Genomic DNA, 144,179 nt, shown 5'->3' with positions numbered 1-144,179 from the left:
TGCTGGCGTCTGAGTACTCAAAGAACTGCTATGAAACCAGTGCTGGTGTCTGAGTACTCAAAGAACTGCTGTGGTCTGAGTACTCAAAGAACTGCTGTGTAACTAGTGCTGGCGTCTGAGTACTCAAAGAACTGCTATGAAACCAGTGCTGGTGTCTGAGTACTCAAAGAACTGCTATGAAACCAGTGCTGGTGTCTGAGTACTCAAAGAACTGCTTTGAAACCAGTGCTGGTGTCTGAGTACTCAAAGAACTGCTATGAAACCAGTGCTGGTGTCTGAGTACTCAAAGAACTGCTGTGGTCTGAGTACTCAAAGAACTGCTGTGTAACTAGTGCTGGCGTCTGAGTACTCAAAGAACTGCTATGAAACCAGTGCTGGTGTCTGAGTACTCAAAGAACTGCTGTGGTCTGAGTACTCAAAGAACTGCTGTGTAACTAGTGCTGGCGTCTGAGTACTCAAAGAACTGCTTTGAAACCAGTGCTGGTGTCTGAGTACTCAAAGAACTGCTGTGGTCTGAGTACTCAAAGAACTGCTGTGTAACTAGTGCTGGCGTCTGAGTACTCAAAGAACTGCTATGAAACCAGTGCTGGTGTCTGAGTACTCAAAGAACTGCTGTGGTCTGAGTACTCAAAGAACTGCTGTGTAACTAGTGCTGGCGTCTGAGTACTCAAAGAACTGCTATGAAACCAGTGCTGGTGTCTGAGTACTCAAAGAACTGCTGTGGTCTGAGTACTCAAAGAACTGCTGTGTAACTAGTGCTGGCGTCTGAGTACTCAAAGAACTGCTATGAAACCAGTGCTGGTGTCTGAGTACTCAAAGAACTGCTGTGGTCTGAGTACTCAAAGAACTGCTGTGTAACTAGTGCTGGCGTCTGAGTACTCAAAGAACTGCTATGAAACCAGTGCTGGTGTCTGAGTACTCAAAGAACTGCTGTGGTCTGAGTACTCAAAGAACTGCTGTGTAACTAGTGCTGGTGTCTCAGTACTCAAACAACTGCTGTGTAACTAGTGCTGGTGTCTGTCTGACAGCCAGTCTCACAAAACTGAGAGGATATCACCTGAAGTGTGTATTTTCTGCTGGAGGTGCTGAGGGTCCACTTGATGCCTAGAAACCTGCCTACCTACAAGCCCGATTAGAGAGGGAAGGAGTGAACCTGGCCCCACAGAGGGAGAGCATGTCAAGGAGGAGAAGCTCAGAGTGTTCCTGGTGTGAGGCATACCCAAAGATAACAGCTGTTGATAGACAGCAAAGCCAGCAGCAACCCATATAGTGAGACTGGGTCCTCCAGGTCACTCTGTGTGGGTTTTGTGCCCAGCTGGGCTAGGACATACCCCTTGTCCAATGCAGGTGTGAGCCATGCGGCACAACAGCACCTCACCACTGGATGCCAGACCAGCCTGGCAGGCCAACTGCACCTCACCATTGAACATCTCATGGCATGCCATAACTGCACCTCACCGTCGAACATCTCATGGCAGGCCATAACTGCACCTCACCATTGAACATCTCATGGCAGGCCATAACTGCACCTCACCATCGAACATCTCATGGCAGGCCATAACTGCACCTCACCATTGAACATCTCCTGGCAGGCCATAACTGCACCTCACCGTCGAACATCTCATGGCAGGGCATAACTGCACCTCACCTTTGGCATGCCATAACTGCACCTCACCGTCGAACATCTCATGGCAGGCCATAACTGCACCTCACCTTTGAACATCTCATGGCAGGGCATAACTGCACCTCACCATTGAACATCTCATGGCAGGCCATAACTGCACCTCACCTTTGAACATCTCATGGCAGGGCATAACTGCACCTCACCATCGAACATCTCATGGCAGGCCATAACTGCACCTCACCGTCGAACATCTCATGGCAGGCCATAACTGCACCTCACCGTTGAACATCTCATGGCAGGGCATAACTGCACCTCACCATCGAACATCTCATGGCAGGCCATAACTGCACCTCACCGTCGAACATCTCATGGCAGGCCATAACTGCACCTCACCGTTGAACATCTCATGGCAGGCCATAACTGCACCTCACCATCGAACATCTCATTGTCTCGGGCGGCTGGTACACCACCAAGCAGCACTTCTCCGATCACCTTTGTGGACAAGGCAGTACTGCGCCACTTGGACCGGTAATGCTTTCTGTCGGCACCGTCACTCCCCAGCCCCTAAACCCCTCAGATCGACCCTTGCAAGCGTTTACTGTGCGCAGTACTCTGTCTCACCTGCAGGAGCCGGTGCACAAATGTTTTAGGGTTCCCCCACGACCAGAGTGTTTGAACGGAGGCACACTTGAAGAAAACGAATGCCCCGAACTCGAGGCTTGCTACCAAAAGGAAACCATGAGTAAAATGGTTGACTGTGTTATGCTCTAATCCCTCATGGAGAGTGACTGTGATAATTGTCAGCTGTGCCTAATTCCTTCCTGTGCCGCTAGTGTTGGGGATTATAACGATTAGAATTTACCTTGGGGGAGAGAGGAAATAAGACAGGAAGAGAATATCAGTATTTAAAAAAAATATAACAGATTCCACCCCATATTCATCATATTCATCATTGGACTGTGTAGAAGTTAGTTTTGTTGTGTACTTAAAGTACTTGATTTTTACCAAAGGACAAATAATGGGCTGGACATTCAACTTATTGTTTCTGTCAGTTCACCATTGAGTTCTAAGCTCTTGACCCCCACACTACCCCCTGAGAAGCCTTGGACTGATCGCCCCAGCTCACTCTGACAGTCAAGTGTGGAAAGTACCTTTTGGTCCAGTTTGCAGATGTATGCTAGGATGGACCGCAAGAGACCAGTGGCACACAGCTTCGCCCGTCATGGATTTGTAGAGCACAGCTAATCACCCATAGGGTCTCCAGGCGACCATCACGGTTGAGAACCAGTTGTCCCTGTCTGCACTGTGGCCCCCAAAGAGGGCCTGGCAGATGGGTTAATTGTACATTTGCTTAAACCACGAATGTTGGCTTCTTTACTTGTAAAGGAGGTTTGGCAAACATTCTGCCACCACTGAGAGTTTTTGGCTCCCGCTTTACAAAAAGTCCATGATGAATGTTGTTTGAGACCCTATTTAAGCATGCAGAAATACATTTTGGGACTCATACACACACTGTTTGCATCTAGAGAAGTGAAAGCAGCAACTTAATTCTCAGGATTTGTGGTTTTGTGTTAGTTTAGACAGGTTGCTGAATCTCGGAAAGTGTCAGAAAAGTATCGAAACAGATGAGAGTTTGGGAAATCCTTCACATTGGTCCAATCCTGAAAATAAAATCCAGGAATGGACATTTACTCAGGTAAAACATGGCCATCTTTTGAACTGCAGTAAATTGGACAAATGTTACTTACAAATTTTTTTTGATGAACCAGGTTCAGTGTAGGCCTTAGGTGGAGTTTGCGGAGTTCCGCTAAGCGGAATTCCGCGAAGTGACCAAAAAACTACACAGAGTTCCAAAAGTGGCAGAGTGCATTAGGTCGCGCCGTTCGCGCTGGTTTTTAGTGCTGGGTGTTTGTCCTGTGCTGTAAAATCAGCGCGAACGGCAACACGTCAGCGCAAAAGGCGGCTTCTTTTCTGCCTGTCGAGTAGATTTTCTACTCAAGCGGCACCTTCCTCAACGTGAAAGGAAGGTTTCTCCGTGTAAGCGGTAGCGACCATCCGTGACCGCCCATATTGAGAAATGTCACAAGAGGTGGTCTGGAGTAAGATTTTCCTCTTTTGCGTTCGGCAACTTAACGTTGTTGAGCGGTGACCGAGGAAAAAACTCCGCTAAGCGGAGTTTTGCGCAACTCTGCGCTCTAAGCAGAGCGGAGTTCACTGCCCACCCATAGTGAGCGATTAGAGTATTAACACAGCTCTGAACACTGAGATTGTGCATAAGTTAACCCTACTTGTGTGTCAATGAACTTGCAACATTTTTTTCTCCAACCAAAAACGTTGTGGTCTACTTTTGTGATGCATGTATTGTCAACAATGATAGGGGCTGCAGTCATGAACAGGGCTTGGTGTGCAAACGCTGAGATGCATCCACTCCAAGAATCTGCGTTTGCTTTGATGGACACAGGTTAGAATCCAGGTGGGGTCGTTGAGCTTTTTATCCTTCCGAGGATGATACAATGGGTACCATTGAGTGGGGTAACACACAACATCCGTTATTCAGCGCCACCATGCTTCAAGGGGTGAACGCAGAGGCGCTTCCTCATCTTTGCTTGTGGTGATAGCCCCTCCTTGGAGCCTCTGTGGGTGTAGACCCTGTGTCTGCTTCCTGGGACCCCTGATCTCCCAACCACGTAGGATGAGAAGAATCCAGATCTTTAGCCGCATGAGAGCTGTGTGCAAAAATACATTCTGGTAAGTTGGGAAGGATTTTTAAAACTTAGCCAATTATGAAAACTTCATAAAGTTTGTGAAAGTAGTGTTTATTAAAAATTGGTTTAGTTAGAAAAGGTTTTATGGGAAGAAAAAACATGTTTTTGCAGATAATTATTTTGATAAATATCTCCCACAAATTTTTTTTGGTATTAACAAATTGCTCAAAATAGAAAAGTTGTTTGGTGATCCTCCCTTGCGCTGCCCTGCTGCCAGGTACCTGGTCCCCACCATCCTTAAACCCCTGAAGAGGATGGCACTCGTGTCTTCTGCGCATTTTAACAACTGGAAGATTTATTTCACTTTGGCCAGTAATCAAATCCACAATGTGTCAGTGTTTTGCATCCATATACAGAAAGATATTAAACTATATTAGTCTTTTCTAAAGATTTTCACCTGTTCCAGGTATTCGTTGACCATGCCAAGCACAATTGTAATAATCTCCTGCCTTAATATTAGTGTGTAAAGTGCGAATGAGAAGCGTCAGAGGAACACAAAAATGAAATGACATGAAATTAAATGGTGGCCAGGAAGGCCTAGCAGAAGAAGGGATCTCTCACTGGATTGCTCTGGGCCCTTCACTCGGATCTTGGGGCTGCTTTAGGTTTGGGCCGACTATGTGTAACCACCATCCTCCTAAGCTGGAGGGTTTCCAGCCTCCATTTGAAGCTTTGAGGTTAGGCCTTGGGGGTCCAATCTGAGGAGGAGGCACTTCCTGGTGCCAGACGGAGGAGAGAGGCTGTCGGCAGCGGGCTTCGCCTCTTCTTGGGCAGAATGAAGGGGTCAGGACGCCACTGGCTGGGTAGGCCCCACAGACCAGAGCGTTGTCCCTCCATCTTGGCTCATTAGGCCCCAGAGGCACATGCCATGACCCGGCATCTTGGCCCTCAGGCCCAAAGGAGACCCATGCCATAGTTTTTTATTTTTTTATTTTATTTAATGCGTTTTTATATAGCGCGGACTTTACCCGAAAGTGTCAGAGCGCTTCACAATAGGCAAAGTAAAGATACAAGAGGAGAAGAATTACAAGTGAGCCTGTTACAAAAGCAAACGTTACATTACATGAGGCAATAGTGATAATTGTGCAAGTATCAAAAAATACACGAGGTAGCAAACGATACGTTACGAAAGGAAAAAGTGACGTGTGCAGGTTACAAGAGCAAATAAAGTACGAGTAGAGGAAAAAAAAACAAAAAAAAAGTGGTAGACACTCAAAACACTAAAACAATAGTTACGTTAATGCGGCAGTGGTGGCCATTGTGCATGTATCAAAAGCAAACAAGATATAAGAGGTAGCCGTTGTGCATGTATCAAAAGCAAACAAGATATAAGAGGTAGCAAATGATACGTTGTAAAAGGAAAGGTGCCGTGTGCATGATACAAAAGAGTATAAAATACAGGTAGAGGTATAATACTGCACTAAATGGCAGACACTCAAAACACAAACATAGCCCACCATCTTGGCTCCGTGGGCCCCCAGAGGCCCATGCCATAGCCCGCCATCTTGGCTCCATGGGCCCCAAAGGCCCATGCCATGAACCGTCATCTTGGCTCCTCATGCCCCCAAGGCCCGTGCCATGACATGCCATCTTGGCTCCTCAGGCCCACGCGCGCAGTCCCGCCTCGAGGCTTCACACAATGGCAGGAAGGAGCTAGGGGCAGCCGGGACGCACGAGGCGGCTGAACAGACTGTAAATATTTAGGAGCCCTGTCACTTACCCAAAGATGGATGCGGCAGGGGCCATGTCTGCTTTCATTAGGCAGCTGGTACCCGCTTTGATCCCTCCCTGGACATGATGCTGTTTACCTCTCACAGGACACAGGATGTTCCATGGCGCAGATAAGGTAAGATGGATGTCCCATCCGGGGCCCTGTCGGGTTCATCTGCTCCGCCTTCTAGCCGCTATTAATCCGGTAAGAAGGCTTTTATCAAGGGAGTCAGCGCCCATCTGCTTGAGGGGGCACGGGTGATGTGGCCAGGGCAGGAAAGATTACATCAACTGCACCGAACCGCCTCTTGCATTGTATTACAGCATTTATACAGCGCTTCCTACGCTTGTGCAGGGCACCGAAGCGCTTGCCTACATAGCAGCAACAGTGGCGTAACAAAGGCCCCCGCGGGTCGGCGGGGCCCCCGAGCTCCGGTGGCCTCTCAGCACAATACACGGTGGAGGGCGGCTGGCCCCTGGCCGGGTGGGGGGGGGGGGGGGGGCGTCCAGTTATAGGAATCTTTGTTTTTGACCCTATGTGAGAAGTTTTTCCATGCCATGGGTGATGACGTGTCATCGTGCCGTAGCCATGTGCGTTCGCTCCATTTGCTTTTCCACGGGACAGTGTGTTTTTTTCAGCAGTAAAAACACATCAGTTGTTAGAATAAATACATTTTGTTGTGTCGACAACAGCGCCGACCCTGCAGAAACAAAATGCAAAGCGGCGCTCATCCGTGCCCGGTATTTTATGCTGATGAAGCGCCTCTCGGTGCTGCTATCACGCGGGGTGCCTGTGAGCTTTACGCAATGGATAGACCCATAAATAACTTAATTCTCACTTCGGGCAGTGATAGCATCCGGCCTACTGTGTGATCTCCCGAACGGCGGCCCTTCTGCCGTGTCAGGAGTGCCGAAGTGTGAGCTGAACTCTCCCAGCTGAAGGCGTCCGTGAGTGCTGCAGATTCCCACCGCAGGGATTGTGGCCACCCTGGGTTGCTTCATCTGCTAAAGGCCGTTGCATGTTTGGATTCACGCTGCCCTCTCACTGCACGTGAAACAGGACCCAGCATCCCCCCAGCGCACCGCGCTGTCACATTCACAACTAAAGTAGGTTTCATTCCACTGCTGACCAGAGCAGGTAACAACAGCCTTTGAGCATCTAGCAGGCCACGAGTCTGCGCTCTGTTGCAGTCACAGGAGAAGTGCTGACAGGCCAGGAGTGTGCTGCAGTCACAGAAGTGCTGAGAGCCCAGGAGTGTGCTGCAATCACAGGAAAATGCTGACAGTCCAGGGGGTGCTGCAGTCACAGAAGTGCTGACAGGCCGGGAGTGTGCTGCAGTCACAGAAGTGCTGACAGGCCGGGAGTGTGCTGCAGTCACAGGAGAAATGCTGACAGGCTTGGAGTGTGCTGCAACCACATAAGTGTTGACAGGCCATTAGTGTGCTGCAATCATAGAAGTGCTGACAGAGCAGGAGTGTGCTGCAGTCACAGAAGTGCTGACAGGCCAGGAGTGTGCTGCAGTCACAGGAGAAGTGCTGACAGGCCAGGAGTGTGCTGCAGTCACAGGAGAAGTGCCGACAGGCCAGGAGTGTGCTGCAGTCAGAAAAGAAGTGCTGACAGTCCAGGGGGTGCTGCAGTCACAGAAGTGCTGACAGGCTTAGAGTGTGCTGCAGTCACAGAAGTGCTGACAGAGCAGGAGTGTGCTGCAGTCACAGAAGTGCTGACAGAGCAGGAGTGTGCTGCAGTCACAGAAGTGCTGACAGGCGAGGAGTGTGCTGCAGTCACAGAAGTGCTGACAGACCAGGAGTGTGCTGCAGTCACAGAAGTGCTGACAGGCCAGGAGTGTGCTGCAGTCACAGAAGTGCTGACAGACCAGGAGTGTGCTGCAATCCAGGGATAAGTGCTGCGAGACCACAAATGAGTGTGTTGCAATCACAGACATGCAGACAGACCAGGAGTGTGCTACAGTCACCAGAGAAATGCTGACAGGCCACAAGCGTGCTGCAGTCACAGAAGTGCTGACAAGCCACAAGTGTGCTGCAGTCACAGAAATGCTGACAGGCCAGGAGTGTGCTCCAGTCACAGAAATGCTGCCAGGCCAGGAGTGTGTTGCAGTCACAGAAGTGCTGACAGGCCACGAGTGTGCAGCAGTCACAGAAATGCTGAAAGGCCAGGAGTGTGCTGCAGTCACAGAAGAGCTGACAGGCCATGAGTGTGTTGCATTCACAGGAATGCTGACATGCTTGGTGTGTGCTGCAGTCTCAGGAGAAGTGCTGGCAGGCCACACATGTGCTGCTGTCACAGGAATGTGCTGCAATCACAGAAGTGCTGACAGACCAGGAGTGTGCTGCAATCACAGAAGTGCTGACAGACCAGGAGTGTACTGAAGTCACAGAAGAAATGCTGACAGGCCATGAGTGTGTTGCAGTCACAGAAGTGCTGACAGACCAGGAGTGTGCTGCAGTCACAGAAGTGCTGAAAGTCCATGAGTGTGCTGCAGTCACAGAAGAGCTGACAGGCCAGGAGTGTGCTGCAGTCACAGGAGAAGTGCTGACAGGCCAGGAGTGTGCTGCAGTCACAGAAGTGCTGACAGGCCAGGAGTGTACTGAAGTAACATAAGAAATGCTGACAGGTTTGGAGTGTGCTGCAGTCACAGAAGTGCTGACAGACCAGGAGTGTGCTGCAGTCACAGAAGAGCTGACAGGCCAGGAGTGTGCTGCAGTCACAGGAGAAGTGCTGACAGACCAGGAGTGTGCTGCAGTCACAGAAGTGCTGACAGGCCAGGAGTGTACTGAAGTAACATAAGAAATGCTGACAGGTTTGGAGTGTGCTGCAGTCACAGAAGTGCTGACAGACCAGGTGTGTGCTGCAGTCACAGAAGAGCTGACAGGCCAGGAGTGTGCTGCAGTCACAGAAGTGCTGAAAGGCCAGGAGTGTACTGAAGTAACAGAAGAAATGCTGACAGGTTTGGAATGTGCTGCAGTCACAGAAGTGCTGAAAGGCCAGGAGTGTACTGCAATCACAGAAGTGCTGACAGGCCAGGAGTGTGCTGCAATCACAGAAGTGCTGACAGGCCAGAAGTGTGCTGCAATCACAGGAGAAATGCTGACAGGCCAGGAGTGTGCTGCAATCACAGAAGTGCCGACAGGCCAGGAGTGTGCTGCAGTCACAGAAGTGCTGACAGGCCAGGAGTGTGCTGCAGTCACTGAAGTGCTGACAGGCCAGGAGTGTGCTGCAGTCACATAAGTGCTGACAGACCAGGAGTGTGCTGCAGTCACAAAAGTGCTGAAAGGCCAGGAGTGTACTGAAGTAACAGAAGAAATGCTGACAGGTTTGGAATGTGCTGCAGTCACAGAAGTGCTGACAGACCAGGAGTGTGCTGCAATCACAGAAGTGCTGACAGGCCAGGAGTGTGCTGCAATCACAGAAGTGCTGACAGGCCAGGAGTGTGCTGCAATCACAGAAGTGCCGACAGGCCAGGAGTGTGCTGCAGTCACTGAAGTGCTGACAGGCCAGGAGTGTGCTGCAGTCACAGAAGTGCTGACAGACCCGGAGTGTGCTGCAGTCACAGAAGTGCTGACAGACCAGGAGTGTGCTGACATCACAGGAGAGTGCTGACAGACCAGGAGTGTGCTGACGTCACAGGAGAGTGCTGACAGGCTTAGAGTGTGCTGCAGTCACTGAAGTGCTGACAGACCAGGAGTGTGCTGCAATCACAGAAGTGCTGACAGGCCAGGAGTGTGCTGCAGTCACAGAAGTGCTGACAGACCAGGAGTGTGCTGCAGTCACAGAAGTGCTGACAGACCAGGAGTGTGCTGACATCACAGGAGAGTGCTGACAGGCTTAGAGTGTGCTGCAGTCACTGAAGTGCTGACAGACCAGGAGTGTGCTGCAATCACAGAAGTGCTGACAGGCCAGGAGTGTGCTGCAGTCACAGAAGTGCTGACAGGCCAGGAGTGTGCTGCAGTCACAGAAGTGCTGACAGACCAGGAGTGTGCTGCCGTCACAGGAGAAATGCTGACAGGCCACGAGTGTGCTGCGATTACAGAAGTGCTCACAGACCACAAGTGTGCTGCAGTCATTGGAGACGTGCTGGTGGGCCACAAGTGTGCTGCCTGTCACAGGGACAGTGAAGTCTGTGGTTTATCGATTAGTAGGAGTCTAGTTGTCATCTTTTGTAGGTTTACAATCGGGCACAGTAACGCTGTCCCACTGTAATTCGTTTTTAAGAAGCATTTTGTTGTGAACTTTTGTGTGTTTCATACTGTTTAATAAATGGAGAATCATTTTCATTTGTTCACTTTTTTTTGTTTATTTTGATTGCTTGGTTGCAGATAAGTTCGATCTGTGTTTTTTTTTTGCTACATTGTAGTAAACACCAATTAATGTTTATTTTAACATATTTTTGTATATGTATATAAATAAATGTACTACAACATTGTGGCGGTCATTCTGACCCTGGCGGGCAGAGTGCCGCGGAAGCACCGCCAACAGGCTGGCGGTGCTTCATGGGCAATTCTGACCGCGGCGGTAAAGCCGCAGTCAGAAAAGGGCAACCGGCGGTTTCCCGCCGGTTTACCCCTGCCCCAAAGAATCCTCCATGGCGGCGCTGCTCGCAGCACCGCCATGGGGATTCCGACCCCCTTCCCGCCATCCTGGTCCTGGCGGTAAAAACCGCCAGGAACAGGATGGCGGGAACGGGTGTCGTGGGGGCCCCTGGGGGCCCCTGCACTGCCCATGCCACAGGCATGGGCAGTGCAGGGGCCCCCTAACTGGGCCCCATAATGATTTTCAGTGTCTGCCTAGCAGACACTGAAAATCGCGACGGGTGCCACTGCACCCGTCGCACACCAGCAACTCCGCCGGCTCCATTCGGAGCCAGCATCATCGTTGCTGGGGCTTTCCCGCTGGGCAGGCGGGCGGCCTTTTGGCGGTCGCCCGCCCACCCAGCGGGAAAGTCAGAATGACCGCTGCGGTCATTTGACCACGGTGCGGTCTTCTGGCGATCTCCGCACGGCGGGCGGCGCCCGCCGCCCGCCAGGGTCGGAATGACCCCCTGTGTGTTTTATTTAGAATTACGGTGGGTTTTCATTGCTTGATATTTTGATTTTCGTGATTGCTATTTTTCCTTAGTTTTAACGTGTAGACGATATTTGTTATTTATTCACCACTAGGGCCGTAATTGAGAGAGAGCATTATTTTCTGACCCCCGTGTAAACATCCTGTATGCACAAGGATTGGAAGTATGAGTGTATCTGACAATTATTGGATGTGTGAAATCCCTCAAACTTTGTTAAATTTCAGCAGGTCAAACATGCTGAAATGTAACAAGGGGAATGCTTGTAGTTTTTCTGTATCATACTGATTTTTATGCATTAAACACCAAAATCCGCATGTTATTCCCCAGAAACATGTAATAGGTGCTATTTATTGCACCTGGTAAATAACGTACCCCGTGGTAACACGAAATCAGGCCCTATGAGAGCGGAAGTTTGAACACTCCACCCACCCAAAAAGACCACAATCCATTAGACAGGCCTATGTCATGGCGCACACCCAAGGACCGTGTTCGCCCATCAGCATCAGGGATCCAGACATCATTACAGTTGGGGCACTCAGGGCAGGATTGCACGTCCATCCCAACAGATACTGAAAAATATTATACCTAAGGTTCCTGAAAAAGCAAAAGGCCAACTCCGTAGTTCACGAACCTCAAAATTATTAATTGCCAAACATTTAGAACAGAGAGGGAAAACCAGTAACCCCTAAATATATGAAGGTATGGACAAACCCCAGTTCTTGCTAATCACACGTAAAACAGCTACCTTTTTATTCTATGACAATCACAATGACAAAAAAAACTAATTATGTACGCTACCAATAAAAAATTGCCAACCATAACTCAATGTAACACACTGGAAATGGAAGCCACTTTTAAATTGTGCCATCCATGATTCAGTCAAAAATAAAAATATACATGGTGAATATCAAAATACAAATATCCTTTTAGTTGATGTGCTTTTACCTAACAGACAAGGTGCAACTTACCAAGAAGTGCTAAGACATAGATGACAACAAACTAACAACAGTAACCCATAAAAAATGATCATAGATTTTCGACAGGCAGTGATTTGAACTATACTTAAAATCTACTGGGATACTGCAGTTCAGGTGTGATACTGTCTTTTTAACCAGAGCATATGGAGGCATCCACAAAAATCCATCAAGAACATAGCATATGCAACTAACCTAGAATTTGCACACAAAATAAAGAAAGCTAATAGCTTTAGCATACGTGCCTGTACCAGGAGCACTAAACATTACAACGTGCTAATTGAATCCCCCTGTTACCAACAACATGAAATAAAAGTAGTTCCACTAATGGATTATTTTGAGGGTGCTTGCTTTGGTCACCTCCACCAATCATGCCACAGACACCAACCTAAGTATCAAATTTCATGGTGGGCCATTTATGACAGCACCGTTCCACAAGAAGCAAGGACAAATAAAGCAGTGGAAGCGTGGCAGAATTCCTTCCATGGAACACTTGAAAGAAGCCATCCTCCACTCCACTAATTCTGAGAAATACTTAAAAAAGAACAAATCTACCAGGACCTAAGAATGGAACTATCCTTAACCCAACTCAACCAAATCACTCTAAATAAATGTAACAAAGGCATAAACCTCTAGCATATAAGGTAAGACTCTTTCCGAACAACCTAGACATACAATATCTAGACTCAATAGCAAGAACCCTTCATTAAGAAACACACTAAACAACATCATTTAACATCCTTACAATGCAAGCATTATACTTTAATAATATGTATGTCTAAATATTAATAAAGGAAATTTAAAATACCAATCTGAATAAACCATAAATAAAAAGACAAAATTCAGTTTGATAATGAAAATGTACAGTGATACATATTTAAAAATATATAAATACACATTGCAAACTAATAAACATCTTGTTAACATTATGTTAGCTGAATAAATTCTTTTCTACCACCTTTAAAATTACGCTAACACCATAAAATCACATATATTCACACAATAAATAAACAAATTATAAAAAATAGTAGTAAAGCTCCTTTTTTTTATAACCAGTATCCTGCCTGCATGGAGCGAGGTGGCAATTCGCATACCTCCTCTACTTTATGTTGAGTGCCAAGGTGGAAGGAGTGCATTTCCTCAGGCAATTGCAAAGATGGGGTTACACTTTTACACAATTTTGTTTTAAAGAATTTGCTGGAAATATTAAACATAAGGAAAATACAAGATTGGCACTGTGTCTGTACATTAGAGACAGAGCTGTTGGCCTTAAACTTAATTTGGGTGTTGTTAGCTTAGAAAAAGAACAAAACACAAATGATGCAGCAAGGTTAAACAGGGTGTGACAGAGGGATGACCCATGGGGGACACCACAAGTGACAGGTGTGAAGGTGGAGCGAGAAGAAGACGTAGAAACCACTTGCGTTTGGCGCCTTAAAAAAGAACAGAACCAGCTGAGCACCATCTTGCTAACCCCACCCTCTCTCATCTTGGTTAACATAATATTGTAGGAGACAGTGTTGAACGCAGAGGACAGGTCGAGAAGGACAAAGACAGCCTGGCCCACAAATATACAGCAGCATCTGTGGTAGGGCTGTGTGTAAATGGGCAGGAGGAGGTGGCAACATCTGCCAGTGATGGGAACATTACAAGTACCATCCACCACCCACTTATATTGGGGCATATCTATGTGCTCTAACCTCACATACCACTGCATGGACCGGATACCTTCTGAATGACCACTCAGGTATCTTCAAGTACTCTCTTTTTTTTCTCTCTAAACTAGTTAGATGTTGCTAGTTATCCCTTGTCTCTGGTAACCCTTACACGCTCTGCCTGTCACAAGACTGCCTGTTCTGTTTCTTCTCTTCTTGTCCACACTTTGGGCCAGATTTACAAGGCCCTAGCGCCTCCATGCGCCACACCAGTGTAATTTCTTTACACTAATATCACGTTAAGGAGGTCATTTACCCTGTGCCATATTTACAAAGTGGCGCAATGCCCGCATTGCGCCACTTTGTAACCCCTTGTTCCGCATTATACCTGCGCCAACCATAATGTATGCAAGGGGGGAATTCCCACGCATGGGGGCCGCATAATTGGTGCAATGAAATGTACAAGATTTCACTGTGACATTTTTTCTGTCACTTTTTAACTCCTGCTCGGGGCAGGCGTTAAAGTGGCGGGCCCATTGTAACCTATGGGCTTCCCTAGTGCTTTGCTGCATTAGCGCCATCATTTATGGGGCTAATCCAGCAAAGCGCCACAGTAGCGTGATAAATCATGAGGCTATTGTGGAAATGAGTGCCATGGTGCGCCATATTGTAAATACGGCCCAACCATGGTGTGGTTAGGTGGGGCAGAGGGGACATAAGAAAAGTGGCCCTTCAGGACTGATGAACCACTTTCTTGTAGATCTGGCCCCTAGTGTCAGCTAATGATTCTAGAGCCCAAGACCTCTGTCTGCCGCAGGGTCCTGGTGTCTTTTTATAAGACAAAGCATCTCCTCTGCGAGTGGCTGTCTTCAAAACTACTGCCTGCAATGAGCAAAGCAGCTTCCATCTGCATCACAACCACAAAAGAATGCCTAATGCCACAGGAGCTACAATGTAAAACTGACGTTTTTTTAACACTAGTTAACATTTGCAAATGGGTTACCACCAACTTGAAGTTGGTGGTAAACTGTGAAAAAAACTTGCAGTGCTTATCACACAATTCATAATTACAATACTTCCAATAGCAAGTGTTAAACTCTCATATTGCAATTCATCGGAAAAACTGTAATTAGGACCTATGTGTTTACTGTTAGTCACAATCCCATTACGAAATTTGGCAAAATTTAGTTCTTGCTAATCCAAGCAATATTTCTCTACTGTTCTGTATTTCTTTCAATAAGACTTATTATCAGACATGAAGGGATTACACCTTGCTTAGCAAGAATAAACAATAAACTGTAAGTTCAAAACTTCCCCATTTGTGGCTCATTAAATCATTCAAAATATGGTGAACGATCCTTGACAGCTCGCACGTTTCGCCTTGTGCCTTTCTCAAGGCTGTAAAATTAAAAATGCATTGTGTACTCCAGAATCTAATTTTGTATATTTCCAGTATTACAAAATGTGTGTTCCTTCTGTTTCCAGCATATCAAGGAAGTCTTACTACAAGCAATTCTTGATTTTAAGAGAAATGGAGAGTGCATGTACACATACCATACTGGTGACCTACCTTAGCAGTGAATCTAATGTCATCAAACCAAAGTAGGTACTAATTAAGAGGCAGTAGTTACCACAATGTGTGCCATAGCAGTGTTTGAAAGAGTGTATGGAGTGACTATGTATGGGCTAATTCTAGAAATGGTTGTAAATAAATATCAAATTCTGCTGGTGTGCCCTTCAAGCTTCTACAAAGAATGTACAATCTAAACACTTTCATTTGAGTTGCGACCAATGTCTACCCATCTCACCTTCTTAATATCTGTTTCACAAGCGCATGTCTACATCTAACCCCACTGCAGTTTTATCGCTCCAAGGCACATTTATCCCCTGCAGATCTCTCTCCCAAACACTTCAAACACAAGCTCTGTCTGATATCCTTGGTCACTGATTGAGAAGAACCAAACCAATCAGGTCCCAGGGAAACTCGCCCACATGGGTTACTCTTGTTGATGGTTTTCCCTCCTGAGGCACAACATGTAAACGGCTGATGCTTTGGGAACATCACCCCTTGAAGATCTCCAAAGGGTATATGAATTATAGGACTCCCTGTCCTAGTAAAAAACTCACCCTGTAAATGTATTCTGCTGATATCACTTATTGTTACACTCAGATCTAATATTCAGGGTGCATTCCTCCCAACAGAGGGTTCTTTATGGGGTTTTCACCATCCTCAGAGAGATTCCATGGGACAGAACATCCAAAGGATGGAACTTCTCAATTTCCTCACGTGGAGGATGACTGCACCATATGTATGCTCTTTGTTACATGGGACTTCTTGGGAAGTGATATCTCCTGATGTGATATCACTGGACGTGACCATGGTCAGTGCTACATGAAAGTTACTGTAGGTAGCGACATTATGGTGCCTTCCCAAATCAGCAGTTCCATTCCAAATTCTGAGGATGTCATAAGAATGCATCCAACAAATATTGAATTTTTCTTTCCAACGTATTGGGGTATATACTTACCTATTTTCAGACAGATGCATGGGAACAGTTATGTATGTTGGTACCTTATTGCTGCCTGCTGCCCTGTTGAAGCAGAAATAGGTATGAAACAAGTTAATCTGTATCAGTTGTAGAAGCCATTCTTTATCCACACTTTTTAATGAATAATATAGTCACATGTCCCTAATTGTTCCATGTCACTGCAATTGCAGAATATTCCTTTATGAAGTCTTTACATAACATGGTATTGCTTCAATTATGAGGGGAACCTTTCATTGATCTCAGCGTGCGGATCAAAAACATATCATATAAGATATCGATGTACCTTGCAATAACTTGATAGATACATAATGCACCAGCAACCATGGGTCCCAAAATGTAGTTTTGTGGATCTTTGTGCATTTTAGACAATGCATAGGATACCAGTGTTACTAGAAAACTCCACGCCAAATATTAATAAGTTCCGTCAGGAGCCAAACTGTCTTCTTGAGCTTCCTTCATTGACCCTTTAATGACTCTTTATCTTTTACTTATCCTGATCCAATTGACTATAGCTATCCGTTTGTCCTGTGTCCTGCATTTTCCGATAATATGTATTGTTACAAATGAACTCCCTTTGTCAGCTGGTTTTACCGTCAAAGATACTTGTATTTCTCTGTTATGATTTGCATCAAACTCATGTCTTTACAATATTTTCAAGCTTTTTTTTTAAATGTCCACTGGCATTATTTATTGGTGGTAAGAAAGTAATCATAATTAAATTCCTTCTTGACATTCAAGCTCATTACCCCCAAGTGTTTCTTCTACATCATGCTCTAAAAATATTGTTTCAGATAGTTTTTTCAATTAACTTGAGGCACAACAAGTTTTTGGCAGTGTTATTTGAAACAGTACTTGATTAAACATTGTGATAACATTAGTAAAGTACAGTACTGGGTAGAGGTGATGAGTAAAGGCATAGTGTACATTAGGACCATGTGAAAACAATATGTAAATCAATAATAAACTAAAGGCGTAATAGTATGGCAGTAGGGAAAAGGGCCAATGTGCTTATGGTCAAAGTGTGGTAGGAAGGTCCTAAGATATTTCTAAGTGTAAGGATATCAGTTAAGGGGCTGGGGAAGAACAGATGGGAGAGGTGGCCAAGGTATATATCAAGACACGATATAGTGTCCGAAGGCCAAGACAGGTGGATCGAGGGAGGGTCAGGGGAGTGATCGACGTGTGTGTTTTAATTGGGGGAGAAGAAAGGTCCATTTCAGGTCCTGGTCAATATAATAATAAATGTCAAACTTAGGGAGATTTCATGTAGCATAATTTCTTAGGGAGGGGATATCTTTTGATACTAGCCCAGTTGTAGGGGTCACCCCCGCAATGAGATGGGGCTCTGTCAAGGTTTTAAGAGAGGTCACAGATTCGAGAAGCGGCATAATGATAAGGAGGAGTGTCAGAACTGCAGATATAACACAGCTAGGTAATGTGGGTGTGGGCCATGGATGAGGGAGTGGCCCACCTCTGGTAAGAGAGAGTAAATAATGTTTTGGTGGTTAAAGAAGTGGATAACTATCTGGATAGCTGGATAGGGAAGTGAGGAGCTTGTGGAGAAAGTAGCTATATTGATGTCTGACCACTGCAAGGGCCAGATGTATGACCTTTTGTTTTGCCACTTGCAATTTGCGATCCGGTTGGGAATCGTAAATTGCGAGTCGCAAAACAAAATGTACAACAGTGCGAAGTACGCTGTTTGCGATTCCCACTGGGGTCGCAAACGACCGACCTCATTAATATTTATGAGGTAGGTCACAATTTGCGACCACATTGGGAATGGACGCACTCACCATGTCTGTGAATGCTTTATTAATAAAGGTTTTTTTTAAAAAAATGCAGCCCTTTTTCCTTAAAGGAAAACGGGATGCATTTCAAGCAAAAAAGATACAATTTTTCTTTTCATTTTTTTGAGAGCTGGCAGTGGTCCGTGGGATGACCTCCTCTGAAAAAATATTTTCACTTCCATTCACAATGGGGAAGGGGTCCCTTTGGGATCCCTTACCCGTTTGCAAATGGGTTAACACCAATTTGAAATTGGTGTTACCTGCAATTGTTTTGCGACCGCATTCACAATCATAAAACATTCTTACATGGCCCTGTGACTTGCTGTTAGGAAGGGACGCTCTTGACACGCCCCTTCCTAATAGCGACTTGCAACCCCTATTTTGCAAGTTGGTAACAAGGTACCAACTCACAAAATAGGGATGGTTCTTGGCCAGAAGCCTGTTACTGGTCGCAAACGGTGGGCCATTTGTGACCAGCAAAACTGCTTCATACATCTGGTCCTAAATCCCTTGCCATGAAGAGACAGAATGTCGGACCAACCCCTGTTAAAACCTGTAATGGGAGCTGCCCTCGCCATTGAACCCTAAGTGCTTCCGCTTTTGGATTTGAGAATGGTAGGCCAACAAAAGTGAGATACATCACAGAGATCACTCCCCTAACCAGCCCCAGATTCAGTCATTAATACTGTACCAGAGACGTGGCTAAAGGTATCAAGAGGAGTTCTCAGCTGCATTTTATATACAGTGAAATCATTGGTAATATCACCATAATTAACAGCAATTCAACTCGAGCTTCACACAAAGCTTCTGAAGGGATTTCCAATGGCCGTTATTGATCAGATCATCCATAGTGTGAATGCCAGCCTGTGATCCACCCCACTAGGATAGTTTGTGAGCTCCAATCCTAAGTCCTGCATTACCTCATCAAGGCGCATTTGTGTGAATACAGCACTCTATTTTTCGTTGTTTGTGAAAATTGCACCACAAAACGGATGAGGAGCATATGACTGAATTATAGTGTTCAGCGATTTTGGTCAACCACAAAGTAACATATAGAATTCTAGGTCCCCCTAGGACAGAGGTCTTCAAACTGGGGGGTGGGCCCCCCTTGGGGGCCTCAAGAGATCCCAGGGGGGGCGCCAAACTCTGGCCAAAAGAAATATTATACAGGTAACATGCCTTTGTTTTAAGCAGAAGCATGTTATTGCAGTTTTACAACAGTAACAGTACTTAACTGCAATGTTTAAATAGGTTTAGACCTATTTAAACATTACCATCTTTCTAAAATGATTGTGAAAATTTTTGAGGGGGGGGCCCAATGATTTTTATTTTTCAACTGGGGGGGCGCGGCATTAAAAAGTTTGAAGACCACTGCCCTAGGAGGATAACCATTTTCTCTGGATCCTTGCCGCAAGTGATATGTTCTGATAGGCAGGTATAAGTGGGTGAGGTATGTCTGCTGGTGCACAGGTCATATGACCTCAAGGTTGGTTGTTGTAGGTGCGGGGGCAAACAAATAAAATTATTTGTTTTAAAAATCACTTACCTTTCCTTACTGCCACACCGCTCCTCTCCGTCGCTGGATGCTGCAGGCACAGGCTCCCAGCCTGCCCTGCGGCCAATCCTGATGCTGCTCACAGCAGTGTCAGGATTGGCTGGGAGCACCCAGCCAGGGCGCTCCCAGGCAGGCTGGGAGCATGTGCATACTCTCTCCAGTCCGGCAACTGTCTTGCCGGGCTGGAGAGAGCCTACTGCGCATGTGTGTTTGACCGGCCCGAAATGGATGGCCAAACTTACATGGGCAGTGAGGGGAGTCCACAGTGCACTCCCCTCAGTGCTCGTCACCCCCAATGCCCCGCCCTTTTAACAAACTAAAGGGTAAAAAACATGGTTTATTATCTTTTCTTTTCTTAAAGGTGATTTGCAGCGGCTGCTGGCAGGGGTTTTGGGGGGCAACACTCCTTTGCCCTAACGGAGGAGCCACGCCTGGCATTTTCAGCATCTAACGATGGGGCCACTTTCTTATCTAGGTCATCCATAACCTTCCACAAGAAGTGCAGTAATGTCCTCATATTGTTTCTTGAGGACCTTCCTGGTATAAAGCCTACTTGTATAGGATGACTAAGAGCTGTGATCCTCAGGGTAAGTCTGATGCCAAGGACTTTAAAGATTTACATTTGGTAAAGATAGATGCCTGCAGTTGGTTCAGATTAAGGGATCTTCACCTGGTTTTGGTACCAGTAAGATTACTGCACGGTTATTTCAGGCAAAGTTGGTCCAAGTGTTATATACCTTTGACTGTCCTACATAACATTGCTGGGAGCTGCTGATCTTATAAAACTGGACCGGGATCCCATCATCCCTTGGGGCCTTTCCAGCACACATGTCATCAATAGTCTTTGCTGTTTCTTCTTCAGAGATAGTTCCATTGAAAGACAGACTCTGATCAGCATTCATCTTTGGCAGGGGGGCACGAGCCAAAGAAGATTGAGCCTGCTTCTGGCAGGCAGGTCGCTCCATACACCGCTGCCCCGTCCCGCCTCCACTCTGCTGCCACTGTTCTTGCCCGTTCTCCTGAGCGCTTCCTGAGTGCCTCCGAGCATCCAGCTGCTGAGCCCCGCGGCCCCGTCCGCCCCCCTCCCTCCTCCTCAATTCTCTTTCCTTTCTTGCCCATTTCCCGCAGCTGAGCCCCGCGGCCCGCCCCCTCCCTCCTCCTCAATTCTCTTTCCTTTTTTGCCCATTTCCCGCCGCTGAGGCCCGCGGCCCTGCCCCCCTCCCTCCTCCTCGATTCTCTTTCCTTTTTTGCCCATTTCCCGCCGCTGAGCCCCGCGGCCCGCCCCCTCCCTACTCCTCGATTCTCTTTCCTTTTTTGCCCATTTTCCGCTGCGGAGCCCGGGGGCCCCGCCCCCTCCCTCCTCCTCGATTCTTTTTACTTTTTTGCCCATTTCCCGCTGCTGAGCCCTGCGGTCCCGCCCCCCGCTTCCCATTCGCCGATCCCTCCCTCCTCCCAGCTGCCACTCCCTCCCACCTCCCCTCTTATGGCAGCCCGTCTGCGCCCGTCCACACCTGGACCGCGCCCAGCGCCACTCCCCCTGGCCCACAAGGCCCCCACACCTCCCCACACTGCTATTCTGCCAGTGACCTCCACGCCCTCAATTCAGGACGCCCCCCCACCTGCTTTCAGTCCTCCCCAAAGAACACCAAGGGACCTTTCTCCTGCCAAGCTTGCCGCTTCACCTGCACCCTAAAGCACCGCGACAGACCTGCCAACAACCACCTCAGCTGCATCCTACGCAACACCCGCTACATTCCACAAACACGCAATTGAACTATGGGACCTACTAACCTCAACTTCACCGGATATCGCCTTCCTCACCGAAACCTGGACAAACTCATCCTCAGAACACGACATAGCCATAGCCATCCCCGAAGGCTACGCAATCACCAGAAGAGACCGCACCAACAAACCAGAGGGAGGAATCGCCATAGTCCACAAAGGCACCATCAAAGTCTCGAGTAGCACCCATGACACCCTCAGCCTCACCGAGCACCTCCACTTCAAAATCCACATCAACGCCAACACCACCCTCAAAGGAACCCTGATCTACAGATCCCCAGGCTCACGTTCTCAATTCTGCGATGCCATAGCCGACATCGTAAGTGCCAACACCCTCGACTCCACAGAATACATCCTCCTCGGCGACCTGAACTTCCACCTAGAAAACAACGACGACACCAACACCACCAACCTGCTGGACAACCTCTCCAACCTCGGCCTCAAACAACTCGTCACCTCCCCCACCCACTCCGCAGGCCACACACTCAATCCCGTCTTCTCAGCCAGCTACCACGTCTCCTTCAGCCACACCACCCACCTCAGCTGGACAGACCACCGCTGCATCCACTTCTCCTACCAGAAACCAGTCACTCACCACCACTGCACACAACCCCCCCCCGACGCAACTGGAGCAAAATGTCAATGGATCAACTGATTTCCACCCTCTCCTGGGCCCCACCCCCTGGGACCCTGGACCCCAGCACAGCCGCCACCAACCTGCATCACTGGATAGAAGACTGCATCAACACCCTCGCACCGCTCAAAAAACAAACAAACACCCTCCACAGAATCAAGGCCAGCTAGTTCACCACAGACCTACAGGAATCCAAACGGCTATGTCGCAGAATGGAAAAAACCTGGCTCCTTGAACCTACCAACTCCAACCACATCGCTTTCAAGGATGCCATACGCAAACACCACCAACTGATCCGCACCACCAAAAGGACCCACTTCAAAAACCGCATTGACACCAACGCTCACAACAGTAAAGAGCTCTTCGGCACCATCAAAGAGCTCTCCACTACCAGGACCTGCTCCAACGAACCCCCGCCATAACAGGAGTTCTGCAACTCACTCGCAACCCACTTCCGTCAAAAGATAGAAGAAATCCACAACAGCTTCAACCCCCAGACCCACCAGCAGACTACAAACACCCACGAACCCAACACCCCAAGCAACACCCACCTCCTCCACACTTGGACCCCCATCAACATAGAAGACACTGCCAACACCATGGCCTCCATCCACTCCGGATTACCATCGGACCCCTGCCCACACAATATCTTCAATAAAGCAAACATCATCATCGCTCCCCACCTCTGCAACACCATCAACAGCTCCTTTGAGTCAGCCACCTTCCCAGAAAGATGGAAGCATGCAGAAGTCAACGCCCTGCTGAAGAAACCAAAGGCAGACCCAGACAACCCCAAGAACTACCGGCCAATCTCCCTCCTCCCCTTCCCAGCCAAGGTCATCTAAAAAATCGTGAACAGCCAACTATCCCGGTTCCTGGAAGACAGCAAGGCACTCAACACCTCCCAATCCGGATTCCGCAAAAACCACAGCACCGAGACCGCACTCATTGCTGCCACAGACGACATCAGGACCATGCTTGACGAAGGAGAAACAGCAGCACTCATCCTCCTGGATCTCTCCGCAGCCTTCGACACGGTATGCCATCACACTCTCCGCATACACCTCCAAAACGCTGCAATCGTGACAAGGCACTCAACTGGATCTCGTCATTCCTCGCAGGCAGAACCCAGAGAGTCCACCTCCCACCGTACCTGTCAGAAGTCTCCAGAATCATCTGTGGCGTCCCCCAAGGATCATCGCTCAGCCCCACGCTCTTCAACGTCTACATGGCCCCACTCGCTAACATCACATGAACCCACCACATCAACATAGTCTCCTATGCATACGACACTCAGCTCATCCTCTCCCTCACGTTAGACCCTACAACTGCAAAGAACAAACTCCACAACGGACTTCACGCCATCGCCAGCTGGATGGAATCAAGCCGCCTCAAGTTAAATACAGACAAGACAGAAATCCTCATCTTTGGCACCAACCCCTCAGCATGGAACGACTCCTGGTGGCCCACTTCCCCCTCACCCACCACCCACGCACGCAACCTGGGATTCATCTTGGACTCCACACTCAGCATGACTCAGCAGGTCAACGCCATCTCCGCTTCCTGCTACAAGACCCTCTGCATGCTCGGCAAGATCTTCAAGTGGATCCCCATCGAAACCAGGAAAACCGTCACCCACTCCCTGGTCAGCAGCCGGTTGGACTACGGAAATGCCCTATATACAGGAACAACAACCAAACTTCTAACAGAGCTGCAAAGAATCCAGAACGCATCCGCCCGCCTCATTCTTGACGTCCCACGCGGCAACCACATCTCCCCCCACCTCAGAGACCTACACTGGCTACCAGTATCAAAGAGGATCACCTTCAAGCTCCTCATCCACGCACACAAGGCCCTCCACGACACAGGTCCAGCCTACATCAATGACAGACTCACCTTCCACACCCTCAACCACAACCTTCGCTCCGCCAGCCTCTCCCTCGCCTCCATCCAGCGCACCACCGCCAAAGGAAGATCCTTCTCTTACCTATCCGCCAAGACCTGGAACTCCCTACCGCTCCACCTTCGCCAGACCGAAGACCTCTTGACGTTCAGGAAACGCCTCAAGACATGGCTTTACGACCAGTAGCTCCCCCACCCCAGCGCCTTGAGACCCTAACGGGTGAGTAGTGCGCTTTATTAATCCTTTGATTGATTGATTGAAGAATCTATCCTGAAAATGAAAGGCGTGGATGTGACCCAAAGCACATGAACTGGTAAACAAAAAGATAAAGTTGTTTTTCTTGGGTGAGTAGGCATGACCATTACTTGTTACTGCAAAAACAGACATCGATTCTCTCTGATGAAGCTGAATTGCCAAAAATCTACCCGCCTTTCCCTAAAGTTTCCTGTCTAATCTATAGTAATACATATTCAGCCTGTGATAGGAAGCGAGAATTGAGATTAAATTTAGCTTTACATAGTTCAAGAGGAGTGGGGCTCTTATAAAGGATTTCTGATAGCCCTTATGGGTATCTCCAATTTCTTTTCATCTTTCAGAGCTTTTTTTAAAATCTCAAGACATATTTTCCATACTCATCTCAAGGATCAGCCCTTCCTAAGATCACAGCGACCATATAGCGGTGCCCATCCAGAGCGAGGTACGGTAAGGCGCATGCCTACGGTACAGCGGAGGGACCACGTGTGTAGAAGACACTGGGTAAGGAGGTGCTGCTTACAGGAAGGGGAGTCAGACAACGAAAGGTAAAGTGTAGAAATGAAACGTCAGCAGTAAACAGTAAACAGGGGTATATCCTGGTGTCTAAAGTCAGGCATTTCCTGGTCTCCATTAAAAGCCAGACCTGAACTTTAACCAACATTACATGCACAAGGAGCAGGGTGATTGTGGAATGCAGAACAAGAGGTCCCGTGGGAGTCATTCAATTGCAAACACCACCCAGGACCCTCTGTGGTACATAATTGTACTCATGGAAATGAATAGTTGGAAACTGAAGCAATCACTACTACTTCGGAAAATATATTTATTCCATCAAAACATAAATAACTGGTGCTAATAAGTGAGTGACATACTACTCAGTGCTCATGAATGTGTGAACATAGGTACAGTATATAAAGGCGCACTTTTAATGCACAGGGTGGATATCGGTGTTCTAGACATAAAAAAACTAACAGGAAGCATTTCAACGTCTTCATAAGAAATCGTAGTTCCCCCGGGGCACAGTGTGGAAGTGTCTACCCGCTGCGGCTCAGCAGGTCCCTTACATTTGCGGTCGTACGCGGACTCACTATCATGGGAGTTAATTTTAGCTCCAAGTATTTCAGCTTCAAGTACTGTCCAGTGGACCAGTGTTGGCGTTCTGTGACACTTACCCTCAGCTATCCAGCAGTACGGGGGGCACTTACCCCCAGCCATCCAGCAGTACGAGGGACACTTACCCCCAGCCATTCAGAGGTACGAGGGGCACTTACCCCCAGACATTCAGCAGTACGAGGGACACTTACCCCCAGCCATTCAGCAGTACGAGGGGCACTTACCCCCAGTAATTCAGCAGTACGAGGGGCACTGACCCCCATCCACTCAGCAGTACATGGGACACTTACCCCCATCCATTCAGTAGTACGAGGGATACTTTCCCCCAGCCATTCAGCAGTAATAGGTTCCCTTACCCCCAGTAATTCAGCAGTACGAGCGGCACTTACCCCCCAGGCATTCAGCAGTAAAAGGGTTCACCTCAGAAGTTGCCACCAACCTGTTAATACTTGAGTGGGCATCCACATTAATAGCTAGCCAGTGCTTATGGCATTACCACTATTTGAAAGAACAAGTTCTACATCCTTCTTGCTTTCATAAGATCCTGCGATGCTCTCTGCTCCTTAGGGACATGCAAGGGTACCAGGTGTCTCTTGTCAGTCGTCGCTGGATGTTGCCTTAAAGCTTTCCTCATCTATGAAGGATGCTATGAAGTTTGAGAACTAAAATATTTGGTAAAAGGGCTGTAGGGTGAGAGGTAAAACTCATTGATAATTGTTGAATTGCATCCTTTAAAGGAGAATTTTTGGCAGCCCACATTTTCCTTCAATTGATCCCTAATCATTCTGTCAGTCATAGAACAAAATTGACATTTTATCGACAGTTCCTGTAGGCTAGATGTAAAATTATTAACTGACTCTCCAGGCCTCTGTGGCTGCGTGTAAAATTTATGGGGGTCATTATGAACCCCTGCGGTTCTGCCTGCCATATAATGAACACATTATGGGCCGCCATAGTCGGCCCTCTTCCACCGCCAGGCTGCCTCCGACAGGCAGCCTGACGTGGAAGAAATCATTATCCGAAGGGCAGCGCTGCTGCCCTTCGGATAATGATCTCTCCTGCCCCCAGCCTTTCCCTGGTGGGTTCACCCGCCAGGGAAAGGCTGGTGGAAGGGGTGCTCTGGGGACCATTGCGCAGGTCACTGCCTGATTGACGGGCAGTGATCTGCACGACGGGTGCAGCTGCACCCGTCTCACAGAGGCATTGACGGCAGCTCCATGTGTAGCCCCCAGCAATGTCCCGGCCCAGCAAAATGTTCATAATGCGGCCGGCGGAGCCCCAGGGGGGCTGGCGGTCAGTTGAATGACCGCCAGCCTGAACACGGCGGTAAACACCGCCGTGTTCATAATGAGGGCCTATGTCTCCATTAATTCCTTTAGCAAATCTCAACTCGTCTTTTTCTTTTTTTCACTATACATATCCATTGGAGACTGACCCTCTTGACTGACAACGGAGGCAAGTACTAAAAGACATGTCGTCCTTCCTTGCCCAATGCATTCAGCAATAATGCCTTTTTCCTGCTTGGATGAAAATCCTGACCATCCAGTGCTTCAAGATAGTTGTCAAAAATATCCACCAACTCCTCCCACTCAACAGGTGGATCACCAGTTTGAGCAAGGAAAGAAGGGTGGTGGTGTTAATAACGAGCATCCATGACCACGGGACTCCAAAGCTATATTTTGCTTGAGGTCTTTCCTCTAACACAGCTGACCGTAGAACACCAAGAGCTATGCTTTGTCTAAGTAATTCTCCAACCCAGCAGGTTTTTCAGAGATACAGTCACATGACATGATTCACCAGTAAAAACAATGTTATTGGCAGGTCATGGGGATCCACCTCTAGACATGTGACATTGAGACACAATCACCCAATCCTTATGCAGGCCCTCAAAGTGGATGATTTCCACAGTTGACGGGCCCCTATAAGTTACTGGGTCAAATATTGGGGCTACGGATTTTGGCGATAAACAGTGGCAGCTACGGGGTGGGTGCTAAAGCGGGTGAGTAGCCACACAGCACAAAGCTCGAACTAACTCTATTGAATCTGTCTTGTGCATGTGGGGCTAACATATAACCTCATGGGGGCAAAGCAAGAGGACGTCAGAATCCTGAATGTGTTGGCACTCATGAGTCCACACAACGTAATCCAGCCACATGCCAGCACGGTTTCGGCAGACTACTCCCTAATCCTAATTCCTCAGGAATATTACCTAAGAAATCACTTGAGCTCGTTCCCCAGAAGCCACTGAGTTCTGTTGACACTAATGCAGTGCCTCCAAACATCAGCAAAAACATGTTGTGATGAACAAATCCAGGATACTTTTGACAATGAAAGAAGGTTGATTGAAGACACAGAACCGAGCATGGCCTCCCTCTCTGCCAGTCCACGAGTTACTTCCGGAAGAGGGAATGCCCCCGCTCAAACAGAACTGAGCATACCAAGCATTACATTCCAGTCCTGCATAAGAAGGAACATTACAAGGTTCAGGATCTTCGGAGCTTTGTGTTTAGCAGCTGTGAGCTCCTGATACTGCCAGACATGTTGCAGGTTGCAGGTTTCTCCCTATTGCTAATAAACTAGTTTTGAACTTAAAAGACTTCTCCACTCTTATGGTGTTTCCTGCACACCGCATTTTGGTGACAAGCAATTTGGTACAACTTTGAAGCCCACAGACCTTTTATTTGGAAAATCGTTACAAAGGATTACTTGAGCAGTAGGAGTCACTGCCTGACCCATTTGGTGAGTGACTCAGTGCCCAAAACTTTCAGAACTTTTATTTTATTGTATTTTCAATGTCCTGGCGCATTGTCGGTGTCCGTGCCAGCATTCTTGGTTTCTTCAACGTGCAGGTCTGCCCTGGTGACGTCAGACGTCAGCGTGACGTCACACGTCGTCGTTTTGGCGTGGCATTCTCAGTTGGATGCGTTTTATGTTGGAGTGGAACTCTATTTCATTAAGATTTTTTTTTTAATCGCCTTTGGAATACTTTTGGTGACTTTATGTTTGGAAATTTTACTTGCAAAAAAGAACTGTGGCCATTATTACTTCGTCATAGTCTATTCCATAGTAATTTACATTCCAACAAATATAACACTCCTTCAGACAATGATCTCTGTTCAGCATGTATTGTAGTCTCCAACATTTCACAATAACCAGGTAAACCATAGAGAACAAGTGGAAACAAAGGGGCATATTTACTAGAAAGTGGTGCAGGGCAACGCTGTGCAAAAATGGCAGCGCCACGCTGTGTCACTTTAGAAACGCAGGGATGCAACTTATTTACAAAAAAATAAGGCACACCTCTGTTTATCCCCTAGCACTGGTGCTAAATTTAGCTGCCAACGCAGGCATCCTTGTACCATAGTGCAAGGATATCTGAGTTGAAGGGAATGATTGATTATGTGCAGGAAGGGACACCGTTCTGCACATAAACAATCATTCATGGTGTTTTGCTCTTTCTATATGTACTGCAGAATACAGCACACATAGAGAAAAGAAAAAACGCAGAGAAATAAATTGATTTCTCCTCGTTGCGCCATGCCAATGCCACCCCTGGTGTGGCGTTAGTTTTTGGCTCTGCTTCAGATTTCAATTCTTTGTAAATCTGGGGCAGCGTCAAAAGCAATGGGTGTTGCGGTGGAACTCCCACAGCAATGCCCATTGCATGCCCCTCTGCCGGAGAAAACTCGGTCGGGCAGCCCATATCTACAAGGCTGCATTAAGCCACAAAAAGTGGCGTAGCGCTGCCTTGTAAATATGACGCAGTGCCACTGGAGCGTCACAAAGAGTAACGCTCTGGTTGGGCTAGGGGCTTGTAAATATGCCACAGTGGCTGTGAATTTTCAACAATTATCTTCTGGCTATTGAAGCTGTGAAGTATGATGAACCTAGAAAAATTGCACTACATTTTAATCATCTTGGTTCTGCAGGACAAAGGGTGTTTGACAATTTGCCTGAAGTTGGAGGACCCCAAGGGCAATTTGGCACTTGACATGTCTAATAAGAAGACATAGAAAGGCTGAAGAAACTATTTTCTGAGAATCAAGTGTGTTACTTGAATGCCACAACTTTTTCCAAAGCAAACTAGCAAGAGATGGAAATGCTGAGGAATATATAGCTGTGCTACACATTTTAGCCGTCACTAGTGATAACTAGAGAATGGTGTAGATGTTTTATAAGAGATCAATTTGTTTTTAATTGTTTTTTTTAGAAAAGAAATCATGAACGTTTGATAACCTGTAGAAAATCTACTTTGATAGAGACAGTGGTGATAGCTAGAAGCACCGAAAGATCAGTGGTCTCAGTTAAAGCTTTATCAAGATGTGAGAGTTTGCCACCAGTAATCTAATAAACGAAGAATTTATGCGCAGTAAATTCTATAAAACATACAATTGGGAAAAGACGAATACTTGCTATAGATGTGGCTATAGAAACCAGTTCAGCAACAACCCAAATTGCCCAGGTTTGGACAACAAATTTAACAATTGCAGGAAAACAGAGTATTTTCTAGTCGCATGTAAAGCCAACAATAATAACACCAAAATAGGTATTGAAGCAGTTTGTGAGTGTGAGAATAGGCTGCACCATTTTATTCTGACTCTTAATTCGGGAGTGTATGTAATTAAGACTTCATCTAGAAAGATCAAGAAGCCTACGTTTGATGCATGTCGCACTAAAGGTTATTGGGTATGCTGGGGCCAGATAATAATTTCTGGCACAACTTTCTTTAGGCATAGACAAATGAGTCAAAAACGTAATAGCACTGATATTAACCAAAACAAATTTGGGGATCAGGATATTGATATGCTTGGGTTCTTTGTATGTGTGGTTGAGTATTTGGGAAGGTCAATTGAAACCATAATTTATGTGGCCATAAAAGGACATGACATACTTGGGTGAATAGCCTTAGTAAGATTAGGGTCCACATTACTAGTTTGGTGGTCAGTGGACTGCCGCATTGGAGATGGCAGTTGCCCCGCCACGGGCCCGGCGGTATAGACCGCCATATTACGAATACTGGGAAGGCAGCTGCATAACACAGTCAAGTTTCCGTCCGGACTGCCACTGTGGACAGACTGCTGTTGCCGATGGAAGGCCCCTTCAGGCTGGCGGTGAGACAGTTTCCACCCACCGTATTACAAGGCTGCACACCGCCAAGACATCCGGCACGGTTAAACCGCCTCGAAAAACATAGCGTAAACGAACAACATGAAAGAAAGCACTCACCTTCTGGAACACACGCACGTCCATAGGCACTATGGCAAGCAAATCGCAAGTCTTCCCAATGCTCCTGCTGGCCATTGACATCCCGGAACAGCGACGCCGACATAGACACCAGCTGTAAGTACCCCAGCCTAGCACACACTGGAGGGAAGGACATTAGTACACATACACACAAACGCACAGTCACCACACACACAAGCACAAGGAAAGCCAAGACAGGCGATGCAGCAGCGACACCAATGGTGCCATTACAGATGAATATCATTTGTAAGGATGAAAGCGTAATGAATAAAACTATGTACAGAATGCCACAAGGGCCAGTGCACCACTGTGCAAATGTCACGGGCACACTGGGCATATAGGGACTGTCCAACTTGACTCCTGACTGCAATGTGCAGACCTCTACACGGTAAGGGCATCAATGGGGCATGCAGGCACCTCAGGGATGGAGGGGGAAATGATCATGCTTTGGATGGGGGGTCCCTCCTCCTGCCACCAGGCTTCCCCTCTGAACTGTCCCGCTTACGGGGGGACACCTTAGCCCTGCCCTGCTTACCTGCCTTCTTTGGTGGGACGGAGGTGGAGGCCACGACAGCAGGGGAGCCAGATGGAGTGCTACCAGGGCTGGAGGTGTGAGGGGCAGGGGTGCCTATAGGGGCAGCACTGCAGACTGCTGTCTGCGGGGCATGGCTCAGCCTAGAGGAGGACAGTAAGGTGGAAGGCACGGGTCTGGCCAGGGTAGCAGTGCGTTTGGGGGGGCAGGAACTGGACCAGGGGACCAGAACAGGGAAAACTCATAGAGGAATCTTTTTTCAGGGGCAGTGGGTAGGTCATGAGTAAGACGTTTGGGAGTGGAGGTAGAGGGGATGGTTGACAGGTGTGTACTTAGATGGGGTTTGGGTGCTGGTGCGTGGGTGTAAGACGTGTGCTGGGTGTGTGTTGGGTGGATGAGTGTGGGCACATATGTGTACTGGGAGGAGGAGGGGAGGAGACACAGGGAGATGGAAGGGGGGAAGTGTGAGTGAATGTTGGGGTGATGTCTGCAGGTAGGGTGGATGTGCTGCATGTGGTTGTAGTGACTGTTGTGGTGCGTGCGGATGTGGTGTATGGGGTGCATGCATGGGGGACTGCTGTTGTGGTGATGGTGGCAGTGAAGGAACATGTGTCTGGACCTGGGAGTGATGATGTGGTGTCTGCATATGTGAGTGGCGAAGTGACTGTAAGGTTGGAGGAGGTGGGGGAGTCAGTGTAGGGAGTGGATGTTGTTGTGTGAGCGTCTGAATGGTGGCTGTGTGGATGGCGGTGGTGGCATCTGTGGTGCATGTGATGGTCCTTGCGCTCTGGGTCTGTTGGAGGGGATGCATGCTGGAATGAAGGTGTGGTTTGGATGGGAAGTGGGAGAGGAATGTGGGAGTGGGAACAGTTAGTTGGAGGGGCGACGGAAGAAGAAGGAACACTGGCTGCCGTCAATGAGGAGGCCAGAGCCTGAAACTATCTCTGAAAGGCAGACAGGGCACTGTGAGTGACTTCCAGGAATGCATTGGACTGTTGCATCTGGGATGCCAGTCCCAGGATGGCATTCACGATGGTCATCTGCCCAACAGAGATGGACCTCGTTGAGTGCAGCAGGGCTGACTGGGGCAGGGGCAGAGGTGCCTGCGGCGAAGGAGATGCCCATCCTCCTGGATGAGCAGGCACGGAAAACTGGGTGGGGAGCTACAGGGAGGGCGGTGCCGGTAAAGGGGGTGGCGGACATGGATGGTGCAGGCATGGGGCCTGAAGGTTCTGCCACCACCAGGGAGTCACCATCGGAGGTAGAACCGGATGATGGTGTAGTTAATCCTGTCACACCCGTGGTGCTCCCTCGTCCTCCGTCCCACTTGTCCCCTCCGCTCCACTGGTGCCAGCCTCCTAGGTCCCGTGGGATGCAGATTCCCCACTCGCCGGTGCCCCTTCTCCTCTGCCAGATGATGCTGATGCACACAAAGAGAGAGGAGGACAGGGAGAGAGGGTGGTACAGTGACAGACAGGGTGGGAGAAAGAGAGAAAGGGAGCAAATGGTCAATGTCAGCTCAACAGCCTAACACAACTCACTACAACATACTCCAATGCCATGTCATGACCTGCCGTGCCTTCACTCACACATGCAACTCCAATAGCAGCCCATGCATGCCATCTCTGCCATGCACATGATTTTCACTCATCCTCATGATCACAAGACCCAAAGTATATACTCTACGGGCGTTTGGAGGCATACTTGCACAGCCACATAACCCATGCACATCTAGCTGTGTGATGTGCAACCTCAGTCTTCAATCAATCAGGAATTTGTAAAGCGCACTACTCATCCATGAGGGTCTCAAGGTGCTGAGGGTGGTGGGGGGAAGGAGGGGAGGTGCTGCTACTGCCCGAACAGCCAGGTCTTGAGAAGTTTCCTTAAGGTGAGGAGGTCTTTCGTCTGGCACAGGTGTGTGGGAAGAGTGTTCCACGTTTTGACAGCGAGGTGCAAGAATGATCTACCGCCGGTTGTAGTTCTGCGGATGCGTGGGACGGTTGAGAGGGCAAGATCAGACTACGCAAACTACACATACGCCACATGCCAGCATCCAGCAAATGGGGATATGGCCCCAGCAATACAGTCTGGATAGTTGGGAGTACATTGTGTATGAACTCCAGATGCAGGATCCCTGTCCAAAACAAATAGCCATCTCATCTACTTCACATTTGCCATATCATCGATACTCTTTAGCAGTTCAGTTTACCTCAACTCACATCCTTCACGGCATCTTCACACATGGATATAGCATATCCAACCTCAGAGTGTCCGAGGCCTAGTCCGAAAGTAGCCACCTAGCACACATTCCACTGCCATCACACACTGCACAGGGTGCACCTATCACGCACCACATGACCTGAGTATGAATGTGGACTCACCCCCTTGTGGCTGCTGTGCTGCCCTTAAGCGCCCATCCACCTCAGGGTACGCCACCGCCAAAATGCGGGACATCAGGAGCTTCAGGGTCCGATGTGCACCCCTCCCTTGTTGGGAGGATGTACCCAGTTGGGCCTTACCAGTCTTTCGCGCCCAGCTTCTCAGGTCCTCCCATCGCTTCCTGCAGTGGGTGCTCCACCGGGCATGGACCCACAGGGTCCGCACTTGCTTGGAGATGGCACGCTAAATCCCCTTCTTCTGATGGGCGCTCATCTGCAGGGATGACACGGAGAATAGGATACCGTCATGTAGCGTGGCATCTAAGGGACTGCATTGGACACAGCACATCTTATGGACATGCGCACATATCAACCTTCCAGTTGGCCTCAGAGCCCTCAGCCAGGCCCTTCCACAAGTCACTCATCCTCATTCCATGGCCCCCGTCCCCATCTGTACCCACTCACAGACAGTACAATCATTGTGGACTCACCTGCTGCCTTGGTGCCCGTTATAACTGGGCATACATGGGTAGGACACTCTCCACTAGCTTCTCTAGTTCTTCCTGTGAGAAGGCCAGGCCCTATCCCCTGCAGCACCTGGCATCTTGGCTACCAGTGGCAGAACACAGCAGCACATGCAGTGGAGGTCTACTTCGCACGAGTGCCAGGAGTCAATTGAACATGAGCACTTGAAATGGCGGTCACGGCCTCCCGAACAGCACCTTAAGCCCCAACAGTGATCGCCATTGGCTCATGTCTCCCATAGGCAACCATGTTAACCAATGAGGATTTGCACTGCAGTTGCGCCCGCCTATCACCTTGAAGTCTTAAGCTGGCAGGATTCGCTCACTTCCATCTGTACTTTGCATGCAGGACAGGCGGCTGCCATTTTAGAACTACAATGTGTATAGAGGGGGGTTCATGGGGTGGGGCACGGATGTTTAACAGTGACCTGTGCATATCTCCACTGCATCCACACAGTCCTTAATGCACATAATGATTGCTACTCCCTCTTATTCCCAGGTACAGTGGAAGAATGATGGTGAGAAATGCAGCTGTCTACAGGCCCCTGGTCGATCTTGCCACCCTTGAGGAGCGGCACATCATCCAATGCTATCGGCAGAACCGTCAGACCATAATGGAGCTCGTGAGCTTATTGGAGCCGGATCTGCGGCCAGGTATTCGTCATCCCAATGCCATCACACCCACAGTACAAGTGTTGGCAGTCCTCCACTTCCTTGCCTCAGGGTCCTTCAAAATTACAGTGGGCTGGGCTGCCGGCCCATGTTCAGCCACGTCTTGAAGTACGTCCTATGTGCCCTACTCAAACATATGGGCAGCTACATCAGGTTCCCCCAACGTAACAATTTGCCCACTGTGAAATTAGCCTTCTACGCTGTCGCATATGTGCCACATGTGATCGGGGCTATTGATGGGACACACATTGCCCTGGTGCCACCCAGGAGGAGTGAACAGGTGTTTAGGAACTGTAATAACTACTACTCTACCAATGTTCAGGTAGTATGTCTCGCAGACCACTACATCACACAAGGGACTGCCCGGTTCCCAGGTTCAGTGCATGATGCGTACATTCTGTGGAACAGCAGCATCCCACACCTGATGGCACCACTGCAAAGGGATCGTGCTTGGCTCATCGGTATGTAATGTGTCATATGTGTGTCTCTGTATTCTGCACACTACACCACCTTCCAGTTTTACCTAGAGTTTCCAACATGCCTATTACCTCTGTGCACACTGGTGGCTCTGGTTATCCCAACCTGCCATGGCTACTGACACCTCTCAGGCATCCGACTACAGCAGCAGGGGACCGTTTCAATGAGGCCCATGGTGGGACCCGATGGGTAATCGAACGCACCTTCGGAGGGCTGAAAGCCAGATTCCAGTGCCTGCACCTCACTGGAGGGGCCCTACGGTACAGACCAGCAAAAGTGTGCCAGATCATTGTAGCGTGCTGCATGTTACACAATTTGGCTCTCAGACGTCACATCCCATTACTGGATGCTGAGGAGGGTGCAGCTCTGCCAGTGGCTGATGAAGGGGACATTGGGAGTGATGAGGAAGAGGATGCAGCTGATGCCAGAGCAGAGCTGATGCAACAATACTTTCACTGACATCAGGTATGTGTAACAGCCATGCTAAGTAACCAGTTGCAATCTCTGCAGTGTGCACGGCTGCTACCAGAGTTCAATGTGGGCATTGGGTGTACACATTACTTTGCTTGTGGTGCTGTAAACTGGATTGCTGAACTTGTCAATGATTGCTCCCCCTTCTGGCACTGTCACATACATTGGTAGGACAATGGTCTGGCTGTTACACGTCATGGCTGTACATTTTATACTCATGGTAAATAAAGACGTAGGCAGTACTGTGCTCAAAGGTGTTTATTATGATTTAATAAGTGCAAGGGCTGATGACTGGGGTAATGGTGAGTGGGATCATCAGAGTAGTTAGCCCACCTTTGGGGAGTTGAAGTCCAGTATGAATTGGAAAACGGAGTTCTGACAGTGGATAGTCAACAGGGTGTCGCTGAGACGCACAAGGGGGTATGTCCAGAAGTGGCTCACTTCCTGGCGGTGGTCTTGGTCTTGGCATCAGTGCAGGCTGGTTGTCTGGTTGGACGTCCTCGCTTGAGTGGGAGCTCCTCAGCTACAGGGGAAGGGGTGCTTGTGTCCTGTGTGTCCTGTGGCTGGGCCTCCATTCCACTGGCTGCGGCTGATGGGGTTGGCCCAGAAGTGCTTAGGCTGATGGTAGGGGCCTGCTGGTGGGAGGTGGACTGACACAGGGTGGTGGTTAGGTCCACCAGCACCCCTGCTGTTGAGGCCATGGTGGCACTGTGGGTCTGCCACTGCTGCATGGCTTCCTGATGGTTCTCCCTCTGTTGCCTCTGGTCTCCTGCAGGGTAGCGAGGATCTGGCCCATGGTGTCCTGGGTTTGGTGGTACGCACCCAGGACTTGGGTGAGGGGCTCCTGGCCAGTCTGCTGTTTTTGCTGCCCCCTCCCTTGGACCACAGTTCCCCTCCCACTAGCCCTGGCCCCTTGTGCATGTCCCCCTGGCACAGTGTGCCCACTCCCAGTAGCACCAGGGCCTTCATTGTCTATGGCGGGTGCCCTTGACTCAGGCCTCTGTACTGTGGGGCACACCTCTAATTGATTGGTCCCTGAGGCACAGGTTTGGGGAGGAGGGGCTAGCTGAGGTGTTGTAGCCACACAGGAGGGTGAGACCGGGGTGTCCAGGTTGAGGATGCAGAGGGTGGACTGGCCATTCGCCCCAGATGGCCTAGGCAAATTGTCGTCCTCCAGACATTCACTGGGGCCTTCATCCTGGGGAGGGCAGTCTGACTCTGCCATCCTCTGCTGGGTGGCAGTAGCAGGGTGAACTGTGGATGGAAAGGGTGAGAGTTGGTACATGGATATGTCGTTGTGGTGTCATGGTGTGCTGCTTGCAGTGGGTGGATTGGTTACCCAGGGATGGCAATGACATTTGCAGCAATGCAGACACTGCATGGTGTATGGGCTTTGGGTCATGCTTGTCATTTCATTTGTTGTCGTGAGTCTGCTGTTTGACATTGCTGTAATTGGCATAGATGGTGAGGCAGTGTTGGCTAGCAGTCAGGGTGGGCTGTGGGATGGTTGCCCATGCGGGTGCTCCATTGTGAGGTGTGAGTGTGACTCGGATCCAGTGTGCGTAGTGATGGATTGTGGGAGCGGTAGTATATAGTGAAGGTTTAGCATGCATTGTGCGGGGTGGGTGTGTGGATGGTGGGAGAGGGGTGGTGTGGCATGCAGAGTTGGAAGGTGGGGTGATAGTGGGGGGGTGCAATCTTGTGGTTTGTGATCGGATGGGGAGTGGTGGGTGGTTGGGAGGCATGCAAGACTGGAGTGGTTAGTGCTCGGGGGGAGTTGTTTCCTTACCTGAGTCAAGCCCTCCAATGATTCCAGTCAGGCCCTCCGGATGCATGATGTCCAAGACCTTCTCCTCCCAGGATGTCAAGTCAAGGGGAGGAGGTGGAGGTCCACCGCGAGTCCTGTTGAGTGCGATGTTGTGCCTGGACGCCATGGAACGGACCTTCCCCCTGAGGTCGGTCCACCTCTTCCTGATATCCTCCCTTGTGCGTGGGTAGCTGCTGACTGCGTTCACCCTGTCGACGATTCTCTGCTATAGCTCTGTTTTCCTGGCTATCGATGTCTGCTGGACTTGTGCTCCCATTAGTTGTGGCTCTACTCTGATGATCTTATCCACCATGACCCACAACTCATTGTCGGTGAAGCGTGGGTGCTCTGGGCATGACATGTTGTGGGGGGCGTGTTATGTGTGTGAGGTGTAGTGCGGGCTGATGGTTGTCGTGGGGGTGCGTGCAACGTGTGATATTTAAGCTCAGTGTGCAGTGGTTCATGGGTCGTTGGGTCTCTAGCTCATGGTGATATTTGCAAAGGTTTGTAGGGGTGTGAGGGTGTGTATATTATAGTGCGGTGAACAGGTGTGTGTATGTGTTTCAGGTGTGTGGTACTTGGGCTGTCCAATCTGCCGTTGCCTTCTATTGACGGTGATTTCCTGGCCCGCCGCGGCGAGCAGAGCCAATGGTTTGCCGGCGTGCATGTTCAGCTGGGCTAACTTTCAACTCATAATATGGCGGCCAGAATTGTGTCGGCGTGGCGGGCCGGGCAGATGGTCAGTCGCTCTTTCGCCATCAGTAACACTGGCGGTTTTGGATTTCTGGCTGTGTTTCGTCAGGTTGGTGTTTGTAACTCGGAACACGGCACACATTGTGTTGGCGGGATGGCGGCGGGATTTTGCATGGCGGTCTTGCCCGAGAACCGCCAAACTCATAATGTGGGCCTTGGTCTTTTTCTAAAACCAGAGTCAGACAACCTGATTGCTGTGGGAGATTTACCTTTACTGGCAGTGAATATTGATGAACATTGCTCTCAGCAAATGGTTGCTAAGTTTCCAGAGGTGTTTAGCAATTGTGTTGGAACCATTAAGGGTTATGAACACAACATTAAATTAAGAATAAATGCATTACCAATGATACATAAAGTAAGATCTGTGCCTCTGAATGTTAGGAGTGATTTAAAGTTGCTATTAATGTCTTTACGCAAGGAAAGGGTGATTAATAAAACACACAAACTTGTCAGAATGTGTATTTCAAGTTGTTCTGACATGCAAATGGTAAGCTGATCAGCGTTTGTGTGCCAACTCACACAAGTTAAACAAAACATAGTGGTGAATTGCTGCCCCTTGCCTTGCAGCCCGGAGATGATGGCCAGTTTAAGTGAGGCAAGGTATTTTCCACTATTCATCTACATTCTGTCTCAGGTTCCACTCACTAAGCAAATCCCAAGACCTCACCACATTCGGCATACCATACTTACGTTACTATTTAGTCTTCCCTCTTTTACAAGCATTTTTTTTTAAATTGATGGATTTGCTCAATATTGATCTGCCAAGTGTTCAAGCTTTCCAGAATGACATTCTAGGGGGGCATGGCTTGGCGCCGTTTGAAGATGGCCACACCCTCATACGTTTCACCACAGCCGTGGGGGAGAATGGACCCGACACCACACAACGGCAACTAAAACCTCCCAAATTCACTGGCATCCTGCACAGGAATCACACTGCTTCATGAAGGTTTGCTCAGCTCGCCATTGCGATTATTATTATTTTTTTACTTCAAACAAGGCGAACAAAGTGACGGAGATGTCACACGCTCCATTTTGAATTGTTTAGCAGTGTCCTGAAAATAACAAATACCTCAGAAATGGTCTATAGTAGGTTAACATTGTATAATCACACTTTTTATTGGATGTCTTCTGCTTCCTTTATATATGCTAGCACGCATGAACAGTAATACCGTAATAATATCAAGTTGAAACCTCCTCACATTAATTTGCTTTGCAAATCCTCTATAAAGTAATAGCCTCTACATAACAAAGCTATAAAGCAGCCATTTCTCTATCTTTACGTTTTGGGAAGAACCAGACGTTTGAGACGCCTCTCATCTAACATATCTATTGGATCAAAAAATTTCTCGATAGCCACTACTAACTCATTTTCGGCGCTTGCTAACAATATGGGGGGCAATAGTCAAGATTTTGCCTCTTCATCTACTCCACCCTCAAGTGAAACTATCACTACTAAAATCAAAATGGCTTCCAAACAGAATTCAAATACCATTCAAGTTCCCAAACGGGTTAAGAAAGACCCTCCACCTCCCATCAAACTGTCCAGCATTATCTAAATGGAACTCTTACTTGAGGAAATCCGAGCCCTTAAATCCTGTATGGAAGATACCAACAAGAAACTGCAAATATTAAACAATAACAAAGAGTTAGCAACCTTGAATATACTGTGCATACTGTTCAAAATCTACAATCTGAGGTGTTGCAAATGAGAAAACATGCTGAGGAGTTAGAAAATGTTTCCAGTCCTTTGTCGCTTAGGCTCGCCCATTAAGTGACAAAGAGTACATACACACCTAGATAAACTAAATGTGGATGTTGTACTATTACAAGAATCTCATATTGTTGATACAGAGGTTCAAAAACGTATTTGTAATTGGGTGAGGTATGTTTTCTCGTCACCAGGGACAGGTAAATGTAATGGAGTTATTGTCCATTGTAAAAAGACCTTAGATGTTAAGCTATCACAAGAACTAGACACAGATGGTTGATGGCCTTTATTACGGCTAAACATAAATAAAATACCAATAACAATTTTTAATTTTTATGCCCCCACACATTTTGACAAAGTCTTCTGGCCCATCATTACACATAGTTCAATGTCTCTGACCAATGAATATTTAATTTTTGGAGTGGATTGTAATGTAGTAATGGACCACTCCAAAGCTACTTTTGTTCCTTCGTCCATAATAAACAATTTACTACAGCTATCAAACAGTGATCCCACATAGACTCATGGCGTCTCAGCAATCCAATCTCTTCACAAGTATACCTTCTTCTCCCCTGTCTATTCTCACAATCCAGAATTGATTATCTGTTTGTTTCTAAAGCTCTCTCTCAACACACATTACATGCAGATATAGGAACCATCTAAATTTCAGATCATCCCCTAGTCACTTTAGATTTATATTTTCTTCCAATCACCCTCAAAGTAAGATGTTGGTGTTTTAATACTTCTCTTTTATTAGATACTAATTTCAATGAATGCTTTCAAACTTTTATATATGACTTCTTCCTTCTGAATGAATCTCCTGAGGTTTATTTTCAAATCGTCTTGGATTCTTTACAGGCTGCATCAAGAGACTTCATTCTATGTTATGTTTCTAACAAAAGGAAAGCTGCTAAAAAAGGCCTTAGACATCATGAAACACATTAAAGTATTAGATCAATCCTATTCTACATCCAAAACTAAGTCTAATTGAGATGAACTAATTAAAGTTCAATTGAAATTTAACAAAATCTCTATTGAAAATGCTGCTTCCTACTTGCTTAAGTCAAGTGCTAAATATTATGGGGGCCAAAAGAAGCAGGCAAACCTTTAGCAAACTATCTCAAAGTAAAGCAAGAACAGACTGAAACTGGAACATTCTTATGTAATGGGACAGCTCCAGCATGTAAGGACAAAGACATTTTATCAGAGTTTTCTAAATATTACAAAACGTTGTACACTCCAGAAAATCATCCCACGTGTTTTGACTTTGACCATTATCTATCCAACATTCATAAAGATTTGAATCCAAATACGAACTTCTCGTCTCTTGAAACGGATATTTCTCTTCAAGACATCCATACTGCAATTAACGCCATTTAAAAAGGTAAAGCTCCTGGGCTTCCCTAGTGAATGTTATGTTCAATTTTCTAAAACAGTAATCTCTAAATTACATAACCTCTTTACTTTCTGTAACACTACCAAATCGGCTTCTGGTACTTTTCAAGATGCTATAATTTGTCTTATACCTAAAGACAACAAAGACTCTAAATTATGTAAAAATTATCGGCCAATCTCCCTTGTCAATTCAGACTATAACATTTTTGCCAAACTCCTTACCTAGGTTTAAACCCTTTGCTTCTTAGTTTAATTGGTAAAGAACAATCTGGTTTCGTAAAGGCAGACATCTCTCAGATAATACAAAAATCTTTTTCAACATTTTAAGTAAATCCAAAACCTATTCACATTCATTAGCAGCTATATCTCTGGATGCAGAGAAGGTTTTTTGCTGGGTTGATTGGAATTTCCTTTTCTTTACTCTTTCTCGGTTTGGATTTGGTCAAAAGTTCATTAACCTCATTTCTCTCTTATACCCTTCTCCTAAAGCATCAGTTTTTGTCAGAGGGGTTAGACAGGGTTGTCCTCTTTCTCTGCTTCTTTTTATACCAGTACTGGAACCCTTTTTGTCTCAAATCTGTCAAAATGCGGAAGTACAAGGCATTAAATATGGTGATAAGTACATCAAATGTTCAGTATGCTGATGCTATCCTTTTATACATGTCCTCCCCTCTCCCTTCCCTCCAATCTTTCCTGGACACGGTTTCAAATTTTGCAGCACCTTTGGGCTATAAACTTAAGGCTGATAAGTGTGAAATCCTTCTGCTTAATAAATGGTGTTTTAAACATGATTTTTCATCCTCAGATTTTCTTTGGAATCCAACTGAAATTAAATATTTGGGTCTTTGGTTCACTACTTCCGTTAAAGATACTGTGGCCCTCATTCCGAGTTTGGCTGGCGGCGGTAGCCGCCAGCCAAACGGGAACCGCCACTTGGCCGCTCCGCGCTCAAAAGACAGCGGAGGCCATTCTGGCTTTCCCGCTGGGCCGGCGGGCGCCCGCCAAAGGAGCGCCCACCGGCCCAGCGGGAAAGGCCCTGCAACAATGAAGCCGGCGGAGTTGCAGGGGTGCGACCGGTGCAGTTGCACCCGTCGCGATTTTCACTGTCTGCAATGCAGACAGTGAAAATCTTTCTGGGGCCCTACGACACCCGTTCCCGCCATCCTGGTTCTGGCGGTGAAAACCGCCAGAAACAGGCTGGTGGGAAGGGGGTCTGAATCCCCATGGCGGGAAACCGCCGGACCCGGCTGGGCGACTGCGGCTTCACAGCCGCGGTCGGAATACAAAATGAAGCCCCGCCAGCCTGTTGGCGGTGCTTCCGTGGTCGTCGACCCTGGCGGTCGATGACTGCCAGGGTCAGAATGACCCCCTGTATCTTTTAATGGCACTACCCTTCTCTTAACCCTAAATACACTTACATTGTAATGGAATCCAATGTTATTTTTATGGTGGGGTAACCTAGATTCTATTAAAATTATATTATATCCCATAATCCTTTTCAATCTTTCTGCAATTCCAATGATTATCCCATCTTCAATTTAAAAAAAACATTCTATCCTAACAGTTTCCTTGTGGAATTACAAAAAACCTTCTATGTCTCTCAACAAATGTCAATGCCACAAGCAGCAAGGTGGGGTTAATTTTCAAAATTTTCAATCTTATCAAACCACTTTCTTTTTTTAAATACTCAGCCCCTTACTACAATCAAAGTTCTGCAGAAGATCTTCCCTTATGGGCAGAATTAGAGTTGTTTATTCAACCCTTTACTTTTCCAGAGATTCTGGGGGTCAGTCCAACCCTAGTGGTCGGTGTTAATGCGGCGGCCAACCCGCCAACAGGCAGGCGGTCAAAAAAATGGAATTCTGACCCTGGCAGCAACCGCCAACACAGACCGCCACTTTAACACTCCGACCGCCACGGCGGGACAAACAAACAGCACGGCGGTCACCGCCAACAGATAGGCGGGAGACAATGTACCGCCCACCCTATCACAACTCACCAATCCGCCACCTTTTCCGGGGCGGGAGCCTCGCCGATAAAAACACAGCAGAAACAGACTACGAACGGGAAAACGCTCACCTCTACACACTCCACGAGGAATCTGGACAGCATGGAACCAGAACTACACATCCTACCAGCTATTGTCTACCTGCTCCTCTACCAGGAGCACGAACGCCGGCGCAGAAGACAACAGTGAGTACTGCACCTACGACACAGGGGAGGGGGGAGGAGAAAAGATTACGGGCACTCACATACGCGACACACCCACCCTCACCCACAACTACCTACACATCAATGCAGAGCAACAACTCAGAGTGACACCCCCCAAACCCCCCGGAAGAATGCAAAGACAAAATAAAATGATCATGAAATTCAAATATATTGTAAGGCTACGTAAGATTTTTTTTCAAACATCTATAACTATATACACATATGTAAATTGTCCTGTCCAAATTGGGTTTCAGTCATTGTACGTGGGCCGATGGGCCTCAACACATGGGCAAAGCCCACACAGGAGACCCGAAGCCATTGGAGAGAACACTGCAGGGGCATCAGATAGAAAAACTACAGGCACCTCAGGGGGAAGGGAAGGGGAGGCACCTCAGCCACGAGTCCACGATGCCAGATCCACGAGGGGCCTCCATGCCCACTGTCCCATCCTGGGTAGTGCAAAGCCACAGTCTCACGAGTCTCTACAGTGGGTGGCTTGTCCACTGTTACATCCTGGGGAGTGCAAAGCCACAGTCTCACAAGTCTCTACAGTGGGTGGCTTGCCCACTGTGCCATCCTGGGGAGTGCAAAGCCACAGTCTCACAAGTCTCTACAGTGGGTGGCTTGCCCACTGTGCCATCCTGGGGAGTGCAAAGCCACAGTCTCACAAGTCTCTACAGTGGGTGGCTTGCCCACTGTGCCATCCTGGGGAGTGCAAAGCCACAGTCTCACAAGTCTCTACAGTGGGTGGCTTGTCCACTGTTACATCCTGGGGAGTGCAAAGCCACAGTCTCTCAAGTGGATTACAGACTCCACTGGTACTGGAGGAGGCATGGTGCCCAGAGTGCATCGTGCAGCCCTGCCCGACACAGATCCGGGCCTGCCCCTTCTGCCAATGGGCCAGCGGTGCTTGAGATGAAGGGCCCAGCGGAGCGGTGCTTGAGACGGCGGTGCCCAGCAGAGCGGTGCTTGAGACGGCGGTGCCCAGCGGAGCGGTGCTTGAGACGGCGGTGCCCAGCGGAGCGGTGCTTGAGACGGCGGTGCCCAGCGGAGCGGTGCTTGAGATGAAGGGCCCAGCAGAGCGGTGCTTGAGATGAAGGGCCCAGCGGGGTGGTGCTTGAGAGGAAGGGCCCAGCGGAGCGGTGCTTGAGATAAGGGGCCCAGCAGAGCGGTGCTTGAGATGAAGGGCCCAGCGGAGCGGTGCAGAGATGAAGGGCCCAGCGGAGCGGTGCTTGAGATGAAGGGCCCAGCGGAGCGGTGCAGAGATGAAGGGCCCAGCGGAGCGGTGCTTGTCTTGAAGGGCCCTGTTCAGCGGTTCTTGAGACGGCGGTGCCCTGTTCAGCGGTGCTTGTCTTGAAGGGCCCTGTTCAGCGGTGCTTGAGACGGCGGTGGCCTGTTCAGCGGTGCTTGTCTTGAAGGGCCCTGTTCAGCGGTTCTTGAGATGGCGGTGCCCTGTTCAGCGGTGCTTGAGACGGCGGTGCCCTGTTCAGCGGTGCTTGTCTTGAAGGGCCCTGTTCAGCGGTGCTTGAGACGGCGGTGCCCTGTTCAGCGGTGCTTGTCTTGAAGGGCCCTGTTCAGCGGTGCTTGTCTTGAAGGGCCCTGTTCAGCGGTGCTTGAGACGGCGGTGGCCTGTTCAGCGGTGCTTGTCTTGAAGGGCCCTGTTCAGCGGTTCTTGAGACGGCGGTGCCCTGTTCAGCGGTGCTTGAGACGGCGGTGCCCTGTTCAGCGGTGCTTGTCTTGAAGGGCCCTGTTCAGCGGTGCTTGAGACGGCGGTGCCCTGTTCAGCGGTGCTTGTCTTGAAGGGCCCTGTTCAGCGGTGCTTGTCTTGAAGGGCCCTGTTCAGCGGTGCTTGTCTTGAAGGGCCCTGTTCAGCGGTGCTTGAGATGGCGGTGCCCTGTTCAGCGGTGCTTGTCTTGAAGGGCCCTGTTCAGCGGTGCTTGAGACGGCGGTGCCCTGTTCAGCGGTGCTTGTCTTGAAGGGCCCTGTTCAGCGGTGCTTGTCTTGAAGGGCCCTGTTCAGCGGTGCTTGTCTTGAAGGGCCCTGTTCAGCGGTGCTTGAGACAGCGGTGCCCTGTTCAGCGGTGCTTGTCTTGAAGGGCCCTGTTCAGCGGTGCTTGTCTTGAAGGGCCCTGGTGCTTGTCTTGAAGGGCCCTGTTCAGCGGTGCTTGTCTTGAAGGGCCCTGTTCAGCGGTGCTTGAGACGGCGGTGCCCTGTTCAGCGGGGCTTGTCTTGAAGGGCCCTGTTCAGCGGTGCTTGAGACGGCGGTGCCCTGTTCAGCGGTGCTTGTCTTGAAGGGCCCTGTTCAGCGGTGCTTGTCTTGAAGGGCCCTGTTCAGCGGTGCTTGTCTTGAAGGGCCCTGTCCAGCGGTTCTTGAGACGGCGGTGCCCTGTTCAGCGGTTCTTGACATGTGTCTCCAGGGCACCATATCCGGCCAATATATGGAGTTCACTCGCCATCCGACTTCTCGCTTCCGGGGCCCTCCTGTGCTGGAGTCCCGGGCCCGTGGGTGTCCTCCTTCACACCCGGAATGGGGCTGGTGGGGCCCTCCTGGGCAGCTCGCCTGCTGCCGGACTTGTCACCCGTGCTGCCCTTGCCATCCTTCCGTGAATCTCTGTGGCCCTTGCCTCCCTTTGTAGATGTGCCAGGTGGCACCCCACTTCCTGACGGTGCCAGGGTAGTGCCTTTGGAGGCTGTCGTCTCTGGCCTCTCGCGCCGGGCCTTGCCTTTCTTGGTTTTCTTCCCAGGGGGTGGGCTGGCTGTCCCTTTACTGCTGGCCGATGTTGCTGCCCTTGAAGGTGGTGGACTCCAATATCCCTGTACTATGGACCTTGTAGGTCCAGGGGTTGTGGTGGCTGAGGTGCTGATTGGACTCTTACGAGATGGAGGGGGTGGGTCAGGTGATGGAAGGAGGTTAATTTTGGACAGGAAAAACTTTTTAGGAGCAGTGGGAAGGGTAGGTGCAGTGGGTATGGGAGTGGAGGAAGAGGATGTGGTTGTAGGAGAGTCAAGTCTGGTGTCTTTGGGTGCAGGTGCTTGTGACGGAGGCTGTCGTGAGGTGGATGGCTGTTGGGTGGGTGGCTGCCTGCGTTTGTGTGGTTTGGAAGAGGGGGTGACAGACACAATGGGAGAGGACACAGGGGACGTGTAAATGGCAGTGGGGGTGGTGACTGCACGTGTGCGGAGTGTTCTGGTGGGTGTGCTGGTGATGGACGTAGTGGCTGATGATGTTGTGCATGCAAGTGTGAGTGGAGACGTCACAGGGAGGGAGGAGGGAGACGAGGAGGAGGGGGACACAGAGGAGGCAGTGGCTGTTGGCATGTCTGCATGTGGCTGTTGCTTGTGTGAATGCTTGTGTGATGTGTGGTGCTTATGTCTGGATGATCTTCCCTTGGGTGTTGAGGTGTGTGCAGGCTGGTCTGTAGGTGTGTCTGGGATAGGCAGAGGAACAGGGGATTGGGACTGGTGGAGGAAGTTGGAGGAGGGAGACAGGAGACAGGGACAATGGCTGCCGTCAGTGCTGAGGCCAGAGCGTTGAACGATCGCTGGTGGGCAGCCTGACCCGAATGAATGCCCTCCAGGTATGCATTGCTCCGGTGCACCTCCCTTTCTACCCCCTGGATGGCATTCAAAAGGGTAGACTGCCCAACAATGAGCGTCCTGAGGAGGTCAATGACCTCCTCACTGAGGGCAGCAGGGGTAACTGGGGCAGGGCCTGAGGTGCCTGGGGCGAAGGAGATGCCCGCCTTCATGTGCGAGCGGGCACGGTGCGATCGCAGAGGGGCTGCTGGAAGGGCGGAGCTGGTGCACTGGGTGGCGGCTGTACCTGTTGTTGCGGTGGGCACGGATGTTGCCGCCACCACAAGGGAGCTCCCTTCCGAGGACGTGTCTGTGTCGCTGATGTCTCCACGTGTCCCCGTTGTGGAGCTCCCCTCGCCCTCCGTCTCACTGGTGAACTCCGAGTCGGTTGCATGGCCCTCCAGGGCCATGTGAGATGCAGCTCCCTCGTGCTCCGATGCCACTTCTCCTCCGCCTGATGATGCTAATGCACACATGAACAGGAAGAGCAGCAAAAAAGGGGGGGGGGAAATGAAGACATGTTGAGTGCATCCATTGGCAACACAGTTGGCGGAGAGGACAGACACAGAAGCCCCCTGCACTACGCCGCGCACTTGGGGTACACTACTCAATCATTGGGACTTGGCCTACAAGCCTATGGACGAAAACTGCACACATAGGTGACACAGGGCCATGGATAGCTGTACTTGGCACCCTACAGAGGTGGGGGGTGGGGGCACAGGGCCATGCCTTACGGTTGGGCCTAGCCTACAGAAATCGCCCTGGCCTAGGGATACCCACAGCCCTCCTCCCCCACCCAGACACCTCCACGGCGCGCTAAGATAGCAGAATGTGCTGGTACTCACCCCCTTGTGTCTGCTGTGATGTCCTCACGCGCCCATCCAAATCTGGGTAGGCCACCGCCAGGATCCGAGACATCAGGGGGGTCAATTGACGAGTGGCACCCCTCCTACGTTGGGAGGCCATCCCCAGCAGAGCCTCCGCGGTCTTCCTGCTCCCGCGGCGGATGTTCTCCCACCTCTTGCGGCAGTGGGTGCCCCGTCTGTTGTGGACCCCCAGGGTCCGGACGTCCTTGGCGATGGCACGCCAAATGTCGATTTTCTGATGGGCGCTGACCTATGTGACATGTACAGGGGGAGAAATAACATTATTATAATTTTCTGCATGCTCGATGTGAGTGGCCCCCCATCCCCACCCTTGCCATGTGGCACATGCTCTCATCCATCGTTTGATGCATGCCTCAATCGCTCCCCTCCCCATCATCTTTCATCCACCCGACTCAACACAGGCATTGCCCCCAAAGCATGCTCCCAGTGTACTTACCTGTTGGTCTGGAGGACCGTAGAGTAGCGCATACTGGGGGCGGACCCCATCCACGAGTTTCTCCAATTCTTCAGAAGTGAAGGCAGGGGCCCTTTCCCCAGTCGCAGCAGCCATTGTATCTTCCAGACCGAGGTCACAGCAGCACTTGCAGTATAGGTCCTCTCCTGTGGATGATCAGGTCTCGAGTGATTAAGCAGATAGAAAATGGCGGTCACGTCCGCGGCGGTGCGTACCGCGGCGGTGCGTCCCGCGACCGCCGGTGCACTTCGTAATTGGCTCCTGAAACGCATAGGGTTCAATGTCAACCAATGCGGCTTTGCGCCGCGGTCTTCGGCCGCCTACCGCCACGGTGTGCCACGCCAGCGCATTGACCTCACATCCCATTGTCGCACTTCACAGGTCAGGCAGCCGCCATTTCAAGGGCCCACATGGCTTAATTTCTACTGCGTCACACATGCCTAGGCCTTGCATCGACACTCATACAAGCCATTCAATGCATAGAGAATCGTGTACTGTGCAAGCTGTGGAAACTTACCTGTGGGTTGATTGACTCTGTGCTCGCTGTTGTCCTTCCTAGGCACCGTCCGCTGGGACTTGCGAGGAGATGGAGGAATGTTCCCGTGTACAGACCGCTGGTGGACCTGTCGACAATGGAGGAACGACATGTCATTCTGACATACAGGCTTGACCGAGCCACTATACATGAACTGTGTGCCCAGCTGGAGGCAGACCTGATGTCATCCATCCGCCAACCCACAGGGATCCCCCCTCTAGTGCAGGTGCTGTCAGTACTCCATTTCTTAGCAAGTGGGTCATTTCAAACAACAGTGGCCATTTCATCAGGGATGTCTCAGCCTATGTTTTCCAAGGTGTTGTCCAGAGTGTTGTCTGCCCTGCTCAAACACATGCGGAGATACATCGTTTTCCCTGAGGTGGGGGATTTGCCTACAGTGAAGGGTGATTTCTATGCCCTTGGACATATTCCCAACATCATTGGTGCCATTGATGGGACACATGTGGCTTTGGTACCCCCCAGTGAAAGTGAACAGGTGTACAGGAACAGAAAAAGTTATCATTCCATGAATGTCCAGGTGGTCTGTTTGGCTGACCAGTACATCTCCCATGTAAATGCCAAGTTCCCTGGGTCAGTGCATGACGCATACATCATGCGAAATAGCAGCATCCCTTATGTGATGGAACAACTACTGAGACACCGTGTGTGGCTAATTGGTGACTCAGGTTACCCCAACCTGTCGTGGTTACTGACCCCAGTGAGGAATCCCAGGACAAGGGCAGAGGAACGCTACAATGAGGCCCATGGGCGAACTAGGAGGATTATAGAAAGAACCTTCGGCCTCCTGAAGGCCTGGTTTAGGTGCCTGCATATGACAGGTGGATCCCTAATGTACTCACCAAAGAAGGTGTGCCAGATCATCGTGGCCTGCTGTATGCTTCACAACCTGGCATTGCGACGCCAGGTGCCTTTTCTGCAGGAGGATGGTCCAGATGGTGGTATTGTAGCAGCTGTGGAGCCTGCGGAGAGTGAAGAGGAGGAAGACGAAGAGGACGACACAGACAACAGGGACACAGGGGGTCATTCTAACTGCCAAGCAGACACTGAAAATCAATGTGGAGCCCTGTTAGGGGGCCCCTGCAGTGCCCATGCCAGTGGCATGGGCACTGCAGGGACCCCCAGGGGCCACACGACACCCGTTCCCGCCAGCCAGGTTCTGGCGGTGAAAACCGCCAGAACCAGGCTGGCGGGAAGTGGGTCGGAATCCCCATGGCGGCGCTGCTTGCAGCGCCGCCGTGGAGGATTCCCTGGGGCAGCGGGAAGCCGGCGGGAAACCACCGGCTTCCCTTTTCTGACCGCGGCTTTACCACCGCGGTCAGAATAGCCCCTGAAGCACCGCCAGCCTGTTGGCGGTGCTTCCTCCGTCCCCTACCCTGGCGGTCTCGGACCGCCAGGGTAAGAATGACCCCCACAGTGATACAGCAGTATTTTCAATAACACACAGGTAAGAATCAACACCGGCATTTTACATTTACTTACAGTCTCCTGCCTCTCTACTGTCTGTCCTTTTCACCCAGTGTATGCTAACAGAGTTGTGACTTTCCCTTCCAATTTCAGAGATGTGGGACCCACTGCGTGACCTCTGCTTTGTTTGCCCATGGACTACAGCTGTGTGACAGTGGTATGTTGTCCTCACAATGTAACTGGTAATTTTGGCACGTTTATGTCTAATACATATTTTCAAAAATACAGGCAGACTCCAGATTATTTGTGTGCAATAAGTGTGTTTATTAAAGTGCTCAATTTTGGGACATGGTTGAAAATCGGTGATGGGTGATGGTGGAGGAATGTCCATGGCAGAGTCCAGATTCTCAGTCTCACAGGTGCATTGTCCATATGCCTGTGGAAGGTGGAGCAGGGGCAGTTTAAGGTTGGACAGGGTGACAATGTGGGACAGTGGGATGACATCAGGGGGTATCCTTTCCTGGTGGGGGTCTTGGCATCCTACTCTGTCTTCTTCCTAGATCTCAGGCCCCGCTTGCGGGGTGGTTCTTCTTCTGCAGGAGGTGGGGTTCTGGTGGCTGGTTGTTGCTGTGTCGGGGCCCCCTGTCCACTAGCGCCGGCGGAGGTGGTAGCTTGTTCCTGGTCCATGCTAGTGACAGGGGCCCTTTGTGGTGCCACATGGTCCCGCAATGTGGTGACAATCTGGTTGAGAGCCACAACGATGGTGCCCATTGCGGAACTAATGTTTCTCAGTTCTTCCCTGAACCCCATAAACTGTTCCTCCTGCAGTACCCGGATCTCCTGTAACCTGGCCAGGACCGTCGCCATCGTCTCCTGGGAGTGGTGGTATGCTCCCATGATGGAGGTGAGGGCCTTGTGGAGAGTGGGTTCCCTGGGCCTGTCCCCCTCCTGTCGCACAGCAGCCCTCCCAGTTCCCCTGTTTCCCTGGGCCTCTGTCCCCTGGACTGTGTGCCCACTACCACTGCCCCCAGGCCCCTGTTGTTGCTGGGGTGGTGGGTTAACCTGGGTGCCCTGTAGTGGTGGACACACCGCTGATTGACGTGTCCTGGAGACAGAGGCATGGGCCCGCTGGGTGGGTGCTGTGCTAGTGTTCCCAGAGGGGGGTAGGTCTGCTGTAGCCTGTGGCTGTCTGAGGGGAACCGACTGTCCCGAGGTCCCCGATGGGCCGGGCTGGTCATCTGGGTCCAGGGAGACAGAGCTGTTGTCATCACTGGGGGCCTCTTCTGGGGGTGGGATGGACATTTCTGGACCCTCCTGGGCGGTGTGGTGGCGTTCGGGTCCTGCAGGGGTATAAGAGTATGGTTATTGCTTCTGTGTGTGCCATAGCGTGCAATGGGTGGGTGCCTGTGTACCCCAGTGCTGGCATTCCTTTGTGGGGGCTGTTGTGACGGCGGTTTGTGGGGGAGATGGGTATGTGCAGTGGGCATGCTTAGGTGATGGGTGTCGATGGTTTGTGGTGGCATGCAGGGTTTGGTGTTGGGATGGGTGGGTTGTGATGGTGAGACATTAGCAATGAGGATGTGTGATGGTGGTGGGGGGGGAGGGTGGGGGTATGAGTTGGCATGCTGGTGGGGTGGGGGGGATGAAGTAGTGAAGATGAGACTTACCAGAGTCCATTCCTCCAGATACTCCTGCGAGGCCCTCAGGATGCAGGATGTTCAAGACCTGTTCCTCCCATGTTGTAAATTCTGGGGGTTGAGGTGGGGGTCCGCCGCCAGTCCGCTGCACCGCGATGTTGTGCCTGGATACCATGGAACGCACCTTCCCCCGTAGGTCGTTTCACCGCTTCCTGATGTCGTCCCGATTTCGTGGATGCTGTCCCACAGCGTTGACCCTGTCCACTATTCTTTGCCATAGCTCCATCTTCCTGGCAATGGTGGTGTGCTGCACCTGTGTCCCGAAGAGCTGGGGCTCTACCCGAACTATTTCCTCCACCATGACCCTGAGTTCTGTGTCTGAGAACCTGGGGTGTCTTTGGGGTGCATTGGGGTGGTATGGATGAGGTGTGGGGTGGTGTTTGCGGTGATGAGTGTGGTGAGTGTAGTGGTGTGTGGTGTTTTGTGCATGGTTGTTGTGTGGGTGATGGTGTAGTGTGCCTCTGTGTGATGGTGTTCTCTATTCTGTGCTGTCTCTCTCTGGGCTTCTTCTCTGATTTGTGGTCGTAGGGGTTTGTGGGTGATTTGGGTGTGTGTTTTATAGTTAATTGGGTGTGTGGGAGTGTTGTGTGTATGTGTCTCAGGTGTGTGTATTTCAAATTGTCCAATGTGGCTGTGTTTTGGAGCTGTATGTGTATTTTGAGCCCGGCGGTGCGTACCGCCAATGGAATACCGCGGTTGAAAGACCGCCGCGTGGATTCGTGGGTCGTAATGGCATGGGCGTATTTCTGTTGGCGTGACGGTGGAGGTTTGGTCTTCACCAGTTTAACACTGGCCGTTGGTGTGGCGGACTTTTGTTGATGTCGGGTTTTTGGCGGTTTGCCTCTTGAGGGTCAGAATGACCGTGGCGGTTTACCGCGACCGCGGCGGTGTTGTGGCGGCCTTCTGACCGGCGGTAAGCGCCTTTTACCGCCGAGGTCAGAATGACCCCCTCTGTCTTTTACTCATCGTACTTCCTCCATGTCACTTCTCATTCTCAAAAATGCTTGTAGACTATCACCCCCCATTTTTATATCTACCCTTTCTACCCCAGATCAATTTCTGCAATCTTCCATTTGGCACAACATACTCATTAAAAGTAATAACAGACCTATATTTTGGAAATCATGGCGGGAAAAAAAGGTTTGTTATGGACTCTTCAGTTAATACATAACCACTGCTTGATTCCCTTTTCTGAAGCTCAATTCTTATTTAAATTACCTAATTCATATAAACTTAAATACCAAATTTCAAGCTCAACGATCTCCAGATCTTACAATTCCCTTCACAACAGCGTCTCCCATTTATCCACACCATCATCCCTGCAAATATTGTTACCAACTTTACCCTCTGCCTCCACAATATATATTCACCTCCGAAACCAGACAGAAGACATCACTGAAGTTACTATGAGAAACAGACTTACTCACTTCTTTATCTCCTTCCTTATGGAATAAAATATGGATAAAGAGACACAAAACTTCTCGTCCTGTTAATACTACCCAAACATTGTTTTTTATTTACAGCTGGCTAATGATTACACCAAGTGCTTTATATGAATTTAATTCCAGCATCTCGCCATCATGTTAGACATGTGACCTTTTTAATTCGACTTTGAAACACATGCTATTTGAGTGCCCTAGCATATATCAATTCTGGCTTCAAGTCTGGGCGCAAATTAATTGCATTTTTCACACGCGTATCTCTTTCTCCATTACAAACCCCTTTTTGGGTAGTCTTTCCGAAATCTGGAATGAATGTGAGTTCAATGTTCAAATTGTAGATTTATTAATTGCTGTTGCGTTTCAACAAATAACCAAAAATTGGAAAAACACTCTCAATATTTTCTTTCATTCGTCGTGGTAGGGTGTTTGTTATAATTATAGATTGGATAGAAACTATGTAACCGGTAACTACTTTTCTGGATTCCTCTGCTCTGGTGACTAATTTACATCAGTCTTTTACTGAAGAAGTTTCAAAACCCCCTTAGCTTTCCTCCTTACCTAGTTGATTTCATATTAATTGTAATAATTACTCCCACTTATTTTTATTGTTTTATTTATTCCACATTGTTGTGACACACTCAGTTTCAACTTTCACAATGCTGTTATTTACCATAAGAAATGTTTTTGTATTTTTTTACATACTTTTGTAGAGAATTTAATGTATTGAGCTTATAGTTACTTCATTATATTGTAAAATTTTATTATTGTCTTTACTCATTTTATTTTAATTTCAATAAAGTGAATTTTAAACTTTAAAAGGATTACATTCTAATTTTCACTATAGATCCTGAACTTCATGCATTGGTTCTTGAAAAAGTTTTGAATATTCTCAAATCAAGGGTATGAAAGTTAAGCCTGAGAAATGTAAATTGTTTGCAAGGGAAGTTAAATATTTCAGGCACACAATCTCTTTAGATCGTACGGTATTGACCCAAAATTCTGTTATCTGGATTCCGCTCTTAAAGCACCTTCTCCGATTTATAAGGATGCTTTACAATTTTTTCTTGGATTACGTGAATAATACACACACTTTGTGCCAGGATATGCATTAGTGGTGCAACCTTTGAGACTGTTTCTTAAAAAGGCCACAAAATGTATATGGTCACACATAGTGGACGGAGCTGTGGGGTTGCACTGGATACCTCATTATTATCCATATTACCTGTATGTTCTCTATGCTGCCATTGTGAGATCTTGAGTGGAATGCCTGGACTATGTTTGCAAAAAATAATCTTGTTGTTTTTTTTCTTCTATTTATTGATATGCAGTATGTCATTTTTGTTTTGTATAAAATATTGGAGGAAGAAGATAATGTAGTGGTCAGAGCTGTGGGGTTGCACTGTGTATCTCATTAGTATCCAGAATTACTTGTATGTTGTCTATGAAGTCATTGTGAGTTCTTGAGTAGAATGCATGGAGAGATTTTGCGGTTAGACTGTGAGTAGTGGCCAACTCCAGGTGCTCTTCCAAGACAGTCTCTTCTCTCTGAATAACCCTACATTTCTACAAGTTATGCACAGTGTGATTGCTACCTACATCACATCAAGTAACTGAACCATTAAAATAGGTCAGACAACTTGTGCATGAAGCACCTGCACTGAACCCGTTTATTCCACACAGCAAACGTGTAATAGGTGTGGATACAAGTTTGTGAAGAAGGACACTAAAGATACTATGGATTTTGTCTCTAGTGGGGGTTATTACAACTTTGGAGGAGGTGTTAATCCGTCCCAAAAGTGGCGGTAAAGTGACGGATATACCACCAGCCGTATTACGAGTTCCATAGGATATAATGGACTCGTATTACGGCTGGTGGTATATCCGTCACTTTACCGTCACTTTTGGGACGGATTAACACCTCCTCCAAAGTTGTAATAACCTCCTAGAACACTTAAAGATGCAGAAGTACACTACAGTACAATTGAAAGAGAGGCACTAGCCTGTGTGTGGGCAATGTTGGGATGTAAAACTTACATTTGGGAACAAACGTTGATGTGTTTGTAGATCACAAGTTCACAGATCACAAACCTTTGGTATGTATGTTAAGCAGCAAAAGTCTTTGTAAAGCTTCAGCTCCTCTAGTTAGATTGTTATCTAAGCTACATAAATATGATATTTCAGACAAACATGTGCAGGGTGGCAAGAATTTCAGGGCTTATTGTCTTTCTAGAATGCTGCTGGTGGAATCTCATTCTGAAAATAAGGACAAAGATGATGAGAGCGCGTGGTGGCGCCTGTGGATGCAGGGAGTGATATCAAGAGTTTATTTTCAGAAACGGATTGGCTTTGGGCTGCAAAGCAGGATATTGTTTTGCAACAAGTAATTCAGTATGCTAAGCATGGTTGGTCATATGAAAGATGTTTATCGGATGATCTCAAGGTGTTTGCACAAGTGGCTTCGGAGCTCACATTTGAGAATAATATTTGTTCAAGACAGCATTTGTTTATACCCTGAGTCCCTCTACGACGTGGTCTTGTGCTCATGGTGGTCACCAAGGTATATCTGCTACCTACAGGAAGTTGGGTCAGTTTCATTGGCAGCCTGGGATGGATGCCCAGGTATGTTATATGAATAGTTCATGCCCAGAATGTTTGGTTTCAGACAGGTGGATGGTACACCAAAGGCTGTTATGTTCAACACCTTTTCCTGATGGTTCATGGTAGCTTTAGATCTTTCAGGACCATTTTATTGGCTGCCAATGGAAATGAAATTTTTAATTGTGTTGATGGATTATTATTCCAAGTGGATCTATTTGCTGTTGGCTCATCTAATACCAAGACTGCTATCAAGTTCCTGGAGAACATCTTTATGGGTGACGGATTCCCTGAGTGCATTGTCACAAACTACAGCACACACGTCTGTTCTCATGAAGCGCTTGATTTTTGGCTTCTTGCTTCTGGCTTCTATTAAGCACATGCAAGTTGCTTTACACAATCCTGCTTCCAATGGCTTAGTTGAGAGAGCCACTTGTCTTAAGGAGGGTATAGAAGCAGCATTAACTTCTGCTTCGATATTGATGGGTATCTTGTGGTCATACATCACCTCGCCACATTCCCCAACAAGTGTCTCTGTTTAATCTATTGAGAGTCAAAGATCCCAACACCACACTTCTTCCCAACTGGTTAGAGTCATCTGCTATAGATTGCAGTATTGAGATTTTTGATGTTAGTAGAGAGGGGGGCTAAGGTCATGGGGGGCTAGCAAGGAGGAAAGATTTCTAGGACTGTAAGAAAATGGCCAAAAAAGTAGACTTCAAATTTGGAGGATGGGTTATTGTTAAGAACCATATTTGGCTCCCTAAGGGAGAGTCCACTTTCAGCTTACCGGCTAAGGGTGAGTGGAACGTTTGTTCTTCTAATTGATAAGGGTGGTGGAACAAGAGCAATGTAACACCTATTTCTGATTATCAAGATGAGATAATGCAACTGACTGTTTCTTCCAAAAGTAGAAGCGATGCTGCGTAGGATGCCAATTAACGTCAACTACTGATGTATTGGAAAAAAATGGGTTAGTGTCTATTCACAGATCAGCTACCGAAATCAATCTATCTGACTGTTCTGAAAATTGCAGTTTGCAAAAATCGTGGGTTTCAGCAGACTCTTCTTCTTCTAAAAGTATCTCTGAAAATACATCAGAAGTGGTGAGTTCTTATCACTTGATTGAACATGAAGTCGATGGCATGTCAAATTTTAGAACCTGGTGCAATTGCAGAATTAAAGTTCTTGTGAAAACTAGCAGGCTATGATTTAGTTCAAATTTTGTATTTTTTTGTTTGTTTTTGGAGGAAAGGAGGTAAAGTAGCCTGTGGATTTTCTTATGACGCCACTTATGACTTAAGTTGTTTACTTTTACTTTTCTTGTGCTCTTGTTTTCTTGCCGAGAACTCCTGGTACCGCCAGACGTATTCCAAGTCGTGGGCTTCCTTGCACTGCTAATAAACTACTTTGGAAATTCAAAGATTTCTCCAGTGTTAGTTTCCCCCCTAAACCAAAACATTCAGTTCTGTGCTTGAGCTGCTTCACTTAATGTTAATTTTATTTTGACAGCTCTGCCCAATGAGCTGTGTTCACTGTATCTGTGATGTCTCTGACAAGGCTCCCAAGATTTTTTTTATTCAAGAAGGTCCCTGCTTCCACAATGATGTACCCACCAACTGAGCACATCCACCAAGATTCTAAAGATACCCGAAGATGCAGCTCAGTTTTCAGTTATTCATTTGACGTCTGTTTGGACCCTATCCATTTTCCTTCCTCAGCCCACCCTAATGCACTCCTGTTGGCCTTTTCTGAAACATCATAGTCCCCATTGAGCACCATAGGACACCTCATAAGTCCTATGGTCTGACCCAGTGTCCTTTGGGCAGCTTTGATGTCCTGCTTCGGCCAGGGGCTACAAGGTCACATGACGGGAAATTGGCTATTTATTTGTATCCTTGAATAACACCCTGGCAGAGTCTTGCCTGAATTCATCCAGCTAGGTGAAGCACAAAACTTAAATTGTCAATTAATATAGGTGAGTGTGCTCCAGATACATTTACTTATCGAAGAATAATAATGTTAATACAAGAAGACTAGTATGATTCATTTCTTAGAAAATCCTTAAGATCATTCTAACATCAGTTTTAAGGAACAGTCAGTAAGGTTATCCATATAAAATGTGGTAATTTATTCAAAGCATGTTTCATATGATCAGTCTTAGGAGACATATATCCAACACAGCCAACATGTGCTTCGACCTGTGGCAGCAAATTAGCCTACGGCTCTTTCAAAGCTTTAAAGAAAAGCCAAAATCACTTGTAAGTAAGAACCTTAAATTCTTGAGGAGGAGATGACCGGGTACCAGACCGTATGGGATGTCCTTCTCCTTGAATTTTTGACCTGGAGTCTCTGAAGTTGCATTACTCTTGATAATCATTTGTTTACGAGACAATGACACTCAGACACTTTGAAATCAATCCCTATTAATTTAATGTTCTCACATGCTAGTTAATTGTTTTTTAGGTTGTAGCCTACCAGAGAGCTGTCTGATGTGCTAAAGACATCTTGGGGACATTAAGAAAACTGACCAAGGAACACATTCTGCCTGTTGCTTACCATTGGCTTTGAGGTTAGTAACTCACATTTTCTTGCTTTCCATTTGTTGTCATTATTTGTTTAAGGCTGTCCAGCTTGAGTTCATATCTCCCCTTGCCAAAACCTTATTTACAGTACCCTTTCAAGATGCTCCCTTTTCTGTAAACAAGCCTGTAAATCTTGTTCTTGTCTTGTCACATTTCCAGTGCATTTAAAGACCTGGGTCAGATGTCAAGCAGTGTCTTCCCAGGGCCGTTGATTATTTTTCTTTCTCTAACTTTAAAGTGAGAGGATTTATGTGACAATCTTGCTGGATGCTGGGGGTTGGAAAGAGTTTTTTTCTAGCGCATGACAACATTTGAATGAACTGAATCATTTCAGAATATATCCAAAATTAGAAACTCAATGAAGCACATTATTTGTTATTTATGAAGTGTGTTAAAAACAAATACTTTAATACAATCAAAACACACCATTACACTAGTTGATGCAATTTCTACACATTTTTGGTTGTGCACTGTATAGTTTTATTTTATGGATGTATGTGCAAATGTAATGGTCATTTCAATTGAAAATGTGTTGTCGGTAATGGCAGAGTGCTACCACACCATGCATACTCCGCTCTACACCACTCTGCTCTGCACCAGTCCTTCTGAGTACCATTATACTATGTGTCATTCCACTGCACTCTGCACCGTTCCACTCTACGACACTTCATGTTACGCCTCTCTACTCTCCCCTGTAGCACTCTACTCTATGCCAGTGCAATCTTCACCACTCTACTATACACCACTGCACTGTTTGCCACTGCACTCCAGGCCACACCGATCTACTCTGCACACCTCCACTCTACTCCACCATACTCTATGCCGCTCTGTAACACAGCACGCTACACCACTGCACTCTATGCCAATATACGCTATGCAAATGCGCTTTACTCTGTAACACTCAACTCTATGCCCCTAAACTCTACATCAATCTACTGTATGCCACTCTAATCTACTCTGCACCACTGAACTCTATGCCACTGCACTCTACTCCACCTTACTCTACACCATTATACCTTATGCCTCTCAACACAACTGCACTCTACCCTGCACCACTCCACTCTACGCCACTTCACTCTACTCTGAAACAATCTACTCTATGCCACTGCACTCTATGCCACTCTACTACATGCCACTGCACTCTATACCACTCTACTCTTAACCACTGCACTCTATGCCAGTGCACTCTACCCAACTGCACTCTGTCAGTGCACTCTGCACCACTGACCTCTACTCTGCATCAGTGTACTCTACGCCACTGCTTTCTATGCCACCCTACATTGCTGCACTCTGACACTCTACTCTGCAACACTGCACTCTCTGCCACTGAACTCTAAGCCACTGTATTCTGCACAACTCTATGCTACTCCACACTGTACTCTATGGCCATATATACTACTCTACTCTGCAGCACTCTATACCACTGCACTCTTCGCCACTTGACTCTACTCTGCACCCTACGCCACTGCCCTCTATGCCACTCGACTCTGCACCACTCTACGCGACTCTACTTTATGCCACTGCACTCTATGCCACTCCACTCTGCTCCACTCCACTCTGCAACACTGCACTCTGCGCGCCTCCACTATGCACCACTCTAATCTACGCCACTGCATTTTACGACTCTGCATTGTATGTCTCTCAATTCAATGCCACAGCACTCTACACAATTGTACTCAGCAACACTCTATGCCAATGCACTCTACACCTGTCCACTCTAATCTATGCCACTCCAGTGTATGTCACTCTATGCAGCTCCATATTATGCCACCCCAATACATCACAATCTCTGCCACTCCACTCTTCACTATTTCACTCTACGCCACTCCACATCACTCTCCCCTACACCACTAATGTTTAGCCACGCTGAACTGCAGCCAAAACACATTTGAAAAGCCGAGAGCTAGCCTAATTTGATGCCACAGGGCGAAACACATGTTGGCTGTGTTGGATATATTTCTCCTAAGACTAATCACATTTTATAGGGATCACCTCTTCCTTGACTTCCTTGGCGTTTCCTTGAAATAGATTTTCCTTGACTTTTCATTGAACTTGATGTCAGAGTTATTCTAAGACTTTTCCCCTGAATGAATCCTACTAGTCTTCTTCTATTAGCATTATTAGTCTTGGATAAGTAATGTATCTGCATCGCACTCGTCAATATAAAGCTGCACAGTCACATGTTCTAGTGATATTCAGGTTAAAGGCATGCACGCGTTGCTGCGGTTTGATCTGGCTTGTTGGTGCCACCACAATACATTAAAGGCTTCCTGGGAGGTTTTTTTAAGGGTCGAGCGTGCAAGTGCTATAGCCTGCTGTTATCTTTCTGTGGGCTTTTAACCACGCCCATCGGTTTTGTTGGTTTGTGGGCTTGCCTTTTAAAAATTGCTTGATTTTATTTGTGAAAGGCCATGCTTTTTCCGTTGTAGAGCCCCTCTCGAGCGCACATGCCAACTACTGAAAACATACGAGGCACCATGTGTTCAGCATGGTTTCTGGACTACTTTTTATTTTTATTTCCTACGCAGTGTGACCTCGCTTCACGTTTTCTTATACGTTTGACTGCAAGCAGACTTCTGTTTCATTTTGTGTGCTCCTTCACGCTCATGGCGTGGGGCTTTAAATCGGCTCGCTTATGTACTACTTTTCATTTTCATTTGATGTGGCAATAAAAGTCCGGTTAGGACTTTACAACGCTAATAGCTCTAAGTCGAGCAAATGCGAGACCCATTGCATTGCAAATGCTTGTTTTAATTGTGCCGCATGGGGTCTTGGAAAGACTTGCCATTTGTTCAAGGGATGGGCATGTGAAGCAGGTCATGGAGGCCGAATGGCATCTGTGAGCAGTCTGGCCAACCACTTCTGGGGATCGCCTCGAGGGAATGGTGCTTTGTATCTTTTTTTTACTTTTGTACAGCACAAACTCAGCCAAGTGGCATTTGAGTGCTTTACATGAGCACCAGATTACATTACACAATTGTAGATAATTGTTATTATTTAGTCAGTGGGAGATTAAGTGATTTGCCCAGGATCACAGGATGTTGACGTGGAGCCAGGACTTGAACCTAGGTCCCCAGCTCCAAAGTTGGCAGCTCTGGCTGTTAGGTCTTTTATCTCAGTGTACTGAATATTAATACCAAACTGACTCATGCCTGCCGAAATGTGTATATTTTGGTAAACAGAAATAAATAGAATCCTTTCAAGATGTGTGCAGAATCCGCAATGAAAACAATCTAGCACATGCATTTCAACATTTCAACATTTCAACATCTCCCCAGACTTGGCAACCTACCTGGAGCTGAAAGTGGAGCAGTTTTACTGACCTTTCTGTCTCTGGATTAAGAATTTCAGTAATCTGTCCTCAAACTGGATCCGATCTTTCAGAATTAAACATTTGAAAAACTAAACAGCAAAAAATAATTAGAAATATTACTAAATAAAATATTTTTTGCCCAGTGTAAAGCCTATGGGAATGTTAACAGGTTAGGTTCACCGATACATTCCCTGCAAGTGGGCTTCCTGGGTGTGTTATTTTATCTCTGGTGTGAAAAGGTCTGTAGCCCATATGTGCAGGGTCTGCCAATCAGGGGACCAGGGCAGCAGAGCTAGGGGCGTATTTAGGAGCCCCATGTGCTCCCGGAGTGTCACTTTTCTGGTCACTCCCACAGCGCAGACTACAAGCTTATAACTATAAGGCCACACACAAAGCCACTTTGCTTGGCTTTTCGTGGCCTCAGAGATGTGGAGTAAGGCAAGGCAGAGCAAATCACTGTATTGCCTTACTTTGCATCAGGGGGGCACTCCAGGGGCGTTTTGGGGTATTTTCCCATGCAGCACCCATGTATTGTGATGCTGTCCCAAATTTACAAAATCGCGTAAACCTGGGGAAGCACCGAAACCTTACGCCTTCCCGAGGTGAGGCGTAACGAGGATAAACATTTTTGTTTTTACTGCATACTGCAGCACACATGCAAAGAGGAAAATGCCTTTCAGGATTGTTTTTGTGCAGGAAGGTTCCCTTTCCTGCACAAAAACAATCCTCCATGCACCGGAGGCACCCATGGTGCAAGAGTGTCTCCGTTGGCGCTAGGCTGCACAAAAACTATCCTCCATGCACCGGAGGCAGCCATGGTGCAAGAGTGTCTCCGTTGGCGCTAGGCTGCACAAAAACTATCCTACATGCACCAGAGGCACCCATGGTGCAAGAGTGTCTCCATTGGTGCTAGGCTGCACAAAAACTATCCTCCATGCACCGGAGGCACCCATGGTGCAAGAGTGTCTCCGTTGGCGCTAGGCTGGTGAAATGGCGCCAGTGCAGGCGGGAAGGACCGGAATGTGTTGTATTGCATAAACACGGTGCATTCCTGCCCTTTCATGCAAGGTGACTATATGCGCTGCCCTATGCCAAATCCCCATAAATTTGGCCCCAGGTGTGGCTACCTTACTGCAGGTCTGTGTCAGGGCAGGCGATGTGTCAAACACACAAAGACAGCTTGACATGTTTGTACACACTGCATGGTGGGAGACAAGCTAAAAGAGACATCTTCAACAGCTCGCATCACGTGAGCCTGTTACAATCCCTGTATAACTCCACATAACAAAACAAACACAACCTGGGGTGACAGAATGTGATATGACTTGATCTACCACAAAGGGAAATAATGTATTGTAGCAAAATAACGTATGATGACGTGGTTAGTGATATGAAGGAGAATAATATTGCAGGACGTGATGCAACAAAATGCATAATGATTTCATAATAGAAGATTACACAATAGCGTGAGAAAGACTAACAGTAGCACAAGGTCACACGTGTGACAAAGGGGCTCATTTACAAACCCCTTGCGCCGCCATTGCGTCATTTCTTTTTTTATGCTATGGCGACGCAGAACAGTCCTCCACCCTGCGCCATATTTACAAACTGGTGCAATGGGAACACCGTGCTAGTTTGTGAACCCTCGCGCCAGGTATAGTGTATGCAAGGGAGGCGTTCCTCCGCTAGAAGGCCCGCAGGAATGGCGCAGTTAAATCTACAAGATTTCACTGCATCATGCCACGGTCATTTTTTTTAACGCCTGCTCAGATGTTAAAGTGACGCTAGGCTGTTTTAAATGAGTCTCCTGGAGCTTTGGTGGTCTAGTGTCAACATTTTTGACACTAATCCAGCAAAGTGTCTGAAATTCTGACGCAGCTGTGCTAACGAGCGCCATGGTGCGCTGTATTGTAAATACAGTACTACCATAGTGTCGTTAGGGGGCAGCGCAAGTAAACTGGTGCATCGTGATCGATGCACTCGTTTGTTGTAAATGAGGCCTATGGTGCAAGCGCTAAAATGACGCACCCATTGGAATCAGGGGCCTCCTTGCACTTTGCTCCTCTAGCATCAGAATGGTTTACACTAGTGGAGCAAAGCGCCACAATAGCGTCAAAAATGTTGTCGCTATTGTTCCTAATACACCCTTGGTGCGCGGTGTCTTAAATACAGCACACACATGGTGGCGTTAAGGGGGTGCAGGGGGGGTGCAAGAAATGTGACGCATCCTTAGATGCAGTGCCACTTTTCTTATTTGTGTTGTGTCCCAGCAGCTACAGCGCTCTGCTGTGACCTGTGTGCGTTCTTACTAAATAAATGCCATTGCACTCATATAGAAGCCTACCTTGACTCGACAGAAAGTTTTGTAATATGGCATGAAATAAATATGAAATGACATATCACAGACGATGCAGTGTATCATGCATGACCCCGCATGCTATGTTGTCAACATAAATGTACCATAGTATGTTTGTCAGACACCAGTCACCTCTGTTGTGCGCCACGAGGCTCACTTCAAAGAGCTGCATTGGAACAGGTCAGAGTAGGAAGAGTAAAGAAAGTTTGCTGACCCTTGACCCCCTCTTCTGGGCTCGAGACCACCTCATTAATATCCCGTGACCCCATGAGTCAGTCTAAGGCACAACAAGCCCGGGGCCCCCAGTGCGTGGCACCCCAGCGGTGCCGCCAGGACAGGGCCCCCGGGCCAGGCCATGCCCCATCCATCACCGAAGGCCTCGACTGCTGTCATTAGCTAATGGGGTCGCTCTGTCTGACCCGATGGGAGAGGGACTGAGGGGCTGTCCCGGCCCCTCCAGCTTTATTAATCACAGGCCGCGGCACCTCCCGACCCTCTTTGGACTCGTAGCCGCAGAGCCGGGCTTGGAAGCCACATGTCCGTCACCGGTGGCCGCCATACCCACTTGCAAAGGTGACCTCTCTGACCTTGGTTACACGGACAGTCCAAACAGACCCTCGGATGTCCGCCAGCGACCCAGCAGGCGCCCTGCTCTTGGTGCGAGGGACGGCAGTTCTGCTTGAACTCTCCACGCGTGCTTATAAACATTGTGGCCTTAGGCGCTATGTGTCTGCTGTTCGACGTGCTGCGAATGTGAAACCCCCGCGTGCCCCTAAGTATATGTTGATTGTAAAGTAACTGCTCAATCTTGATAGTAGGTACTGCTCAAATAGTGCACTTAATCTATCATTATTTTGCTCACCATGCCATCCCAGTTTAGACCCAGCCATATGCAAATCAGTCTTAACCCTGTTCCCCATGGGTACAGTCCAGCCTGAAGTGTGAGACCAAGTCCACCCTGGACTGGAAACAAGCATCCTGGGACCAGTTTCAGGGTATCACCCTTCATCAGCCAGGCTAGCTTGAAACCAGTAGCACAGTGAGCCCGGAACCAACCTCTGGGCATACCCAGTGCACTTATGGTGACAAAAGTAAACAAACACAAATGATGGACGGAATGCAGAGTTAATCAAACATTCACCACCAGTCACAGATCTGGGTTTAATCCATCAATTCTTTTGCTCACCATGCCACCCCAGTTTGGACCCAGCCATATGCAAATCAGTCTTGACCCTGTTCCCCACGGGAAAAGTCCAGCCTGAGCTGTCAGGGCAAGACCTCCCTGGACCAGAAACAAGCACCCTGGGACCGGTTTCAGGGTATCACCCTTCATCAGCCAGGCCAGCTTGAGTCCAGTGGTGCAGAGAGCAAGGGACCCATGTCTGAAAATATGCATACGATGGATTAAACCCAGATCTGTGACTGGGGGTGAGTGTTTGAAAAGTTTCAGCACTCCATCCATGATCCTTTTGTGTTGCTAGGACAGTTTTTACTCATCATAAATTATCACGGAGGGTTAATGTGCCTGCTGCAAAAAACCTGTACCATGCAGATCACAAAATTGAGGACCTCGTGTACGAGGCCCTAGCAGCACACTGCACGACCAGAGTGTCATTTTTTTAATGCTCGGGTGGAGCAGGGTGGCGGCCCATTTTTACAAGGCCGCACAAAGTCGTCTTTCATGGCTTTTCATGGCTTTGTAAATATGGCCCCCTTTTACGCATAACACTGCGTGAAAGGGGTGTTGCTTGGGGTGTTCCCAAGCAACACCCATGAAACCTGATGGAATCGGACGCATTCCCATATTTACAAGGCTGGGAATGCATCAGATTCCTACGCCACCTCAGGGGGTGGCATAAGAATGACGCAACGAGGGAGAAATAACAATTTTCTCCCTGTTTTTTCCACTTTCTATGTGTGCTGCATTCGGCAGCCCACATAGAAAGAGGAAAACACATCTTGTGATTGTTTTTGTGCAGGAAGGCATCCCTTCCTGCACAATAACAATCATCCCCACAACCAGGCACCGATGCACCATGGTGCAAGGGTGCCTGTGTTGACTCATGGCAGCAACTTGTGCGCCAGAGCAGGGGGAGGTGACAGAAATGCGCTGTATCTTGTAGATGCAGCATATTTCTGCCCTTTCCCGGTGGCGCAGGGCCACGAGCCTCGTAAATGAGGCGCTGAGTGTGAGTGAACTATTAGCAGCTTAAAAAATGTAATGTATGCAGGAGAGGGGCTATGGAGAGATGAGGGGCACTGCTGGAGAGTGGTAGCCAGTGCTTAATTTGTAAATAAAGACGTGCCGATGTCCAAAGCTCTCCTCCTAAACATGCGGCTGCTTCAATTAAATGTGCGAACACGGAATACTGAGGCAGTGTAATCCTGAAGCCATCTCGGGCTCTTCAATCCATTTACAGCCACTCCCTGCCCCTTCAGCTCACTCTTGCAGCTTTCTGCTCTCTCCATTTGTGAAGTTTTTTCGTTTTTCTTTTCCTCCGTCTTGCCTATGTGTCTTTTGTTGGCAGTAAATGCTTGAGGTAGAAAAATAAGTGCCGGCCCTCAAAAATAAGTGCTGGTGCTCCACACCGGAAACAACAAACACAAATTAAGCACTGGTGGTAGCCTGGGAATTTGTGGAGAAGGAGGTTATTTGGTGGGTGCCAAAAAGTCTGTTACACGGCTCCCCCAGCGCTAAAGCCGGCCCTGGTCGAAGGGCATCCGCTCTCCTTGGCACAAGGCGGTACAACTGGGGCAGTCTCTTTGCCCTTGCCCTTGGACGGAGGCGGTCCATCGTGACATCTTTGTATTGCAGAAAATGAACAAAAATGAGTGGTGTGCAATGAGTGCATATTCGCACCTTTCTCATTTGGAACTTGACATATTCAAATTAAAGTCGTCAATCACTGCGCGGGAGCAGTGAAAGCACATCAGGCCTGATCTGCAGCCCCCATCACATCTGCACGGATCCCACCGTGGGGATTTCATGAATTACAGTGTGAGTGATGGATCACAATCAGTGCACATTACAGCCCATCTCATGCAGTACAGATATCAAAAGCACACTTATAGCCATTCTGAAAAATAATATTTAATATGGAAAACAGTATGGTTGAGCGAAAATGGGGTCCCCGTTTGCCACTCGATTACTGCTTTTTTTGCAGGATGAGAAAATAAACAATGAACTTTTGTCTACGAGTCAAGACTTCTAGGGAGAAGCCGCCCAGATCTTTGTAAAAATATGTAAAAAAATGTTGACATATTTTCCATTTTTGTGTGAAACAATGAAAGTCTTATTAATGGCAAAAGTGCATCAATCCCCTCTCTGTTTTATTATCAGCATTCCTCAATGTTTAGAAAACCAGCTAATTGCAATCTGTAGGGTCGTTTCCCACATTGTGCACACCTCGCTAAAAATATAAAATAATGAAAAATAATAACATAAATACATAATAGCGACAAAAATATAAAATAATGATAAATAATAAATTAAATTAATAATGGCAAAGAATGATAAGGCAAGCCTTTTACTGTTATTGAATCGATTTCTTGGCCCAAAAGAAGTGAGTTCTGCTCATGACGTGGACCTCACACATGATATCATAGATGACGTCATAAACAGCGCCGCTGACATTCCTGAAGCGTGTAAGGGATCTGAGGCACTCAGGACTGAAGTGCATGGTCACACCAGAGGGCAGGCCCTGCACCCAGCTTATGGGTCTTTTTACACCATTTCGCTCGTGGTATTTTACGATCTTGTAGTAATCAGCATCCCCCTCTTCTCTTCTGTTCATGGCTCAGAATCTCTTTTTGCACTTGGGTGACCTTCACCAAAAATTATTTTCAAAATCCTTTCCTTCTCATCAGAAATCTTATTCTTCTTATCTTAACCATTAACCAATTGCCAGCATATTTGTGTAAATCATGTATTTACTCTGTGTACTTTTAATATTATCACCTGATAACTAACATGGGGTTTAGATTTTTTATTTTCTCTATTTTTTATTAGATTCACTCTCATGATTTTTTTCCGTTTAATAAGCACTTTTTACATGGGGAAGGAATCTCTGAAGAACTCAACAATTCTGCACTTCGGGTGATGGTTATATTTGAAGAATTTAAGCCCTCTGTTAATTTATTTTTTATGTTCTTGCAGCCTTGAGAAAGCTGCAGGTACACATACCGTTTAGGGGGCAAAACACGTGTCGGCTGTTGCATTTCGAGTTTCTGTAATAAATGGACACTGTAATCATTGACATGGCTTAGCGTATTGGTTGAAAAAATCTCTTTAGGTGAAGGTTTGGAGTCTTACATCGGATTTAAGGTGGGACCACCAATCTTTTTTCTGCACCCCGCATATCGGGTTTATCTGGTGCCCTGCAGGGAATGGGTGGGATGTGAAGGGCCTGGCCAGAGGCTGCCTACAGATGCAGCACGGAAGACCTACCAATCCTGTGTTCTTCAATCAAAGCTTAGTTATATCACACTCCTGCACAAAGAGAGTCCTTTTGCAATGCTCAGAATAATGTAAAATTCACAAAGAGCAGTTGAGATTGTGAATTTAATGGCAGGGTGGCTCAGTGAGTTGAACGCTTGCTTTTGAAACATATGCGAACTGTAAGCCAAAAGTGTGAATATCGACAAGGCTGATTCAGCCTTCCATCTTCCCAAGGTCAGTAATTTGAGCACCATTAAATTGTGTAAAATTAACACCTGATATCTGCAGAATTTATAAACCAAAGAGATCAGTACCAAAGCTTTATTATTAATGAATGACTTTCCTATTTATCTTATTTAGTGAAATATACTTGGAAAATAGGACTTTATATGCACATATACCATTTATGCATCCTAAACAAAGGTACCTCATTATTTTAAATTATTCTCTAGGGATCTATAATTTCTATACAATTTGTTATATAAAGTTTGCTTTCATTCATTTTTTAGATTATCATTTTGTAGGAAAAGCGCAAACATTTAAATTTATTAAGAGATAAACACACCCATAGAATCACAAACTTCCCCCAGTAGAGATGAAGATTGCAAGGTGGGTGGGCTGTGTGGGAATGGAGCAGATAAGAGATTTATACCCCTTCACTCGCTTGCCCAGTAGATGTGCTGCTGGTATTTTCTAATGATAATACCAGGCACATAAGAAACAGGTCATCTACATAACTTTCAAATACTGTAAGTTAGGCAGCACAGCTACCCCCTTAATTTCTTACTATAGTATTTATACTGTTTTTACAATTATTACCTGTTAGATCACCTGCTCAGAAGCAGTTTGTGGTTTCCAGCTAGAGATTTCGGAACCGGTCTTGTGTAAAAAAAATGTCAAGTTAAGCACCGCACATGGGAGATCTTGATCTGTGCAAGAGATGAGTTGTCATCTCAAGTTAATGCTGCACAACCTGTGTGCTCAACTTATTCCTTCCTGGTGAATTATTAGAAGTTCTTTAGTCTGCATATAAACCAGTTTAAAACCACAATTATGTTTTTTGCCACTGTAATAAGAAATATCAATATTGCTGCCAGTGTAATATGAAATATGAGTGGAAGCATTGAGTACAAGTACTGCACTCTGGGCTTCATAATAGATCTTTGAGCAGAAAATAGACGCGCTAAGGGAGCAAAGGCTTAAATTCTCATGGCGGATCTATTCAGATTTAATTGTGTGCAAAGATCATTCCATAGCTGACTCTATCCGGGCTCAGACCCATCTAAGAAGAATGGACCATGAGCGCGGGCTTGCTTGGAGAGGGGATGGGTTGGCGTAACTCTGTCCAAGCAGCAGAGGCTCAGAGTTTGCCTGAGTTCAGCTAAGACTAGAGTGACTGAGGAGCCATTGCAATGTCACAGCCCAAGCAAAAAGGGCCCAGAGTAACATATTACTGATTTAAGATCAAAATAACTGAAACTGAACAGTTAGTTACAAAAGTTAATGCTTGGTGAGCTGGAGAATGACCTTGCAATTCTGCACTGCTATCTTAAATGAGTGATCTGGAAATCGAACAACAGACAGTGAATATCTTGAAACAAACATATTTGTCACCATAGTATGAATTAACAAGTATTAATAAAAATGTATTTTAAAGTTGATACACATGAATCTGTTGCATAACTATTTCTGATTCTATTTCAGAGCAATAGGCAGGCACACATTGTGAGAAAGTAGCCTCTTTCTAGCCTTGTTACCCCCACTTTTGGCCTGTTTGTGAGTGTATGTCAGGGTGTTTTCACTGTCTCACTGGGATCCTGCTAACCAGGGCCCAGTGCTCATAGTGAAAACCCTATGTTTTCAGTATGTTTGTTATGTGTCACTGGGACCCTGCTAGTCAGGACCCCAGTGCTCATAAGTTTGTGACCTATAGGTATGTGTTCCCTGTGTGATGCCTAACTGTCTCACTGAGGCTCTGCTAACCAGAACCTCAGTGGTTATGCTCTCTCTTTACAAATTGTCACTAACAGGCTAGTGACCAATTTTACCAATTTATATTGGCATACTGGAACACCCTTATAATTCCCTAGTATATGGTACTGAGGTACCCAGGGTATTGGGGTTCCAGGAGATCCCTATGGGCTGCAGCATTTCTTTTGCCACCCATAGGGAGCTCTGACAATTCTTACACAGGCCTGCCACTGCAGCCTGAGTGAAATAACGTCCACGTTATTTCACAGCCATTTTACACTGCACTTAAGTAACTTATAAGTCACCTATATGTCTAACCTTTACCTGGGAAAGGTTGGGTGCTAAGTTACTTAGTGTGTGGGCACCCTGGCACTAGCCAAGGTGCCCCCACATTGTTCAGGGCCAATTCCCCGGACTTTGTGAGTGCGGGGACACCATTACACGCGTGCACTACATATAGGTCAATACCTATATGTAGCTTCACAATGGTAACTCCGAATATGGCCATGTAACATGTCTACGATCATGGAATTGCCCCCTCTATACCATCCTGGCATAGTTGGCACAATCCCATTATCTCACGGGTCTCTAGCACAGACTCTGGCACTGCCAAACTGCCTTTCCCGGGGTTTCACTGCAGCTGCTGCCAACCCCTCAGACAGGTTTCTGCCCTCCTGGGGTCCAGCCAGGCCTGGCCCAGGAAGGCAGAACAAAGGACTTCTTCAGAGAGAGGGTGTTACACCCTCTCCCTTTGGAAAATGGTGTTAGGGCTGGGGAGGAGTAGCCTCCCCCAGCCTCTGGAAATGCTTTCATGGGCACAGATGGTGCCCATTTCTGCATAAGCCAGTCTACACCGGTTCAGGGACCCCTCAGCCCTGCTCTGGCGCGAAACTGGACAAAGGAAAGGGGAGTGACCACTCCCCTGACCTGCACCTCCCCTGGGAGGTGCCCAGAGCTCCTCCAGTGTGCTCCAGACCTCTGCCATCTTGGAAACAGAGGTGCTGCCGGCACACTGGACTGCTCTGAGTGGCCAGTGCCAGCAGGTGACGTCAGAGACTCCTTCTGATAGGCTCCTTCAGGTGTTGCTAGCCTATCCTCTCTCCTAAGTAGCCAAACCCTCTTTTCTGGCTATTTAGGGTCTCTGTCTTTAGGGATTCCTTAGATAACGAATGCAAGAGCTCATCCGAGTTCCTCTGCATCTCTCTCTTCACCTTCTGCCAAGGAATCGACTGCTGACCGCGCTGGAAGCCTGCAAAACTGCAACAAAGTAGCAAAGACGACTACTGCAACTCTGTAACGCTGATCCTGCCGCCTTCTCGACTGCTTTCCTGGTGGTGCATGCTGTGGGGGTAGTCTGCCTCCTCTCTGCACTAGAAGCTCCGAAGAAATCTCCCGTGGGTCGACGGAATCGTCCCCCTGCAACCGCAGGCACCAAAGAACTGCATCACTGGTACCCTGGGTCTCCTCTCAGCACAACGAGCGAGGTCCCTTGAATCCAGCAACTCTGTCCAAGTGACTCCCACAGTCCAGTGACTCTTCAGTCCAAGTTTGGTGGAGGTAAGTCCTTGCCTCCCCACGCTAGACTGCATTGCTGGGAACCGCGACTTTTGCAGCTACTCCGGCCTCCGTGCACTTCCGGCGGAAATCCTTTGTGCACAGTCCAGCCTGGGTCCACGGCACTCTAACCTGCATTGCACGACCTCCTAAGTTGTCCTCCGGCGGCGTGGGACTCCTTTGTGCAACTTCGGGTGAGCACTGTTTCACTCCACTTTGTAGTGCCTGTTCTGGCACTTCTGCGGGTGCTGCCTGCTTTTGAGAGGGCTCCTTGTCTTGCCCGACGCCCCTTCTGTCCCCAGACGCAATTGGCGACATCCTGGTCCCTCCTGGGCCACAGCAGCATCCAAAAACCCTAACCGCACGATTTGCAGCTAGCAAGGCTTGTTGGCGGTCTTTCTTCAGGAAAACACTTCTGCACAACTCTCTACGGCGTGAGGGATCAGTCCTCCAAAGGGGAAGTTCCTAGCCCTTGTCGTTCCTGCAGAATCTTCAGCTTCTACTGTCCAGTAGCAGCTTCTTTGCACCCACAGCTGGCATTTCCTGGGCATCTGCCCATCTCCGACTTGCTTGTGACTTTTGGACTTGGTCCCCTTGTTTCACAGGTACCCTCGTTTGGAAATCCATCGTTGTTGCATTGCTGATTTGTGTCTTTCCTGCAGAATTCCCCTATCACGACTTCTATGTCCTTTGGGGAACTTTAGTGCACTTTGCACTCACTTTTCAGGGTCTTGGGGTGGGCTATTTTTCTAACCCTAACTGTTTTCATACAGTCCCAGCGACCCTCTACAAGGTCACATAGGTTTGGGGTCCATTCGTGGTTCACATTCCACTTTTGGAGTATATGGTTTGTGTTGCCCCTATCCCTATGTGTCCTCATTGCATCCTATTGTAACTATACATTGTTTGCACTGTTCTCTAATACTATTACTGCATATTTTGGTATTGTGTACATATATCTTGTGTATATTTGCTATCCTCATACTGAGGGTACTCACTGAGATACTTTTGGCATATTGTCATAATAATAAAGTACCTTTATTTTTAGTATATCTGTGTATTGTGTTTTCTTATGATATTGTGCATATGACACTAGTGGTACTGTAGGAGCTTCACTCGTCTCCTAGTTCAGCCTAAGCTGCTCTGCTAAGCTACCATTATCTATCAGCCTAAGCTGCTATTCACCCTATACACTAATAAGGGATAACTGGGCCTGGTGCAAGGTGTAAGTACCCCTTGGTACTCACTACAAGCCAGTCCAGCCTCCTACACACATACAAACCCTGTGCAATGCATCTAGCAGAAATTGAAGGTCAGACATCACCAGGATGGAGTGTTTTCCTTTTAATCTTTGTCTGAGACACCGGTTTTTCTTGGTTCCTTGCAGTCACTTGCTGCAGTTGGATGTTTCAGGGTCTTGGTTGTTCCGGCTTTGCCAATTCGCCCCGAAATTCCATGATATATCTGTTTTTGGAATGTGCGGCCATTAAAGATGAGAGAAAGAAACTCATCTCACAATCAGGCTGGCATATAATGTTTAAATGCATTGTAGACAAGCCGGGTGTATGAGAGGGGCTACAAGGCAGTGAAAAGGATAGAGGAATGCGGTTGGAAGGAGCACTATGAGAGAAAACACAACATTTTGTAAAATAACCAATATTTTTGAGAACTTTCAAAGTTTGAGTGTGTGTGTTTGTGTATGGAGACATCTCACCATACCCAACTGAAAGCCCTATTTTTTGGAAAATACATTTATTAGGGGGGGTGTAACACCCCAAACACCACCCCCATAAGCCACACCCCTGTGTACCCCTGTGTGCCCTTGGAGATCTGCTACTCCTGGATGGAGAAGGACATAAGCATATAGTCCAGAGAAGGGTCCCTCAATCTCGAGCTGCTGGCCAGAAAGAGTCGATGATGTCAGAGCTGCAGCTTCAGAGGGTGCTGAGGTCAGGGGATGCCGATGGCGAGAAGCATCCATTTCTCACTACTGATATTTCGAGGACTGATGCACACTTCCACCTCACCCCTCTACATCATGGCCCTGAGACTAAGGTATTCCACTGTGCATTCCATCCCTCCGAATGATCAGTGGTTAACCAGCCCTTTATACTCTGCTGCTGTGTCCTCCGCCTGCTTCCTCACCCTCCGCATGCTCCGCAAGATCTTCCGCTGGATCCCCGCCGACACCAGAAAAACCGTGACCCACGCCCTCGTCACGAGCCGCCTGGACTACGGCAACACCCTCTACGCCGGGACCACAGCCAAACTCCAAAATCGCCTGCAACGCATTCAAAACGCCTCGGCCCGCCTCAGCCTCGACGTACCCCGCAGCAGCCACATCTCCGCACACCTGAGACACCTGCATTGGCTCCCAGTCAGCAAAAGGATCACCTTCCGACTTCTCACCCACGCACACAAAGCCCTCCACGACAAGGGACCGGAATACCTCAACAGACGCCTCAACTTCTACGTCCCCACCCGCCTCCTCCGCTCCTCTGGCCTCGCACTCGCTGCTGTCCCTCGCATCCGCCGCTCCACGGCGGGTGGGAGATCCTTCTCCTTCCTGGCGGCCAAGACCTGGAACTCCCTCCCCACCAGCCTCAGGACCACCCAGGACCACTCTGCTTTCCGGAGACTCCTAAAAACCTGGCTGTTCGAGCAGCGATAACCCCCCTTTTTCCCCTAGCGCCTTGAGACCCGCACGGGTGAGTAGCGCGCTTTATAAATGTTAATGATTTGATTTTGATTTGCTGCTAAGGGGTGCTAGGGGTTACCCACTTGCACTGAGGCTAACTCACATTCTTCCTCCTCTGGGGTACGGTAGAAGCCAGCTACTTAGATGTTTTCCTGCAAAATATTGGGTGTTCAGGTATTTCAGTTTATCAGTATTCATCCCGGAGTTCCACTGTGCATTACACCAAGGCAGTACAGATCCAGGCACTGTTCTTCGACAATATTACATATCCGTGTGCTTCACCACTGTAGGCTCCCTTTCACACTTTCCTTTACGTTTTACCTATACAAACCCTGCCTCAAATGCTCCCACACTTCTTCACCATATGGACTCTTAGAATGTCAAGTGTGTACCCCATTAGACCAAAATTCAGAGAATCAGGAGGTGGACTCCCGGGAGGGTAAAATTACACAGCGCTAAGGGCACGAGTTAGTCTCCTATACACATGCCACATTTTCATCTCTTTTAACTCAATTACATATGGGCCTTCCCTTTCTAAGTAGGGTAAATCTACTACAGCAGTTTACACTTTGTTCTGGTTGTTCGTATCGCTACATTGTAAATTGTGCATGCTTTTGCCTTCCCAAAGGCAAAAGTTATGATTGTGGGTGTATGTAGCAAATGGGTTCCACCCATTCAGTCCACCAGAATTTTCTGTTTGTGACTACCCAGGTTATGGACTTTTACTGTGAGTGAGTCTCACTACCTGAGACTCACTCAAGGAAACTTCATGGTAATTGGACTGAGAGTGGTAACCTCCAGTGCCTATCTTTTAATATGAAGCTGTTGCTGCACAGCTAGGGTAAGGGGCACTGGGCTGGTTACAGGTGAGCACAAGTGCACATGTGTGTGCGTGGACTGCACATGGGAGGCTACTGTCATGCTCAGCCCGGTATCTGCGCATAGGTAGCCTTTTGCAGCAAGGACTCTGCAGTGATATGTACTGACCTGGGGTAAGTCCAGTGGGAACTAATAGTGTAGATCTGTAGTGCTTACTAAGAAAATCTGTGATGCTTCACCGTATTATACATATGGCTGAAATCTGCCCTCATGTAAACTTTCACTCCACTTATGCCTTCAAGGGCCAGCAAGGGGCCAAGCTGGATAAAACGTGCATGCTGAGTTTGAATTTGCAGTCCCCAGTAACTCTTATCCTAATCTTATGAGCCCTCAGGATTTCCCATATTTCTCTAGCTCAAGTCATGATCAGATTCCAGAGCTCTGTCCCCCTTAATGGTCTAAGGTAATGATTAATCTCCCCTAGCACAGGGATCAAAAGTGTCCACACACAGAAGAAATATGATAGTTATCTTACAATAAAATAGGATCGGTAAATCAAATATAATCCATCTGCACAAGAAATGACATCACTGGTATCAATCAAAACCATCTTTAACAGAAGAAGCCAGGTAAGAGGACTTCATTCAATTTCTCACTCAGAGGGAGTGAGAGGGGTTTAGTGTTTGCTATACCAACACCCCTTGGCTCTGAACTAAACACAAAGAGGTAAAGCAGACAGTTGAGAAGTTGCACTACTCAGTATCTAATTCCTGCATCCTTAGATGTGTAGATCTTATGGACAGGAAACCTCACCAACATTTCATGGCATTCTTCATCACTGGTAACCCATCCACACTCAGCAGTTGTCTGTCAGGGATTGTCGTGGAACTCTTAAGATTAATTATTAGATGGAAACAGGACCCCCTATGAGCTTGACATCATCTCTTGGAAGCCTTAGACTGAATGTGTCAATTGTGGGTCCTACGGATAACATTAAAATCAATCATGATGTCCAGGAGCTAATATGATTCATCCAACAAAAAAGGTCTGCGTGTTTCAGCCAACACAAATGTCACAAAAGGTCCACCACTTTCTTCAGGGTTGGGGTGCAGTCTGTCCTGTCTCAAATGTGATCATTCAAATACATTAATTCACAGCATGCTAATTCTGCAGTTGTCATCCTTAACATTTCCTCCTGTCTTTCTTAGCAACATTATGGGGGAAGAGATAAGTACACTTATAATTATTCATGGTGTCTTGTGAAGCACGGCAAAACACACACCTAGTGATAACACACACAAGTACCACATACACAAATTAAAACTTTGCCATATTGGGATTTTAGGCTTTACCCTATTAACATTGTTAGCTGTGCATATGGGGGACCAGAGGAGGCAACGTCCTGTAGGCACAGAAAACAAAATAAGAGTTAGGAAAGGGTGGTGACTATGAGTCGGTCAAAGCAGGCAGAGATGGCTCAAGAATGAGCCTATTCACCTCGCCCCTGTAGGCTCGGCGTGTCAAGATGAACCGGCAGCTAAGTACGCAGCAGCCTAGTCACAAACTACTATTTCTAGTACTTTAGTAGCTCTATAATTGTACTACTAAAATACGACAGAATACTATTCCACCTTTCCGATCTTTTCTAGGGGGAGATCCTCACACATGCTAGTTTAACAGTTAGTAATATATGCGGTTGGGACCAGGAGGAGTAGCTGGTAAAAGGGGCTTACCTGCTGCCAAATGGGAAGGGTTTAGGGAGAACCGTGGAGGGGTGAAGGTAGGGCTAGGGAGGAATTTAGGGAGTGACAGGCACTCACATGAAAGTATATGTATTTACTTTTTTAACTATTTTTAATGGTTTAATAATTTAATTTAATTTAAAAAAAATCCTTGGGGTTTTATTTTAAGTCCCTACCTCCATTATTTTCTATGGGAGGGTGCTGTATACCAGTGGTAGTCCATGTGTTTTTGCTACAGCTGCTATTGTTTTTTTTACAATAGTAACATACATTTTTAAATGTATAGCCCTGTGGCAGCATTAAATGTGTCTCCACCCCCGTTTTCAAGGGATCGGGGCATGTAAGTCTACACTTTTGAGTAACTTTACACTCAGGTTTTGTTAAGAGCTGAAAGTAGTTGTTTTAAAGGGCCATTTGTGGCTGGTCAGCCCCCACTTTTTGCAGCTTGATGCTGTTGCTTTGACCTGGAAGTGTCCTGAGGCCTGCTAACCAGACCCCAGTACCAGTGCTCTTTCCCTTAAATTGCACTGAGATTTTGCAAACCCAGTTGGCAAGGACTTTACCGCCCCTGTAAGGCCCTAGTAAATGGTACCTGTGGTACACAGGGATGGTAAAGGGGTCACCAGGGCTGCTGCACTGATTGTGCCATCCTGCCTGACCCGAGAAAAAGTAAACCTGCAGTGCTGCCATGTCAGCCTGTAAGAGCCTGTAAGAGCAGCTTGTCTGCTCGAGCTCGACTCTGCCCACACCAAGTAAAGGCAGAGACCATTCATTGCCATAGCACAGGTCAGTCACCCCTAAGGAAGGCCTCCTATAGCCCAGGAGGTAGGGTGCACTGTGTTATGAATGTGGACATATATACATGAGCATTCAAAACTCAATGCTACCGTAAGTGACCGATGGTTCCATAGGATAACATGGGCTGGCACCCGGGCAGACCCCAGATGGCGCGGCCGATTTTCCCTGTGATTGGTGTCAAACACCGAGCTTTTTAACCCTGAGCATGATTCTCATGCCCATGATTAGCTAGCATGTACCCTGGTGGCGTCCTTAGAGGATGCCCACCAAGATGCCAGCTTTCTCTTGCTTTGGCAGGTTCTCCTGAGCCATTTGCCACCAAGACAAGAGTTTGCCTTCCTGCTGGTCGTTTTAACACTTCCCCCAGGATGGAGACAATGGAACTAGGTAGGATGGGTAGTGTTTACAGTATTCAATAGGCAGTGAGCCTCAAAGGCTTTCACCACCCTTGATATGTAATCTCTTGTTCCCCACTTGAGCACAAAGCCCTTCCCACCTGTCCAGGGTGACAGGTGGGACAATTTGTTAATTAGGAGGCGTACAGCTCCAAAAGGCTAGCCACACCTTTAGGGTGGGCTAGGAGGTCTGTACAACCGAGGGAAGGTTCTGCAATGTTGGCAAACCTTCGAAATAGTGGGTTATGGGTAGAAAAGTGACCTACTCCCGCAGGAAGCCATCGCTTCAGGGGAGGACTAGCAGCAGGGATTAGTAGCATTGAAGGTAGGAGGCTGGCCTGGCTTAAAGTGGGTACCTGATGGTACTTACACCTTTGCCAGGTCCAGTTATCCCTTATTAGTAGATTAGTAGTGTTCTAGCAGCTTAGGCTGACAGAGGTAGCTATAGCAGAGCAGCTTAGGCTGAACTAGGAGACATGCAAAGCTCCTACTATACCACTTATATCATATAGCACTATATCATAAGAAAGACAACACTCAGTTACTAAAAATAAAGATACTTTATTTTAGTGACAATGTGCCAAAAATATCTCAGAGGATATACTCCCTTAGGAGGTAAGTAAAATACACAAAATATACACACAAACCATAATCAGGTAAGTAAAACAGTCAGAAAATGCAAAAGGCCTAGAGGCAACACAAACCATATACTAAGAAAGTGGAATGCGAACCACGAATGGACCCCTAGGCTAGTGTAGTGTGTAGAGGGTCGCTGGGAGTGTAAGAAAACAATAAGGGTGTCCAAGATACCCCACCCCACGACACTGGAAAGTAGGAGTAAAGTACTGCTATTTCCCCAGAAACACACTAAAGTCGTGATAGAGGATTTTGCAAAGACCACAACAGACTGCAAAGCACTGAAGACGGATTCCTGGACCTGAGGACCTGCAAAGGAAGTGGACCAAGTCCAAGAGTCGTGAAAGTGTCCAGGGGGGACAGGAGCCCACTAAACCCCAGATGAAGGTGCAAAATGGCTGTCTCTGGATGGAAGAAGCTGAAGATTCTGCAACAACAAAAGATACTAGGAACTTCTCCTTCATGCAGAAGATGTCCCACGGAGTGCTGGAGGATGCAGAGTTGTTTCCTTGGCAAAATACTGCAAAAAAGCCTTGCTAGCTGCAAGAGTCGTGGTTGAAGAAAAGGGGTGATGCCCGGGCCCAGGAAGGACCAGGATGTCGCCACTTGAGAGAGGAGACAGAGGAGGCCCTCAGCAACATAGAGAGCCCACGTACAAGAAGGTAGCACCCACAGAAGCACTTGAACACAGGTTCAAGAAGTCTGAACATGGCGGTCGTCTCAACACTGCAACAGAGGGTCCCACGACACAGGAGATCAACTCAGGGAGCTGAGCATCGCAGGACAGAGTGGTGGGGACATAGGCTTGGCTGCGCATGAAGGATTTTGTAGAAATATGCACAGAAGCCCTTGTAGCTGGAGTTCATGCAGTGCACAGGATTACTGTCTGGAGAGAGGAGGCAAGGACATACCTCCTCCAAATTTGGACAGTTGGACCACTGGGCAGTCTGGGCTACTTGGGTCCATCACCTGTGTTCCAGGGGCCACACTCGTCAGGATGAGAGGGGTCCCAGAGTACCAGTGACGCTGAAGTTTGGTGCCTGCTGGAGCAGGTGGAAGATTCCGTCAACCCACAGGAGATTTCTTCGTGGCTTCCAGTGCAGGATGAAGGCAGGCAGCCCCCAGAGCATGGACCACCAGGAAATAGTCGAGAAAGCTGGCAGGATTAGGCGCTACAATGTCCCTGGTGGTCTTCTTGCTACTTTGTTGCAGTTTTGCAGGCCTCCTGGAGCAGTAAGCGGTCGATCCTTGGCAGAAGTCAAAGAGAGAGGTACAGAGGAACTCTGGTGAATTCTTGCAAGTCGTTATCTGAAGAAAAGCCCACTGGAGAGACCCTAGATAGCCCTCAGAGGAGGATTGGCCACCTAGTCAGGTAAGCACCTATCAGGAGGGGTTTCTAACATCACCTGCTGGCACTGGCCACTCAGAGGCCTCCAGAGTGCCCTCACATCTCTGGATCCAAGATGGCAGAGGTCTGGGACACACTGGAGGAGCTCTGGGCACCACCCCTGGGGTGGTGATGGACAGGGGAGTGCTCACTCCCCGTTCCTTTGTCCAGTTTCGTGCAAGAGCAGGGACTGGGTGTTTCCTAAACTGGTGTAGACTGGTTTATGCAAGGAGGGCACCATCTGTGCTCTTCAAAGCATTTCCAGAGGCTGGGAGTGGCTACCCCTCCCCAGCCTTTAACACCCATTTCCAAAGGGAGAGGGTGTAACACCCTCTCTCAGAGGAAATTCTTTGTTCTGCCTTCCTGGGACTGGGCTGCCCAGACCCCAGGAGGGCAGAACCCTGTCTGTGGGGTGGGAGCAGCGGTAGCTGCAGAGAAAAACCCAGAGAGCTGGTTTGGAAGTACCCAGGGTCCATAGTGGAGCCCCGGGGATGCATGGAATTGGCACCCCAATACCAGATTTGGCATGGGGGGACAATTCCATGATCTTAGACATGTTACATGGCCATATTCGGAGTTACCATTGTGAAGCTACATAAAGGTATTGACCTATATGTAGTGCATGCGTGTAATGGTGTCCCCGCACTCACAAAGTCCGGGGAAATGGCCCTGAACTATGTGGGGGCACCTTTGCTAGTGCAAGGGTGCCCTCACACTTAGTAACTTTGCACCTAACCTTAGGCAAGCGAAGGTTAGACATATAGGTGACTCATAAGTTACTTAAGTGCAGTGAAAATGGCTGTGAAATATTGTGTGCATTATTTCACTCAGGTGGCAGTGGCAGTCCTGTGTAAGATTTGTCTGAGCTCCCTATAGGTGGCAAAGGAAATGCTGCAGCCCATAGGGATCTCCTGGAACCCCAATACCCTGGGTACCTAGGTACCATATACTAGGGAATTATAAGGGTGTTCCAGTGTGCCAATTAGAATTTGTAAAAGTGGTCACTAGCCTATAGTGACAATATTAAAGGCAGAGAGAGCATAAGCACTGAGGTTCTGGTTAGCAGAGCCTCAGTGACACAGTTAGTCACTACACAGGTAACACATTCAGGCCACACACTATGAGCACTGGGGTCCTAGCTAACAGGATCCCAGTGAGACAGGCAAAACAAACTGGGTGTAACATGCCAGGCAAGATGGTACTTTCCTACAATTGGCCATTGTCCCTTACACCCTTAATGCCCCTTAAGCCAAGATTTAAGGATCTCCTCTGCCGCCAGAACCTCAACTCTGACTTTGAATCCGAGAAGAGGCACAAAAAATACATCTCCACCAACAACAGGACTGTGGACTCCGCCACAGCGCAAAGAGAGGACACTTAAATGCCCTGAGGAGACCATATACTCAAACTGTGTGATCGACATGTGCCTGTGGTGTAAACTCGCTGCTCCCAGCAAGGGGGTCTGCAGTGGCAGACAAACAGTGAAGCAGACCTCCCTGACTGGTTGATGCAGTCACCTGCAACCTGCAGAAGAAACATCATGCTGTGTCACAAGCAGTGCAACCCATCAGGCCCCTCTTGAGTGAGCCCCAAGAAAGTCAGTGACCTGCACCCCGGGAGTGGTAGTGTGGCTTTCACCAAGTTTTGAGCCACTACTCCATTCCGGATGACCTCCAGCCAACGAAGTAACAACAGACTACTTTTGCCGTTGCCATTGCTTGTTGGTTACCAACCTGGTAACTGACCCCCATCTCGGACATCACCAACTCAAGAGCAGTTCCCAGCATAGTGGCCAACATTGGCAATGACCCCACTACTGAGATCCTGCATCCTGAAGGAGGTGACTTCGAGAGAAGTGGCAAAGCATCTTTGGCACGAACCTCCCGTGATTGACAGCTGAAAGGCTACCACTGCAACCGGACATGGTAGTGAAAATTCTGCTGTGGAAACTAGGGGCCAGATGTAGGTAGGTGGCAATTTGCGAGTTGCAAATTGCGAGTCCTTCCGACTCGCAATTTGCAACTCGCAAATTGCTATGCAGTACGGTGTCTCAGACACCGACTGCAACTCGCTATGGGGTCGCAATGACCCACCTCATGAATATTAATGAGGTGGGTCGCCAATTGCGGCCCCATAGCGAGTATAGGCACTCGCTAACATGGAGGCCTGCTGTAGTCAGCAGGCCTCCATGTTAGCGACCTGCTTTTCAATAAAGCAGTTTTTTTTTTTTTTTAAATGTAGCCCGTTTTCCCTAAGGGAAAACGAGCTGCATTTCAAAAATTCCGAAACCTTTTGTTTCGGTTTTTTCTGGGCAGGGAGTGGTCCCTTGGACCACTCCCTGCCCTGAAAAAATATTTTGGGGTCCATTCACAAAGGGGAAGGGGTCCCATGGGGACCCCTTCCCGTTTGCGAATGGGTTACCATCCACTTCAAGTGGATGGTAACTGCGACTCCATTTGCGACCGCATAAGCGGTCACAAATGGAATTGCATACCATTGCGAATCGCAAATAGGAAGGGAACACCCCTTCCTATTTGCGATTCGGAAATACATTTTGCGAGTCGGTAACGACTCGCAAAATGCATTTCTGCATAGGAAACACGCATTTGCGAGTCGCAAACGGCAAATTTTGCCGTTTGCGACTCGCAAAGTGCTTCCTACATCTGGCCCTAGGTCCTGGGACCCCAAAGGCCTCTACTGTCTGAGGGTAGAGAGCAGCTCCATCCCAAAGTGTGTATGTGTCAAGTGCTGCAATTTTGACAGCGCACGCACAAGGATAGCCAGAGCACCCCTGCACCCAGACTCCCTGGGCAAGGTAACGAGATGCCGTCTGTTTAGACATGGTCTAGGGACCCGCAAGACCATATGTCCAGGTGGGTTCCACGGAACTCACCCCACAAGTGACTGATTGCACACTGTGCTTTTCTCCCATTGACTTCAATGGTATCCGTTTGAGGCTTAAAAGTCCATCTATTTTTAAACGCTTTAAAAATCCACAACTCTGGGTGTATGTAAGGTACAAAGTTCATGTTGGTGTCTAAATTAAGATAAAAATCTATCTGCTCTATGTTTCTAACGTGGTGTTGGATTTCTTTTGAGTCGTGTCAATTACTTACCGTCCATGTGGTTGTTGTGAAATGCTTTACACATGCTCCTCTAAGAAGACTGACTGCTGTTTGCCACCCTACCAGGACAGAGCAAAGGTTTACTGGTGTAAACCCGAGGTCCACTACTGGGTAAAGTGTTAGTATTACATGGTAAGACCGCCCAGTCATACCACATACTACTGCTACCTTGCTACAGTAGTAAAATTACTCAAACGTGTGAGAGTAAATTACACATGTAAAGTACTCCCACGTCCATTCCTTTTGCGAATAGCCCCAAAAGTTTGAAGCATTCTACAATAGCCCAGAAATAAACACATATTTCACAGTGACCCATGAAATTCGTTCCATATTTCACAGAAATCAATTAAATATTTTCCATACTCCATTAATCCCTGTGAAAAATTAGTTTTTATATTACAGCGTTTTGTGCAATGAAAGTATCCAACAAAAGATTTAGAAGGGAACTGTGTCCTTTATGTATGAAAGTAGCACAGATTTAGAAAGTAATAATTAATCTGTAAATTAAAGGAAGGATGCTGTGGAGACCGCTTTTATTGATTAGGTATTTATTTTTATTTAGAAACCTAATCAAGCAGCTCGTATGACACCCTATGTAGTTTGCAAAGACATATATTTTAATAATAAACAATGGGGTGTGGTTCTGTAGCTTTTGAGGAATTATTGGGGCCACAGGCAGACACAGAGAATCAAATAAATTGCCCCTCCAGAGAAGCAGCCAAAATTACATCAGAATCATATACAGTGCCTACGATTCTTAGAAAACTTTTAAAATTACATGTTCTTTCAAAATTAACAATTTGCCAATTCACAGCAAAGCACGTTGAGTGTTTTTTTGTTTTTTTTTTCATACCACTCACCTGTACTAAGCTCAGTTCTCAGGCACACCTACCGCTCCCCGCCCAGCTACAGTCACCAGAAGAGTAATCTCGCCTCCTGAGAAGGGTGATTTCCTCATACTTTAAGGTATGCGCATGTTCTGAGCACCCCCGCGAATTAACCCGGGCTGCTGCATAATACACGCGCGGAGCATTAATAAAGCCGGCGTAAATGAGAAGGCACTGAGCTGTCCGCCCCGCAGCCAGAAGGAAAATACTTGTTCCAAGTCGCCAGCATCTCTGAGCAGGTTGGTCTCTGAAACATGAGGCTTTGGGCATTTTTTGCAACTCGGGTTTCTCGTGAGCTGAATGTTTCTTTCCACTCACTGTTGAGACGGGGTCAATTCAGAAAGCTCTTTTCTGTGCGTAGTTGTGTCTTACTCCTGCTTTGCTGTGATTTGCTGCTCAATTTTCAGGCAGAAGTAACACAGATGGTTAGTGGTCTGTTTAAACCCGGCACGGAGGTGTTCAGAGTTTATCAGGTGTGATAATTATCATCACTTCTGGCTCTGTGGGGAGTAACAGGAGTTTGGATACCTCCCCTCCCCCCTGCTGAAACTTAACAAAGGGTGCCATATTGGCACACCTGCTAGTCACCAGCAAACATTGCATTGTTTCTAATTGCAATCCATGCTCAAACAATTGTTTGCACAGAAGTTCAATTTAACGGGGCACTTGTAGTCTGGTTCCTACTCGAGAGGAACCCTTTGTAGGTTTTGTTGTTCATGGACAGGTGACCTTGTGTGCCAGGCACAACCTTGAATCTATAGCTGCTATTAGCAGTGGTGCAACAGAGCTTGAGGGCCCCCCCGTAAAGTGCATGGAGCCCCCTCTGAGCTCACTCAGGAGATCTCAGGCCTAGGTAGTGAGCTGAGGGGGCCCCCCTGGAGCTCGGGCCCCTCCACCCACACTGCATGGTCTGCAGGGGCCTTACACCACTGGTTGTTAGATCTTGCTGTTAGATCCACCCTGAAAATCCTGATCACTCTGGAGAGTCTACAACTAATGCATATTAATATATGTGGTAACTTAGCACAAACTGGATCAAATCTGAATTTTCCAACCGATTAAGCATGGATACCCTCACAGGTGATTACTCGTGCTTTACAAATCCAGATTGATTGATTGATTGAGTGACTGATTCAGAAGTAGACGGCAGTGGAAAGCCTGCAGACCTCATTCTGTGTAACATAGTTTGACTGTAAGGTTGGCCGCTTCCATTAGTACCACACTAAAGCCCCCTAACCCTGAGCTGCACTGGTCCACAACAATCAATATTGCACGCATTTGTAAAGTCTTTGCTTTACCCGAGTATAGATAAGCCATGTACTAATACAGAACTAACACCACTCAAGAATTCAACGCCTGAAAATCAAATGTGGAGAGTGTAGGAAAGTAGCCTCTTTCTAGGCTTGTTACCCCCACTTTTGGCCTGCTTGTGAGTATATGTCAGGGTGTTTTCACTGTCTCACTGGGATCCTGCTAGCCAGGGCCCAGTGCTCATAGTGAAAACCCTATGTTGTAAGTATGTTTGTTATGTGTCACTAGGATACTGCTAGCCAGGACCCCAGTGCTCATAAGTTTGTGGCCTATATGTGTTCCCTGTGTGATGCCTAACTGTCTCACTGAGGCTCTGCTAACCAGAAGCTCAGTGGTTATGCTCTCTCTGCTTTCCAAATTTGTCACTACAGGCTAGTGACTAAATTTACCAATTCACATTGGCATACTGGTACACCCATATAATTCCCTTGTATATGGTACTGAGGTACCCAGGGTATTAGGGTTCCAGGAGATCCCTATGGGCTGCAGCATTTCTTTTGCCACCCATAGGGAGCTCTGACAATTCTTACACAGGCCTGCCACTGCATTCTGCGTGAAATAACGTCCACGTTATTTCACAGCCATTTACCACTGCACATAAGTAACTTATAAGTCACCTATATGTCTAACCTTCACCTGGTGAAGGTTGGGTGCCAAGTTACTTAGTGTGTGGGCACCTTGGCACTAGCCAAGGTGCCCCCACATCGTTCAGGGCAAATTCCCTGGACTTTGTGAGTGCAGGGCCACCATTACAAGCGTGCACTATACATAAGTCACTACCTATGTATAGCGTCACAATGGTAACTCCGAACATGGCCATGTAACATGTCTAAGATCATGGAATTGTCACCCCAATACCATCCTGGTATTGGGGGGACAATTTCATGATTCCCCGGGTCTCTAGCACAGAACCCGGGTACTGCCAAACTGCCTTTCCGGGGTCTGCACTGCAGCTGCTGCTGCTGCCAACCCCTCAGACAGGTTTCTGCCCTCCTGGGGTCCAGGCAGCCCTGGCCCAGGAAGGCAGAACAAAGGATTTCCTCTGAGAGAGGGTGTTACACCCTCTCCCTTTGGAAATAGGTGTGAAGGGCTGGGGAGGTGTAGCCTCCCCCAGCCTCTGGAAATGCTTTGATGGGCACAGATGGTGCCCATCTCTGCATAAGCCAGTCTACACCGGTTCAGGGATCCCCCAGCCCTGCTCTGGTGCGAAACTGGACAAAGGAAAGGGGAGTGACCACTCCCCTGACCAGTACCTCCCAGGGGAGGTGCCCAGAGCTCCTCCAGTGTGTCCCAGACCTCTGCCATCTTGGAAACAGAGGTGTTGGGGGCACACTGGACTGCTCTGAGTGGTCAGTGCCAGCAGGTGACGTCAGAGGCTCCTTCTGATAGGCTCTTACCTCTCTTGGTAGCCAATCTTCCTTCCTTGGTAGCCAAACCTCCTTTTCTGTCCATTTAGGGTCTCTGCTTTGGGGAATTCTTCAGATAACGAATGCAAGAGCTCACCAGAGTTCCTCTGCATCTCCCTCTTCACCTTCTACCAAAGGATTGACTGCTGACTGCTCCAGGACGCCTGCAAAACCACAACAAAGTAGCAAGACGACTACCAGCAACATTGTAGCGCCTAATCCTGCCGGCTTTCTCAACTGTTTCCAGGTGGTGCATGCTCTGGGGGTAGCCTGCCTTCACCCTGCACCAGAAGCTCCAAAGAAATCTCCTGTGGTTCGACGGAATCTTCCCCCTGTTAACGCAGGCACCAAAAGACTACAACACTGGTCCTCTGGGTCCCCTCTCATCCTGACGAGCATGGTCCCTGGAACACAGCAACTCTGTCCAAGTGACTCCCACAGTCCAGTGACTCTTCAGTCCAAGTTTGGTGGAGGTAAGTCCTTGCCTCCCCACGCTAGACTGCAAAGCTGTGTACCATGTGATTTGCAGCTGCTCCGGCTCCTGTGCACTCTTCCAGGATTTCCTTCGTGCACAGCCAAGCCTGAGTCCCCAGCACTCTGTCCTGCAGTGCACAACCTTCTGAGTTGGCCTCCGGCGTCGTGGGACTCCCTTTTGTGACTTCAGGTGGACTCTGGTTCACTTTTCTTCTAAGTGCCTGTTGGGGTACTTCTGTGGGTGCTGTCTGCTTCTGTGAGGGCTTTCTGAGTTGCTGAGCGCTCCCTCTGTCTCCTCTTCCAAAAAGCGACATCCTGATCCTTCCTGGTCCTCAGCAGCACCCAAAAACCTCTTCCACAATCCTTGCAGCTAGCAAGGCTTGTTTGCAGTCTTTCTGCGTGGGAACACCTCTGCAAGCTTCATCACGACGTGGGACATCTGTCTTCCAAAGGAGAAGTTCCTAGTCCTCTTCTTTCTTGCAGAACTGCCAGCTTCTTCCAATTGGTGGCAGCTTCCTTGCACCTTCAGCTGGGGTTTCCTGGGCTCCTGCCCCCCCTGGACACTGTTGCGACTATTGGACTTGGTCCTCTTGTCTTACAGGTACTCAGGTCGGAAATCCACTGTTGTTGCATTGCTGGTGTTTGTTCTTCCTGCAGAATCCCCCTATCACACCTTCTGTGCTCTCTGGGGGTAGTAGGTGCACTTTACACCTACTTTTCAGGGTCTTGGAGTGGGGTATTTTTCTAACCCTCACTGTTTTCTTACAGTCCCAGCGACCCTCTACAAGCTCACATAGGTCTGGGGTCCATTCGTGGTTCACATTCCACTTTTGGAGTATATGGTTTGTGTTGCCCCTATACCAATGTGCTCCTATTGCAATCTATTGTAATTCTACTGTTTGCATTACTTTTCTTGCTATTACTTACCTAACTTTGGTTTGTGTACATATAACTTGTGTATAGTACTTACCTTCTTACTGAGGGTACTCACTGAGACACTTGTGGCATATTGTCATAAAAATAAAGTACCTTTATTTTTAGTAACTCTGTGTATTGTGTTTTCTTATGATATTCTGCATATGATATAAGTGGTATAGTAGGAGCTTTACATGTCTCCTAGTTCAGACTAAGCTGCTCTGCTATAGCTACCTTCTTTCAGCCTAAGCTGCTAGAAACACCTCTTCTACACTAATAAGGGATAACTGGACCTGGTACAGAGTGTAAGTACCCCTTGGTACCCACTACAAGCCACCTCCTACAGAGAGAGATTTAACTCCTCTTCTATAACTGCACCAGGATAAGATGGAGAATGAACCTCCTGCTAGTCCTTTGGGCATGTCCAGAGACACTGCTCTGAGTATTGTCCAGCCCGGTAGGAGTATTGCTCAGACTGGTCTGGTCCTTCACCTGGTGCCTCCTCTGTGTGACCAGCGGGTGTATTGGGCATACTGGTATGGTCTCAGGATCGTCTTTATATCATAAATCTCATTACTCAGGATCCTGCTTCTGCTGGAGCTATGCTCTGGTCATGCGTGTTGACGTGATACTTGGTGGAACAATGATCTCCCAGCTATGGCACTTCCTCATCTGGAGGCCTGGGGTGAAGGCCATGCCTTCTTCTGCATGTCTCTCATTCTCCTCAAGGATTGAGCTCTGTAAAGAGAAGATCAGATCTGTACTATTAGTCATTGGGCTCTGGGCAGCAGCAGACGTGTTCAGCTTGAGGCAATGCACTCTCAGTGTTTTTTTTATCACTCATGCCTTCAGATGACCATATATAAATGCTGCCATTGGAAGCGTCAAGCTCCCAGAAGCGAGCTACATTCAATAGTTTTGGAGAACATTGCCTCTTTGACTTCAGTAATTCACTTAGGTGTTTGTTCTTTTTGTGTCTTGCCTAATGTGCTAGGACTATATTTCAGCTGTGATGATCAATGTGGATTGACATCTTTTCATGCATTTGTGGATTTTTAGGTCTTGCATACGGACAGCTGTAGCTTCCTGTTGGAGACTTCGGGCCATATTTATACTTTTTGACGCACAACTGCGCCAACGCAGTTGTGCGTCAAAAGTTTTAACGCCGGCTAACGCCATTCCAAAGCACCATGCGGGCGCCTTATTTATGGAATGACGTTAGCCGGCGCAGCTGACTGGTGTGCGTCAAAAAAAATGACCCACACCAGGCTGCGCCGGCGTAGGGGAAAATGGAGCTTGGGCGTCCAAAAATGGGGCAAGTCAGGTCTGAGGCAAAATATTGGCCTCAACCCGATTTGCGCCATTTTTTTTGACTCCCAACCCCCATTGAAATGACTCCTGTCTTAGCACAGACAGGAGTCATGCCACCTTGCCCAATGGCCATGCCCAGGGGACTTATGTCCCCTGGGCATGGTCATTGGGCATAGTGGCATGAAGGGGGGCACAAATCAGGCCCCCCTATGCCACAATTTTTTTTAAAAAAAAATACTTACCTGAACTTACCTTAAGTTCCCTGGGATGGGTCCCTCCATCCTTGGGCGTCCTCCTGGGGTGGGCAAGGGTGGCAGGGGGTGTCCCTAGGGGCATGGGAGGGCACCTCTGGGCTCCTTCCGAGCCCACAGGTCCCTTAACGCCTGCCCTGACCAGGCGTTAAAAAATGACTCAAAAGCGGCTGGACGTCATTTTTTTGACTCGCCCACTCCTGTGCGTCATTTTTGCACGGGAGTTTAAATAAGGCGCACATGCCTTGGAGTAATTTTTTAGACGGGAACGCCTACCTTGCATATCATTAACGCCAGGTAGGTGTCCACGCTAAAAAATGACGCAAACTCCAAGATCTTTGGCGCTAGACGGGTCTAACGCCAAAGTATAAATATGGAGTTAGCTTTGCGTCGGATTTGCGTAAAAAAAAAACGACGCAATTCCGGCGCAAACAGAGTATAAATATGCCCCTTCATATTTAACAATGCACACATGCATAAATACATACAGGAATAGAGTTGACCCTAGGTTAATTCCCTTCAGCCATTGGCTGTTGCCTTTTGAAAAAAAGTTGTAAAAAATGGGTGAATTGTTTGATTTAGTCTTAGCCACTGGTAATTACTGGGGGCAGCATCCCAGTCAGTCCATTGAGTTGTAGTCCACCGTGTCACCTCAGATTACACCCAACAACATACAAGTCAGTCTTGGTCCTGATCCAGTAGGTTGAATCCAGTCTAGAGGGCTTGTGTCCTGGTTTGGAGAGGATTTGGCCTGGCACTTCCGGTCCAGCTATTCCTACTGGAGCAATATCAAGATGTAGGGCCTGATTTAGAATTTGGTGGATGGGATACCCTGTCACAAATGGGATGGATATCCTATCCGCTGTATTAAGATTTCCACGGGATATAATGGGATCGTAATACGGTGGATGGGATATCTGTCATGTTTGTGATGGAGTAACCCCATCCGCAAACTCTAAATCAGGCCCTTATTTTCATATAGCTGGGTGTAATCTGAGGTGGCATTGTGGGGAAACAAATGACGAACTGGAATGGGGTCAGAGTAATTACTAGTGGCTAAGATTAGTTCAATAAACTTTTTTTTGTTTATGTTTTCAAAGTTGTCACTGGCTGGATGGATTATCCTTAAAAGTATGACTGTTAGAAATGGGGTTTTTGGTTGGCAGTCAGGTTACCCTCTGTCCAAGGAAGAACCCTCACTCTAGTCAGGGTAAGTCACACACAATCCAAATTATCCTGTGCCCACCCTCTGGTAGCTTGGCACGAGCAGTCAGGCTTAAGTTAGAAGGCAATGTGTAAAACATTTGTGCAATAAATCATACAATAACATAATATAGCACCACAAAAATACACCACACAATGTTTAGAAAAATATATAATATTTATCTGGGTATTTGCAGGTCAAAACGATCAAAGATGCAATATGAATTTGTAAAGATATCACTTAAAAGTGATATGGAGTGTCTTAAGTCTTTAAAAAGTAAACAAAGTCTCTTTCAAGCACAAAGTACCTGGTTTGGAGTGGAAAATCTCCGCAGAGGGCCGCAGAATAGGAGATGCTTGGAAAAATGGTGTGTGCGTTGGTTACGCCCCTTCACACACAGACTTGCGTCGTTATTTTTCACGCGGGGAGACGTGCGTCATTCTACGGGAGGAAAAATGGTGTGTGCGTCGGTTGCGCCCCTTCACACACGGACTTGCGTCGTTATTTTTCACTCGGGGAAGACGTGCGTTGTTTTCCTGCACGCGGACCGTCTCCTTCTATGGATCGCGGGATTACCAGATGTCCCAGGGTCTGTGTGTGGATTCTTTGGCTTGTTATCCGGCTGCACGGCGCTCCGGGAGGCTGTGCGTGGAATTTTCTTTCTCACGGCAGGCGTCGCGTTGATTTCCCCTCTGGAAGTCGGGCGGCGTTGTCCATGCGAGGCCGTGTGTCGAAGTTCCAGTCGCACCGCAGGCGTCGCGTCGAGCAGCGTCTTTCTGGATCGGCGTGCAGTGAATTTTTCACCGCGGAACAAGCTGTGCGTCGAAAATTTCGGCGCACGAAGAGTCCAAATGAAAAAGAGAAGTCTTTTTGGTCCTGAGACTTCAGGGAACAGGAGGCAAGCTCTATCCAAGCCCTTGGAGAGCACTTTTACAGCCAGACAAGAGTTCAGCAAGGCAGCAGGCCAACAGCAAGGCAGCAGTCCTTTGTAGAAAAGCAGACAGGTGAGTCCTTTGAGCAGCCAGGCAGTTCTTCTTGGCAGGATGTAGGTTCTGGTTCAGGTTTCTTCTCCAGCAAGTGTCTGATGAGGTAGGGCAGAGGCCCTGTTTTATACTAAATTGTGCCTTTGAAGTGGGGGTCACTTCAAAGAGTGGCTAAGAAATGCACCAAGCCCCCTTTCAGTTCAATCCTGTCTGCCAGAGTCCCAGTAGGGGGTGTGGCAGTCCTTTGTGTGAGGGCAGGCCCTTCACCCTTCCAGCCCAGGAAGACCCATTCAAAATGCAGATGTATGCAAGTGAGGCTGAGTACCCTGTGTTTGGGGTGTGTCTGAGTGAATGCACAAGGAGCTGTCAACTAAACCTAGCCAGACGTGGATTGTAAGGCACCGAAAGATGTAAGTGCAAAGAAATGCTCACTTTCTAAAAGTGGTATTTCTAGAATAGTAATATTAAATCCGACTTCACCAGTCAGCTGGATTTTGTATTACCATTCTGGCCATACTAAATATGACCTTCCTGCTCCTTTCAGATCAGCAGCTGCCACTTCAACAATGTATGAGGGCAGCCCCAATGTTAGCCTATGAAGGGAGCAGGCCTCACAGTAGTGTAAAAACGAATTTAGGAGTTTTACACTACCAGGACATATAAACTACACAGGTACATGTCCTGCCTTTTACCCACACAGCACCCTGCTCTAGGGGTTACCTAGGGCACATATTAGGGGTGACTTATATGTAGAAAAAAGGGAGTTTTAGGCTTGGCAAGTATTTTTAAATGCCAAGTCGAAGTGGCAGTGAAACTGCACACCCAGGCCTTGCAATGGCAGGCCTGAGACAGGGTGAAGGGGCTACTGAGGTGGGTGGCACAACCAGTGCTGCAGGCCCACTAGTAGCATTTAATCTACAGGCCCGAGGCACATATAGTGCACTCTACTAGGGTCTTACAAGTAAATCAAATAGCCAATCATGGATAAACCAATCAACAGTACAATTTACACAGAGAGCATATGCACTTTAGCACTGGTTAGCAGTGATAAAGTGCCCAGAGGTCAAAAGCCAACAACAACAGGTCAGAAAAAATAGGAGGAAGGAGGCAAAAAGTTTGGGGATGACCCTGTAAAAAAGCCAGGTCCAACAATGACGTTTCATGGAAGGCTAGTGTGGGATGAAGTGGTGTTGTGTTGTAAAGTACTCCACTCTGCTGCTGCCTCTTGCTGTCACTTTGCCACCCCCACTCCATCCTCAAAAAACAACACCACACTTTTAGTGCAGGATGCAGACCGATTGCTCGAAATTCGGATTGTCCATGATTGTTGAATTGCTTCACAAGAATTGGCAAACCCAAACCACTCCAAAATGGCGAGTTGCAAGGACGCGCACGCACAGTGGGTAAATTGTAATACACATACATGCGGCAGCCAAAACATTGCCAAAAACCTAAAGATTGATGCTCAGTAGTTTTTTTTCAATGCTTGCTATTTTTTTCACTTTACAGTCTATTTCCACAGTGGAGGTGAGATCCCTGGGGGGATATGGTCTCATCTGGCAGAAGGGTGTTTGTGTTACTCATCTGAAAACCAGCTCAGAGGATCTGCATCCCTCAGAGTTATACAAGGTGTTTCTGTAGTGTCTGGCAGGTTCTCTGGGGCCTGCACAACACAAAGACAGATACATGGAAACAACTAATACTGCAACCCAATGGCGTAGCTTCGGGCGGGGCGTATTTGGGGTGTTACACCCCCCTACAAAATGTATTCTGTAGTAACTAGTTGGGTACAGGTGCTTTCAGTTGGGTATTTTGAGGTGTCTGTAAGATTTCAGTCAACACAAAAAAGTATGGGGTTCACCAAAGATATGCAGCTACAGTCATGAGAAATTATCCGTGGGCTCCTAGACCTCGCTGGGTGTAGAAAACGCGCGGTGTGGGTGCTGTGTAGGGTGAGTGAGGGAAGGGGGTATTTCCTTACGGACTAGGTGGTCTCACACACTATATAGTGTCATACTTCATAATTTGACCACCTAGCCCCACCCAGGTAGGACAGTGCCACTTGGGCGGACTCGACCTCACCGTTAAAAGCACGGGAGGGAGTGCGTAAATATATTTTTATCTGGAGATAATGGGATCCAGCTAAGCTAAGGGAATATAAAAACACCTAGGCAGTTACCTGTGTGTGATCTACACTTTTATTAGTGGTGTCTGCTGGTGTATTAAAAACAAGGATGGGACACCTCGGTGAGAATAAGGACTCACTGGGTCGCCTATCTAAAAAACGTCCAACATGTTTCTGCCCTCTACTATGAGCCTTGGAAGGTCTGGGGGCATTCTTCAGGGCCTAGGATCCCTAAACATCATGCAAAGTGCGGACAGATAAACCACCCCTAATACAGGGGGGGGAAAGGTAATTTGAACAAATGAAAGGGCCTACCCGTGGCAAGGAACTACCTCGTGGAGGCCCCAATATCTAAGGCTACTGGCCTCAGATTCCAGGAGGGGGAGTGTCCCCTTATAGTCACACTTACGTCAAAGGAGGCGCTCACAGTGCGCCTAGACCGACCCCTAGCTGGACTGCTTGAGATCTAGGAGCCCACGGATAATTTCTTGTGACTGTAGCTCCATATCTTTGGTGAACCCCATACTTTTCTGTGTTCACTGGTTTTAGATGTAGGAAGCTAGTATGGGCTGATTCCCACCAAATATATGTTTCTTATCTCCCTTAAACTCTCCGGTTGTGTTACAATAGTCTGTAAGATTTCACCTGGGGTTTTTGGCTACCCACACTGACATAAACACACAAACTCACTCTTGTCCCTGCTTTGAAGGCCTTAAAAATGTTGGTTAGTTTGAAAAATATTATGTTTATAGTACCCCTAACAATCTGCACTCCTCTCTTTCCACTGCCCCTTAAACTTAGCAAGTTATGTTAGTTCGATTTTTGGGAAATCTGAGACTCATACCCCCCACCCCAATCTTACAGATCAACTACGCCCCTGCTGTGATTCTACTGAAATGCCAAGTTTTGTCTTTCAAGGGAGTGACTTTCCAGTGGGGACGAAGTTGAGCACTCAAAGTTTATTCACTCTTGGAGGAAGCTTGGGTAACACTGCCTGCTTCAGGCAGCAGGCACATCATTCACAGTAGTCAGAATGTCTCAGCAGTGATATTCTTTTAAGACATTAGACTTTCGCTATCAGCTAAGACTTATCCTCAGTAACTTTCTTAGGCATTAGTTAGTCTTCTCAAACAGTATCTCGGTTACTTTACTGCTCTCTGTCAATGCAATTGTGGATCCGATAACCAAGCAAAAGTGTGTCCTCTGTGAGCATTTGTGCAGCACAGGTCAATGGCTGGTTTCAAGTTATTTTTGCATGATGCCATCCAGCTGTGCCGTGGAAAGTTCTTCTGAGCCGAGGCTGGTCTATGGTGGTCACACAATCTATGCTGATGGCCGCTTTGGGGAAGGACCTTCCGTCTCAGGGTTCAACAAGGATAACTAAGCAGGAGGACGCTTGGAGGGGCATGGATTGGGGAGCTCAGGCTGCCACTCACAAAGGAGAAATCTTTCAGAGAAGATGCAGGATGCTGGCACATCAACATCTCAGGATCCTCATATTGCTTGAAAACAGTGCACAGCAATGCAGGGCGAGGTCATATGAGCCTTGTAGGGTTCTCATGTTGCTTGAAGAAAGGATTGCAGCAAATGCAGGATGGACATGGGCCTGAGAGAGTTACCGGCCCCACATGATGAAGCAGTTGTGCAGAAAATGCAGGATGGAAGTACATGGACCACAGCAAGTCATCAGCATCACACGGTGAAGCAGGAATGCGACACGTGCATGATGCAGACACAAGGGCATCACAGATTCATCTGCAAAAATGGACTCAATCGCAAGTGGCGGCAGCAGTGGAAAAGCATGCCGGCTTCCGGAGCACCACGCACAAGCGATGGGCTGATAGGGCCGAGTATCAGTCGCTAGCTCCAGGTCTTGGCTGGACTGGAGGTTCTGACCTTCTTATACGAAGCATCTGAACAAAGAACTTGTGCCCAGGGCTAGTTATCTTCTTACTACAGCAGTGCACCTCCTGTGTCCTTTCCCAGCAACACATAGGGTCTTCCTCAGTCCTTAGGATATGGTTCTGACCTTAAAAGGATACACCTATGATTCCAGTTTCTTGTTCTCAACAAACTCTACATTTGTGGGCAGAGATGAACAGTGAAAAGGTGAAACCTGGATGTGCTGCAGTGGCCACATCATGTCCAATTTCGGGGGTATGTTATCTGATCCAAAGTCAAATTTATTGCTAGCTCCAAACCTTTTCTGGGCACCAATGAAATGAAAGTGCATTTACTGTTCAGGATGCTACAACTCATGGCAACCAGTTTCAATAGCAACTATCCTCTTGGTTTCTGAGTTGAACTCAGACATTCCTTGTTAGCAGTACTAGGCACATGATGCATGGGTGGGGCAGGCACTCCTTCTTTGCTGTAGGTGACCTGGCTTCACTCATTTCTCTGTGTAGGTGTTGCTCGACAGGCCACAGACTGGCATTCTGGTCCAGAAACAACAAAAGATCTCTCCATGTCCTTCCTCCAGGAAGTGCACTGAGTGCCAGATGGCTGCACTTAGCTTTTAAAGGATTGTGGTGGAAGGCTGGAACTGAGAGCAGAAGTCAGGGGGCCTGCAGGGAAAGGGGAATCCTCACACTCTCACTTCCACTAATCCTATGGAGCACCTTACAACCCCAAGAGGTCCATACATAGAGATGTAGACCCCAAAAGAGCCCCCCTGCCTCACATGTTCCCTGGCGCTCTCATACATGCTACACATACAATCGGGAGGCACCCTGGGATGCAAATTTAGGTTCAACATGGGATCCAAATATTCAAGCTTCCCACAGGGGTTCAGGTGGAAAGGTCGCTACCACAATACTATGATACTGCCAACAACTTGTGAGAGTGGGGGGTGGGGAAGGGGGGCTACTGGAAACTCAGGGGCTGAGGCCTCAACCCACTGGTCCCGTTAGAGACTCAAGGTTATGTCCCTTTTTGTGTCCAGATTCCCAGGGTTGAAACCCAGATCATTTCTGGAAGAAACGCTCTTGAAAAGGATTAGACCTCAGATCCCTAGATTGACCTGAGTGCAGCCTGATTGGATATTTTTAGGATAATGACATATTAAAATGTAGCTCTTAAACTTGTAGGAGCAATATTAACATTTGAAGCTGTATCCCAGCCATAGAAGGCAGTTGCATTTTCTGGTGTTTTGTCTATGCCCTGTCTTTCTATTATAAATAATGTATTAGATAAAATGTCAAGTGCTATAAAGCAAGAAATAAAATTGAAAAACAAGGACGATATACCTATGTAAGATTAACAATCAAAGCAGTTTTCTCATTCCTTAGAATCCGTAGTAGCAATAACCTCATTGTAACTTACCTCCAAACCAGTTTGTTTTACATAAAGCATGCTTCCTAATTACCTTGGCAAACTTTTACTGAACATACACGTGGCTGTGTGCTTACACTCGTTTACAAGGCCCATTCACACTTTGGATGGGCCAGAGATTTACTCCATTTAAGGACTTGATTACATCTGTACATATGGTGGGAATGGGGAGTGATTTCCCAACATTGTTAGTGGTGTAATGTAAGGGATTTCTGCAGGCAAAAACTATTTCACCCCAAAAAATGGAAAAGGTCAGCACACACAAACTCCATTATCCTACGCATTTACAAATATTTAAACCAGCACCATGTGCAGCCCCTCGTGTATAAATGCCAGTGTACAGTCACTTGAACGTCAGTACTGCTGACAATCCGAGACCGCAGCAGCTTCCGGGGGTACTCCTGCAATTATTTGTGTGAATAGTAGAGCACATCACCTTCTCCTACAGTGACCCACTCACAAAAATAAATATCCTGAAGAAATAAAAAAAGCAACATGGAATGCAGTAAAGCATGCCTCTGCATATTACCAGAAAATAAATGACTTACATGAACAAGCATTGGCAAAGCCAGTAGGTCTCACTTTTCGGACCAATTGGCTTTACCAATAACTTTTGGCAATTATGTACACCATCAGCAAGATACTATACATTTTGGCCAAAAATAAAAACAATGAAAAAAAGTCACAACAACACATTCCCAGCAGCTCTGTCATTTTGTTGGTGTGCACATGATGACGTGTGCAAGCATGCATCATTACACAGGGGAACCTACAAAATGATGCAGGTGATTTTTTTTATTTATCAATCTGAGATGGGTCTCTTTTGTAGGGCAAAGGAGGTGTCAGCATTCTGCTGCCTGGTCTTTCCACCTCAAAGAACAAATAAAAAATAAAGTATTTATAAAAAGTCTGTAGGGAAGCAACCAGGACTGTTTGAAGTGAGGAAAAACAGCAGACAAGGGAGAGCAAAATGGGGCAGAAGGTGAAGCACACAAGCAGGAAAGCAACATGAAGCATGGGTGAGCCGTGGGGAGAAACACAAGAGAGAACTTGAATATGAGGGAGAGGGCAACATGGAGCAGTGGGGCTGGTATTTGCCATGGAGGGAACCACAGGAAGAGAGAGCTGGAAAACACATGCATGCTCATGAGTGCTTAAGCAAAAGGAAAAGGTTATGGCCATATTCACAAGAAAGTAGCGCATTGGTCCCGATGCACTACTTTTCTTGAGTCGCCCCTGCCCCACCTAACGACAGTATGGTTGCATCCTATTTACAATGCAGTGCACCATGGCGGTCGTTAGGACAATAGCATCAACATTTTTTACGCTATCGTGGTGCTTTGCTGCACTAGCGTCAAACATTTCAATGCTAGTGCAGCACAACACAAGAAGGCCCGTTGATTAAAATGGGTGCTTCATTTTTACGCCTGCTCTGAGCAGGCCTTAAAAATGATGGAAAAAATGGCGTAGAGAAATGTTTTAAATTTCACTGCACCATTTTTTCGGGCCTCCCTCAGTCGGAACGCCCCCCTGTATACATTATGCCTGACGCAGGCATATTGTGGCTCAAGGGGTTGGAAAGTGGCGCAATGCTTTGAGTGGCGCAATGCAAGCATTGTGCCACTTTGTAAATACGGCGGAGGGAAAAAGACACCTTAGCGCTGCCTTAGCATTAAAAAAATGGTGACGCAAGGTGGCGCTAGGGGCTTGTAAATATGCCCCGTAGTTCCCTAAAAGCAAGCAGTAGATGGTTAAAAGCCAGCCAATTAGAGAGATGGTACAGCGGCTGTGATTCAAAGGAGGGACAAGCAGAATTGATACGATGGGACAAGAAAGGCCATTGAATAAGAAGCAAGCATACAGGAGAGAAAATAAAACCAACCAATGGTAAGCAATGTGCGGGCTGTAAGCCCTCTGTAAGTTCTTAATAAGCCAACAATAGATCGTTTGCGGCCAGGCAGCTTGCGCTGCCCGACACGTTCAATGCAAAAAGGAGCATTTCAAAGAAAATAGCTTGGAAAGTTGATGTACACCACTGTCTCTTGTGCACTACACCTTGTACCCGATGCACTCACTCTGGCAACAATTATCTGGCTTGTCATGCCAATAAAGTGTTTTGTTTCATTGAGGCTTGTAGACACTCTCCCTGGGACAAGTGGGAGCCTACTAATGGTTTCGGTTGCACCTCCACATGCACTGGTACACACCTGGTGCAATTCTGGTGGAGTCACGAGTGCTGCTAGTAGACCGCCTGCTGCTGGTCTAGTGCCCCCTGTAAACTGCATGCTAGTAATGTGTTACCCCTTTAATGCTTCTATTGGACTGCCTCTTTCTGGTCTGGAGTCCCCTGTGCTGAGGTTATACAGCCTGCTGCTGACTATGCTGCTAATAGACTGCTTTCTGCTAGTGCCCCTTGTAGTGTAATTTACAGAATCCCCCCCCTCAAAAAAGTGGTAGTCTGCATGATACTGTCCTAGAACTAATCTAGTGCTGTTGGTAGACTACCTGCGGCTGGGCTGGTGCCCCCTGGGCTCCTAGCAGACCGCATGCTGCTAGTCTACTGCCATCTACTGCTGGCAGACTGTCTGCTGCTTGTCTGGTGCTCCTTGTGCTACTGATAGGACTGCATGCTTCTGCACTAGTGTCCATGTAGTGCTGCTAGGAGACTGCCTGCTGCTGGTGGAGTTAACGTCTAGTGCCACTGCTGGTAGCCTACTGCCCATGTCTGTCTGCTGCTTGCCTGGGGGCCCTTGTGCTACAGACTGACTTGCATGCTCCTGGCCTACTGCCCATATATTGCTGCTAGTAGACTACCTGCTGCTGGCCTGGGGTCCTTGTGCTACTGACAGACTTCATGCTTCTTGCCTACTGCCCATGCAGTGCTGCTAGTAGGCTGACTGCTGACTTGTGGGGCTTTTGCTATTGACAGACTGCATGCTTCTGGCCTACTGCCCATGCAGTGCTGCTGGAAGACTGCCTGCTGCTGGTGGGGGATAACGTCTAGTGCCACTGACAGACTGCCAACTCATAGTCTGGTGCCCTTTGTGGAACTGACAGACTGTCTGCTGGTAGCCTAGTGCCCATGTAGTGCTGCTGGTAGACTGTCTGCTGCTGACGTGGGAGCCCTTGTGCTACAGGCAGACTGCATGCTTCTGACCTACTTTTCATGTAGTGCTGCTAGTAGACTGTCTGCTGGTGGCCTGGGAGCCCTTGTGCTACTGACAGACTGCATGCTTCTGGCCTACTGCCCATGTAGTGCTGGTAGTGGACTGCCTGCTACTAGCTTGATGCCCTCTATGCTGCTAGTAGACTGCATGATACTGGTCTAGTGCCCCCTGGGCTCCTAGCAGACTGCATGCTTCTGGCCTAGTGCCCAACTGATGCTGCTAGTAGACTGCCTGCTCCTAGTGCGGTTGCCATCTAGTGCCACTGATAGACCATCTGCTGGTGGTTTGGAGTCCTTGTGCTACTGCCAGACTGCCTTCTAGTCTAGGGCCCCTGCACCGCTGCTGGTGGATTACCTGCTGCTGACCTGATGCCACCTGTGCTGCTGGTAGACTGTGCAACACTTGCTTAGTGTCCCCTGTACTGCCACTTGTGGACTTCTTGCTGCTAGCATGGTGCCCCACTGGTCCCTCTAGCAGATACCTGATGTGTGCGAGCTCTCCCATGTCCTATGCACAGGTCAAACCCGGGTGTTCTGGAGTGACCTCAGCTGCCCCGAGCTCTGGTCTCACACTGACCGGCTGATCTCTTCCGGCCTTGCCGTCCCCTCGGAGCCCGCACTAATGAGTTATTCATGATGGATAAGTATTTTAAAGCCTCACTCAGGAGGAACCCCTGAGGCAGCACACAGGCCACGCCCACTCATCTGCCTCCAGTGACATCAGAAGTCACTTAAGTGATCCATCATCTTTTACCCCCGGGGCCCTCGTGCTGCAGGTGTCATGGCGCGGAGAGAGGGCGAAGGGAAACAGCAATTTATGTCTTTATTTTGGAGTAAGGTAGAAAACAACCCGCAAGATAAATGGGGAATGTTTACATTATAAAGAATAAAAGTACATTAAAGGCCCTAAAGGGTGTTCGGGACCCTGTGAAGCATGTTTGTCAGGCAGACGAATTTGTGCCCCATTCAAAATTGAGTCACATCATTCCACAGCGTGTCATCTAAATTTAGGAGTCCGTCCAAAGGCCCGGTGTCTCTGGGCGAGGGTGTGCCGGGCCTTACCTCGCGTGTCCTGTAGAGTCCATCAAGGCAGTGCGCGTCTTACCTCGCGTGTCCTGTAGAGTCCATCAAGGCAGTGCGCGCCTTGCCTCGCGTGTCCTGTAAAGCCCGTCAAGGCAGTGCGCGCCTTACCTCGCGTGTCCTGTAAAGCCCGTCAAGGCAGTGCGCGCCTTACCTCGTGTGTCCTGTAAAGCCTGTCAAGGCAGTGCGCACCTTACCTTGCGTGTCCTGTAGAGTATGTCAGGGCAGTGCGCGCCTTACCTCGCGTGTCCTGTAGAGCCTGTCAAGGCAGTGCGCACCTTACCTTGCGTGTCCTGTAGAGTATGTCAAGGCAGTGCGCGCCTTGCCTCGCGTGTCCTGTAAAGCCCGTCAAGGCAGTGCGCGCCTTGCCTCGTGTGTCCTGTAGAGCCTGTCAAGGCAGTGCGCGCCTTGCCTCGCGTGTCCTGTAGAGCCTGTCAAGGCAGTGCGCGCCTTGCCTCGCGTGTCCTGTAGAGCCTGTCAAGGCAGTGCGCGCCTTGCCTCGCGTGTCCTGTAAAGCCCGTCAAGGCAGTGCGCGCCTTGCCTCGTGTGTCCTGTAGAGCCTGTCAAGGCAGTGCGCACCTTACCTTGCGTGTCCTGTAGAGTATGTCAGGGCAGTGCGCGCCTTACCTCGCGTGTCCTGTAGAGCCTGTCAAGGCAGTGCGCTCCTTACCTCGCGTGTCCTCTAGAGCCTGCCAAGGCAGTGTGCACCTTGCCTCAGACCACAGAGAAAACACAATCCCATTGCCAGACTCGAAGGGTGGAAATTCGCATTGGCAGTGTATATTGTGGGGTCACTAAACATGTGCTCAGGACCACTGCAGTCATATATATGTCACAGTAATTTTTTTTTGTTACTGTGACATGCATATGTCGGGAACACAGTTGTGTCCGACATGGATGGGGACACACTGGTATAAGACACCCTAGTGGCGTTACAGTCACACTTCTCAAATATGTCCATGTGTGCACATTGCAACGGGAACTGTACCTGTGATGTTGTGCTTCCAGTTGTGCATGTGAGTCAGTACATGTATGTGTGTGTGATTGGATAGGCTGGAAGAGGTGGAGGGAGCAGTAGTGGGTGTGCCAGAATGTGTGCTGCTTGCATATGGGTCTGCTGTTGTGTATGTTTGGTTGTGTGTAACACAGCAACACAAAACATAACCAAATATGCACATTGTTGTTGTGTGGTGATCATTGTGGTGATGTGTGTAGTTGTGCTTTGGTGTGAGTGAGTTTGTGTAGATGAGTGTGTAGTTGTGCTGGCTGTTGTGGTTGTGTTGTGTGTGTGGGGCTAGTGTCAATAGTGTGTATATGTTGTGTAATAACTTTATGGCAATGTGTGTTTTCGGCATGTATGTGTTGTGTTGTGGTGGAATGGCAATGGAAAATAGTTTCTATGTGGAGTGTTGTGTAGTGTGTTATGCAGGGGGATACATATACTCAAGATACAGTGTGTGTGTGACTTACCTCTAATCCAAAGCCATTGCTATTGTATGATGTCCATTGGGTCCAGTGACGGCCTCTGTCCATCAGCAATCCGCCGGCAGCACACCGCCTGCAGAACTGTACCATCTAAATATGATTGGCGAGAACCCGCCAACCTCACGGCTAGGAAGAGCACTCCGTCGTGGTGGTCGGTGCCACAATACATCTAAATACGTTGGTCAGAACACCGTCTACTTGATGGAGTACTCGGGTGCGACGGCGCAACGGATTGGTGGTAATACCATCAAGATCTAAATCATGGCCCAAAGTAGTGACCTTTTATGTAAAAATGGGAAGAGAAGGAGATACTCATTTAGTGGCTGAATTGCACAATATGGAACCAGAGCAATTGGAATCAATCCGGCTCCCCTGGTTCACAAAACTGTGTGGTCCTTGGCAACTATTTTATTTCACTGATCCCCTTTTTTTCCAAATTATCACATAAGAGAGCACCTTCAAGTATCTGAGTTTAGGGTGAGCTGTACGAAGACCTTTTGTGTTTATTTTAAAAGATATTGCTCCATGTAGATAGAAGAATCTATGTTCTAGGCCATATGTTGCTGGCACATGACAACTGGCTCGCCCTTTAGAGCACTAGTGCCATTGACACTATCACTTTTAATAAACATCTCCCAATGCAGTGAATTTTTATATATATGTGCACATAAAAAAGCAAAAGCAATAGTGACGTTATAGTTAGGCTCAGACTTCACTCTTGCAAAATCATTGAAATTCAGCAGTTATAGAGTTATTTCAAGTAACTTTAACTTGCGCCCCCACCATGGACAGTTTTTTTCTTCATTAATTTGACTGTTAATGCTTCATTGATATTTTTATTGATGTTATAAAAGTTGCCATGAGTACTGTAATATCTGGGGTAATTAGTGCAGGGTGAGGGCGCAAGTTTTAGTTACCTTAGTGCATGAGTTATAGTTACTTGAAACTGCTGAATTTCAATGGTTTTGTACAATAAAATGATTTGACGGATTGCACAGCCCCCCTCTCCTGGCTGATTTGGCCCCGGGGACCCCACCCTCGGAACCCGGCCATCTCTCCTGGGTGCCCTCCAGGGCACCCAATGTGCAATGAGACCACTGGGGGAACTTCAAGGCCCCTGCGTTCCCAGCCAGCTTCCTGCCTCCTGCCTCTGTGCTTTCCTGTCACAGAGAGGGAGCTGCTAAAGATGCAGCTCCCTCTCTGTGAGGGCAATAGTTTCCTCTGTTTCCCTGACCGCATCTCTACAGGCAGGGAAACAGAGGAACCCTCCAGTCACAGCAAGTGAGAGCAGTTTGACAGCTCTCACTTGCTGCAAGGAGAGTGTTTGCTCTGACTTGGCAGGAGCTGTGGAAACTCCCACCATGTCAGAGCAAACAGCTATGTCCCGGAGGTGGCCTAAGGGCCATTATCAGCTCCTCGAGGGGGGGGGGGGAAGGGGGGGGCACACGGCACCCCTCCCACATTAGAATTTGCTCTGGGGAGGTGGTGGTCACCGAGGCCGGCGGTCCACCATGGACCCTCTTCATTCTTTCATTTTAGTCCTAGGGAGGTGGCGGTCCCTTAGGCTGCTGGGGGAGGCAGGTGGCCCCCACAAATGTATTGTCATTTTAGCCACAGGGAGGTGGCAGACCCCGGGGCTGTGGGGGGGTATGTGCCCCCCCCCCTTTGATTTACATTAAAAGCCACAGGGAGGGAGCGGTCCCCAGACTGTGGTGGGCCACGCCGCCCCCCCTGCATTTCATTCAGTATTTGCCTTGGGGAGGTAGCAGTTCCCAGGACTGCGGGAGGGGCGCATGCCCCCCTCATTTCATTCAATGTTTGCCCTGGGGAGGTAGCGGTCGCCGGGGCTGTGGGGTCCGCATTTCATTCATTAGTTGTCCCACGAAGGTGGCAGTCCATGAGGTTGTTGGGGGGTGCACAGCCCACCGACATTTTATATCTCTGATCGCCCCAGGGAGGTGGCGGTCCCCAGGTCTAATACAAGCCCATAGGAGGGGGGTCCTGTGTGCCCCCCTCACTTTTAAAACCCCCAGTCCCCCCCAGGACTTGGCCCACCCAGGGACAAAAGAAAAGGGACAGAGCCCGACCTTTAAAAAAAAAAAAAGGAAAATCTGTGGAACCGGATCCGTCGATTTTCATTTAAAAAAAATGTTTTTGGGCCTTGGTGGGGTCCTTGAGGGACCCCTAGACCAAGGCTAGGGGTTTAGGGTGACCCTACCATGGCCCCTTTTCTTTTTTTCACTTTTCTGTGGGACTCAGCTGAAGCCGAGTCTGAAGATGACTGCCAACACTTCCTTGTTGAAGTGCTGGCAGCCAATCAGATATCAGCAGAGGGACAGTTGGATCCACAGAGGATCTGCATCCCCAGATAGGTATATTTTTTTTAACTCTATTATCTCCGAAACTACTGAAGGGATTTACACTAAATCACAAAAGCACGCTTTCTGGACCAAGAGCTAGATTTCTGCCAAATTTGGTGTATTTCCGTTCAGCGGTTCAGGCTGCAGTCGTGTTGAAAATTTTTAAAAATCTCATTGACGTAGAATATGGAAAAAGTGTTTTGGGACCTCACCTTTTTCTCAGCCCCCACTTGACGGATCACCCTGAAACTTGTAGCCCTAGTTAGGACTTATATTCAACAGAAAAAGCATTTTTTGACTTGCCTATATCTTCGTCGTTTAACGAATCTTCACCAAATTTTCCCAAAAAAAGTGTTCCAGAGATTCTTGTTGTACATTGCAAGTTTTGTGGTGATCCATCAACCGGGGGCCTAGAAAAAGGGAGGGGAGGGTTGAAAAAAATGCATTTCCAATTATAATTGCCATAAATATTTTGAACACGGCTACAGCCTGAACAACCAAGTGTTGGCAGCCATCTTGCGACTCAGCTTCAGCCGAGTCCCTGAAGAAAAGATTAAAAAAAGAAAAGGGGCCAGGGTAGGGACACCCGGACCCCTTAGCTGTGGTGCTTGGTCCCAGAGGTACCCTGCCATGGCAAAAAAACTCTTAAAAAGATTTTTACTGCAAATTTGCAACTAATTTGTGAATTCACTGCAACATTAAAAAAATAAAAAAACAAGCATGGTCTCTTACTCTTGTTTTACTAAAGCCCCTGGGTGGGCCAGTTACCGGGGCCATGTAAAAAAATAAAGGAGGGGGTGCATGCGGCTGCCGTCCTAGGGCTTATTTATATCTCAGGGACAACTGCTCCCCGGGGCAAAATCTCTTAATAATAACAGGGGAGGTCGTGCAGAACCCCTCCCCCCATGTCCTGGGGCCACAAAGTCCTCGGATTGCGTTTCTATTACATGCGGGGGGCCCCCCACTCTGGGGACTGTCACCTTCCCAGGGCTGAAATGAAATAATGAAGGGAGTCTGTCACACGACCCCCGGCCCGGGATCACCATCTCCCCGGGGCTAAATTAAAGGTTGCTCCACTCAGTGCCACTCCACGCCACTCCATGACACTCTATGCCACACCACGACACTCTGTGTCACTCCATGACACTCCACTCTACCCCACTCCAGTCTACTACACTTAACTCTACGCCACTCTACTCTACTCCACAAACTTTTAACCATGCTGACCAGCAGCCACGCTGGTCTACAACGTGGCTAAACCTAATGGCAAAGGCAATAGCTCTCGCATAGGAGCGAGCAGTTGGCGTTGCCAGTGCTTGCTTCTCCCTGATGCTAAATATATCATGGAAACTTCTGTGCAGTCATGTGGATGCAGGCAGCAAAGGTGAAGTACATTTACGAAGTGGTTGGCGACTGAGAAGGTATGGGCATTATGGGGGGTCCTCCTCTCCATTTCTAGCGGGGGCCCCCAAAGTTTTGTTATGCCACTGGCTGATTCCACTGCCTGGGGTAAGGTCCAACTTACCCCACTGCTGAGTAACTTTACAGCACTTGCCCAGGGCCCCTCCTTCCAAACAGCCCAGAGGAAAGTCAACTTTACCTATCTCACCTCTGTATATTTATTTGTCTCAGCCTTTAACACATCATTCAGCACTGTTTGGCATCCTGGAGTATCAAGGGGCTCAAATCAGCCGAAAATGAGTCATAAAATACAAGCTTAGGTTCTTGTTCTTTGTAAAAAGTATATGGTAGAGTGGACAGAGCAAAACCTTGCCTTATTTTTAATTCTGTGACTCCTTGTTACTTTTCATTGCTTCTGGGCACTTTCCCTCGGCCCAGCCGACTAGCAGAGGAAACTTTTATTTGCAAAAACAATGTCTGTCGTTTCCAAAACGACCATAGCCCGTCGATGAAAGGAAACAACATCGGAGAAGAAAAATCTACACTGCAGATTAGGACGGCCCTCTCCTTGCAGCAGGCATAAACAATGTGTTTATAAAGCGTAAATTATATTGTATTTTCTCACGGGCTGGATCATAACTTTTGTTGTCTTTATCTTGCAGTCGGGTTTTACGAAGACGAGAGTTTCCTGGCAGCCCGTGTAGGTAACTGAAAGAGATTTGGTGCCCTCATGTGGCCATTTTCTGGAAGTGCTAATGTTGTCTTGGTGTCTCGGGTCCAGAGTGTGTTCTCGGTTTCCGGATACATCTTAGTTGGGCGAAAACCGTGAAATCGCCTGAACACCCAGTGCCAATCCCTGCTACAGTCCACAAAATGTGTGATTCTGGGCAGATCACACTATATTCGCCTGCCTGGTTATTCCTATTTAAAGTAATTGGAGTAGCTGAGAAAGAGACAGGACCAGCACTAGTCAGTGCTTTCACCGGCTCCAGAGGGCCCAGGGTATAACATTTTGGGCAGCTTCATAACCCAACAATTTTATCCGCCTTGGAAAGATGAAAGGCTAAGTGGATATGTCAGTATTAAAGCCTGCGATTTACAAGTTCCATAAAACCACACATTCATTTTCCCCACTGATTTTAATTAAATTGGACAATTTCTATAAAGAGCAATTTTGGCTTTTCAAATCGGAAAACCTGCCTGAATTGGGTCAGTTGACATGTATGATGATATAAATCCAACAACCTATACCAGCTGCACAGAAAAATGGGTTCAGAAACAGATGCGTAGCTAGCAGTGTGCGCTCTCTCTCTCTCTCTCTCTCTCTCTCTCTCTCTATATATATATATATATATATATATATATATATATATAAACATATACATACATATATATTTCTTTTTTTTCAGTGAAAGAAACAAAGGTTGAAGGGATGTTATAGTTAGGTGAGATAATAATGCGAACATTAGAAATTAACCGAAAGAGCCAAAGGTTAAAGTGATGTCACAATTAGATAAACATTTCAATGCAAACATAAAGTTTTCAACTACAAAGAACAGAAATTCACAAGTTGTAGTTAGCAGAGCTAGCTATAATGTTCACCTCCGCCATGCACTGCTTATGACCTCACATATTATATCAATCATGAGAGATTATATGACATCATTTATGATATCACTGATGACATCTTAAAACAGAGTAATTGAGCTGGCCCCGGGATGGGGCCCCTGCTGTCTTGTAAGGCATCATGGGCCCGCTCATCTTTTAAATGACAGACAGCCCTGGAAGATGGGGGTCACAGGGACTGTGAAGGCTCAAGGATGAGGGCCACGTGCCCCGTCCCTTTTTTTGTTGAAATCGGCCCGGTTCAACCTATGTAGTCAGGAAATGTAATGCAAAATTGCACCACCAGAGGAACCTAAACTACATCTAGCAAACATGCACCAATACAAAGAGTTCTTAAAACAATGGACACAAGTGTTTTTTTGTTTCCAAGTGAACATTATCACCACAAAGCTTGGCTCAGATTTTAATGTAATTAATAAAAGTACTAAGCATTATCCTTCCCTGTGACCTAAACATGCAAGTAATGTCTCCCTAGACTCAAAGCTGTAACGCTTGGAACGGGGTTGAGATGAGAGCTGCCTTCGGTTGTTAGTTTCCTCTGCTGCTGATCTCTCTACTGAGAAACAAAGGTCTTTGTTGACAAAATATCCTTTTTCTGGAATTCTTTAAATCTTCTCTTCCCTTCACTGTCCTGAGAAGACGAGGGGATTGAAGCCGCCCTAGACGCTGAACCTGCAGAGAGCTCTCTAACTAACTTTAAGATGGGCTGGAGGGAAGGAGGGGGGCCGCCCCCAAAGCTGCACTCCCCCCTTAGTTTCCTAGCACCCACCCAACAGCCTCTCAGCTCCATGCCCCTCCCCCGATTTCTAAGGCATAGCTTTGAGGGGAAGGGAGACTTCTAGTATTTAAGCTGTATATTTCATTGGTATAATTATTAGAAAAATGTTATCCATTTTCTTTGAAAAAAGTAAAATGATGTCTGATGTCAGTTTTTCTGAAGACACTAGGATCCATATGATGTCATGTCCAGAACTGTGATTGGAGGGTTCAAAGCACATGTAATGTCATTTCCGATCCTCCTCTGGTTGATGTAGGATGGAACCTATTATTTAGCAGCAAAAGCCAATTATATTTGTGAACTATACTTGTTGGTGAGATCTGTAAGGGCTATGCTTAACACATAAAAACATAACCTTCCATAAATTACCATAACCGGATAATTGTGTATGCGGCATAACCCTAGGGTGTTTAAAACTCTGCCATAGAGTTGCACTGACCATACTCTGACTATCGCTATAATATATCGTGATAGCCTGCTGCAGAGGTCTAAATAGTTGTTAAAGGCCCTCTTCCCAAATCTTAGGTCCGAGACACAGATGGGGCCTATAACAAGAGAAAGGGCCTTTAATATAGTTATATTCGTGAGGCAGAAGGGATATCATACTACTATAACATTCCACCCACTGAGGGTACAAGGGTAGAGGGCTGAAGTTTTTTTAAATAAACTGGTAGAAACAGAAAGACCAGTGTTGGAATGTTGGAGCAGATGGTCTTTAATCGCTATTATTGGCATGAGCAACCTTGTTGTCTTCAGTGGACTTCTCAACATTTCTGTGCTCCCATCAATGTTATTATTGATGACAAGATACCCCCTACCTCTAGACCACACACTGATTAGAAAAGTGTTTTGTGTGTTTCAACAAATAAATGACAAAAGATACCTTGATTTCACCTCATGCCTCTTTCATTCACAAACAGACTCCCCCTTCCCCTTCGTCTAGGTTCTATTTCACGCCTGCTTTCTCCTTTTAGCACTATTTTTCATCTTTCTCTTCCCCCTTCTTTTCCCCTTTGCTGCCTTTCTTTCTCTTGCTGTGGGTCAAAGCCTGAGGGTTAAAAATAAGTCCTGGTCCCCAAAAAAGAGTGCCCGTGGGCCCCACTTACAAATTAAGCATTGCTCTTGAAAATAATATTAAAGCAGACTTAACTCAGATATCAAATGTTTGCCGAGTTCAATCAATCAATCATAGCATTTGTAAAGCGCACTACTCACCCGTGAGGGTCTCAAGGCGCTAAGCGGGTGGGGGGGAGTTAGATAAACTTCACAGAACTTTGCCAGTTGGATGAAAATACCCAAAAATATTTTACAAGAATACACCAGTTAAAGAAGTTTGAAAGTCTGAAAAGAGTCTGAAAGCCTGAAAGAACTACTTTTAGCGCATGTATTGGTGTCCTCTTTGTAGAATTCACCAAGATTATGAAGTTAAGAACAAAACTTCAAAGGTGTGCAGAGACACTGCTTACACCGGGACCATTCTGAAAGTAGTTGAACACGCCCAGAGATCTTGTTGGTTAGCTGGTTGGATTATCAATACAAGGATCTTTTTGAACTTTTGCAGTTTTTTCTGTTGCTTGTTTCAGTTGCTGAATAAGCTGAAGAAGCTTTGTAAACTATACACAAGGCCACTGGAATTATAATTATTGGATAATTATAGATTTGCCTCATTTGCCACATAATACATCATCTCTAACCTAATCTGCAGATTTTAGCAAAAAAAATGTTTCTAACTCAAACCGTTCAAAAGTTACAAAAAATGCAGCAACACAGGTTTTTGCATAGTGGAAGGCCCTCTGCAAAGCCGGACTGGTCACCTTTCTGTTACCTTTTGCTATATTTGGGTGTTAAACTGGTATTAATGAGGTGGAACCAACGCCCCAACAGTGCTTTCAAGTTTAAAAATGTAAAATAATGAAGTAACACTATTACAAAATGTGTCGCATTATGGTGCTTAGTTTGCCTTTTCTTGCAGCATAATTTACTCAACCCTGCCACATAAATTGGCCCTCTCCTGCCACATAATTCCAGTGGCCCTGACTATACAGTGTACCTGGGAGCATACTTCTACTGAACTTTGATTTACTTAGCTAGTGATAGTACTTATGGGCCCCTTGGATCAGGTGAGTGATGATGTGGAAGGTGGCAGAGCCCTCCGTGGGTATGAAGTCTTCTATTGTCTCATAGGAATCCTGAAAGAAAATGCAGCAATGGCGTGCATGCTCGTGTCACAATCGCAATAAAAGGACTGTAAACATTCTGACTTGCAAAACCACTATGATGATGTTTGTGCACATGAAAGGTGCACGTTTGAGACTGCTGTGGCCTAAGGTTGCACCACTATGAACCGTGTCCGTCAGTGCCCACTCCTCACAGACCACTAATGCCAGCTTCTTACGCTGCTGCTAGTGGCAGCTTCCCACACGGGCATCACTGCCAGCCTTCGACTGCTCACCACTGCCTCTTATCTCACTTCCATTAATCCATACACTGCCAGCTCCCCACACCAGTCAGCTGCTCACACTGCTACATACAATGTCGGCTCCTCACACTGTTCACTAGTGCCGGCTTCTCATACGGACCCTAGGGCTGGCTCCTGGTTCTGCCTGCTAGTGTCAGCTCATCACACTGCTCACAAGTGCAAGCTTTTCACACTCACTGTTCGCCAGTCCCAGCTCTTCCCACTTCTCATCAGTGCTAGTGCCTCACACTGTTCACTAGCGCCGGCTTCTCATATGGACCCCAGGGCTGGCTCCTGGCTCTGCCCGCTCGTGTCAGCTCATCACACTGCTCACAAGTGCAAACTTTTCGCACTCACTGTTCGCCAGTCCCAGCTCTTCCCACTTCTCATCAGTACTAGTGCCTCACACTGTTCACTAGTGCCGGCTTCTCATATGGACCCCAGGGCTGGCTCCTGGTTCTGTCTGCTAGTGTCAGCTCATCACACTGCTCACAAGTGCAAGCTTTTCACACTCACTGTTCGCCAGTCCAAGCTCTTCCCACTTCTCATCAGTACTAGTGCCTCACACTGTTCACTAGCGCCGGCTTCTCATATGGACCACAGGGCTGGCTCCTGGTTCTGTCTGCTAGTGTCAGCTCATCACACTGCTCACAAGTGCAAGCTTTTCACACTCACTGTTAGCCAGTCCCAGCTCTTCCCACTTCTCATCAGTACTAGTGCCTCACACTGTTCACTAGCGCCGGCTTCTCATATGGACCCCAGGGCTGGCTCCTGGCTCTGCCCGCTCGTGTCATCACTCTGCTCACAAGTGCAAGCTTTTCACACTCACTGTTCGCCAGTCCCAGCTCTTCCCACTTCTCATCAGTACTAGTGCCTCACACTGTTCACTAGCGCCGGCTTCTCATATGGACCACAGGGCTGGCTCTGCCCGCCGTGTCAGCTCATCACACTGCTCACAAGTGCAAGCTTTTCACACTCACTGTTAGCCAGTCCCAGCTCTTCCCACTTCTCATCAGTACTAGTGCCTCACACTGTTCACTAGCGCCGGCTTCTCATATGGACCCCAGGGCTGGCTCCTGGCTCTGCCCGCTCGTGTCATCACTCTGCTCACAAGTGCAAGCTTTTCACACTCACTGTTCGCCAGTCCCAGCTCTTCCCACTTCTCATCAGTACTAGTGCCTCACACTGTTCACTAGCGCCGGCTTCTCATATGGACCCCAGGGCTGGCTCCTGGTTCTGTCTGCTAGTGTCAGCTCATCACACTGCTCACAAGTGCAAGCTTTTCACACTCACAGTTCCCCAGTCCCAGCTCTTCCCACTTCTCATCAGTACTAGTGCCTCACACTGTTCACTAGCGCCGGCTTCTCATATGGACCCCAGGGCTGGCTCCTGGCTCTGCCCGCTCGTGTCATCACACTGCTCACAAGTGCAAGCTTTTCACACTCACAGTTCCCCAGTCCCAGCTCTTCCCACTTCTCATCAGTACTAGTGCCTCACACTGTGCACCAGTGCCAGCCCCTAGCGCTGCCCACTAGTTTTGTCTTCTTTACTGTATGCCATCGCTGGCTCCTCACGCTGCCCAGTAGTGCCAGGTGCTCACACTGCCCACCAGCACTAGCCTCTCACACGGGCCTCTTGTGCAGGGAAGTGGCTTGGTCAGTAAGATTGGGCGGGAGCTTTAGATTACGCTGGCACATGATAGTAAAATACATTGTACGACAGGCAGGGTGCATGAGAGGGACTTAGGCAGTGGAAGGGAGAAGAATGCTGATTGGTAGAGGTACAAACTGAGAGAAACACAGGGGCTGATTTAAGAGACCCTTGCACCATAATATTGCCACATTAGCGTCATTTTTTTACGCTAATGTGGCGATATTATGTAAAAAATGCAGCGCCAGATTTACAAAGTGGTGCAGTGCATGCATTGCGCCACTTTGTAACCGCTAGCGTCACATTATGCCTGCGCCAGGCATAATGTGTGCAAAGGGGTGTTTCTCGTTAGGGGGGGTGAAAAATGGTGCAAAGAAATCTAAAAGATTTCTTTGCGTCATTTTTTTCAGCATTTTTAATGCCTGCTCAGAGCAGGTGTTAAAAGGGGCACACCATTGGTTACAATGGGCCCCTAGGTACTGTTCAGGGTTAGTGCCAAAATGTTGTCGCTAACTCTGAACAGTACATCAATAGTGTCAAAAATTCTGATGCTATTGCTCCCTACCCTGGGCCATGGTGAGCTGTATTTTAACCCAACTATTCACCAGAAAATGCATTTATTGGGGGGGTGTAACACCCCAAACATGCCCCTGCTCTTGTGCATCACACATGCTCCAAATGGTGATGGTGCAGTTTAGACATCCATCTACATAGATTCCATGCTCTTCCCTCGCGTTCCCACCGTTGTTACACTCTCTCCATCTGTCTTCCCCACTTTCCTCTACCCCTCATCCCTGCTTTCTACCTCTCTCCTGTTTTTTTCCAGTCACCTTTCCTTCTTTCATCTCTCCTACACTCACATTTCTCTCCTGTCCGCAGTCAGAGATATCAGGGCGAGGGATGGGTGAGCACGTATCACATGGCGCGGGCACCGTCTCTGCAACCCAAGTCCATCTACCTGTGCAGGAGAAAATTGAGCAGGAAAATAGGGCAAGTCACAGACAGAGATGTGGTGTTACAGTTTGACAGCGGGCATTAGACAGAAAAGAAGGACTTAATAACAGCACTCACCAACATCGAAAAGTTGCTTAGATAAGACGCTGAGGAAGAGACATTTTATGGCATGGGCAAAGTGGACTCTGGCCCAGGGCCCCAGTCTTTCTGCAAAGAGTCTTTGATGCAAAGAGTCTTGCTCTGATGCTCTTGAATAATTCCTAAACAGATTGCTTTAAATACTGTTTTCTTTCAATATATTTTTAATGTGGGTGATGTGTGAGAGTCTGTTACAGACATTTTCCCGACAAACAAAGCGGAGGCATCGTCATCATCTCCATGGAAACCGTCACATGCACCATCACCAATGTCGACCCCAAGCCTCTCATGGAATACCTCAACTTCCTACTTCAGACCTACGCGAAGACCACAATAAGAGGCACCGTTGCCTACAGACCCCCAGGAGCCAAAGCAACATCCTGCGATGGCATCCCCAAACCCCTAACAACTGACTCTCAACACTACGTCCTACTCTGTGACCTCAACTACCACATCAACGACACCAACTCCACCGCCCTCCTGGAGAAACTGAACAGCATCGGCCTCACCCAACTGGTCACCAAACCCACGCACAAAGCTAGACACACACTCAACCCCATTTTCACTTCCAGCAACAGAATTGGATTCAGCCACACCACAGAACTCACCTGGACTGACCACACCATCATACACTTCACCATCACCGACACCCAGCACATCATCACCAGTCATCAGGTCTCCTCCCACTGCAGTTGGAGCAAGGTCATGGAAGCTCAGTGGTCACAAGCCCTCACCACCTCCCAACCCGAGGCCTCAACAAACCTCGATCAGGCCAGGCCATCCAGAACTTCGCCACCTGGATCACTGACAGCACTGACAGAGTTGCCCCACTGAAACCTACAAAATACAACAAGACCTCAAAACATGTCAGCTGGTACACCCCAGAACTCAGGACCACCAAACGCAACTGCCGTCATCTGGAGAAATGACGGTGCACCACTACGAACCCCGCCGACAGAGCAGCGCACAAAGCAGCCCTCACCAGCTATCACAGCCGCATCAAAGAAGCCAAGAAAGCAGCCGTCACAACTTGCATCAACTCCACGCCCAACCACACAAAGGAACTCCTCAAAATAGTCAAACAAATTTCCAACCCCACAGCCATAGAGAATGCCATCCACCCCTCCTAAGAACTCTGCAACACTCTCTCAGACTACTGCCACAGCAAGATCACCAACATCTACAACAATTTCAACCTCCGAACCGTCAACCCCAACGACCTCAACCAACCAGCAAACATCAGCCAAACCATTACCACCTGGTTTCCACTCACAGCCCTGATCACCTCAGCCATCATGCTTTCCGTCCACTCCGGGGCGCCCACCGACCCCTGCCCCCACCACCTCTACAACCTTGCAACAAACCCAATCAGCATGCAGCTCACCAGCATCAACAACACCTTGTAGGAAAATGGCTCCTTGTTGCAGTTACCCCCCCCCCCCCATTTTTTGCCTGATATTGATGCTGACTTGACTGAGAGTGTGCTGGGACCCTGCTAACCAGGCCCCAGCACCAGTGTTCTTTCACTAAAAATGTACCATTGTCTCCTTAATTGGCACACCCCTGGCACACAGATAAGTCCCTTGTAAAAGGTACCAGTGGTACCAAGGGCCCTGTGACCAGGGAAGGTCCTTAAGTGCTGCAGCATGTGTTGCGCCACACTAAGGGACCCCCCACCTAACACATGCACACTGCCATTGCAGATTGTGTGTGTTGGTGGGGAGAAAAGGGCAAAGTTAGTGTCATGCACACAAAACACTGCCTATGGCATAGATAAGTAACCCCTCTAACAGGCCTTAAAGCCCTAAGGCTGGATGCACTATACCACAGGTGAGGGCATAGCTTCATGAGAAATATGCCCCTACAGTATCTCATTTAATTCTTAGACATTGTAAGTACAGTGTGGCCATATTAAGTATATGGTCTGGGAGTTTGTCAAAACAAACTCCACAGTTCCATAATGGCTACACTGAATACTGGGAAGTTTGGTATCAAACTTGTCAAAATAATAAACCCACGCTGATGCCAGTGTTGGATTTATTAAAAAATCTTAGAGATGCCCCCTGTATTTTACCCAATCCTTCAGTGCAGGACTGGTTGGTCTGTGCCAGCCTTCCACTGAGAGACGAGTTTCTGATCCCCTGGGGTGAGAGCCTTTGTGCACTCTGTGGTCAGAAACAAAACCTGCACTGGGTGGAGGTTCTTCACACCTCCCCCCTGCAGGAACTGTAACACCTAGCAGTGAGCCTCAAAGGCTCAGGCTTCGTGTTATAATGCCCCAGGGCACTCCAGCCAGTGGACATGCCCACCCCACAGACGAGCCTCCACTTTTGGTGGCAAGACCAGAGGAATAATGAGAAAAACAAGGAGGAGTCACCCCTCTAGCCAGGTCCACCGCTAAGGTGACCAGAGCTGAAGTGACCCCCTCCTTGAGAAATCCTCCATCTTGCTTTGGAGGAGTAAGACCAATAGGGATAGGCATGTGCTCCCCTCCCCAGAGGGAGTAGGCACAAGGAGGGTGTAGCCACCCTCAGGGACAGTAGTCATTGGCTAGTATTTAGGGGTAACCCTGAACCCAAATCCTCAGATTCCTGACGACCTCAAGAAAGAAGGACTGCTGAGCTGAAAAACCCCGCAGTGAAGAGGAGACACCAACTGACTCGGCCCCAGCCCTACCGGACCGTTTCTTGCTTCGAAAAGCGGCAAGAAAAAAAGCAACACATTCTGTAGGACCAGCAAACCCTGAAAAGCCACCAAGGGTCTGCCTGCATCACCGAGGACCAAGAAACTCCAGTGGACAGCAGACCTGTCCAAAAAGAAGATCAAGAAACCAACTTTAAAGGGACTCTCACCTCACTCCAGAAGCATGAGTCCAACTACTCTGCACCCAGCCCGTGTCCAGAGAAACCAACTATCCAGAGAGGATCCCCAGGCGATTCCGACGATGTATCCACCCTGGGCTAACCTCTCTGCACCCCCACGACGACACCGGCAGAGGAAACCCCGAGGACCCCCGAACGCGACTGCCTGGGACTAAGATATCCGACGCCTGGAGAAGTACTGCACCCGCAGCCCTCAGGCCCGTGAGAAACCGACCACCGGTGCAGCAACGTCCAGCAGGCAGCCCTCAACCTTGCCCAATCGGTGGCTTACCTGAGAGGCCCCCCTGTGCCCTGTCTGCAGCGCCTAAGTAACCCCCAGGTCCCTCCATAGAATTCTATTGAGAACCCGACGCCCTGTTGGCACACTGCACCCTGCCGCCCCCGTGCTGCTGAGGGTGTGGTTTTTGTGCCTACTTGGGACCCCTCCAGTACTCCTCCAAACCCCTCTGGTCTGCCCTCCGACAACAAGGGTACTTACCTGCAAGCAGACTGGAACCGGAATACCCCCTGTCTCCATAGGCGCCCACGTTATTTTGGCTCCTGTTTGACCTCAGCACCTGACCGGCCCTGTGTTGCTGGTGCTGGGTGTTTGGGGTTACCTTGAACCCCCAACGGTGGACTACCTATGCCCCAGAAACTGAACCTGTAAGTGTGGTACGTACCTTAGAAACTGTATTGTACTTACCTCCCCAGGAACTGTTGAAAATTGCAGTGTCCACTTTTAAAATAGCTTTTTGCCATTTTAAAGAAAACTATGTACAATATTGATTCTATTCAAAGTTCTAAGTATTACTATGCAAAGTACCTTTCATTTTATGTACTTACCTGCTAAATGAATCCTGTGGTTCAGAAATAAAATAACAAGAATATTTTTCTATATAAAAACCATATAAAAACCTATTGGCCTGGAGTTAAGTCATTGAGTGTGTGTTTTCACTTATTGCTTGTGTGTGTACAACAAATGCTTAATACTACCCTCTGATAAGCCTAACTGCTCAACCACACTACCACAAATAGAGCATTAGTATTATCTATTATTGCCGCTGTCAAGCCTCTTGGGGAACCCATGGAAACTGTACACACTATGGGCCTGATTACAACTTTGGCGGAGGGGGTTAATCTGTCCCAAATGTGACAGATAACCTGCCCACCGTATTACGAGTTCCATAGGATATAATGGACTCAATACGGCAGGCGGGATATCCGTCACATTTGGGATGGATTAACCTCCTCTGCCAAAGGTGTAATCAGGCCCTTTATCTCATTTTGATATAGTATATACAGAACCCACTTCCTACACTCCCATCCCCATACCAACCTTCTTGCACAGATAGAAACATGCTGACGTCAGACCACTTCTAAAGAAAACCCCTGCCGACCCCAGCGATCCAAAAAACTATCATCTGATCTCCCAGCCAAAGACCTTGAGAAAGCCATCAACCAGCAGCTCACTGAATTCCTGCAAAACACAGCACTGAGAGTGCGCTGATCGCCACCACAGACATCAGAACACTCTTCGACCATGGAGAAACTGTGGCCATGATGCTCCTCGACCTCTCCGCTGTGTTTGACACTATCTCCCACAACACCCTCATTAACAGACTCCACAACATAGTCATACAGCAAGACGCCTTCAAGTGGATCGCATCCTTCCTTACAAGACGCACACAGGGCATCCGACTGACTCCCTTCATCTCGCACACAAAGACATCAGATGCGGCATACCACAAGGATCATCCCCAACCTGTTCAACATCTACATGACCTCCCTCGCGGATGTCGTCAGATTCCACGGATTCAATATTATCTCGAACACAGGCGACACTAAACTGATCGTCTTGTTCACGAGGACCCCTCCAATGCCAAATCCAACTTCCGCAATGCCATGACCAATGTCTCAAACTCAATTCTGAAAAATTGAAGTATTGAACTTCTAGAAGAACACCTCTGCATGAGACCACAGCTGGTGGCCTTCAGAACTCGGACCTACACTCACACCTACTGACCATGCATGGAACCTCTGCGTCATCCTCAACAGCCAACTGACCATGAATCGACAAGTCAACTCAGTCGCCTGTTCCTGCTTCCATACACTTTGCATGCTCCGCAGAATCTTCAGATGGATCCCAACCAACACCAGAAAGACCATAACTCAGGCCCTCGTCACCAGCTGCCTCAACTATGGCAACACCCTCCACACCGGCATCTCCACCCAGCTCCTCAGAAGCCTTCAGACCATACAGAACGCTGCTGGCAGACTCATCCTGGACCTCCCCAAACAATCCCATATCACCCCCCACCTGAGAGACCTCCACTGGCTCCCCAGTGATGCCAGTTCAAGATCCTTACGCACTTCTACAAAGCCCTCCAAGACCTAGGACCAGACTACATCAACCACCGACTGAACTTTCACCAACCATCCAGACACCTGCTCTCCTCTTCAGTCACCCTCACACACTACCCCCACATCCGTCTCAGCCACACCAGTGGCCGCGCCTTCTCCTACATCGCTGCCAAGACCTGGAACAAACTTCCCCTCCAGCTCAGTACAGTCCCCTCGCTGAATGGAGACACAGCGCCCAGATACCCCTTGGGGTGACATTGTTGTGCTTAAGTAATTCTGATGGATTGATTGACAAGTGTATTTATGTTTCATACATCATCCATAACCATATGTGACCTGGCCAAAGAGGGCATGAAAGAGTAGAAATTGGATCCTAAATTCATAGCTGATCCAAACGGGGGACTCCAAAATGCATTTGGCCCAGGGCCCCGAAAATCCTTAAGATGTCCCTGCACTGAAGCCCAGGGACTGTTTTTTACGGGCGGGCGCAAAGCGCTCCATTCCGTGTTGTTATCTCTCTTTGGGCTTCAAACCACGCCCATGTGACATCAGTGTCTTTCGTTGGTTCGTGGGCTTGCATTTTTAAATCTGCTTGCTTTCATTAGTGGATGGCATGCATACGTCATGCCTTTTCCGGTGGTTAGCCCTCCTCGAGCGCAGCGACCAAGTACTGAAAACATACGAGGCTCGCTGTTTCCGTCCGGTTTGTGGACTACTTTTTCTCTTTTTTTACAGCGTGATCTCACTGGGCAGAAGTCAAGCGCTTTGCATGACATCGACCCTGCTACGTAGTTAATTGCACTTTTACCGGTTATGTAGATAAATGCACTTTTGCCGATAGGTTTCACTACGAGTGAACTGTTATTTCCGTTTGTGTGTCTGCTTTGCACTGATGGGGGCCGTCAGCTCCCTTATGTGAAACTTTTACTTTTCAGTTTACATGGTAAGAAAAGTCCAGTTAGTGATGTGAAACTGTTTTATTTTCATTTTCAATTTATGTGGCAAGAAAAGTCCGGTTAGGAGTTTACAACGCTAATTGCTCCAGCTCAAGCGAACGCGAGACCGTTTGCATTGCAAATGCTTGTTTCTTTTGGTAGTAACATGGCGGAAATAAAAAGCACATTTTACACGCAGGTAACAGTAACATCTGTGGAACCTAAATTGGTTGCGCATAGGAACTGATGATTATGGAACATGCGTGGGTGGCACATGGAGGCTCGTGCCCCACAGGCACCCCCGATTATCTGACCTGCTCCACCCCGCCTCAAGGCACATCCTGGCGCGGTGAGGCAGAGCAGACTGAGTTCTCACCTCAAGTAAGACAGCGAGCAAACTATCGGCTTTTCCAGAGTCTGTTCTGGATTTTGTTTTGTTTTCAGGCTCCCAGCTCGCTGCCACCCACCGCACCTCACACCTGCCCGGGTAATGATTTGTTTGACAGCTTGTCTGTCTCCTTTCGGTCTGAAGGCAGTGCCACGCCAGGTATGACCCGCCAGGGCGCCGGAGGTGGGGGCAGGGGTGGGGATGGGGGGCGGGGGGGTAGAGGAGGGGCAAGGGGGGCTGTCAGTTCACCAGCATGGAGGGCGGGAGGGGAACAGGGCGCCCTCAGCGCATTCCTGGGAGGGTTAGCAGTCTGCGAGCGGGGACAAGTTATGTGGAAATGTTACAAAAAAATTACAAAAAAGAGACACTGAAGAGAAAAGTCAGCCCAGGCCTGAGAAAGCTGCCCCAGGCGCCGCCCCGCCTCCCACCCGACCTTTCTCCCGAGTCTGACACTCCCGCCCACCCCCATGCCGTCTCAGTGAAGGAATCTGCCCCGGGCACCCCACGCCGAGCTGGGGGGGGAGGGCGAGGTGGAGACACTCGCTCCCCTGCACATCTCTTTGCGTTGGCCATGAGACTACTTTATGCTGCCTCAGTGATGGATGCACGCTCTCTCACTGAGACCCCCCCGCCCTCCATCCTCTCCCGCGCTCTTTCTGTCGCGCGTTCTCCATCTCCCCACCTCTTCCCTCTCTCTCCCCCTCCCCTTCTCTCTGATGAGTAACCACAGTACCTATAGGGATTGTCACTTACTACCATGGTACTCTAAATTCTCATGTAACTTTCTTTCGTTCTATTGTAAAGCGCTCCGGCACCTCTGGGTAATGTCCGCGCATATAAAACAAACAAATAAATACATAAATAAACCTCTCAGTTTCTAACCACCTCCAGTCTCTGCTCGTCTGTCTCTCACAGAAAGCCTCATTCCACCCTCCCCCCCCCCCCCCGCCTTTGCCCCTTTCTCCTTCTCTCATCTTACGCCCCCTCCCCCCTTTCGTCTCTTACTCTCTCTTTCTGTCTCTCCCCTCTCTCCCCCCGTCCCTCCCCGATCACAGTGCACGAGGCACCGCAGCACCTGGGTGGCAGGTGAGATATCTCAGAAGGTTCTCACCTCTGCTGTAGGTTCACAGACATGGTTTCCGGTGGGTCTGACTGGGCTCTCATTTTCCTAAAGTGAATAGATGAGTACTCCTGGGCTAAGTGACAGTAAAACCTGTTATTACCTACTTCTAGGTGGTATACTATGTGTGCTGTACAAATGCTGCCTGTTTCATCTGCTTAACAAAAAAAAATCTATAAACCAGACTTTGAAATTCGGTTAAAGAGACCCTTTAAACTCCCCCAAGCATCAAGCCCTCAGTGCCCTCGTGTGAATTGATTAGTGTAACTCCTCACCCCACAGGGATGATGTGCTTCTTTGGGTGGCAACTTTCAGTGTTTAGATCCCCTACCCTCCAAACGTGTTCATGTGCTATCACTACTGGGGTGCTGTCCCCCCTCAAAAGATGAGACAGTTTGCTTCCTCAGCTTCAGTGTCCCTCTCAGGGCTGTCATCAACCTCAGTGTACCTCTTAATGGCCTTCCTCATCATCAGTGTACCTCTCAAAGATGCTCCTCAGCCATAGTTTACCTCTCAGGGGTGTTCCTCAGTCACTAAGTACCTATGAACGAGTTTCCCCATTATCGGTGTACCTCTCATGGATGCTCCTCAGCTATAGTGTACTACAAGGGGCGTTCCTCAGTCTCAGAGTACCTATGAATGGCTTGCTTCATCATTCGATGTACCTCTCATGGATGCTCCTCAGCCATGGTGTACTACACAGGTGCGCTCCTCAGTCTCAGAGTTTCTAAGAATGGCTTTCTTCATCATCAGTGTACTTCTCAAGGATGCTCCTCAGCCGTAATGTACCACTCAGGATGCTCCTCAGACAGTGTACCACTAAGTGGTATTCATTATTGTCAGATTACCTGTAAATGTGCTGCTTCATCATCAGTCTACCTCTCATGGATGCTCCTCAGCTACAGCATACCACTCAGGGGTGTTCCTCATTGTCAGAGTAACTATGAATACCTGACCTCATCATCACCACGCCTCTCATAAATGCTCCTCAACCATAGAATACCTTTTATTGTGGAACTCTCAGGGGTGTTACTCAAATTCAATGTGGGTCTCAAGACGTTTACACTGTGTATGCCTCAACAGTGTTTCTCAGCCTCAATGCATCTATAACAGGCGTGCGCCAGTCCCAGTGTGCACCCCATCAGGTTTCCTCAACCTTAAGGTACCTTTCTTGGGTGTTCTTCAGCTTCGGTATGCCTATCATCCTCATCCTCAGTCACCTCTTACAGGTGTCCCATAGACTGCAGGCCTGATTTGGAGTTTGGACCCCATAGGATATAATGGGATTTAAATTTTGGCAGATGGGATACCCGTCACCGTTGTGACGTAGTATCTCCTCCGCCAAACTCTAAATCTGGCCCTAAGTGTACTTCTGATGAGAGCTTTGCAGCCTCAATATCCCTAATGATTGGCACTAACTTCATTTTCTCCCTGACACACTGCCTGGAAGAAAATTCATGCATCAAAGAACGACATAGGATATCTCTTCCTGTTCTCTAGAGAGTCCTCTTTTGCTTTAACATCTGTATCTGTCTCCAGATTTTAGAATGCTTTGAGTACATGATTACATCAATCTACAAAGTGATCTACAGTGCAAGGTCTGTAATCATTTCTGATCTATCATTCTCTTTTGCCAGAATCTGAATCGGCTATCTTTTCTCCCACAATGTATCACCGAGATTCAGAATCAGCTTTTTTACACACCAATCGCCATCAAGATCCCGAATCAACATGCCACACCCACCTGGAGAACACAGTTCCACTTCTCCCAACAGACCGTTCCTCTATCTATAAAAGTACAACTACTTCCCAAGGAAAGATCAAACCTAAAAGAAATTCAGACAAAAAAATTATCAGTGCAAACGGATCTGTTAAGTCTGCTTAAACACCAAGAAAAGGAAAAGACCTCAATGATACAACAAGACCTTCTCACCACCTTCTAGTGGAAGCTTGTCGACTATTGATAGCTCTTCAATTAATTGAAGTAGTGCATTAAAACATTAAAGACTAAACTGTACCCCTTCAGAACCAAAAGCAACCTATAACACTGATCTCTATTGAGGTGAATGTATCAAACAAACTAATCCCAACAGAATTTCCACGTATGATTCTTTTAGAGGGATATGAGATTAAAGCCGCACAGCTGTCACTCATAATCTTGATTAATGATGGAACAAAGAAAATGGGTACCAAATTTGAACATTGTATCAGTGACTTAACAACACTACAGTAATGGTGTCAGACTTAGAAGATTTCAAACAAACCACAAAACCAAGTGGTGAAGTTATGGAAGCAACTAGAACAGATTAAGCAAAAACAGGAAGACGTAGAAAATAGATGACAAAAATCAAATCTTCATCTAGTAAGGATACCTGAAAAAAAGACAAAATGTCTGTTAGAGATTCGGTGGAATCTCTAATTAAAAACCATATGCTGCCCAATTGTGAAGGAGACTTAAGTGCAGCGCAGGAATCACAGAGTACCATTTACAAAAAGGCTTTCAACCACAGACACTTTTAGTGTGTTCACTTTTAGTTCACTGTCAAGACCTCAGGATTAAAGAAACAATGTTGGAAAAAGAGATTAAATCAAAAACCTTTAATTTAACAATGAATTCTATTTTAGAATGTTTTCACAGGAATTAAAGAAAGAGATGAGATGAGATTGGACATAAATTATTCTACCTTTTCACAACTTTCTCATTCAAGCAATGTTGATTCCATAGGCTAAGTAAAAATTTCTGAGTTCTGGCAAGTCCCATCAATTTCAGATGCTGCTGCGACTATCAAAAAAACTAAGCAAAATTTACACACAAAAACGTAGCCTGATGGAACCTGAGAGTCCTAACTGTCTCTACATGTGTACCATTAAATAGATTTAGATGTTTGATGTGATTCAGTAAGGTTTTAAAAATTCATGTGCTGGTGCTAAGCTTTTTATTCTTTTTTGGTAGGTGGGGGAGCATGAGTACACCTACACACTGGGAAGAAACATGGTGCCCTCTTAAGGGCACATAAAGGAAAAGATGGGTTCTGGATGTCAGAAGTCCAGGAATCGTGGACCCAATGCTCAGATGTTTGGTGATGAAGATAGGAAATTAAGGGAAGGGGACTCCAAGAATTTAGGTGACAGAGAGAGCAAATAATGAGAGAGATATTCAATAAAATAAAACAGAAATTCCAATGAATAGAACTTCAGTGAAAATTCTTAAATATTCCTGGTGACAAGATGCAGTAGAAACATTAGTGGTATGCTCATGGGCAAGTAGTGATAAGGCGTAGGGTAAGTTTCATTAATGGAAATGGCCTGAACAACATGAACAAGAGACACACAATCATGCTATGGTGAAATAATGCAGCCCTCTATAATTGCCCTATAGAATACCAACTTCACACACACAAACCAGAAATTATTCACTTGCAACCAGATGTCCTCAGTTTTGGCTTCACACAGTGGATTTTCAATGCGGATCAGGAATAATCACCCAGGGGAAATGATTTCCTCAGGTTCAGACTAAGAAGGGGGCTGGGTATATGTAAAGTGTAGTGGGCGAGACAAATCAATAGCTGTAGTCACTTTCTATGGAGTGATAAAGTACAATTCAAAATCTAGGTATGCTTTAATGATAAAACTAGCAGCCTCCAGACCAGAAATAATTACAGAGGCACTTTTAGTTTCATTCAAATGCCCTCGTTTGGTTCCAGATAAGGCTGTTGTCTGATTTCTGAATCACTTCAAGAGGGCAGCACAATGAAACTTCCCTCAACCTCATCAGATGATGATGCTGCAGTTGGAGTGTAAATCAAAGATTTGCAGGCTAGATGACTAGTCGATAAAAACATTCTAGACAGAGGAGCCCTATCTTCATGAAATACACAAATCCAGGCTATAATTCTGTAGGACAGTGGTAACACTGCAGGTGAATCAATAATATTGGGAAGTATTTACATCTCCTTTGAGAGTTTCATTATTTCAAATTACATTCCAAAGAAGAAATGTTTGAAGCATCATTTAGAATTGTCAAAGGAGGCAATTCATGAATGAGAGGATCAGATGCTTGGGGCATGTCTGCGAGAAGTTCATTTAACATGGGTGAAAGCCCAAGAAAGTCTTAAGGGTTAATTCCTGCACCAAAGTTTGGTAAATAATATAGCAGGACAAAGGATTTATGAAGAAGCCAAATGAATTGGTAAAATGCTAGCCTGGTCAATAAAGGTAAAAAATAATACAAATCTCATTACTAGATTTATAAATCCAGTTACAGGTTATTCCACTGTGGAGTGAAGAAATTACAAATATAACGTTTCCCTACTGTAGAAAAGTATGAAACTCAGACATTCAACTATGGCAGCTCGCCATGAGGGAGTATGTTAATATCTTCATTCCCAGAATTTGCAGATGAGGCAGCACAAGCCTCTATTCAAGACTTACTCCTGCCCACGTTTTGTTTTCTTTGTAGACACGAGTTGTGTCACTTTTGGAGTTGCCGGCTCCATTAGCTGTTGGCACCATATTTTGGAGGGTATGTTGCCCATTTAGTTATTTTAATTCTGTTTTTAGTTGCCAATACCTGGTCTCACACAGCGGTGCTTGTGGAGACTTTTTTGTTGGGGGGGGGATGGTTGCTTTGTTCTTTTCTCCACTTGGTTTCTTTGCTGTGACTCACTGAAAAGCAGCGGACCTGCGGACATGCCCCTTTGGCCATGTCCTCCTCACTTGGCGGGCTATTTTATCATTATGACAGTGCGTCCGCACAGCGGACGCACGCAGGGGGTGCGCCACTGGTGCGCCAAAGGCAAGCCCGTCTGAGGCCAGACTGTATCAGGGATCCTGGCTCCCGTCAAACATATTCCAGAGGCTTCTGCTCTCAACGAAACATGAGGGTAAGTCATTTAAGTGCAACCATTTTGTTCTTAACCCATAAGAGGATAATGTCTGCAATAACTGCCAGTTCCTATGCTGACAGGAACCAGCACGAGGCAGTAAGGTCCCTAAGACGCTTTATTTAAGACAGCCCCAGACATTAAAATGCACACTATTGAATGTACGATCATTAATAAAGCACAAATATGAACTATTTGAATATCTGGAAACCTATAAGCCCGAAATATCTTTTGTAACAGAAACATGGGCAGATGAGGCCTCAGCCCCTGACGTAGTCGCGGCACTACCAGCTGGTTACGTAATCACCAGATTGGATAGGACAGGGAAACGCGGTGGTGGCTTGGCCATAGTTCATGAAGACTGTCCGATGATCAGCTGCACGCCTGCAACTATCACCAACTGTGAAGCTGTAAAACCAACCATAACTCCATGTTCCATGGGTTAGTGATCTATAGACCACCAGACACTAGAACCAATTTCCTGGAAGCAATCAGTGACTTCATTGAAGGGAGTGTGCATTATGGCAACTTTACAGTTCTAGGGGATTTTAACTTTTATTCAGAAGATTTAGACAATAAAGACACCAACGCCCTTATCGTTCATTTTATGAGCTTTGGACTTAAGCAAGTGGTAAATACTCCAACACTCCACACAGGCCAACACTGGATGGGATCTTTTACAACCATCCAGAGTTACCGATAGAAGATATGCTCCAGGGGCTTTACTCTGATCATTTGGCAGTACGGTTCTGCCTACACACGAATGTTGACAAACCACAGTCCAGGAACTACACTAAATTCAATCTAACCAGGATTTGGAGCAAAATGAATCAAGATGAGATGGGTGGGATTTTGGAAGCCTCCTAACCATCCTTTTCAGGTGAGGCAAAAGTAGTATACTCTGGGTTTTCCAACTGGATAAATGCAGCAGTCAATAAACTGGCCCCATTAGTAGAGTTTAAAATTCACAGATCTCGCCCGTCGGCTCCGTGGTATTCCCCTAACCTTAGGGAGATGAAAAGAAAACGTCATTGACAAGAAAGGGTCTGGAGGAACAACTATGCTGTTGTGGAAAGGATCAAATATAAACTTTTCATACAATAATATAAAGATATGATTATTAAAGAGAAAACTAGCTTCTTTACGAATAAGATTTGCTTGCCCAGTAATTGCTCTGGAGAGCTGTTCCAAACAGTACAGGCGCTTTCAACCCCATCGCCCCACCCATGCTAGCTCCCACCCAGCAGCTATGTAATAACCTAGCTATCTTATTTAGAAATAAAATAGAGATTATTTATAGGGACTTCACTGACAATACACATGGAGTGGAGCCTCAGGTAGCTGATGACCCTTTGGAAGTCTGCCATCACAGCGTTGATAACTTTCCCTTACTCTCTACAGAGCGAGTGGTTGAGATGATGGATCGCACCAAATTAGGTTCCCCCCATGGATCCCTGCCCTGCTAAATTGATGTGAGAAATCTCAAAGAATATAGCAGTCCCTGTAACTGCAATGATTAACAATATCTCATGCAGATGCCTATTTCCCACGGAGTGGAAAAAGGCTTCTATCCTCCCCCTTCTCAAAAAATCTAATCTCAGCCCCCTGGAAGAAAGAAAATACTGACCAATTTCACGGCTTCCATTTCTAACCAAACTTTTAGAAAGACATCTCGATATCTCCCTATCAGGACGCCTAGAAGATCATGGAATCCTAGATGATGCTCGTTTGGTTTTAGGAAAGCACATAGCATGGAGACAGCACTCGTAGCACTCACCGAGGAAATTAGGAGCATCCTGGACAATAGTGGCAAAGCGGCGGTGGTCCTATTGGACCTATCCAAGGCCTCTGACACAGTGAGCCACTCGACTCTGAAACATTGGCTAGCCGAAGAAGGTATCCATGTCACCACCTGGAATCTACTGAGCTCCTTTTTGGATGAGAGGGAGCAATCTGTAACCATAGGAGATTTAGGGGGTTATTACAACTTTGGAGGAGGTGTTAATCCGTCCCAAATGTGCCGAATATACCACCAGCCGTATTACGAGTTCTATAGGATATAATGGACTCGTAATACGGCTGGTGGTATATCTGTCACTTTACCGTCACTTTTGGGACGGATTAACACCTCCTCCAAAGTTGTAATAACCCCCTTAGTATCTAATCCTTTCACATTACCTTGTGGTGTGCCTCAAGGTTCCTCACTGAGTCCTACACTATTTAATATATATGTGAATATCTCTTGAAATAGATCCGGTCCTTCGTTTTTTCCACACTCTGTTATGCCGACAATACCCAAATTGTGGTAACTATTATTGATAACGTGGACGAGGTGGCTCTGCGCTTCAAGAACTGCATGGTCGCAATTGTCAGATGGATGAGCGCTAAATGCCTAAAACTGAATTCTGAGAAGACTGAGGTCCTGTTGGAATGACTCCTGGGTGGCACAGTCCCTGGGGGAACCCTCGATTCAAGTAGCTAAAGCAAGAAACTTGGGAATCTTTGTGGATTCCAACCTTACCTTCTCCCATCAGACGAACTAACTTACATCTTCCTGTTTCTTCATCCTAAAAACTTTGAAGAAAATCCTCCCTTTTTTACTTTCTGACAGAAAACGGTAATCACCGCCTCAGTATTATCCAAATTGGGCTACTGCAAAGCCCTTTATGCAAGTGCACAATTGGGCACTCTAAAAAAACTTCAGAGATTTCAAAATGCAACAGTCTAGCTTCTCGAAAACATCAGGAAATCTGAACCGGTCTGTAAGGCCTTGGAAGAACTGCATTGGCTTCCTATTAAAAAGAGAGTAGCCTTCAAAGCACTCTGTACTGCACAGATAGTCCTACATCAGGCCAGTCCAAATTTTCTGAAAAAGAAAATTGCTTGGTACACCCCCACTAAGTGCCTTCATCCAACCACAGCTAGGAAAGTGATCATTCCCAAAGTTCACAAATGCTCTTGGGTTGGTAGAAGTTTCTCATATACCACATGCCAGCTTTAAAATCAATTATCTGTGAATCAATCAATCAACTATAAATCGATTATCTAAGAAATCAGCCAAATTTACTCCTATTCAGGAAGCAACTCAAATTGTGGCTGTTTAATCTGTAGTTTCAACCGTGCAGATCTCAGTCTTCAGATAGATGGTAGCGCCTCAATGCCCTTGGGCAAGTGTTGTGCTTTACAAAATGAATCTAATATAATCTTGTTTATGGAAGCAGAATTAGTTTATTCAGTAGAATTGCTACATGGGGGAAGTTGTGTGGGGATGATAGATGTCTAGTGGAATTTTATAAAAGTTGAAATCCTCACTAGTCTAGTTGCACGACCACATTTTAGTAGGTGGTAGCATCCCCCCTTCCTTCAGAAAAGGCACTGCGATCAGTTTTCTCATACACTCATTTTTTCATCCAATTATGCTGATAAACACTGATATAAAATCTCAGCATCGCTTTCATATGGAAGAGTAGGTAAGATTGTAAAATATCCAATCCATTATGCCAAAAGTGTACTTATTCATAATTGTTACTTGGCCACAAACATCTACTCCATTAGAAAGATAAACTTCAATCTCCCACTCAATTTACATTTAATTTGAAAATATATGCAGATGATATTTATCTTTTCTTAAAAGCTACACAGGGGAGTTTAGAACATGCTTTGAAAAGAGTCAATGAGTTTACTAAATTAGTTCTGTGTAAGAGCACTGCAAATAGGACAGATATATTGTTACTATCAACCTCTATCGTGGATCTTCCTCAGTTTCCTCATGAAGGCAACTAAAATAAGCCTTAAAGTGTTCTTGGTATTTGGGTGACAGAGAAGCTTGAAGAACTTTGGGGGTCATTATGACCCTGGCGGTCAGCGTTAATGTGGCGGTAGTACCGCCAACAGGCTGGCGGTACTTACCGCCACATTATGACATTGGCGGGTTGGTTTCAGCCCGCCAATGTACCACTCCAACCGCCATGGCGGTAGCAGCCACCGGGCTAGAGATATCCATCTCCAGTCCTGCGGCCGCCATTGTGCCACCTGCAGGATTATGACCCCGCCTACTGCCATGGTTTTTGTGGTCTTTGTAATGCCACGAAAACCATGGCGGTAGGCCCTATCAGTGACAGGGAATTCCTTCCTTTTCACTGATAGGTGTCCCCCGCCCTACCTACCCCTCCAAACACCCCCCTAAATCCATGCACCCCCACCTTCACACACACACACACACACACACGCTAACACACACTCATGCACACATACATACACGCATGCATTCATCCATTCACACACACATCCGCACACACTTCAAAACATACACGCAGACACGCATCCCGAATTCCATACATTGACGCACTCACACTTCAACACATACACACACTCACACTTCAACACATACACGCACGCAATCAACACTAAACACACACCCACATACATGCACACACTCACGCATACATGCACACACCCCCCACATACACACACAACACCCGCCAACCCCCTCCCCTGTCGGAGACCCGACTTACCTGGATCCAGGGGTCCTCCAGCAGGAGACGGGACGTGGCGCTGCTACCGCCAGCAGCGCCCGCTAGCAGAACACTGCCAGGCCGTATTATTTGTCATAATACGGTTGGCGGCGGTCTACTGGCGTGGCGCTGCTGGTGGTAGCAGCGCCACCTTACCGCCATCTGCCAGTATGGCCACAGCCAGATTTCCGCCCCTATTGTGGCGGAAATCCGGCTGTGGTCATAATATGGCAAACGGCTGGTAGCCGCGGAGACGCTCTTTTGGCAGCCGTCGCCGCAGCAGGAGGAGGTTTTTACCGCCAATGTCAAAATGAGGGCCTTTATGTCTTAAAGTATGGTCCACTATTGGTAAAGATTGAAGATCTTATTGATAGTTGATCAAAATCTGTCAATGTCAATCATGGGATGGGCAGCAGTAATTAAAATATTAATGCTTCCACTAATTTAATTTATATATATGCCACTTCCATGTCATTTACAGTCAATTTATTTTTAGATTTCGCCTGAACGGTGTGTGCTGTGCTTGTGAAATCTTTTGTTAATATATAAAAAAAAAATCTCAAAAGGGGCTTAGAACCTACCCCCATACTTACTATTAATAGGCTTCTCAGTCACTCACATTTTCTGGCTTCTCATTGCTCAGCAGCCTCAGGGCCATGTTATCAAGATTCACTTCCGATTTCTTCTGCTGTTCCTTGGAGCTTGGACCAAGTACAGTTTCCGGCTGTCAGCCAGTGGTTGGCAGCCAGTGTCCTTCCACACCCGCATGCTTCTCAAGGTACTCTTTTTTTAATTGCACACCATCTCTCCCGATGTCGGCATGTATGCTACTCATCATGTGTCACCATGACACCTGGCTCTCACACCTACCTGCCTGTTTAGTATATTAAGGTGAGTGAGAGCTTGGACGCTGCTCTTTGCTTTCGTTTCTCTTCTTGTCAAATGGGATAGTCAGACAGGGATTAGCTATTCCACATCGTTCTCATGTATAACAAATTAACATAATTCTGTTTTTTTGAGCAATTTAATTAAACCGTTGATTAATGTGGCATTATAAAAGTGCAGTGTTTGCAGTGGGCATGCTCTTCTAGTGCTCAGTAAACCAAAAGCAATGAACTGGTTGGAATAGTAATCTAGAAATGCAATTACTGGTAGCAGCGAAAATGGAAATAATAACATGGCTGGTATTTGCAGGCTACAAAAGCCTTATTACATCTTTTGTAGTTTAAGGTTTTGGGAGATCACTTATGAGCACAATACATGCTATGGGAGTTGAAGTATGAAATAGTTAAGTACAAGAAATCATTAGGTCATAGATTACAAGTTGTGGCAGCTTATTCGGCATGAGTAGGTTATACACCCCTATTTATTCCTTTTCATTCTGCCAGTTTCATTCCCCAAAGCACAAAACTACTCCTACTGATTTTATCTACTTTAGGAGAATGAAATGTTGAGTCGGCGTTGATACGACTTAAACATATGATCTTTAGTCCTTGCACAAATGTTTGTAGTTGTGTAATAATCCAGTGATTTATTACATCATAAGTTTCTTGTCTTTTGAACTGCAGTGGACTGATGTTACATTTTTCAAACTATTGACCTTGTCTCGCCACACTTGTAACTAGGTAAGCTGGTTTTAATGTGACAATGCTTAGTTATCGTGCAACAGAGGACATTTTTTTATGCTGCACCCTCTTTGTGGAAAGGTGACAGGCCTACCTGGTCAAATCCGAGTAATTGGGCACTTTCTTAGTGTAGAAAGGGTGGTTATATGTGATTGGCATGATCTTTCAAACACAGCATGGCCAACTCGTCGTCTTGCATAGCTTCTCTATCCGGCACAGGAAATGTACAGTGCATTTGGTCTACCAAAATGCTATGATGCTATGGCCATGTCTTGGCGCTTTTATTTTAAGGCATGTTGCACAGCTGGTCCACTGCTACCCACCATGTAAAAAAACATTGACAAAGACAATAGATTTTGCAGCTGGCAGGTAGGTACCTGCGACTTCAGGGCACAGACCTAGGGGGTTTTGAACAGCACCAGGGGGACCACAGGTCAGCACCAAACACACATCCTCAGTGGCTCAGGGGCAGCCAAGTGCAGTGTACAAACAGAGCATCCTGCGGCCAATGCTTTTCAATGAGGAAACCCCGGGGGTCACAAAGATGCTTCAGGCTTGGTCCAGGGAGTCAGCTGAAAAAAAACAAGATGGCTGGACAGGTGAGTAGAGAGCCCACTGGGCATTGCTAGACCGTCTGTTGGGTTCCCGATTGCCAGGGGGCTGCAAGTACAGGGGTACCTTTAGGCATCGAGAAATCTTCACCGGATCCAGTAGAGGTCAGAGTGTCCTCTGGATTTAGGCTGCAGGCATCGTCATGTTGGTCAGGAGGGGTCAACCCATGGTGGACTTGAGGTCAGAATCACCTGGGAACTCTCTCTGGTCCAGTGGGTCACCTGTACTTTGGCAGTGGGCATTGGGTGCAGAGTGGGCAGGACTTCCAGATCTGGAGTGGCTCTGCAGTCCTTCTTGGAGCTTTCTTTGTGGACAGAGCCACATTCCCTAGTTGTTGATTCTGCTCCCTCCATCTCAAAAAGTGGTAAGGTACCAAAATGATCACGTTCCTTCACACACCTAAGCTACACACAGCACACAGTGTGATGACCTCATTCTTGATTTCCACCAGGCCATGGTCTTGTTGTTACACTCAACTCTGTGGCTGCAGCAGCTTCCAAGTGTCCTACGAGGGCAGCAGCACCAGGGGAGGGTCCTGGATGGTCAGGGGAGGAGGTTAGCACAATCCAGCCTTGGGGCCCCTGGTACTGGGTGTAGCGTCCTCTCGAGCTTAGGTATCCTCCAATGACTACTCCACACATGGAGCTTAAGAATAAGCGTCTTTATTCGTCTTCGTATAACTGCGAACTCAACGTTCTAAACTTGCCTTAATTGCATTCCACTCTAACACTTACGTCACAGCTCTACGGAGTCTATCAGGAGCCAAAAGGGTTCCATCATTTCCAAACTGCAAGACACTAGACTAGGGACCCAGGCCTGCTCTGCAGCTCCCTCAGTATCCTCGCCGGCTCACGCTGTCTGTCCCTGGCTCGCTCTGACTGGTGTAGTGTTGAGTTCTCTGTCCAGTGCGAGCGCATCAGTCAGTTGACTTTAGCTCATTCCTTGTAGATTGACTGACTGTGGCTCCAGCTGAGTGCTGCAACTTCCTGCTGCTCGATTGTCCCAGGCTAACCGTTGCCAAGTGTTGTTGGTTTCTCATCTGTGCTGACCTGATTGACACTCCAACTTTCACTGACACCCGCTGGTGAATTTCCTTCAACAACCCCTACCAGGCTGGACCTCCCGTTGCACAGAACGACTCACCTGCCACTAGCGCCTGCGAGTGTAAACTCTACCTGGACACCCTTTTGCCCTTGAATAGAAATAATTGGGGCTGCTGCCCATGGACGGTGGACAGCAGAAAGCTCTGGTGTCAAGAGGAAAGGGGCCTATTTATGAAAAAGTCATGCAGCGCACCCAGGAAAAGGGCAGAATGCATTGTATTTAAGGCAATATGGTGCATTCCTGCCTTTCCCTCTGAGCTGGCTTTCTTTTGGCTGCCTAGCGCCAACGCATGCACCCTTGCCTGATGGTGCAGGGGTTCCTGTGCTGCATGGAGGATTGTTTTTGTGCAAGAGGGACACTTTCCTGCACAAAACCAATCCTGAGAGGCACACTGAAAGAGGAAGTAACATGGAGAAGTAAAGTTATTTCTCCTCATTACAACCCTCCTGGGAAGGTGCATCTTTTTGGGGCATTCCAAGGTCTACCAGTTCTGTTGAACCTGGGAAGGTGTCAAAAACCACGGAAGTTGCATGAGAACTCCCAGGCAATGCCCATGGAACGCCTTCCCAGGGCAGAGTAACGCACCGCAGCGATTTGCGTTACATTGCCTCACTCCAGATTTATGGAGCCACTCGGGGCCACGCAAAGTGGCTATGGGTGGCTTCATAAATATAACTTAAGGTTTGTGCCGCATTGTGTGGTGCAAGAGTGAAGCAAAGCAGCTAGTAAATAGGTGCTGAACTATAAGTGCAATGTACCAGCAACTACCAGCACAAATTAAGCACTGCCTCCTAATAAAGTGGTGAACACCTGCAAACTTTTGCAAGTAACTTTCTACCATGAAAAGACTGGACATGGCAGGAGGGAATCGGTTTTAAGAGTGGGAATTGGGAGGGTCCACCCATTATGTGATTGGAGTCGAGAGACAGAGGTATTTCCAGGAGCAAAATGTCTTCCCTGTTGAGGAAAAAAGATAAAAGTAAAAAAGTGCAAATGCACTTCAGCATGACATTTCCGCATGCAAAATTGTCCACTATAAACTTCCATGTGCACAGATGGACACACCTCGGTGCTTCCTGGACTCTGCAACAGTCACAGATTCCCAGAAGGGCTCCTGGAAGTCTTAAATGACTGATAGGAATGTGCAAAAACTTAGGTATAACCCTACAAAGGTGCATTTCCTATTTTTGAATGGGGACATAGGGACACATGTACAAAGCATTTTTCTAGTCGCAGATGGTTGCGACCAGAAAAATGCTTTTTGGGATGTACAAAGCCTATACTGCGATTCGGTAATTGTTACCAAATCGCAATTTGGGTTTTGCGATTCGGTATTAGGAAGGGGCGTGTTCAGGGCGTCCCTTCCTAATACAGACTCTAAATGGTATGTATTATTTTTTTGTGACCGTGAATGCGATCGCAAAACAATCGCAGTTAGCACCAGTTTCAAATGGGTGGTGACCCATTCGCAAAGGGGAGGGGTCCCCAAGAGACTCCTTCCCCTTTGCGAATGCATGCGAAAACGTTTTTTAAGAGCGGCAGTGGTACCACGAACCTTTAAGGAAAATGGGCTGCGTTCAAACAAATATATTGCTTAATTTAACACCTGCAGGTCACCATCCCTGTGATTTTTGAGATTCCCAGTGGGTTGCAAATTGCGACCTACCTCATTAATATTAATGAGGTTGGTCTATTTGCGACCCTACGGGAATTGCAAAAGAAACTCAATGGAGTTTCTTACATTTGAAATTGTGATTTCTTAATTGCGATTCTCATGGAATCGCAATTAGGAAATCGCAATTCCAAATATTAATACATGTGGCCCAAAGTGTAGTCCTTTCTCAGTGTTTTAATATTATTTTAATAAGTCATAAACTGCTGCTTTAGATATTTGGTTTTACAGAAGTCGTGTGCAAGCATGGAAAGGCTTGTTTTCAATGAGCAGATTCCAAGACATGAATGAGGCTCACTTATTCTTTGCTTAGGAGGCGTGCCTGATTGCTGTGAACTAGAAGTTTTAAAAATATATGATATATATGCAAGTGTCATTGATCAAACATCCGATCTATTGTGAGAGTGGGATTAGTCCATCATCGACTAGCACCGAGACAATGGGTCCCCTGTGCCCTTGGCGATCACTGCGTAAATACGCACGCGTACGCACCCTGCAGGTCCTGGGCGGTGGAACGTGTGACATGGTGGTCAGGTCAAGCTGAGCAGGGCATGCGCCAAGAGTTTGCGCTGACCCGGCAGCTGCTAAGTTAGTTCTCTCATCTAAGTGTATCCGGTACAGTCTGTGCTAGGACTTCCTTAGTCCCCCATCCCTTCCTCACAATCATAGTTACCCTATTATGGTGGGTGGGACCCTCTCCTCCCATCTCTCTTTCACTTCCAAATAGAGGTGCTGTCTGTTCCCCCATCTTAATTTTTATTTTTTATTTATAAAGTTTTATATAGCGTGAACATGACCCTTGTGGGTATCAGAGCACTTTACAAATGTCCAGGAGACAGGTAGAGTAAACTACAACTCAATCAAAGAGGGAACAGGGTGCGACAGAATCCCCAAAGAGACCACCTCGGGGTCCAAAAAAGACAAAAACCATGATGAACATGAGTGCAGACCATGGGACAAGTAGTGTCCAGGAGTAGAGGTTGTGAGTTCTAAAGCAGAAATGTGTTCCTCAGTATCACTTCACCTTCTTTCTTGAATTAAGCAGTTGAGGGGTAGAGTCTGATTTCAGGGGTAGGGAGTTCCAGGTTATCGGGGCTATACCATTCATAAATGTGTCCCACAATTAATGTACCTGGCTGGTACCTCCTCTCTCTCGGCTTCGAAGCACTATAGTACACTTGCCCTCATACACCCCTATTGATTCCACATGGACTAGCCCTCCCTCTCATTCCACTTTGCCCTGATAGGTCAGGATTAGTACAAGTATTCATTGCCTCACCTGTTTGCCCTGTTGCCTTAGGGCTGGTGTATTCCTCCCAGCCTCTTCCCTCCTCTTTCCCTTTAGACTGGCATAGGGCTGGTATAGCCTTGTGCCATCCCTTCTATCTGCCTTCATATTTTACTTTCCCTGATTCAGTTAAGAAAGGAACATTCCACCCACCATCTTCTCCACATTTAAATGTCCTACACTACATTAGAGAAGATGAAATCTTCTCCACTTGTTGACTTCTTATCTCCCCCCGTTTGACTTTCCCCCTCTATGTTAGGGTTGGCGTTGCCTCTGTTGGAATTAACTTCCTCCTGGTACATTATCATTTTCAAGATATATCTTTCAGACACTTTTCCAGTATGCTTATTCAACCTCCTTCCATTGAAATAAAGATAGTACTGTCATCTCCAATCTTTTCTGTTTAGCTACATCACATAAAGTGATTGTTGGTGCAATCTTTGCTGTGGCATATTATTGCACGCCCATTTCAGTTTTAGTTTTCCCTTGAAGGCTAAGATTGGTGCAAAGTTTTTCAATTTTTGTCCCATTACTGTCATTAAAATTTCACCCTTTATCTTAAGTTTTGTATGGTCTTTCCCCCACCTTCCTCTCCCCCTAGTTTGACTTTGCGTATAATTTTAAGTTTGGTCCATTTACTCACAGTGCTTGCTCTCTATTTTCCATTTAAAATTTTGTATATTTCAATTAATTCATATTTCTTTGAGGTCTCAAATTACTTTCATTCTTTATGTAGCTGTTGCAGTGTGTCTTTCGTGTGACTATTAATGCTGAAAGGTGAATAATATTTTTCTTCTTCTATGCTTGTGTACATTCTTTGCTAATGGGCACCCAGTCATCTGACCTGGAGTTGCCATAACAGTCTTGAAAGATCTGCATTGCATGCACCCTGAACAGCTGCACAATTTCTTGGCCTTCAGACTTTGACACAATATTCACCAGGATACCCAAATGAAGAACGTTTCTAGGCACAGGGTCAAAAGTGACCAATACACCAATGACAAAATATTCTACTTGCCCGTCTCCTTTATTCCAGACTTCCAATGCTTCAAACACTGCTTCTATCTGATCCATACCTTGGTGTCCAGCGCCTACCTAAATCTAAATCTCATCATTACAGTTTACCTGCTGCCAGGCCTTATTCGGGGGCACGGGACAAGCAGGTGCTTTTGGGCCTCAGGGTGAGGGATACAGCTGTTTGCCTCTGTAGTCACGGGGTCCACATGGTGGCTCTGCAAAACTTGGCCAAGTACAAGCCCTTCAGCAATGGGCTCTGACTGGAAGCAACGACGAGCAGTCAACAGCTTCTCAGGGAGGTAGTGTGGGGGGGCTACACCCAGAACTCAACAATCACACAGCAGCACAGTAACTGATTGCCTCACCTAGTAAAGGAAAGTACTTTAATCTACACACTTAAAACATTATTGTCCACAGAACAGGCCACAGAAACAGTTAACACACTAGTGCTTGGGCTAAATTACCTTGGATTCTGCTCTGCCCCTTTGTCACTTGTCCCCGGTGTCCCCCTCTTTGGTAACGCTATACAAGGTTTCCCCCAGTATTCAGCATATCTTTAGCAAATACATCACAGCTCATGTGCAGATTACTCATTAATTCAATGTATAGAGTCCAGTTATTCAACAAGTCCCTTCTTCAACTAAGTCTCAACCAGTGACTGCTGGTGACATTTGAAGGTGATGGGGTGTAAAAGTTGGGTGTGATTTCTATGCAGCGAGTGAAGAGAGTGAGTATAATGGGAAAACGTGGAGTTTGGGGGCTGGAAGCTCCCCCCCCCCCGAGAAAAAAAATAAAAAAAAGATTTGCATTGGTGCAACTTAGAGCAAATTTTACTAAAGAATTTAGTAAGAAAGGAAGAAGGTTTATGAAGCAATTTTGACTGTAGTCTTAAAGATATTTAAGCACATTAAAAACTGCCCCACATCTTACTTAATTGTGGGACTTAATTAAATATTATTGAGGCCTCTGGAAGGAGTATTGGTCTTCAGTTATGTGCACTTTAAGTAAGGTGTGCCTTTTTCTCTCCACATCGCGTCCATCTGCACATCTTACCCATCATTTCTTTTCTCTTCGGAACCCTCTTCTCACTCTCTCCTGAATGCACTTCCTAGCATCGCCTTCACGCCACGCCTCCGTACATCCGCCTTGTCACTATTTTGACAACTGTGTACCCCCTTAGCACACATTTACACAGAATTTCAATTGCAACTGGAATGTCTGGCCATTGTTCTGTGAGACCAACCCACTGACAAGCACCGGAAAGAAGCTCCCACTACCTTCAGCGCCAGAGCTCTCAGTCGCTGCCCATTATAAACACCTGGCACGACTCAAAGTACGCACAGTACAAGAGTGACGGGATGCACAAAAAGGAATACAGAAACACAGCAGGATGGAAATAGCTAACACTCTTAGGAAATGCAAGATTAAGTAAAACACAGGAAATAGAAACAGGAACTAAACCGCTGACATGCGTTACCTTAAGTCTTTAACATTCATTGTTTGGAAATCAATCAGTGTTTTGGCATTAATGTTAAGAGCATGAACATAGGACCCAACAGGGGCCGGCTTTAATGTCTGTTTTACTGCCATATAACAGAGCCAGGTCGCAAGAATTATGCAACAACAAACATCAAGCATGCTACAGCGTCTGTCTTTAAAATCCAAAGATGTCAAGCGTGGGGATAAAACATTCTAGAACCATTGCGTCGATCAATCTAAATAAATCGGGACCTTAATAAGCACAGAGTATGTGTGCCATATACCTGGCATGCATATTGATAGAATTTAAAGTTTGTTGTCATTTGCTGGTATTTCACAAATCAGGACAATATATGCACATATTTCTCCCTTTGCGCTTGACTCATATATTTGGATCAAGTTCCCCGTGGAGAAAAAGCCCTGTACGTCTTTTGGGTCAACTTCACAGAGGAACAAATATAGCAGCTCCATTGCAAAGGGCCAGCTACCTGCAACCCAGGCCTGGGTTGTCACTGTGGGGGAGGTCAGCATGACCAGGTGTCTCAGCACAATATACATAACACAAGATTAGCATTAACACTTACGATTACAGAAGACAAGGTGCTGAATCCCACAGTACTCGCATCCAACCCTTTGACGAATGGGAAAGGGTGGGATTATGCCTGTGAATGATGGACATCTCACCTCATGCAGGGATGCACCCAGCAGAGCCCAAAACGGTGATGGCTCAGCATCACTGGCCTACAGTGAGTACCACCTTAGACTCCCATGGCACTGAACGGCTCTAGAAAGGTAAGCCTGCGTCATGCATCACATTGCATTAAGTTGATTTTCTGCTTGTTCAGGGCGAGGCAAGGAAGGCAACCTGGAACCGGTAGCCCAGACTTAAATACATTGATTTATCCAGAGATACCATCATATCTCTAAATCAATCAATGTATTTAGTAATTTTTGCAGTAAAGATGTAGGAATTTCACATGGTTTTTAGAGGAAGTGACAAAGTCCACCCTGGACACAATTCTTGCACACTGGGGTGATGACTGCTGCTCATGATTCATGCCCAGCGTGACTTAGCATAGAGAGTCTGTGCCCAGGCTCTCAGGACACGCAGATCACATGCTTCCTTTTCTTATGCAGACCCGCACACCACTAGGGGTGAGCTGCTTCTAGCGCCCTCAAGACCGTCATACCTCCCACCATCAAGGCAAGACATCCGGTGATTTACCCACACCTCTGGAAAGCTAGCTGCCGGTCAGACACCAGCTCTGGGATTTACCCACACCTCTGGAAAGCTAGCTGCCAGTCAGACACCAGCTCTGGGATTTATCCACACCTCTGGAAAGCTAGCTGCCGGTCAGACACCAGCTCTGGGATTTACCCACATCTCTGGAAAGCTAGCTGTCGGACAGGCACCAGCTCTGGGTCCTCAGCAGTCCTCAGGGTACTCTGTAGAACACTCCATTGCTTGGTCATTGAGAACTTGAAACTTGAGGAGCAAGTGGATCAGTGGCTCACACATTTATGTAGTTATAGAAGAAAGAGGATGCAGATTCTTTCTTCTTGCAAAGGTCCTCACCTGGTTGTTCCCCGAACAAATCTTAGTTTAGAGTGTTGCTTCTCACAGCAGAGCGGTCTCCAGCCTGGAGTACATATCACAGATATACAAAGAGGTGTGAGTGTTCTACACCTGCCTATCAACAGCCACACTGAGCAGTGATCAGGAAAGGACCAAAGGATGGACTCAACTAGAGGGGACCTTTTCACCGTAGCATTAGGGAGAGCAGACTGTCCCTTCCGCCCCTCTATCTACCAGATGGCAGTGCCAAAGGGAGACTTATCTGAAGTTCCTCTCAGCAAAAGATCTAATTCACTTTCCAAAGGAGTCTTGTCTCCTCCATCCCCACTTAAGTGCCCAACTCTTCCCCCTCCAGCATCAGTTATGCCGGCAATACACTTCTACTGTTTGGGGAAACAGCCTCATCTCTGCCTCGTGCACAAGAACAGGACAGATGCTTTCAAACTGGAACCCACAGACCCCCATTGCTCACGTTCGCACATACACACAATCATGCACAACATACACTTGGGATGTTAGCACTAGGATCTGGGTTAGCGAGCAGTAGTGCATCTTTACACGAAAAGATAAAGCGGTCATGTCACAACTATGGATTCACAAAATGTGGTACGCAGCCATCACTCCTCTACATGCTAAGCTCATGAGTCGGTGGTCCACTGTCAGTAAAAGAGGGCAGTGTCAGGGCCCCCCACAAATTACAGGACTTGTCCAGCACCTCAGCCATGTCAAGGGATATACCTCGGCCTCTCTGCACACACTAGATCAGTGAAAGGCTAGGGCTAAAATAAAAAAACAAGAGCACCAAATTCTTGAAGTTCCCAACTTAGGGCAGAGGAACGGAACTATACTCCCTGTAGGGGACGTTCCCGATCAACGCCTGCTATTCACCATGAACACAAGCACTAGTCAAAATCTAGCCCGCAGCATGAACCTGGACAGATTCGAACCCCAACTTACACTGAATGCCAAGCCACTGCGATTGTCCCTAGCCACCGACCTCACCCTCATGGAGCACATCACCAAGAAAGCAAAGGCGCCCTGACTCCAGGTCTCGCGCATAAGGAACGTGAAACCATCCTTCACAAGCGCTGGTGAAGCTCTCATACTACTTCACATATCACTCTTGATTAGCCAATCTCACCACAGCCGGAGACTCTCGGCTAAGACAAAGATGCCCAAAAAAGAAGAAGGCAATAGGCCTAAGTACATGCACCCAGGATCTGGGATAGCATCTTTGTATCCATCAGTGGTGCCAAAGTCCTGCTCCAGGTTGGGAAATAGCTGAAGATGCACCGCTTTAAAGAACACTACATCACAATGAAGTAACAATTCATCCCTCTCTCAGAACCCACCTTCCCCTACAATCACTCACTGACCGCTCTCTGCCTTATCCTTGCCACTGAACATGTACAGCACCACGCTGCCTTCTAGAGAGGTTCGCGCTCTTCTCATATCA

This window comes from Pleurodeles waltl, chromosome 2_1 (genome assembly GCF_031143425.1).
Source record: "Pleurodeles waltl isolate 20211129_DDA chromosome 2_1, aPleWal1.hap1.20221129, whole genome shotgun sequence".
Classification (NCBI taxonomy): domain Eukaryota; kingdom Metazoa; phylum Chordata; class Amphibia; order Caudata; family Salamandridae; genus Pleurodeles; species Pleurodeles waltl.
This window is presented reverse-complemented; position numbering follows the sequence as displayed.